General features: G+C 41.9%; 5 protein-coding genes and 3 pseudogenes across 8 annotated transcripts; 3 read left to right on the top strand and 5 right to left on the bottom strand.

Moving 5' to 3' along the window:
* Positions 1-12766: 12766 nt before the first annotated feature.
* Positions 12767-18046, bottom strand: Gdf9 (growth differentiation factor 9). The gene is made up of 2 exons (XM_038326853.1): positions 17184-18046; positions 12767-14038 (listed from the first exon to the last, which is right to left on the bottom strand). The coding sequence occupies exons 1-2, from the start codon at positions 17578-17580 to the stop codon at positions 13110-13112; spliced, it is 1326 nt and encodes a 441-aa protein (XP_038182781.1). The 5' UTR covers positions 17581-18046; the 3' UTR covers positions 12767-13109.
* Positions 18047-19397: 1351 nt separating this feature from the next.
* On the bottom strand, positions 19398-21133 carry LOC119811491 (annotated as a pseudogene).
* A 151-nt stretch (positions 21134-21284) lies between these two features.
* LOC119812643 (cytochrome b-c1 complex subunit 8) lies at positions 21285-23235 on the top strand. 3 transcript variants are annotated; one of them, XM_038327443.1, is made up of 3 exons: positions 21285-21429; positions 21516-21682; positions 23037-23235. In XM_038327443.1, exons 2-3 carry the CDS (start codon positions 21529-21531, stop codon positions 23129-23131), a joined length of 249 nt encoding a protein of 82 aa, XP_038183371.1. In that variant the 5' UTR covers positions 21285-21429; positions 21516-21528; the 3' UTR covers positions 23132-23235. The 3 variants fall into 3 exon arrangements, with proteins under 3 accessions (XP_038183371.1, XP_038183372.1, XP_041910918.1); XM_038327444.1 differs by having other exon boundaries at positions 21299-21435; XM_042054984.1 differs by lacking the exon at positions 21285-21429 and having other exon boundaries at positions 21442-21682.
* Positions 23236-29325: 6090 nt separating this feature from the next.
* On the top strand, positions 29326-45393 carry Leap2 (liver enriched antimicrobial peptide 2). Of its 2 annotated transcripts, none has more exons than XM_038326523.1 (3): positions 29326-29486; positions 29644-29780; positions 44419-45393. In XM_038326523.1, exons 1-3 carry the CDS (start codon positions 29343-29345, stop codon positions 44435-44437), a joined length of 300 nt encoding a protein of 99 aa, XP_038182451.1. In that variant the 5' UTR covers positions 29326-29342; the 3' UTR covers positions 44438-45393. The 2 variants fall into 2 exon arrangements, with proteins under 2 accessions (XP_038182451.1, XP_038182450.1); XM_038326522.1 differs by lacking the exon at positions 44419-45393 and adding an exon at positions 30030-30300.
* On the bottom strand, positions 31784-114829 carry Aff4 (AF4/FMR2 family member 4). The gene is made up of 21 exons (XM_038326521.1): positions 114578-114829; positions 93184-93310; positions 88491-89270; positions 85210-85254; positions 80472-80558; positions 65571-65607; positions 62837-62885; positions 58476-58530; positions 56236-56273; positions 55708-55870; positions 53948-54865; positions 51808-51896; positions 50713-50953; positions 45619-45713; positions 45301-45364; positions 45065-45201; positions 44753-44824; positions 43550-43643; positions 41616-41659; positions 40183-40403; positions 31784-37648 (listed from the first exon to the last, which is right to left on the bottom strand). The coding sequence occupies exons 2-21, from the start codon at positions 93304-93306 to the stop codon at positions 37521-37523; spliced, it is 3480 nt and encodes a 1159-aa protein (XP_038182449.1). The 5' UTR covers positions 93307-93310; positions 114578-114829; the 3' UTR covers positions 31784-37520.
* On the bottom strand, positions 94721-95530 carry LOC119811492 (annotated as a pseudogene).
* On the top strand, positions 110078-110270 carry LOC119812123 (annotated as a pseudogene).
* An 18467-nt stretch (positions 114830-133296) lies between the features above and the next one.
* Positions 133297-141272, bottom strand: Zcchc10 (zinc finger CCHC-type containing 10). The gene is made up of 4 exons (XM_038327596.1): positions 141212-141272; positions 136871-137029; positions 136017-136058; positions 133297-134248 (listed from the first exon to the last, which is right to left on the bottom strand). Exons 1-4 carry the CDS (start codon positions 141250-141252, stop codon positions 133984-133986), a joined length of 507 nt encoding a protein of 168 aa, XP_038183524.1. The 5' UTR covers positions 141253-141272; the 3' UTR covers positions 133297-133983.
* Positions 141273-144179: the final 2907 nt, after the last annotated feature.

Genomic DNA, 144179 nt, shown 5'->3' on the forward strand with positions numbered 1-144179 from the left:
AGAATTATAGACAGCTGTGAGCTGCCATGTGCGTGCTGGGAATTGAACCCAGGTTCTTTGGAAGAACAGCCAATGCTTTTAAACCGCTGAGTCATCTCTTCAGCCCCTTCTGTCAGGTATTTTTTCATAACAATAAGAAAGGAAGGAAAGCTGCCACATCGGAGACCACATGGTCATTCATTCAGTTGTCTGTCTTGTTAGAAAACACTTCAAAGAACAACAGACATGTCCGGCAGGACCAGGCTGGGAAACAGGATCAGCGCTTATTGCATGAATGTGTGGAAGGGCAGCATTCGGTGGGTTCACAGTTGGTAACAACGCTGCAGAGATGGCTTTGGTCGCTCGGATGCTATGATAGGCATATGTGTGCCTGCACACACGTGTCGCAGGGAGCACGAAGGGAAGTCCATACAGTGTTTCAGGCACCAAGGAGAAGCGCATGAATTAAATATATGAACTGTTTAGCCAGCAAGCAACCACTGAGGCCCGTGGACTGAGAGTGAATGTGTGTGAGGAGCAGAGGACACGCGTCCCAACACCCCCCATGTCAACAGCAGTTTTCGTTCCACTGGGAACCATTAGTACTAACGCTCTCTGCCCTGGCACCAGCCTATATGAAGACCCTAGTGTGCCTCCGCCCATAGACTCCTCAAGGGAGAACATGCTTTAAAAAAATTACTTAGCTAGTTATTAGTATTATTGTTGTTGTGACAGGGTCTCACTATGTAGCCTTGGGTAGCCTGGAACTTAACATGTAGACCAGGCTAGCTTTGAAGTAGTGGAGATTTACCTCCTTCTCCCTCTCAAGTGCTCAGATTAAAGGCATATACCACCACGCCTGACTGGTACCGCTTACTTATGATGATGATGATGATGATGATGATGATGATGATGATGATGATGATGATGATGATGATTTTGAGACAGAATCTCACCATGAAGTTCTAGCTGTCCTGGAACACAATATGTAGACCAGGCTGGCCTTGAACTCACAGAGATTTGCCTGCATCTGCCTTCCATGTGCTGGGATTAAGGCATGTGCCAGTACACCCATCAAAGATGATATTTTTAAATTTTTATTTTATTTTATATGTGCATGTGTTTTGCCTACATGCAGGCCTATGCCCCATGTATCTGCCTAGTGCCCATGGAGGTCAGAAAAAGGCCTCAGATCTCCTGGAACTGGAGTTACAGCTGTCTTGTGAGTCACCATGTGGGTGCTTGGGATTGAGCCCATGTCCTCTGGAAAAGCAGCCAGTACTCTTAATTGCTGAGCCATCTCTTTAGCACTTGGGAACAAACTTTTAACACAACATTTGATCATGGGTTGGCTATTTACTTCAGGTCTTGACAATTCTCTCTCTTTTTTTTGTTTTTTGAGACAGGGTTTCTTTGTTTGTGTATGGAGCCTGCCCTGGAATCCACTCTGTAGACCAGGCTGGCCTTGAATTTATAGAGATCTGCCTGCCTCTGTCTCCCGAGTGCTGGGATTAGAGGTCTGTGCTGCTACTGCTCAGCCACAACTTTTTCTTTTTTCCTTGGTGTGTGTGTGTGTGTGTGTGTGTGTGTGTGTGTGTGTGTGTGAAGGTGTGTGTGTGCATGTGTGGGCCAAGGCCAGAGGTAAAAAAAACTCTGGTGTCTTCTTCAAGCATTCTCTATATTATTTTTTAAAGATGAACCTATTCTATCGTATGTGTATAAATGTCTTGCCTCCACGAATGTATGTACACTACATACTTGGCTGGTGCTTACAGAAATCAGAAGAGAGTTGGGCCCCATGGAAGTTTCAGGCTACTGAGACCATGTGGGTCCTGGGAACCAAACTCAAAATCTCTGGAAGAGCTCACTGACTCAACAAGCTGAGCTGGTGAGCAAGCGAGAGTGACCCCGATGTCCCCACCTCCCCAGTGCTAGGATTATAAATGCTCAGTGACTGCAGCATCTCAGGTCACTTAGCTCCAGCCCACTGCTAGTTGAGTTCTGAGACAAGGGTCTACGATGTAGCACTGGCTGACCTGGACTCACAGAGTCTGCCTGGTTCCATATTTGAGTATTTTTATTTGCTAAAGTTATGATTTAAGAGGAGGGGGAGTGTACTAGGATAGCAATAAATGTAGAATGCATGCATTTTCGAAGGTGATGGCAGCTCTGCCGTGGACTCAGCAGGGTGAAATCAGATGAAGAAGTGATATTGTGTAGCCTAGTGAAATATTGTGGGGCTATACATGTATCTTTAATTGAACTAATAGGCACATTTGTAAAAGTAAAGGGCTGGGGATGTATCTCAGTGTTTATCTACTGTATGCAAAGCCCTGGACTTAGCCCATAGCAACACACACACATATACACACATGCATGTACATGCATGCTCTCTCTCTCTCTCTCTCTCTCTCTCTCTCTCTCTCTCTCTCTCTCTCTCTCTCTCTCTTTCTCCCACACACACACACCCCAGGTAAGATTAATTTCAATATATCAAGAGCTGGAGCCATAGCTCAGTTGGTAGAGTGCCTGTTTAGCATACACAAGATCCTGGGTTTGGTCCGGTCCCCAACATAACATAAAATCGGGCATGATAAAAAAAAATAAAAAATAAAAAATAAAATAAAAAAATAAAATAAAAAAAATTTAAAAAAAATCGGGCATGATAGTACACACCAACAACCCAGCACTTAAGAAATGGTGGCAGAGAGGATTTGAAGTTCAAGGTCATCCTCAGCTGCATGGACAGTTTCAGGTTAGCTTATTCTCCCTGTTGTGACAAAATCCATGGCAGAGGGCTGGAGAGATGGCTCAGCAGTTAGAAGCACTGCCTACCCTCGCAGAGGACTCAGATCCGGTTCCGAGCATCCTCACCAGACAGCTTGCTCACTACCTGGAACTCCAGCTCCATTGGTTCTGACTCTGTCTTCTTGCTTCTGTCCGGGAAAGTCTGTGCTGCAACTCCGCAAATCAGGGCATGATTGCACAAGCTGCCAGCACTGCCACAGTCAGTGTTTGCTCTTTGTTTGTGCTCCCTTGACCTGGTGCCTATGGAATACTTATAATGGGCTGAAGCGAGACTCAATGCCTGGATGCACGTAGTACACGTATAATCAAGTCTCTCTCTCTCTCTCTCTCTCTCTCTCTCTCTCTCTCTCTCTCTCTCTCTCTCTCTCTCTCTCTCTCTCACACACACACACACACGCAAACACACACACATGTGCACGCGCATGCAAATAAAAACAAATATGTTTTTAGTGGAGGGGACAAAGAGATAAGAAGGGAAAGGAAAAAATAACTCTCTAAGACAAGGTCTTGATAAATTGGCAAGGTATCTACAAACTTGCCATCCTCCTGCCTCAGTGTCCTAGGTAACTGGGACTCACAGTGCTGGCTGCTCACAATCCCATGAAACAGATATTAACACCGACCCTTCTTATGAAAGATGAAAGAGTTCAGAAAGATCTACTCATTTGTCCCAAGTTCCAGCCAGGATCCCCAAAGCTGGTGCATTTAGCTCACCTCCTCCCTGGGATCTGTCCTTTCCCGAGCTCATCGTGTGACTGCAGTACGTGGTCAGAGACCAAGCCTTGTCTTCTGGCAGGCATTTTTGCTGATACAGAGGAGTCATGGGCCCTTCAGGCCCAGGAAGTGCTGTGCACTGAGTCAACCCCTAAGACTGTGTCACCTTTGTCTCCTTCAGCCCTTTACACGTATTTCACAGGCACTGGCCAAGGGCAGGAGCGCAATGCAAACTTGTGATGCTGATGGTTCGTGCAAACCTGCACTGATGTCCAAAGTTGCAGCACAGACCTTCCCGAGCTGGGCAACAGACTCCCCTCTGACTAGCAAACCGTTAAACCTGCTTGCATTTTTTATTTATCTCTCTTTTCCACTTTGTGTGTGTGTCTGTGTGTGTGTGTGTGATATGCATGTGTGTGCATACATGTGTAAGAGTGTCTGTGATCTAGTGCATGTACAGGCCCTGAGGTTGATGTCAAGAACAATTATCAGTTACTAATTTACCTTATTAATTGAGGCAGGGTCTCTCAATCAAAGCCAGAGCCTGAGTATATGGCTCGTCTTACTAGCCAGCTTGCTCTGGGGATCCCTTGTCTCTGCCTTCTAAGGCTGGAGTTACAGCTACTCAGGATTTTATGGAGGTTTCTGGGGGATCCAAGCTCTGGTCTTCAACCTTGCATGGCAAGCACTTTGCTGAAACGTCTCTCCAGCCCCTCTCCCCTTTTTTGGAGGCAGGGTCTCTCTACATAGTCTTGGATGTCCTGACACTCACTTGGTAGATCAGGCTGACCTTGAACTCACAGAATTCTAGCTACTTCTGTCTCCCTAGCGCTGGGACTAAAGATGTGTACCATCATATCAGCAAGAGGACAAGTTTTGGGCTCTCTTCTACCTGTCCATGGTTTCTGGGAACCCAATGTGGGAATGCACTTTTACACACTGAGCCATCTTGCTAACCCATGAATATAAATTCACTGTTCTCACATCATCTAGAAGAACATCTAGCCAGGCGGGTAATGGCACATGCCTTTAGTCCCAGCACTTGGGAGGCCAAGGCAGACAGATCTCTAAGTTTGAGGCCAGCTTGTTTTACAGAGTGAGTTCTAGGACAGTCAGAGATGTTGCACAGAGAAACCCTGACTCAAAAAACAAAACAAAAAGACAAGGTTTCCTGTATAATGAACCGTTTTGTAAATTCCTGCGAAGAATATAACACTCTGTTCATGTTGAGATCAACAGGCTGAGGGGGGAGATGGGTCTTTTTGCCTAGGCTAACCAGACTCACAGGACAGCTAAGGGTGACAGCATTAGGATGATGGCACCCACATTAGAGATGGAACCCGGCACTTTGTGCATGCTAGACAAACACTCTACCTACTGAACTAAACCGCCAGCCACCTTGTGGGTGGGTTCCAGTCTGGAACACCTCATTCCAACGGGGTCAGTCTCCTGTCTGTCCTATAGTGTCAGCTGGGTGCGCACACATCCGGGTGCACACACATCTGGGTGCGTGTGTGTTGAGTGCAGAAGACAGCCTTGGCTGTATCTCTCAGACGCCACTCTTCTTGAGACAGGACCTCCTCCCTGTCTCCTCCTCACCAAAGAGGCTAGGCTGCCAGAGGTCCACCCATCTCCTCCTCCCCAGAAATGGGTTACAACTGAGTGGCACTCTATCTGACTTTTTTAAAAATATGAGTTCTGGGGATCAGACTCATGCTTTCGGGACAAGTGCCTGACTAGCTGAGCACTTTCCCAGGCCTCTGCCCCAGCTTTCTGTGCAGGATCTTGTCAAAGGAGCTGCAGAGAGGACTCGTGGAACCTCTCTGCATTATTTGCTTTTGGGGACAGGGTTTTACTGTATAACTCAGATCTGTCAACCTCTGCCTCCCTAGTGCTGGATCAAAGGCATGTACCACCCGGCACGGCTCTGCCTTCTCTCTCACAACTACCTATTAACCTCCTACATCATCTCAAAGTTGAGGTTTTAGAAAATCAAATCCCAGAAGAGATGCTTTAGTCTTCCTTCGGCCAGATCACCCGGATGCACATTCCTCCGCTGAAGGAACTTGGAGTGAATAAGGAAGGCGACAAGGATTTATTGGAGCTGAGAACATTGGACTCTGTTCTTCCCCATGCCTGTAGTCAGTGTTCAATAAATATTTATTCAGGGAACTCAGTGTTTCCAAGAGAGCCACAATGCCAGTCAGGCACAGGCTGTAAAGGACTCATAACCCTTCCTGTCACAGCAATGGGACACGGAGAGGCACCAGTACCAAAGGGATCTATAAACGGCTAAGCCATTCACAAAGCTCTTTCTTACTCTTAAAGCAACAGATGCCTACAACACACAGCTGGCCCTGGTGCTCATGTCTAATTTATTCATTTATTTGACAACAAGTGCACTATGTACTAAAGTAGGACAAAGAAATACTGTGGTGGGCCATTCATAAAAGCCTTGCTCTTTCAGGGGTCTGGAGAGAGGGCTCAGTGGCTACGAGCACTGACTGCTCTTCCAGGTCACCTGTGTTCGATTCCAAGGAAAGAATAGGGGAACAGCAGCAGTTAACTGAGCTGGCACCTGAGACAGAAGGCTTCACTCGGCTATTACAGAATACAGTTATAACTCTGTTTTTAAAAGTTTGTTTGCAGCCGGGCAGTAGCGGCACACGCCTTTACTCCCAGCACTTGGGAGACAGAGGCAGGTGGATCTCTGCGAGTTCGAGGCCAGCCTGGTCTACAAGAGCTAGTTCCAGGGCAGGGTTCAAAACTACAGTGAAACCCTGTCTCGAAAAACCTAAATAAATAATAAAAGAATTTGTTTGCAATTTATATTTTGTATATGGGTGTTTTCACCTGTGTATACGTCCATGAGCCACATGTCCAGAAGAGGGCATCGGAGGCCCTGAAACTGGCATTACAGATGGTTTGAGATGCCATGTGGATGCTGGGACTAGAACCTGGGTTCTCTGAAGCACTCAGTGCTATTATCTGCTGAGCCATCTCTCCAGTCCAGGAATAATCCTATTTTGCTATAAATTATTGCTCACCTCTTACTATACCACTATACCTCACTTTGATTTTGGGGACAGGTTTCTCTTTGTAGCCCTGGCTTCCTAGAACTCGCTCTGTAGATCGGGCTGGCCTTGAACTTAGAGATCTGCCTGCCTTTGCCTTCCGACTACTGGGATTAAAGGTGTGCGCCACCACCATCCTGGCTATTGTGCCTCATTTGAATTGAACATTAAATTTGCTGTCACCTGCTTGGAGAGCTAGCTGAGCAGTTACGAGTGCACACTACTCCAGGACACCTGACAACCTCTGCTGGTTCTACACCCATTTACACACACCCACACATAGACACATACATGCATATACTTAAATTGATTTTTAAAAATTTTTAATGATTCATTCTTATTTTATGTTCATTGGTGTTTTGCTTGAATATACGTGTGTGTAAGAGTGTCATATCCCGGGGCTGGAGAGATGGCTCAGCGGTTAAGAGCATTGCCTGTTCTTCCAAAGGTCCTGAGTTCAATTCCCAGCAACCACATGGTGGCTTACAACCATCTGTAATGAGGTCTGGTGCCCTCTTCTGGCCTTCAGGCATACACACAGAAAGAATATTGTATACATAAATAAATAAATAAATATTTTAAAAAAAGTGTCATATCCCTTAAAACAGAAGTTACAGTTGTGAGCTGCCATGTGGGCACTGGGAATGGAACCCAGGTCCTCCGGAAGAGCAGCCAGTGCTCTCAACCGCTGAGTCATCGCTCCAGCGCCCCGATTTGTTTAAAAATTAGCATTACTGAAGCAGTAAGAAGGCTTGGTAGGTAAAGGTGCTTGTTGCCTTACCTGACGACCTGAGTTCAGTCCCCAGAGCCCTCATGGGGAAGAGAACAGACTTCAGCAAGTTTTCCTCTAAACGCTATATGTGCACAATGGCACATACAAATAAATGTACAAAGAATTGTAAAAATAACTTTAAAAACTAAACCTAAGCATTACCATGAATATGTAAACTCCATAGCTCGCACAGGGCTCAGGGCTGTATGTGGTCTTAGTCCTTCGCTGTGGGGCTCGGAGCACCCACACCTCACAGGGATGAGGGGCAGAATGGAACCTGCGGCTGAGGAGGCTCCCTCCCATATGAAGAGACCCTGTTCTACTCCTCCACTTTGGTGGGGGAGGCCATCTGTATTCCTTAATAGTGTTACAGTGTTTCATGTGTGTGTGTGTGTGTGTGTGTGTGTGTGTGTGTGTGTGTTTGCTTTGCTTTTGAAGAAACAGTTAATGGGTAAAGCACAATGTCTCGCTATTGTCTTCCTCCAGCCAGTTTATATACCTAAGAAATACTTGAGGGACTGACGGTTTCTAAAGAATATTTAAAGTTTTGTTTTCTTTGATTTTGTTGTTTTAGCTTTTCAAGACAGGGTTTCTCTGTGTAGCCCTGGCTGTCCTGGAACTCGTGCTAGATTAAAGGGCTAGGACACCACGGCTGGCAACAATGTTTAATATCCAGGCCCAGGTAGGGAGACTGAAGGCCATCTTTGGCTACAGACTTCCAGGCCAAGTCTGGGCTATATAAATCACTGTCTCAAAAAAAAAAAAGATAAATAGATAAATATCTTAATTTCACTTTGTCATTTTATATACGACTTGCTACAAAGTTAAAATGAAAGATGCTTACAGTAACATTTACAGAAGCTAAGTTCCTCTCTCAAGCCCGTTCCCTTCTCCATGTAACTGAACACTGAACACTTTCTCCTTTCCCCCACAAAGGGCAGCTTGGCTTCTCCTCAGGCTGTCTGCAATGAGCCCTGAAGAGAGCGGCCACTGCCCTTCCAGCCTGCACAAAGCAGTCACACAGAGATAAGAGCAGGAAACTGGAGGTACCAGGGGCTCCATCTCGGAGCATTGTTCCTCGGCCTTCCAAGGCCCCGGCACAGTGAGGTGACTGCTTATCTCATCTGGACTAAATACCAAAGCCCACAGCATCTATTTAAGGCAATAGAAGCTTCCTCCTTAAATTTCAGATTTCTATCTCCAATGTCCGTTCTCATCCCTGTTCTGAAGTTGTGGCTTTTAGAACTAAGAGTAACTGAAGCAGGTTTAGCATAGAGGAGGGGGTGGTGAGGAAGTGGGCACGCCTCAAATGTGTGAGAAACCTTCAAGTTTATAAAGTTAGGGCCTGCAACAGCCCCACAGAGTCACACGGCCTAGGATATGAACAAAACTACACTTACAAATGAATTGTAATTTTGTTTCCAGATAGGCTCTCATATAGGCCAGGCTGTCCTCAAACTCACTAGGCAGACCAGGATAAATTTGAACTCCGCTGAGTCAGGAAGATTGTGGGCTGGAGGCCAGCCTGGGCTACATGAAAGGAAAAGGGGCTCAACTCTCCTTTCCGCCTAAAAGTGTTGATACACAATGCGTTGACAATGTTACACTAGTGAAATAAAATGCACACCAAAGCGTGAACCCTGAATGAGAACACGTGTAGGAGGTCCCAGAAGAGGCTAATTCACAGACAGCGTAGAATGGGGCTTCTCAGGGCAGGCGAGCACGTAGTGAGTGACATGTGTTTGGTTTGAAGGAAAACTGGGAACGTGCTGACCGGGCAACGGTGTCAATGCCAGTTGATGGCACTCACCCATACGCTTACATATGGACAGTGTGGTAAATTGTTATGACATATGTATTTAACCACAAGAGCTGAGATGTCTGGGGAGGTGGCTCGGCAGGTGGAGGCATCTGTCATCAAATCCGGCAATCCCCAGGTTGAACCCTGGAACCCACAAGGTGAAAGGAGCTCAGTTTCTGAAAGTGGTCCTCTGACTGCCACACACACCGTGGCACGTGGGTGCCCACACACATATGTCTACACACAATAAGGAAATGTATCTTCTGGGAACAGGGTCTCACTATGTATCTCTGGCTGTCCTGGAACTCACTGTGGAGACCAACCTGGCCTCAAACGCACAGAGACCTGCCAACTGTGTGCTGGGTTAAAAATGTGTGCCACCAAAGTGATATAAACATAACTTTAAAAAAAGATAGCCATGCATAGGTGGTATACGCCTTTAATCCCAGCACTCAGGAGGCAGAGACAGGTGATCTCTGAATACAAGTCCAGTCTGGTCTACATAGGATAGCCAGGGCTCTGTAGAGAGATTCTATCTCCAAAAAAGCCAAACCAAAACAAAATTAAAAAAAAAAAAAGTGAAGAGACGGGCTGGGGAGATGATCCACCAGTCAAGCATCCTGGTTGCTTTTTCAGAGAATCTGAGTTCAGTTCCCAGCACTCATGTGGTGGGAACTCTAGCTCCAGGAAATCCAGCACCCTTTTCCAACCTCTCTGCACTCTGGGTACCAAGAATGAAAAGAAAAAAAAAAGATTTACTTTTTAAATTTAACTGAAAACACAATCCATGGAATGGGAAAACATTTGGAACCTGTACTTTGAATAAACAAAAAATTCAACTCATAAACACAAACGATCCAATGAGAAAGCAGGTAAAGAACCTGAAACAAACCTGACATCTCTCTTTAAGATTTTATTTCTAACCACAAGCATCTGCTGGATCCCCTAGATTTACAGGTGTCTGAGCAAACTCACAAGGGTGCTGGGAATTAAACCCAGCTCCTCTGGAAGAGCAGTAAGAGCTCTCAGCAGCTGAGCAGTTTCCCCAGCCGCAGAGAAGCTATACACTAATACAGCATACAGAGACCCTCCAGCATCATTGTCGTTAGGAGGATGCTAACCCTCACCACACTGAGCTACTGCTTCACACGCCTCTGGCTGGCTGCGGGGAAACAAAGGGTCAGGCTAAGAGGATGCAGGGACAGTGAGGCCTTCCTACACTGCTGCAGCTGCTTGGGAAAATAGCCCAGCCCACCCCCAAACAGCTAAAGAGACACTGTACATCTGCATGGTGACTGAGACCTATAACCCTAGCACTGGGAAGCGGAAGCAGGAAGATCACAAGTTTAAGGCCAGGGGGTTTATGTGAGGTACGGTAGTGTACACCTTTAATACCCATACTGGGAGACAGAGGTGTGGGTATCTGAGTTTAAGGCCAGTCAGGGCAACATAATGAGACCCTGTCTTCTCAAAAACAAAAGGAGACCAAACACTAAGTCAACAGTTCTCCTAGGAGTATAGCCAGAGAAATGAAACACTGACTTCATTTGGGTTACTCATCGCGGTAACAAAATGCAGCTGGAACAATGAATGGCTCAGAGATTAAGGGCACTAGGACTCTGGGGGAGGGGTACATTGTTCTCTGTGGGTACCAGACGTGCACAAGGTGCACAGACGTACATCTGGACAAAACACCCACACACATAAAGATAGTTAAAAGCGAAATTAAGTACTTGGGGCTGGAGAGATGGATGGCTTAGAGGTTAATAGCACTTGTTGCTCCAGCAGAGGCTGCCAGATTCCACATGGTGGCTCACAAGCAAGTAAATCCAGGTCCAAGAGATCCAGCACCTTCTGACCTTCACATGCACCAGGCAGACACGTGGTGCACTTACATATATGCAGGCAAAGCACTCAGATACATAAAGGACCTAAAAAACTTTTAGAAGCCGGGCGGTAGTGGCGCACGCCTTTAATCCCAGCACTCGGGAGGCAGAGACAGGCGAATCTCTGAGTTTGAGGCCACCTGGTCTACAAGAGCTAGTTCCAGGACAGGCTCTAGAAACTACAGGGAAACCCTGTCTCGAAAAAACCAAAAAACCAAAAAAAAAAAAAAAAAAAAAACTTTTAGAAATCAGTACCTCTAAGTTGCTTTCACAGTGAAAACCCCACAGAGCCCCTGGGTCCAGATAAGAGCAGCCAGAGTAGACCGGCCACTGCCAGTGTCACTTAGTAGGAGCAGAGTTGAGCCCACCTGGGAGAAGTCCAGGCACGAACTGAGAGAGACTGGCAAAAAGCAAACCATCAAAGACGGAAAGAAACAACAGAAACACTAACTCGAAACTTCCTTGGCTTCCTTCTGTCAGGCCAGACCTTTTTAAAATATGCACATAAAAATACTTTTAAAATCTTTAACCCAGGGCTGGACTCAGAGGGTAAAGCCCTTGTTGTGCAAGACTGAAGACCTGAGTTCAAGCCCCAGATCCCACATGAAGGTGGAAAGAGGAAATAGATTCCAGAGATTGTCCTCTGATCTCTGCATGTGCATGCATCCTACACACAAATACATTAAAAAAATCCTTAACATACATGCCTGTGATCTCAACACCTGAGAGATGAAGGCAGAAGGATCAGGAGTTTAAGGCAATATAGGGTTATGTAGTGAGTTTGAGGCTAGCCTGGGCTACATGAAACCCTGTGTCACACAACGAAAAAACACTATAACCAAAGTAAAACCAAAGCTTAGGGTATTCAAGGTACATTATACCTATGTATAAGATTGTGAAAGAAAGAAAGAACTTTTTAATTGAACACTGGAGGCTGGAGAGATGGCTCAGTGATTAAGAACACTGGCTGCTCTTCCAAAGGACAGGGTTCAATTCCCAGCATCCACATGTCAGCTCATAACTGTCTGCAGCTCCAGTTCCAGGGATCTGACAATGTCACACAACCACACACACAGGCAAAACACCAATACCCATTAAAAAAGCAGAAAGAACAGTGAAGCCAAGCGTGGTGGTGCACACCTTTGATCCCAGCACTTAGGAGGCAAATTCTGAGTTTGAGACCAGCCTGGTCTACATTGTGAGTTCCAGGACATCCAGGGCTACATTGTTGAGACCCTGTCTCAGAAAAAAAAAAGTGTTAACAGATTTTCATGGGAAAAGCAAAAAACCAATTTCCCTTAAATTAAATTAATGGACCACATTATATTTTTTTATGTGACTCAACTGATTGACACAAGCCAGCCGTGAACAGAATATGATGCTCAAAGTCACTCAGGGGACGTGGCCCATCCACCCTACCTACAGTCTCATTGACTGTCTTCACCAGGATTCAGAAACAAAGTTCACCTCCCTCTGAGAAAGAGCTGCAGTCAGCAAAGGGTGGCTATCAGAAAGCCTCCTGTCCTCCTCCAACCAGCATATGAAAGTAATCTTTTCAGCTAGGAGGTGGTGGCACATGCCTTTAATCCCAACACTCTGGAGGCAGAGGCAGCAGATCTGTGTGAGTTCAAAGCCAGCCTGGTCCTGGTCTATAGAATGAGTTCACAGAGAAACCCTGTTTTGAAAAAAGAAAGAAAAAAAAAAGTGATCTTTTAGTAGAACACATACAACTTATGCCATAAACAGGAATTTCTTTATTCTTCTATCACATAAAACCACAGCACACTAAGTGTTCACATTTCCACTCGGGACTTATGCTAATGAGTTTGTGCATCAGAGACACTCGTGGGAAGAGAAGAAAGAGGAAGAGCTCCACACAAGCACTTCACCTGGTCTGTGGCAACAACCAGTGTTGTGCTCTTTACACCCGGAGACGCTACCCACAACACACTCACTGACACACACTCCCCCTCACACAGTGCGCAGAGCAGCATGGAGTGACTGGTCACATGAAGCTCTCTGCCCTGGCATGCCAAAGCCCACAGGGTTCAAGGTGTTGGTGGAGAGGGCCCATGCTAGCGACAGGTACATCTGGTAGCTATCATGTCTTCGTACTCTTTGTAAGCAATGGAGCCGTCGGGTTCAATGGTCAACACGCTCAAGGGGCTGTATTTGCCAGGCACACATGAAGGCCTTGGCACAGAGGGGTCCAGCTTCTCATAGATGATATTCTGGACCATGGTGTGCACAGGAGAGCCATACCGATGCCTGACCGCCCTGGGGCAGTCCCCTTTACAGTACCTGGGGTTGTATCTGTGTGGGGCCACGATCCAGTTGTCCCATTTGAGCTGACTGAAACTCAGCCTGAAGTCATGGAGTTCACACTCGTTTTGGGGGAAAAGAAACTGTTTGAAGTATTCGCTGAGATTGAAGGATGCTGTAAGATGTGGCTTCTTGGCTTCCAAGTGGCTGGTTTTCTGCCCTCGACGGTGCCGGGCAGATCTTTCCACCTCGGCTGCCTCTTCTTGCACAGGCTGGGTGGCCACGCTGCCCTGGCCAGGATGCTGCAAAGGCCTCCGGGAGGAGTGAGGGGAATGCCAGGAGTGGTACGCCTGCGCGCTGGTGTCGTTGAGATACAAGATGAGCGAGGGCTGCACGGACAGAGGCATGCTAAACACCCCGTCCCCTGGGGCCTGGTCTTTTGTGCACGTAAAATTGACAGACAAATGAATGCTTCTCTCGCTGGAGGCCACCAGAGGCTGGAGGAGGGAGGTCACATCCATCTCGATCCATCTGTGTTTCTTCAAGGTAAACGAGTATGGCACCCTGAGGGGAGCCTTGCCGGAAGACATGGGCTCCTTTACCACAAGGTCCCCCTCACAGGTCGCAGTGGAGGAGGAAGCAGCCGAGTTGTTGAGAGCGTACAGCAAGACTGACTTGAGCAAGTGTTCCATGGCGGTCACCCGGTCCAGGTTAAACAGCAGGTCCGCCATCGGCAGGGGTCCTGAGAAGAGAAGCCACCCAACCAGTAAGTAGTGCTTGGGGACAAACTGGAGGGAGCGGGAAGCGAGATGGAAGAGTGAGTACTCAGTCATAAGCAGTTTCCCTTCCTTCTCGTCCCCTACTTCCTTAAGCCTCAAAAACAAAGCGAAGAAGGAAATTCTAGATGGTCTGGGTGTGTTACTCACGGGGAGAGCACTTGCCTGGCATGCACAAGGGCCTGGGGTCATGCCTTGAGTTGGGTAGGGAGGTGAGGGGTTTTTGTGATATGATCACTTTGAAGGATTGGCACCAGCTTGGGATATGTTGTGAGACTGCCTCACACAAACACACACACTCACACACATTCTCTCTCTCTTTCTCTCTCTCTCTCACACACACACACACACACACACCCTCTCACACCAGACATGCTCTCACACACAATCTCTCTCACACACGCATACACACACCCTCACAGACACACTCACACACAATCTCTCACACACACCCTCACACAGACATGCTCACACACTCACACACACATTCCCCCCATAGACACACACAGACACAGACAGACAGACACACACACACACACACACACACACACACACACACACACACACACACACACACAAAAGAGACTGGACCTTGTAGCCCAAACCCATAATCCTGCTCTCTTGGAGGTAAAGGTCATTTTGGCTACATAGCAAATTTGAGGTCAACCTGAACTGGTTACATGAGACAAAGGCACCGCCCACACCCACATGGGGTGACAAGCCTCAGAAGGTGGAGGCAAGAGGACCAGGAGGTCAATAGCCCCTTTGACTACCAGCTGAGTTCGAGGCGGCCAGCCTGGCCTATCTGAGAGTGTAGAGCAGTTCAGTGGAGCTCAGAGCTCAGTGAGTCAGGAGGATTGCTGCTATGTTCGAGAACTTGAGTTTGGACCCTAGGATCTACATGGTGGAGGGCGAGATCCAACTTCGGAAAGCCTTTCTCTGACCTCCAGACATGATCCCACCCCCAATCCACACATGCAAATACATTTTGTCTCCATAAAAGTGAGATCAGCTTTCCTGGAGAGGTAAAGCAAGAGACTATCATTACATCCCAGTTCTAGACCCAACAGCTCGCTCCAAACACAGGCAGGTGAGAAGAATGTCTCCCTTTGGTGGCATCCCCACTGACGACGCAGCCAGGAGACCATCGGAAGCAACACTCACTGGGCCTGGATGAAGTGAGTCAATTGAGAACATCTGACTGCCACGTGAGATTGGAAGCAAATGGGGGCTCTAAGACTCCAGAGGGAGGAAGGGGGGCTTTCAACAGACACCCTGTACAGTCATGATGGTTTTTCTTACACTGTGAACTGGTGGCCGCGGTGTGTATGTGTTCGGGAGTAGGCGTGTGGGGTTAGTTAATGGACACACACTCTGTGGCACAGGTATGGAGGTAGAAAGACAACTTGTGGGACTTGGTTCTTCCAACATGTGGGGCCTGGGAACTGAACTAAGGCTGTCAGGTTGGTGGAAAAAGCCTTCACCCACGACGCCATTGCCAAAGCCCTGGGATTTTCATTTCTGGTTTTTCCTACTCTTTCTTACCAAACTGTTCCTGCTATTTTTGGTTTTTTAAGACAGGGTTTCTCTGTAGCTTTGGAGCCTGTCCTGGAACTGACCCTGTAGACCAGGCTGGCCTCGAACTCACAGAGGTCTGCCTGCCTCTGCCTCCTGAGTGCTAGGATTAAAGGCGTGTGCCACCACCACCCGGCCTGTTCCCATTGTTGACTAACACTTTGAGGTTTGGTTTTTTTTTTTGTTTGTTTTTATTGTTGAGACAGGGTCTCACTGGGTAGCCCAAGCTGGCCTGGAACTCATTGGGTAGACCCAGCTGGCCCTGCTCTGAGCTCGGAGATCAGCCTGCTCCTGCCCCTTGAGGGCTAGAATTAAAGTCACGTGTCACTATGCCCTGCTTGACTTCTGTTGATACTGGAGGTCAAACTCCGGGCATCTGGCACACTCAACATAAACTGTACTATATCTCAGCCATACAGTTTGTACTGCGCCAGATGGAGACTGAAACTTTCCTCTCACAGGAAACCCAGCGAGAGGGAAATGTCCCATTCATCACAGCCACTACTGGCTCAAAGCGAGGTTTCAACACAATGCTAGGCCAACAGCTTGGTAGAATAGAAAGAGATGCTAGCTACTTTCCCTGGTCTTTCAAGACATTACTCTCTTCTAGCCTTGACATATTGTAACAACAGGCCTGTGACCCCAGCACTAAGGCAGGCAGGTCACTGCGAGTTTGAGGTCAGTCTCAAAAAAGAGAGCAGGAGGGAGGGAGGGGAAGAGGGAGGGGGAGAGGGAGGGAAAGTTCAAACAAAACAAAAATCTATATACTAATTTTTAATTTTTTTCAGTTTTTTAAAGACAGGACTTCTCTGTGTAGTCCTGACTATTCTGGAACTTGCTCTGTAGACCAGGCTGACCTTGAACTCACAGAGCCTGCCTGCCTCTGCTTCCTGAGTGCTGGGATTAAAAGTGTGCCACCACTACCCAATCATACTAGTTTCTTAACTGATGATGGTTTAAGCTAACAACACATACACATACACACACGCCAAGCAAACAGTGTATAATCAGTGCTACTGCCGAGGGATGTAGTAGCAGAGGGCTTAGCTAGCATGTGTGAGTCCCCCAACCCTATTTAATCCTTAGCACCACCACACCAAAAAAGAATTCAAGAACTTAAGAAAAAAATTAAAGCCATGCCATGGTGGTGCATGCCTTTAGTCCCAGCACTTGGGAGACAGAGGCAGGCGGATCTCGGAGTTCAAGACCAGCCTGATCTACAGAGTGAATGTCAAGATAGCTAGGGCTTTTATACAGAGAAACCCTGTCTCAAAAAGAAAAGAACTAATTTGTTTCACTTGGATACTGAGAATAATGCCAAAAGAAAAAAATGTGGGATGCTGTAAACCTGCATGATCCCAGTACTCAAAGGGCTGAGGCAGGAGGATACAGAGTTTGAGTAGAACCTGGGTGACAGGGTAAGATCTTGCCTCAGAACAAATGAATTCAAATCAAAGCCTGGCTCCTCTTAGTAACAGAAACACTGAAGCTCCTGTCTCCTCTCTCCACCCAGCTGAACCATTTGCTCTTACCCACCTGTCACCTGGTTGCCAGGCGCTGGCTCGTGCTTGGTATAGGGGCTGAAGAGCCGAACAGTGTTGTAGAGGTGACTTCTGCTGGGTTTAGGAACCCCTTCCTTGGTAGCATATGTCTTATAGAGCTTTTTCATGTAGTAGAGCGCTCTGGAGTCAGGCTGCAGCCTAGGGGCCTCACCTCTCCTATCAGACAGGACCTTAAAGAGGGGAGGCAAGAGACCCGAACTGTCGGTCCCATCTACGGGCAGCAGCAAGGACCAAGGATCTGCCTCAGACTCCGAAGCTGCACTGGTTCCAGTCTGGGATTCTCCCCTAGAAGCCTGAGAGTTGAGGCTAGTAAGAAAACACAGCCAGGCAAAGCAGCAAAATCCAAACCGGAGTTTGCTGGGAAGTGCCATGGCTTGGGAGAACTAGGAACGAATGCATCTCCCCACGCCGGTCTTCTTTCTAAAGACTGGGAAAGCCCTGGCGTGGTCCTTAAATAAAATCTAGGTGTGGAGGACCAGCTTCACTTCTGTAATCAGACCTCAAGGATGCCTAGCTGTAGGCCATTTTTCATCAGCTCTACAAGTCAGCTGTTAGCACATTTTTATATAATTTGTTCTCATTAGATGCAAATTTGTCTACTTAGCTTTTTTCCATTTTCCCTGACATTTACTTCAAACCCACCAAGTATTATTACCCTCATGGACTACTCATACAGCTGAAAACCCAAAAGAAACCCGAAGAATTATAAAACAAAATATCTTAGGGCTGGAGACATAACTGCAGAAATATTAGGTTTGTTTTTTTCTCTCGATTCACCATCTCCACAGCTCTCATTGCCTTAGCACTAACTGGTTACTTATTGCACAGTGAGTTGGAAACACAGGAAGTCACGATGAGTACAGAAATTCCAGAGTGACGTTAGGCTGTTCAGCCTGGCCAGGTGCCCTGGTACAGGGCATGGAAATTTGGCATAGGACAACAGTTACTCGCAGTGTGCTTTAAAAGAAGACATGGCGGCGGCCGGCGGGGGGGGGGGGGGCGAGGGGGGAAGGGTTTGCAGGTGTGATGCACACTTTTAATCCCAGCACTCAGAAGGTACAGGCAGGTGGATCTCTATGAGTTCAAGGCCAGCCTGGTCTACAGAGAGGGTTCTAGGAAAGCTTGGGCTACATACTATGGAGACCCCGCTCCAAAATAAAAAGAGGCTGTTATGGAGCTGGAGAGATGGCTCAGTCGTTAAAGAGCACTGACTGTTCTTCCAGAGGACCTGGGTTCAAATACCAGTCACCCACATGGTAGCTCACAACTTTCTGTAACTCCAAGATCAGACATCTTTATACAGATTGCATGCAGGCAAAACAGCAAGGCACATAAAATAATAAAAATAAATTATTTATTTTTTTGTTAATATTTATTTATTTTATTATGTAAACAATATTCTGTCTGTATGCCTGCAGGCCAGAAGAGGGCACCAGACTCCTTTACAGATGGTTGTGAGCCACCATGTGGTTGCTGGGAACTGAACTCAGGACCTTTGGAAGAGCAGGCAATGCTCTTAACCTCTGAGCCATCTCTCCAGCCCCAAAATAAATTATTTTTGAAAAGAGGACATCACCTTTAATCTTGACCAATTTAAAAATACAACATCCTGGGACTGGAAAGATTGCTCAGCAGTTAAGGGCAGTGGTTACTCTTCCCAGAACAAATTATGTGGCTCATGACCACCTGTAACTCCACTTCTGGCACCCTTAGGAATGTAAAACACCAACTATAAAATGAAAATAACAAATTTTTTTTTAAAAACCCACAATATCTATCTGGATGGCAAGATAGCTCCAAGAATAAAAGCACTTGCCACCAAGCCTAGTGACCAAAATTCAGTCCTACAAACCTGCATCCAGTCTCTAAGATCTGCATGGCAGAAGGGGAGAGGAGACTCCTGCAGGTCCCTCTGACCTGTACTCACATGCGCCCCTGCCCTTTGCACACAGAATACATATTTTACTTAAAGGAAGCAACTACAGAAAGCTTTTATTTGCTCAAAGGAATCAATGTCTTTTGAAGCAGAACAGAAACCAAAAATATCCTAAGTACTCTCAATACTTTCAAAACCAGTACATCAAACTTGATTTTCATTAGAATGCCATTTTTCCACACTAGTAATTAAAAATGTAAGACCCAGATTTTATGTGTGCGTGTGTGTGTGTGTGTGTGTGTGTGCAAACAATTATTGCGCCTCATCTTCTGAACAAGAATGTCACGTCAGCCTCTCGTTAAAGGCGATGACAGTCTGAGGACACTTCATGTCACAGTCCCCTCCTTTGCCAGCGCCAAGTCCGCCTCATCTGAGGCCTCTGTTTCGTGAGAAACACTGGCTCTCCACTGCTGCCTGTGTCACCGGTATTCATTCCAGTCAAGAGCCCTGGCGAAGTCCCTGGGTTTGTCGGCAGCAGCTCTTTCCTTCTTCGATCTGCTCTTATCAGATTCACTGTCAGACAAAGATTTCCTTTCTGTACCATCTTTTTCATTACCAGCTTTTTGAAAACTAAGAAATGCTTCAATTAATTCTGAACAATCTAAATTTTCTTCTGGTTCCCAAGTATTCTCAACATCTGTGAGCCCCTTCCACTCGAGGAAATGCTCCACCCTCCTATTCACTCACTACACGTGGGTCCAGGATTTACTTTTTCTACCACAAATTCTTCAGGTTCTGCCTCTTAAACTTTTTTTGCTCCGGGTTGTGCTCCTCAGCTAAGTCACAACCAAGGGGCAAAATACATATTTTAAAAGTAATAAAAAGTACAATATCCTAGTGTCCTTGTTTTGGTCTACAATTCATGTGACCATACTCTGGTCGAAAGGTTTCGAGATATATGCAAGTAGCACATATTTAAACATATTTAATATGTACTATTATATGTAAGTCTTATTTATTTTTTAACAAGCCACCCAGATGGCAGAATTCACTACATTATTTTAGTCCTTGACTAAAGTATTTGTGTTCCTGCCTTGGAGCTGAGACCAGGCTAGATAGTGTTTTAGGAGAACCCAGGGCAAGTGCACCACCATGCAAGGAGGGGCTACCTAGGGCCCCTCGGAAGGTGATCATCTTCTGAAAGAAAGTCAACCCATACTCATAACACAAGATAAAAAGTCAGTGTGCGCAGCACCTGATTAATAAAGCCGAACCCTTGCAAAACTGAAGCTCAGGGTTCGCCAAACCGCCGCCCCAGTTTGATCGCCAGATTATAATCGGCCAGTCATCACATTTACAGGCATTGGGACAAACAGAAAGGTCCGTGAGTCCCACAGGACAGTATTAGTTAGGAGAATGTACTTCAGGGAAAACACAAAAGTTCCAGAAAGAGAGGAAAGAGCCGGGGCTCGATGACACACCCTGCCCGAACTGAAGCCCCTCTATAGCTCCCATGACCACGACCCGCGTCTGACAACTGGCTGACGGAGAGCTGATGATTTGTAACTGAACTGGGAGAAACGTTTGTGTCACATCCTCGACAAGTCTACCGGCTGCCAGTGTTTTGCTAGGGCAGCGTTTACCGTAGCCCTAGACCCAATGTCCCTAACTTTGTGCTGCAGTCATGAGAGTCTGTCTACAGTCCAGTCCCTTTTGGTTACGGGGATCCCATGCAACTGGCACTCCTCCGCTAAGGGACAGCCAGGAGGACAAAGTCCCCTTTTTTCCTCTTTGGGCAGCTTCCAGCTCTGGTATCTATCCAACGAAAGCCCGGGCACTAAGCAGTAAGAACCAAGTCTTGGAACGCCCACACGCCCTAAGCCCCGCCCATTGGCACAAACCACGCCCTATGCACCTAAAGGCCCCGCCCCATGCCCCGTCTAGGAGGGAGCCTCACGGACGTTCACCTGAACTCAATCCATTGCTCGCTAAAATCTGGGCCACGCACTCACCAAGCCCCCCAGTTTCTTTCCAAGCTCCGCCCACATACCAACATAAGCCCGCCCACACGTCCTCAACGCTCCGGTAAGGCACACGTGCTCCGTTAAGCACCACCCAGCCTCTTGAAGAACCGGTTCTGCACCTGTAGGCCCCGCCCCCTCCCGCCCACGCGCAAGGCCACTCCCAGGTTCGCTGTCCAGGCCATTTTCTCTTTAGGACTGGTCGGCGTCTTCCCCTGGAGACAGACGAAAAATGGTAGTGCCCGGAAATGACGTTAAGACCCCCAGTCTCGGCTTCCGCCCCTTTCCGGAAGTGACGTTAAGCCGGGCTCAGCACGGTGGAGATAGAGGTGACCTGGTTGCGGTGGTCGGTACGGGGCAGTGGGGGTTCCTTGCTGGTCTAAGCCACGCTTGTGTCCTCCGTCCTTAGGGCCGCCGCCACCATGGGCCGCGAGTTCGGGAATCTGACGCGGATGCGTCACGTGATCTCCTACAGCTTGTCACCCTTTGAGCAGCGCGCCTTCCCGAACTACTTCAGCAAAGGCATCCCCAACGTGCTGCGCCGCACTCGCGAGCGCATCCTGCGCGTGGCGCCGCGTGAGTGCGGGGCGGGCGGGGGAGGGCGCACTTTTCCTTCCAACATCCCCGACCAGACATGGAGTTGTCACCATATCGAAGTGACTGGCCTAAGGTCACTCGGATGACTCCAGCGTCTCCCTCTGAGGTCATCGCTGTCCGCTATCAGTGCTGCATTGCTGATGCAATGTCTTGTGTTAGCTATGCGCCGATTTGCTGACGGTGTCATGGCATTGCGAATATGCCAGGAACCCGTGGAAGGTACACTTGAATTTGATGGAGAGGTTGAGGCCCGCCCGATCTTGGTGTGGAACCCAGGCTGGCCTCACAGTTGTGCTTTTACTGCCTTGTCCTCGGGACTGCTGGCTGGGATTATAGACATTCGCCAGCACAGCAACTTGAAATGTACTTTTAAGACAGTGAAGTTTATGTTAGGTAAATTTCATCTTCAGTTATCTCATGAAATTTTTCATTTAGTGTTAAGAAGAGAGACTAGGAGGAAGGTCAAGGCTAAATGTTCTGGTCGTTATTTTGGTTGCTTATAAAATGGGTGTGTAATTGTAACCATTTTTAACCTATTATTAAAAATAGTTTCTGGTCGTGATAATGCTTGCATTTAATCCCAGCGTTCAGCATTGCCAGGGGCATAAATTTTATTTTTTCATTCCCGAGGCAGAGGAAGGTGGATCTATGTGGTTTGAACCCAGCCTGGTCTACATAGGGAGTTCAGGTCCCCAAGGGCCATATAGTAAGAGCCTGTCTCAAAACAAAAACATAGTGCTGGAGATGGCTCAGCACTTAAAATCACTTGCTGCTCTTTCAGACAACCTGGTTCGTTCCCACCATCCATATCATAATTCACAAGCACCTGTGTGTGACGCCAAAGGGAACTGGCACTCTCATGGGGCATGCGTGTGGTACACAAACATGCATACTAGTGAAACACTTATAAAATATAAAAAGCAAAGGCTGGACATTCATGCATTCAGGAGGCAGAGGCAGGCCGGTCTCTGAATTGCAGACCAGTCTGGTCTACAGAGTTAGTTTCAGGACAGTTAGCCAAACAGAGACCTTGTCTCAAAAAAAAGCCAAAGACACCTTTAATCCCAGCACTTGGGAGGCAGAGACAGGTGGATCCCTGAGTTTAAGGATAACCAGGGCTACACAGACCCCATCTCCAAAACGAAACAAGTTAAAAGCTAGGGACAACAGAAGGGCAGGCAGAATGGTAGAAAGTCAAAACTGAGGACCGAGGGCAGGACGTGGTGCATGATAGAGGCCAGCCTGGTCCCCACAGACCGTCTCCACCCCACCCCCAGAGGAGCTGAGGTTCTGTGCTCTCTGTGCTCACAGCTTTCTCTCTTGACTGTTGCAGCGTTTGTAGCGTTTTATCTGATCTACACCTGGGGGAACCAGGAGTTTGAGCAGTCTAAGAGGAAGAACCCAGCCATGTATGAAAATGACAAGTGAGCAGCACGCGTCTGGATGACAGTTTCCTGCCCAAAGGCCCTTCTCTGCGAGAGGAGTCTATGTTATGTGTCCTGAAGATACAATAAATTACTTACGTTACGGGCTTTCCTGTTGTGACTTTGTTTGCTTAGTTGAGACAAGGTCTCACTATGCGTACCTGACTGGCCTGGACGAACTAAGAAGTCCACCTGCCTCCGCCTCTGCCATGGTGTTGAACATCATGCCTGGACCAAGTTTGTTTTTCGAGACAAGGTTTCTCTGTGTAACAGTCCTGGCTGTCCTAGAACTTGCTTTGTAGACCAGGCTGGCCTCGAACTCACTGAGATCCTCCCGCCTCTGCCTCCCGAGTGCTGGGATTAAAGGCGTGCGCCACCTCCTCCACCCCAACCCCCATGATTGTTTTGTTTTACAAGTAGAGTCCTTAGTGTGACTGGGTGTATTCAAGTCATGATGATCCCTTTCCCTGCACAAGTCCTGAAAGGTGGTTGGGCGTAGGTGTGAGTGGCATGGGTTCGGGAATGCCACGTCTTGACCCAGCTCTGCTCCCATTATAACTATAAAGTCTAGCCGGGCGGTGGTGGCGCACGCCTTTAATCCCAGCACTCGGGAGGCAGAGGCAGGCGGATCTCTGTGAGTTCGAGACCAGCCTGGTCTACAAGAGCTAGTTCCAGGACAGGCTCCAAAGCCACAGAGAAACCCTGTCTCGAAAAACCAAAAAAAAAAAAAACAAAAAACTATAAAGTCTAGTAATGATACTGTAATTAGGATGTCAGGTGTTCTTTATAGCCACATAAAGGAACTTTTAACTCCCCGCAGCCTTTGAAGTGAGCGTTATAATCTGCAGATGAGGAATCACAGTTTAGTACTTTGCCCAGAAGCACATGACAGTGAGTTGGTAGAGCAAGGTACCAGAGTGTGCTCTTCAAACCATGCTGTGCTGCTTTGCTCCATAGGGAAGGCCTTAGCCTGAGGGGTTTCATCTGTGAAAGGAGACCATAGTGCCATCCCTTGGCTGCTACAGCCCATGTCAGTCAGAACCATGGTTGGCTTTGTGTCATGGAGCCAATCCAACAGTGGCTTTTAGTTGTATGTGGACCACAAGGTCTGAAAAGATGCATCCTTTTATGGGAAAGGTATACCACTTGCCCTACAATCTTTGGATGCCCTTGTTCTCTCTTTGCCTGGAGATGATAGGGCGGGCATGCTTGGCCATCCTGAGCTTCTGGCCTTGTCAGTTGGCTAAGGACATTGTTGCAGACTGTAGCAGCTCACAGTGTAATGTTGTACTCAGACGTTTTTGCCTGATGATTGCTAGCTCGTGCCAAAAGTCCTCAAAAGAACAAATGACAAGCTGGATTGTGGTGGCGCACACATTAAAGAATCCCAGCACTCGGGAGGCAGAGGTGGGCAGATCTCTCAGTTTGAGACCAGCCTGGTCTACAGAGCGAGTTCCAGGACAGGTTCCAAAGCTACACAGAGGAACTCTGTTTTGAAAAACCAAAATAAATAATTAATTAAAAAGAAAGTCTTCCAACAGCAAACCTGTAGGTTGCATGGACTGTGAGGCAGGCTATAGCATGGCTGTGTCTTATACCCATGCCCTGTATCAGTCGTTCTCAGCTTTCCCAGGGCTGCCACTCTTGCAGCCCTTCAGTAGGTCCTCGTGTTGTGGGGAACCCAACCATAACTTTTCATTGCTGCTACATAACTGTGTATTTGCTACTGTTACGAATCATTATGTAAATACCTTTTCCAGTGGTCTTAGGTGACCCCTCTGAAAGGACTGTCTGGTCCCTGCCCAAAAGGGGTTGAGACCCACAGGTTGAGAATATCTGCTTTACTATCTGAATACTATCACTTCTGGAGCCTTAAGTGTCCACAAAACATGTCAGCACAAGGTGTTTGGGTTAGCTGTAGCAGAGATGCTGAGATGAGCGAGCACAGGGAAATGCCCAGTCCAGTTTCCATGTTTGACTCTGTCCAGATTGATTCCTGTGTCTTAGAACCTATGAGTCAGTCATAGACCTCTGGTGGTGCATGCTTTTAATTCCAGCACTTGGGAGGCAGAGGCAGGCGGATCTCTGTGAGTTTGAGGCCTGGACTACAGAGTAAGTTCAGGACAGCCAGGGCTACACAGAGAAACTCTGTCTCAAAAAGAAAGAGAGAGAGAGAGAGAGAGAGAGAGAAGCTTCAGGCCTCCAGGGGTGGAAATATAGCCACACCCATCTTGACTCTGGACACACCAGCTCAGAAGACTAACTTCAGTTTTCTTAGCCCACAGCAGGAGACGAGCCTCTCAGTCTGACCTTTTAAAAATACATATATTATTGTATGTGCATCTGTGCACCACGGTGTGCATGTGGAGGCCAGAGGACAACTTTGTGAGATCAGGTCCCTGCTCTCTACTTCCGTCTTTATCTGAGTTCTGCCTTCACTGCAGAGGCAGCCCCTCAGCCCATCATGAGTGCTGAGGGGACCCTGCTGTCAGTGCTTTGATGTTCAGGGGTTCTGTTTATGGCTAAAATCGTCCCTTATGGCTGAACTCTGTCTCTCACAGAGTTTTCCTCTTTGAGCTTAGGGACAGGGCTCAGCCATGTGAAGGGTGCTCAGACAGTGACTCTGACCCTACATGACCTGGAGTCTCTTTAGGGACTTGTTCTGTTTGTAGAGATTCACAAAGGATAATGTGAAACGCCCTGCCCCATTCACATAATGAGCGTGCATGCGTACGTGCATGCGTGCGTGTGTGTGCGTGTGTGTATGTGTGCATGCGTGCATGTAAGCAGGAGGTTGATATCAGACATCTTCTGTCACTCTCCACTGTATATTTTGAGACAAGGCATTGAACTTCAAAGATTCAAGCCAGCTCAGCTGGCCACCGAGCCCCAAGGGTCCCTGCTCCACCTCTCGATACAAGGATTGCAGACCTGCTGCCACACCTGGTTTGCTATGTGGTGCTGGTGATCTGAACTTAGGTCTTCCTGTTTGTGTGGCAAGTACTTTAGCAACTGAGCTATCTCCCTGGCTCCTGGAGTCCAGCCTTTTAAGGACAGAGATAGCACTATGGTCCCATGTCTTAGATTCCCATAGCTCTGTTGTTGGCTGTGATGCAACCATTCGCTACATTTAACTCTTTTTGGAAAAGCCCAGGCTTCTGCTCTCACATGGCTCTCCCCTGTGAGCTGCAATCTGGAAAAGAGAGCACTCTTCATTCTGCCGGTATTGTGTTCAGGACATAGACCTACCTAGTACAGGCCCAGACAGTCAAAAAACAAATGCACTTTGACCCTTTGTTGAAATTTTACCTGGAAACCTTTTTTTCCATTTCTAAGACTTTCATCTTTTACTAGGCACCCCCTGCTCAGGGACAACACAAAAGTGTCCCATTGCCACCAAATCTTAATGATCCCCTCTCCACCCTGAAGACATTCAGACAGCTCCTTGTGTTCTCTACCCTTTCTCCTGAATATCCCTGGGATTGTGCCTGGAACCAGCAGACTCTCGCTAGCAAACTGTCTTTCTCTTCTTGTAAATTAACCATTTGGATCCCCAAATGTGCCCATGAGGTCTGAGGCCTCACATCTCACTGTCAGAGCAAAGACTAAAGCTGAAGAGGGGAAGGGTTGGCCTGTGGTCAGACACTCTGCTGTCTGCAGCTCCTGCCTCCTGGTCAAGAGTTCTTGCCTTACAGCTGAAATTAGCGCAGCTGAGGCTTGTGAACTGAAGGAAGGAGCTCGTAGCTCTTCGTTCATTTAATAACATTTGACAGGCGAGGGAGAGCAGATGGATTGTTTAACTTTCAGGCCCAGTGTCGTTTTTCACGGAAAAGGTACAATGGCTGGGAAAACTGGCGTCGGTTGTGCTGAGAGCCTAGGTGCTATTTCACCTCTCAGAGTTTGAGGGGTGCTTTTTTTTTTTTTTTTTTTTTTCTGTAGTACTTGGGATCGAATCTAGAGCCTTGCACATGCCGGACACATACCTGATCGCTGGGCTACTCTCACTACAACTTCCAGCTTCCACAATACCCTTTAAATCCAGCTGCAGGTTGTGTTCACATGTTTAGTAAGTTGCCCCTAACAAGTCATTCCTTGGGAAGAAGAGCTGGCCCACAGATGGCTTGAATCTGGGGGCCTTGGACAATGTTGCAGTCGTGAGAAAGAACGATCTTTTTCCTGAGCCCAGGGCACAGACTTCGGCTCTTTCCTTTGACTGGGCTATGATGAGCTTTAGAAACTACACGAAAGGCTGCCTTGATTTTGCTGAGGGAAAAGGCAGGCCGAAATAGGAGGCTGGGAGAAGAGCCATCTTTTGGATGAGTGGCATGTCACTGAGTGCTGGTGAAGGAGGGCCTGGCACGGAGCCCACAGACCCAGCGGGTTCTAGGACACACATTGTCCAGTCTGCTTATCTAATCATATCTGTGCTTACTCAATGTTCACTGGGTCACCGCACAGCTTCTCCCCACTCTGCAAAGTTCCCACTTGGTCTTCTACTTGAGGTCATCCAGTATATAACCTCATGGGGCAGAAGGGGAGCAGCTGAACTGGTCTGGCATTGGTAGGATTTACTGGTTGGTTGTATTTGGTAGGCGGGTCTAGTCAGCAACTCTTATGCTGGGGAGTTCCCCACCAGACTTCTATTCTCTACAGAGGGCTGGAACCAGGGAAGACAGACCCCCGCCACCCCACTCCCAGCGTGAGGTCCATCACACTTCTCCCTTGGCTAAGAGCAACATTTGCTTGTCTTGGCGTTGGTGACCACACCTCTGCCTGTGGCACGGCAGCAGCTCCTCCATTTTGCTTGGGCAAAAAAACACAAACAGGCTCTTGTCCAAATGTCCAATCATGAAGATGACAAGAGCTTTGTGAAGGGTTTATCAGTGAGACATCAGAGCAGGAAGAGAGAATCTGCTCTGTATTTTATTTGTGTGTGTGTGTGTGTGTGTGTGTGTGTGGTGTGGTATTTCTTATGGTCATAGGGAGATCTAAGCTCCTATGCATGTCCTTACTTTAAATTCAACTTTCCCCCCCCAAACTTTTTTTTTTTTTGAGACAGGGTTTCTCTGTAGCTTTTGGAGCCTGTCCTGGAACTAGCTCTGTAGACCAGGCTGGCCTCGAACTCACAGAGATCCGCCTGCCTCTGCCTCCCGAGTGCAGGGATTAAAGGCATGTGCCACCACCGCCTGGCTCCCCCCCAAACTTATTAAAACACCCATGATTGACCTGAGTGTGGTGGTCCACTTCCAAGAACAGAGCAGGACTTTGAAATTGGTCCAGCCTGGGCTATGCTGTGAGATGTTCTCAAAATCAAAGGTCTTATCACGTAGTACCCATAACATTCAGTACAGTTAAGCGCTGATTTAGGGACCTACAAGGATCTCTATTAAAGCCAACAAATGTTTGGGCTTCAGACACAGCCTAACATCCTCTGCCCCGAGGCTGCTGGAAGATGTGCTCTGCTGAAGACAAAGCCCAGGATTCATTTGGTGGTGTCAGCACACAAGTGTAATGATGCAGCTTTAAGAGTTTCTACTACCTCCTCCCTCGTGTTCTTAAAAACAAAAAGCTATTCATCGTCCATCTGTGGCTCAAGCGGCAGCAGTCGCTCGTCCCCTGGAGGGAAGGCAGAGTTCAGGTTTTTCACAGCCTGGTCTTCACTGAGATGGTGGTGCGGACTGACAGGATGACAGCCCGTTGGTGAGTGGGGGACTGGGACACTGTAGAATGTCGGCTTAAGTATCCTCCCACAGGAGGAATAGAGGCCCACATCCAATTGCCTGTACACAGCAAGTCAGTGGTTTTTTGCCTAGAAAAGCTCAGGGGTCAACATTACTTCATAGATTCATTAGAATTCTATTTTGATTATAATCAACTCACAGTGATATTTTAGGACTTTTTCTTGGTTCGGGAATTGAAGCCACAACATCATGTGCCCTCACCGTTAAACTCCCAGCCTATTTTAGAAGTGTGGCCAGGTTCCTGGTCTCCCTTCTGGATTCACATGGCTTTCAGAGGGAAGGTGGGGAAAATGCTGACTTCTGATAAGATGGGTGTAAGGGTCCAGACCAGCAACATCATCAAAGTCCAGAAGAGGGATCACTAAGTACAATGTGCCTGAAGTGTAGCCTGTGATTACATTCTTTAGGTACACATTAACCTATTAAATCAATCCTGATTACAAACAAACTTTGCCCCTACCTTGCCTGGCAACCATGAAAAAGGCAGACAGATGTCAGCCTATAAAAGGAAACGAGAACTGTCCCCTGGCCTTCAGGCTCCAACATCTTCCTTTTGCCAAGATGCTACAGCTCAAACTCTTTGCAGTGCTCATGACTTGCCTGCTGTTGTTGAGCCAGGTAAGAAAGAATACCTGTGTATGCTGGATATAGTAGCAGCCATGAAATTCTAAGTCAGACTCAGCCCTGAGAAATGCTGTTAAACCTCCTGCAGCCTGGGTGTTTGGCAGAGGGTGGATGCTTTCCAACCTGAAGTGGATATGCCTCTGCTCTATAGGTCAATGGCTCCCCAGTACCAGAACTGAGTTCAGCAAAGAGATCCCGGAGAATGACCCCATTTTGGAGAGGGGTTTCCCTCAGGCCCATTGGTGCTTCATGTCGGGATGATTCGGAGTGTATCACAAGACTATGCAGGTATTTGACAAGCCTGGGTGCAGGGTGGGCCAGAGACCTCTGGGAATCTGGGAGAGGTGAGATTCAAGGGTTAAAGCTGAGACAAGGGTAGGGTGTGCATAGAGATGGCATAGCAAGTTCCATGGAGGAGAGTTCCTTGACAGCCAAGAACCATTCAGGTCCCTAACACTGGGCAGATGAAATGGGAAAGTGGGGGCAGCAGAGGTGGTCCACATCCAATCGTGAACACTTCTTTTCTTTCCCCGCTAGAAAAAGACGCTGTTCTCTAAGTGTGGCCCAGGAGTGATGTCCATACCAGGGGAAAAGTCAGCTCCAACAGTGCTCCGTTATATGGAATATTGGTTAACTGCATTTAAGCGAAGCAACCTTGTGTTTTTAATATTTAAAGACAGATACTTGCTTTAAACTGGTCTCCATTTCTTCTTAGAATGTTGTTGATACATAGACATTGTACATAGACGTAACTAAGTTTGTCAGAGTTTATTTTTCTATAAATACTATTAAATGTCTCAAATCCAAATTCTGGCAGTCTGGAACTGACACTTGACTGACTCACTTTACACAATATAGGAAAGAGCACTCCTGGAGGTGTGGAGAACACCCACTCTTCAACGAATCTTACACCAGGCTTGACAGAGGCAATGCCAACAACAGTCAGTCTGTGTGGAGCAGACCATGGCTCTTTGCTCTGCAAACAACTCTTTAGGCTGGCATGTGCCACCTGAGGACTATAAGAGTTTGTCTATAACTTTATGAACATAAAACAGAAACCAAAGAAAAGCCTGACTTAATATAACAATAAGCTGGGTGTAATGCGAATTCTAATTGGTCTTAATAACAGAAACTCGGAGTCAGATATCGGGGTAAATGCTGAAAAGATCAGAGAAGTAAAGGAGCCCGTCACTAGAGAGACTTTTTACCTCTACCATATCCTCAGTCTGAAGGGAGCAAGACCCTGTCTCCATGAATTCTCAGAGTGAATGCTTTGAGCTCCTGTCTCCTCCCACCTTGTATTCCTCTTTTCCCAGCCATAACCCTTCCTGCCTCCATCTCCCTAGTTCAGGGATTAAAAGTATGTGACTCTCAAATACTGGGATTAAAGGTGTGAGAGCCACACTTCCTGGCTCTGATTCTCTCTCTGATTCTCTGATTCTCTCTCCTCTCTCCCTGTCTCTCTCTCTCCCCCTCCCTCTCTTCCTCCCCCTCCCCCCCTCTCTCTGAGACAAGGTTTCTCTGTGTAACAGTCATAGCTGTCCTGGAACTAGCTCTTGTAGACCAGCCTGCCCTCGAACTCACAGAGATCTGCCTGCCTCTGCTGCCCAAGTGTTGGGATTCAAGGTGTGTGCCACCACTGCCCAGCTGGCTGATTGTCTTATAAACTGGATCAATCTTGTGTAGCCCAGGGTGGCCTTGAACTCACAGAGATCCAGTCGGTCTCTGCCTCCCAAGTGCTGGGATTAAAGGTGTGTGCCACCACTGCCTGGCCTCTATGGTTAACTAGTGGCTAGTTCCCCATTCTGATCGTCAGACAAGATTTGTTAAAGCACAAACAAAATATCACCACAGCTGGGCATGATGGAACATACCTTTAATTCCAGTACCAGGGAGGTGGAGGCAGAGGCAGGTGGGTCTGCTGATTCAAGGCTAGCCAGGTCTGTATCATGAGTTCCAGGCTAGTCAGGCTACAAAGTGAGAACCTGTCTCAGAAAAACAAAAACAAAATTCAACAAATAAATAGTTAAAATAAATAAATAACAAATGAAACAATAATAGTCTATGTTTCAAGAGCATACAAAAGGGGTTGAAGATTTCCATTGGTGCAGGACAGTTGATATCCATGGATAAGGACCTATGGCCATGAGTACAAAATTTCTGTACCCAGAAAATGAGACCTATGCTGGTGTGATGAGACCATTACAGAGTAAGACTGGACTCTAAGATACAAAAGAGCAACTCTAAGAGAAAATCACAGTAGGAGCTGAAGAAGTGAGAGCACATGCATATAAACATTATACAGAAAAGCTATCTGATATTTATTAAACTTAGTTTCTCCAGCTATGGTTTGGCATTATACAAAGCATCGTAATGACACAGTAGAGTTAAAAAGAGTTTTACAAATTGAAATGTGATACCCTTGTCTCCAAATATTTTAATTGCCATAAATTTGTTTAAAAATACACATTAAACGCATGTTTGACACTCTAAACTTTCTATAATCTCAATACCACAAAATACATATAATATACTATACAGATGTGGAAAATCTAGTTAGTATATAATACTTTGCTCACCATTAACAGCTTATTATGTGAAATGCACATACTGACTTAGAAATCCTAGCTTTTGAGCCCCAAAGTACCTCTGAAATTTAATGTATTGCAACAAATAAAAATCACAGTATATAATTGAAATTTTGGTTGAAAGTGTCAGATGCCTAGATATTATGGATAAAAGAAACGTAAGACAAAGATTGGATCATGTACAAGATGAAGCCTCCATCAGCAACAGTGCCTTTCTGCAGAGGCAATAGGCCTGTACTTTATCAGTCGTGTTACTTTCCCTCCAAACCCTCCCCAAATAGCAAACCATTATTTACCAAATGATTTTAATTTCAAATAAAAAGATCTTCAATAAATATATAAGCATTTCCATCCTCCATATATAAAACTTCTCAAAATCATTCAAAACGGAGGCTAGGTAGAAATTTCCCTAAGTGTGCTTACCAACTAGGCATCTGGCCCTCAAGTGTGGCCTTTGCAGGCCCTGCCAAGTGAGTCAGCGCTGTTGGTGAGCCCCACCCCATCCCAGTACTGTTGAATGCTCATGTCAGTGATGTGCCAGGTGTGTGCATAATGGGGACACCTCTGAGACAACAACAAGCTCAACAATACAGAAGCCATGGCATTGGTTTGAAAGATAGCACTTCCAAACTGATGTCTTCCAGAGAGGTACAGAACAGGCAGAAACCCAGTGGCTAAAAGCTGAGAAGGAAGCTAACACAGAAGCAGCAAGGTCAAAGCCAAATATTACAAGGATTTCTGGGTGGGAGCTTGTCCACGCTCTTCTGAGAGCTTTCTCCGGGTTTAAGGATGAAGAGTTCTGCTTAGCTGAGCAACGGCAGCAAGGAGAGAGGTACGTGCGGACAGTCCTGAAAATCAACTTCTTAAAAAGTTAGTTATTTAAGCTGAAACCTCTAACTTTGTTGAGACTTCACCCAAACACCTTGTTCTAAATTCCATCTACAAAACAGGTGTAGCTTCTGTTTCCATCCCCTGCTCAGGAGACAGCCAGTTCTTTTTAATTAACATGTGAACAGGAGTTCTGCAGACCAACATCCTCTTTCTCAGTTTCTCTAGTAGTGCAAGCTAGTCTCAACTGACAATCTGAGTGCTAGAATTCAAGCATGCACCACCACACCTTGTTCACCAAATAACTTTTATTTATTTCTTGGAGAGTGGGTCTCAGTAGCTCAGGCTCACTACTCAGCAAAGGCTGACCTTTGCATCAGGGTATGCACCAGCATTCCTGGCCTTCTCTAATCTTAAGGACTTTTGTTACTTGCTGGCTTGATTTCAGGGCCTGAAAGTCGAAGCTCAATGCCTCCACTCATAAGTATGTGAAAGGTACATTCGCCAATGTGACAACTGGGCCTTCTCAGTGCATCTTCCCAGTCATTCGTTACTTTTTCTGCTGATTTTACTCACAGCAACACTAGGTGTGAAATACTACTGGAAAAAGTCTGCCTCTCCAACTGAGATGTGAAGATGGATGGGATTTGTGTTCCACATCCTAAGGGAACATGAGATACAGGAGTCTATGGACTTGAACAAAGTGCTCTGGCTCCCCAAGTCACTTAGGTTTAGTCTGACTATCACCACCCAGCCTAAAACAGGCATCCTCAGTAGATGTCCTTGGGACCCAGACACCTATAGACTCCTATAAACCAAAATATACAATGAAGCCATTTTGTTCAATTAGCTATTGGAAAATTAAAATCTTTCCCACCCTGTAAGAGCCCTATTACACTACAGAAGGGCTCGAATATATTTTAAAAGTTAATTTACTACAAATCATAGTAATTAAGCTTTAACAATCTAAAGGAATACACATTGCACCCTTGAATGTTAATATTCAAGGTGCCAAGAACAAAGTGTCTTAGATCAATTTAATAAATAATGTGGAAATAGTTGCACTAAGCTAAAATACTAAACACACACATTTGACAAACTAATTCCATGTTTTCATACATACATACGTACATATATATAAAGTGTGTATGTGTACATAATTTTAAGATCCAAAGTTGCATACCCTCAGACCTAGAAGAGTGCACAGCATCCCCCTTCTCAACTGAGCTAGGCATCATCTAATGGAGCTATTTAACTGGCTGCACTACAAACTCCTCTGAGCACTGGCCTCAGGCAGTGCTTATACTTCTGACAAGAACCTTTGTAGGCCTGGCTACACAATGCAAGCTCATTCATTAAACATCAATGTACCAAAGTTTCAGCGGTTAAATACAAATGATGCTGCCTAATCTAGCTGATTAAATCTTTAATTAAAAAAACAAAGAACAATTTAAATTTAAAAACAAAACAACAACAACAAAAACAACAACAGCTACTCTAAAGCCACAAGTGTGTCATTCAAAGTGCAGCCCAGATGCCTATAAATCCCTAGTGCAAGAGCTTCCCAGAAAAACAGGCAAGTGTGGGCGCGTGCACACATTACTCTGAATTGTTTTAATATTGGAGAATTAAATCAATAGAGGTCAATCTTCTTCCTTCAGCAGCAATATTTGTGAATATATTTGAAAGCTCACTGATAATAATAAAGTGACTTCAAAACTTCTTGCCCAGAAAAAGGTGTTACTGAGCAAGGAAAGGGCTGGGTGCTCTCCAGTAAGCATGGGGCATGGGCGAGGCTGTGTAATCTTGAATGCCCAGAGGGGAGTGCTCCCCATAGCCCAGTCTCTCCCAGGCAGGATGACTGTGACAGCTCCCTCACTGCAATCATGTGAGATGCCTGTCCAGAGTCTAATGGTGCACGCTGCTGCCTCCTGGAACAGGAGTGTGATCTTAGAGCAGTGAACTGAGTATTAAAGATAATTGCTATTTCTAGTACTAACTATACACTGAATACAAGTTTCAGACTACGTTTTAAATGGCTAAAAACCACTGAGGGCACCTACTGAGAAGGGAGGAATGGTCACTTGTAAAGGAGTCAAGGTATGTGCTGGACATGACTGACACAGAATGTTTGAGAAAAGACACAGAGAAGAAAGTGTATGCTCACACACTATGACATCAAAAATTCAATTACTTAGGATCGGATTTTGATCCATTGCCCATTTCTACCTGGTGGGGAAAATCCTCCACAATGAAAGGCTTAATAATTTCATTCTCCAAGAATTGACAGTTTTAAAGAGAAAAAACCTTAAAGCAGCACCATAAAACACATAGGAAACTCTGCTTTAACACAACATCAGTGTTACTCCAGAATGTGTTTGCCACCTTGCAGGACACACAGACCAGAGCTGGAAAGCAGAGGCCAGCACTGCAGCTGCTAAAGTCTAAAAGCCCAAAGGGCACTTGTTCCACTTCTAAGACCTCCCTGAAGTTAAGGAGCCAGAGTGAGAGAGAAGAGGCAAGGACAGGACACACAACTGTTAGACCATGTAAGTTACTAGCACAAGAGAGGAGACAATGGCCTCTGAAGAAAAAGTATTTCTTAAACACACTACAATTAAATTAGAAAGGTATCAGAGGCAATTTCTCCAAGGGAAAAATGTTATATTCAGCGTAAGCTATAGATATCAACCCTCAATGGTATGTAAAAATAATGAGGTACAAAGCAATTAAGCTCTGTGAATATGAGACTGCAGGACAAAGTCCACTATCTTTAGAAACAGGTGGTGAGAGAGACTAGAAGAGAGGACTCTCAACACCGCTGGATGTGAAGATATTCTCTCCCTCTTCCCCTTTCCCATTTTAAGTCTGAACAATCATCTGCTAATAACAGGGATTTTTTTTCCTCCCCAACTGGCTGGATTTTTGGAATGAGAAGGAAAAGCCATTTTCTGAAGCAGCATTATACCCAATTGATTACACTAAGTCAGGTACCAAAGCACTAGCTTTTCTGAAGGGATCTACCTTAATGGGATTCTAAAGGAAGATTTAAAATCAAAGAGAATTTAAAATTATTATTGTAGAGGACCAACCATGCATGGCTAATCTGGTCCCAGCATAAAACTTTATCTGTAAACAATCTGTAGAGTTATCATTTAAAGTTAAGATTTAAGGCACACCAGACATGACGGGGTCACTAAAAAGAAGGAAGAGAGACATTCCTCATCCTTCACTGCTATACGCACCTTGTTGGGAACAGTAGTTTGATAAGGAATTGTTACAGAGCTGGCTTCCTAAGCACTACCCCTATTACTTTCCCCTTTCCAAGAGAGCTCATAATGAGCCAAGTTAGGTACTCTCCTAATATGAATTTTCTTTTTTAATGTGACAAGGTCTCATGTAGCCCAGGCTAGCCCCAAACTCAGTGTCTAGCTTTATGTAGCCTGTCACCACTACCCAGTGCTGGGATTACAGGCACGCACAACCATGCCCAGCTGCTACTGTGAGTTTTCTGATCCCGTCAGAAGCATACATCATTGATGAGGATCTGCGGAAAGAGAAATTCATCATCTCCACATTAGACATTGTGACACCTCCTTCCAAGCTCCAGTTACTGCATGGTCATATCTGAGCATCATAATCTCTCCACCATAGGGGAGATCTACAGACGTCAACCTTCGAACATTACCAATGAAACAGGCTGCGACCTTCAGAAACTGGATTACTGTTTTCTGCTCATTTTTAGGAGTAACTTACTCTGTTTCAATGAAGTGTCAAATGAGTAAAACAAACAAAAAAAGAATACAAGGTTTTGATAAACCCACAGTTTTAGATTGTCCTTTATGAAGCCATTCAGTATAATGTGCTTCTCCCAGCAAGTCTATCTGCTTTTCTGTAATGCATTAGATGCAATGTAGTCACCTTGTGATTGCTAGTGTTACTAACACACATTCACAGTTTTGAAATAATGCATATCAAACCAGACCCACTTTGCTTTTGCACCCATGTAGAATGCCATCTTCTCATGTTTAAGTGACTTTTCACATGTGGAAGAGCATCCTTAATACCAAGCATAAATCCTACAATAGTAAAACTGTAGTAAGACTTGAAATAACATTAGATAATTAGCTACAGAAAGAACATGTCCTGTCATGGACAAGTCAACTCTTATTTTAGAAAATATTAAGTAACACAGCTCCCCAAATATATAAATAAAATGCCTACATTAAATTTATGCTAAATAAATCAACAGAATAAATTTATAGGCAGAAATAACTAAGCTTTAAACAAGCTCCAGTATGGGAACTTGAAAAACTGAAAATAAATAGAATTTTACTTGATTATTTATGAACTGTAACTGGAATTCCAATTACTGAAACCATCTTGCTGATGTACTGCAGGTTTAGAAGCATTTAAATACTTGTCACATTGGGAATATTGAAAGGGTCAATTGATATGATGGCTTTGGGTTATAAGAAACAAAAACATAAACCAAAAAGGAGAAAACCATTCCTCATTCTTAGTGTCGACTAGGTGGTGTGTTATGGCAGTTTTCCTTTGTGATGTGACACAGTGTTGTGGGAAAATCAGAGGCAACGAGAATATGTTCAGTTCAAGATATCAACTTGGCATCCTGCCGAAGCCAGTGCAGTCCCTGCCGGGTGTAACGAGCCAGATCTGTCATGATGCTTGCATTAAAGATGAGAGGACCCATCACTTTGTCCAGTTCAGCAAAGAATTCTAGAAAATTAAAAACATTCAGTAAGTATCATACATTCTTTTGAATCACTGATTTTTCTGTAAAATAGCATGTCTCCCACATTAAAGGCCTCAAGGATCTCTCAAGTTCCTGATGTTATGCATCAGTTTAAAGAGAACGCAGTTATGAATTCCAAGATGAAGTACCTCTGATAAAGATGGTCAACTGCTACACATTAAGATAGAGTACCAGTGGATTACTCAAAGCAATCTGTATGTGTTAAGTCTGTGCAGCAGTGGTAGAAAGCAGTCTTTGCAGGATTCCCATACTAGCCCCTGTGTAGCTCCATGACAGCCTATAACCAACCTTTCTGCTATAATCAGAAGTTTAAAAATTTACAGGATGGAAATAAAAGTATTCTTCCTAAGTGAACAACAACAACAACAACAACAAAGGCAGAATATTGCTGGTAGTTTTTCATTTCTTTCCCCCCCTTAGATAGTTTCACGTAGCCCAGGCTAGCCCAAACTCCTTATAACCAATGATAACCCCAAACTCTCAATCCTCACTGCTTTCTGCTCCCAACTGCTGGAATTATACAGGCGGGCACCACCATGCCTGGCACATAATGAATTTTCTATTTCCTAATAATGGACCTAGGCAACGGTCAACATGGATGTCAAAAGTGTAAGTTAAAGTTTAATAGGAAATGTTTCATGCTCATCAGAGTGGCACTACATAAATAATCTATTGACACTAAAAATTAAAAAATAAAAAAAAGGACATGGTTTTTCTATGTAGTTCAGACTGATTTCCAACTTAGAATCTTTTTTTTTTTTTTTTTTTTTTTTTTTTTTTTTTTTTTTTTTTTTTTTTTTTTTGGTTTTTCGAGACAGGGTTTCTCTGCAGCTTTAGAGCCTGTCCTGGAACTAGCTCTTGTAGACCAGGCTGGCCTCGAACTCACAGAGATCCGCCTGCTTATCTTTCTGCCTCAGTCTTCCAAGTTCTGGGACTACAGGCCTACTTACCATGCCCAGATCTAATGAAGTTCTTTCTCCTTCCTTCCTTCCTTCCTTCCTTCCTTCCATTAGTTTTTTTTTTTTTTTAAAGACAGAATTTCTCTGTTGTATAGCCCTGGATGTCCTGAAACTCTCTTTGGAGACCAAGCTGGCTTCAAACTCAGAGAGATTCACAAGCCTTTGCCTCCCAAGTGTTGGGATTAAAGGCATGCACTACTACTGCCTGGCTCAGGTCTAATAAAGGTAATAACAATAAAGGGTAAATACTATTCTAATAAGATGTACCACTTAGAACATATTATTTAAATACTGAAGTAATCTAATCAATAAAAAGGAAATAAAAGAGACAAGAACAAATGCAATGACAGCATGAGGAAGTAAGCAGTTCGCAGAATGAGACAGTCTATGATTCAGTTTCTTCTCAACATTGATGGCATGACCAAATGAGGAGGAAATGGGTAGAGAGCATATGAAGAGACTAACAAAATGCAGCATTTAGACTGTGCTTGGATCCTATATGAAACAAATCCAACTGCTGTATTTTTTAATGGTTCTCCCTTTTACAATTATCTGTTTGTCTGTGCGTATATCACAGTATACTATGTTGAGTTAGAGGAAAACTGTGTGATGTGAGATTTTCCTCTGTATGCTGTGAATATGTTTTATTGCCATTGGTTGAGGAAGAAGCTGCTTTAGGCCAATGGCTTAACTGAGTAAAGCAATGCAGAAATTCCAAGCAGATAGAGGAGAGAGTAGGCAGAGTCAGAGAGATGCCATATAGCTGCTGGAGAAGAAAGATGCACTGGTACGGGTAAACCACAAGCTTTGTGGTAAAATACAAAATAATAGAAATGGGTTAATTTAAGATTAACCTAGCTAGACATATACTTAAGCTATTGGCCAAACAGTATTGCAATTAATATAGTTTCTGTGTGATTATTTTGAGTCTGGGTAGCTGGGAAACAAATGAGCAGCCTCTGACTACAACTGTGGGGAGCCAGTTCTCTCTTTCCACCAAGTGGGTCCTAGGGTTTGAATTCAGGCTTGGTGGCAAGCATCATTACCTACTGAACCATCTAGCAGACCCAGCTATTATATTGTTTAAGGTATATTGAGACTATAGGGAAAAATTGATGGTAGACAAGGTGCTACCTACTGAGCTACATTCAACATGCCAGAATAGATGCATTTTTGTCTTACACCATGAACTACTTCTATTTTAGCTTGTGTAACCAGTTTACACAAGAGTGGTTTGTCTGAGTTCCTTCCCATGTATAAGTCCATCTATTCCCTGTCCTTCATACTAGAAACCAAACCCAGGGCCTTATGCATGCTGGGCAAGAAATCTAACAAGGAGCTATGCACAGCCCAAGGGTATTTTTAATCAATGTCTAGTCACATTTAGTATGTGACTAATCAAAGAAGGCTATTGGCAAACTGATTATGATTCCCTCTAAAACCACAAGATAAAGTAAATGTTCTCCACATAGTTAACTAAATCATAAAAGTTTCTTTTAACAATTCCATCCTCAAAGTTTATTCAGAGCCCAACAAACCTTTTTGTTCTTTGGAAAGCTGTTCAGCTTGGTCCCAAATTTCAGTGGCATAGAGGAAGTTAGATGTAACCTGGACGTAGCTTGCTGCCATCTGGTGGATCTTCTGTGGAATAGTCACTGAAGAACCACTTGCTGAAGCACTACTGCCCCCAGAAGAGTAACTTCCAGAATTGCCCGGTGACAGCTTTGGAGAGACAGGGGAAGGCATCCCAACAGCTTTGCTACACACAAAGAGAGAGGATGATTATTCACACGCACATAGTAAGCACTACGAAATTAGCACACTACAGGTTAGAAGGTCATCCAGGTCTTGAAATACTGTCTCAAAAGGACAAATTAAAAAGGCTGAGGATGAGGACATAGTTCAGTAAAAGAATGCTTGCTTAGGGGCTGGAGAGATGGCTCAGTGGTTAAGAGCACTGACTCTTCTTCCAGAGGTCCTGAATTCAATTCCCGGCAACCACATGGTGGCTCACAACCAACTGTAATGAGATATGGTGCCCTCTTCAGGGGTGCAGGTACACATGCAGGCAGAGTATTGTATTCATAATAAATAAATAAACAAATCTTAAAAAAAAAAAAAAAGAAAAAGAAAGCTTGCTTAGTAAGCAAAAGGCCTGGGTTTTATCTCAGCCCTAGGGATGGGTAGACAAAGGAAAATAAGATGGAATGTTCAACTCACATCAATACAAGAACTCAACAAATAGACTCATAAAATGTAAAAAATTTCGTGGCATTTGTTTCATTTTGGGGTATAGGTGAGAGGGGAGTCTATGTGGGAATGGAAGATAAATCACACCCATGCCACTATACTCTGGCAATGCCAAGATCTGAGTGAAGTTAAAACCACTGTAACAAGCTGGGCGGTGGTGGCGCACGCCTTTAATCCCAGCACTTGGGAGACAGAGGCAGGCGGATCTCTGTGAGTTCGAGGCCAGCCTGGTCTACAAGAGCTAGTTCCAGGATAGGCTCCAAAGCTACAGAGAAACCCTGTCTTGGAAAAAACAAAACAAAACAAAAACACTGTAACAAATCTAAATAACTCTGAAATCAAACTGAGAATTGAGGTACCATTAAAAACTCAAAATATCTCAAGATACCTGGGGGCTAGTGAGATGGCTCGGGGTAAGGGTTGCCACCAAGCCTGACATCTATAGGTGACATGTTTCATTTCAAACTTTTTAAAAATTATGTTCATTATATTTTAAATTACTAAAATAGGAAAGAATAACTTAAAAACACTTCTCTAGAACTATAACTCAGTGGGAGAGCCTGCAAAAAGCCTTTGGTTCAATTCTAAAGATCAAAAAATTAAAAATTTTAAATACTTTACCAGAGATTTTAATATAAGTAGCAATCACTTTGTTATTTATTCTACTCTGATCCATAAATAAATTCATCAAAAATATTTCAGAGAACAAAATTGTACCTACCTCCCCAAGCCAGGTGAAGGTGCTTGAGAATTACTGTAAGAATTCTGCAGGGAAAAATAAATTTGTTTAACAGCAATATTATACACACACACACACACACACACACACACACACACACACACACACACACTTTTAAGAATTAGATATCGTCAAAAGTAATGGGCTAGGGTTGATCTTAAGGACTTTATAATTGCTGGGTGGTGGAGGTGCATGCCTTTAATCCCAGCACTCAGAAGCAGAGGCAGGTGGATCTCTGTGAGTTTGAGGCTAGCCTGGTCTATAGAGCAAGTTTCAGGAGAGTCAGAACTGTTACACAGAATAATTTCTGTCTTGAAAACAACAACAACAAAAGCCTTATAATTATCCTTGGCTACCCAGCCAGTCTGAGGTCATCTTAGACTATATGAGGCTCTATCTCAGGAAAGAGTGGGGGCTAGAAGGATGGCTCAGAAGTTAAGAACTGCTGTTGCTAGCTGGGCAGTGGTGGTGCACACCTTTAATCCCAGCACTCAGGAGTCAGAGGCAGGAGGATCTTTGTGAGTTCGAGTCCAGCCTGGTCTACAAGAGCTAGCTAGTTCCAGGACAGGTTCCAAAGCTACAGAGAAACCCTGTCTCGAAAAACCAAAACAAACAAACAAACAGGAAAAAAAAAAAAAAAAAAACAGCTGTTGCTTTTCCAGAGGACCTGAGTTTGGATCCCAGAACCCAAGTTCCAGCTCCAGAAAATCTAGGTCCTTCCTCTGGCCTCTAGGAACAAATGGATGGACACTAATTCTCTCTCAAATAAATCTTTAAATGTTTTAATTTTTTTTTTTTTTTTTTTGTACAGGCGTTTTGCCTGGTATCCTCAAAGGCCAGAAGGGGGTGAAAGATCCTGTGGAACATAGACAGCTGTAATCAGCCATGTGAATCCTGGGAATTGAACCTGGGTCTTTGTATTTTTTTCTTCCCTGAGACAAGGTTTCTCTGTGTAGTTATGGCTGTCCTGGGAACTCATTCTGTAGACCAGACTGGTCTCGAAATCACAGAGACCCATCTGCCTTTGCATCAAGTGCTGGGATTAAAGGTATGCACCACCAACGCCTGACGAACCTGGGTCTTTTGAGAGGGCAGTCAGTGCTCTTAACCACTAAGGTATCTCTCCAGACCAATTGATCTTTAAAAACAACAATAAACATTTAAAAGCAACAAAGTGTGTGTGGGTATGAATACATAACAGAAAAAAGTTATTAAGTGAGTTAGGTTCTAGAAGATTTCAAAGATGATACAAAGGAACGAGTAACAGAGATGGATGAAAGGAAACAAAAAAGACACAGGGAAATGAGCCATATTATATACAAAAACAGACGAAAAATAGAACACACATGCCCCATCTAGGTTGTTTATGGAGGAGTTCAGGCAAGGAATAAGAGATATTTGAGGCCAGACCTTGTGCCTGTAGGCAACAGTGAGTTATGGAGGGGTTCTAAAGTCCTGACTACAGCAGGGTTTGTGGATAATCTATATGGTACTGGCTTGAAATTTAAAAAAAAAAAAAAAGACATTTTAGAAGGCGACAATAACTTTGTCTGGGCTGGGTGTGTGGTTCTGTGGCTAGGCACTCGCTTAGCATGTACAAGACCTGGGTTCAATCTCTAGTAATATAATGAACAAAACAATACAAGATAACATTCTGAAGAAGGGTGGAGGTGGAAATGAAAAGAACATGTCTGAGTATAGATATGACTGTTATATACAGTTATGAAAATCTATAAACCAATATACACATTTGAAGGCTTTTCCAAGAAAGCACAAGCATATCTGAGAATTTTCAGGCAATAATTAGTTTGTTCATCTCCTGTTAAGTTTTGCCTAAATATGAGAGCATCTCTAGACAGGGATAAGTAGCTTTGCACATTTTGTATCCTAGGCAACAGACTGTTACACATACTTACCTTAAGGTGCTCAGTCAGCGTTTTGGAGTATTTCAGAGCATTCTCCTTCTTCAGTTTGAACAGTCTCAGGTACAGCAATGACTGGCATCTCAGGCTAGGCAATGGGAAAAGGCAGTGTATTTAGATATGGCTACATGTACAAGCAATCTTTTATTGTATAGAAATAAAGAACTGGCTTCACACAAGCAACCATGGCCTAGGGTCAGCATTACCTCTTAGACAAAACCACAAGGTCAGATTAATACGGAACATACCCTAAGAAAAGGAAAGTAACTCAGAAACTTAGGACTAACATCCCATTAGGCATTGACATTTAAAATTAAAACTATACCAACATAACAAAAATACTTTTAAAAAGTTAAAAGCTGAAAGTAGAAAACTGAAATATTAATATTACAAGTATGATGGAACATCCCAACCTTCAAGCGCACAGTTTAGCCCACATAATTATTGCTCCTGTCCACACACCCACTAAAGCCCACTTTCACATTCACTGGTCTTTCTGCTCTTTAAGAGCTTTCTTCACATTCTTTCCCACCATCCAGTCCTTGACTACACTGTAACCTCCAGAACAAGTCTCCTGATCCTCTACTTTACAGAGTAAGAGGATTTTTTTTTTTGAGACAGGGTCTCTATTTTATGTCTTCCTAGATGTCCTGAAACTTGTTATATGTAGACCAGGCTGGCCTCAAACTCAGAGATCTACCTGCCTCTGCCTCCTGGGATCAAAGGTGTGTTCATATATTCATGTGATTGATTAGTTTCTGTCTCTCCACACTGGAGTATAGACTCCATAATGGGCAGTATAATGTCAGACTTAGTCCAGAGCTGCATTTCTTTTTTCTTTCTTTCTTTTTCTTTTTTTTCAGAGCTGCATTTCTAGTATAAACACAGTGCATGGTCAAGTATGCAATTCGAATAAGTGAACAGATGACTTCTCTTTGAGACAAAGCAACAAGAGCATATACAGAAAGGAGATTCTAGAAAAGCTGCCCCTTGACTCCATGGAGGGCTCTAACTAATACTGCAGCACTTTCAGCAAGAGGACTGTGGATCAGAGAATGACAGGAGCTAAAATCTTCCTGTTTGACTGCTAAGAAAAGATTTTGTGGAAGACTGTTTCAAGGATAATACTTAAAAAAGCACACACAGCACAATTCATCAAGGACTGTCTGTCACCCAGCAAAAATACACAACACTTACCAAAGTACTGTGAGTCTCTTGTCTGCAGCTGTAGCATCTGGTGCCAAATAATTCTTTAGTTTCATAGTATATCTATGAGTTGAGATAAAAAATGAGCGACAAATAGAACAGGCTATTTCACCTTGATCTTACAACTTCCTATATTCTCAAAATATCAGAATCAAACTTAAATAAATCACCCACTAAAATTCTTCCCTAAGGAAAATGGAACACTAAACATCTTCCCAGTTCACAATATTCAGTTAATTAGATAATTAAATAACAATAATAAATGATAAAGTTACTCCATTGAAACTCCGAGATCCCACTTACTTGATGAGCTCTACCGTGTCTGAGTACATCGGGAATGGGGACTTGGATTCCTGAGCGTTCTTCTCTAATGCATTCCCACACTCAATGAAAGACACTACAGCATCAAGGTAGTATACTGCTTTCTCAAACCTATCAGACTAAAGGAGAACGGTGCTGAGTAAAGACGCGATGCAAGGATAAAAAGCAGGAAGGACACAGCAGCCTAACAAATCACATCAGGAAGAACATTTACGTACCAAAGCATCTGCATTATGTTTGAGTTTTTTTGCTTCTTGTAAATAATGGTCTGCTGAGTAATTTCTGCAAAATAAATTTTCTTTATAAACAAAGAGTGAACATTTCCTAAGATAGTAAGTTAATCTATATCTTAAAGCTTTCACATTCTCAAGAAGTAATTATCAAACATTTCAGTCTTCTGAGCAATATATATAAAGAACATAAATTATGTGTTACTATGACAAATCTACTGAAGCACACAGAGATCAAGTTCCCTAGTATTAAACACTAACTTGTTAAAAGAAACAAAACAAAAAAACCCACAAAATTTACCTCACCTGTCATCAAAGGCAAGTTTTGTTCTCCGAGGCTTCGAAGAGTCAGGAGCTGGTGTGGATGGAGGGCAGTTAGAGGAGCTACTTGGAGCCTTTTCCTGATGAAAGAATAGATATAGCTACTCTGAAAATTGTCAGGAGACTAAAAATGAAGCTAATCATCTCCTCAGCCACGGCTAAAACAGAAACAAAATTCTACAGTCTTCACATTTCTTTGTTATTAAATTCCATAGTACTTAAAACAGATTGGGTTCATTTTATACAACCAAAATATTTATTCTTATATCTACTACATGCAAGGCACTTAGGCTAGGTATGTTAAAACATAAGGAAGACAGAAACTTGTATCAAAATGGCAGCAGTGGGTTCGGAAGATGGCTGAGTAGGTTAACACATGTGCTCTGAAGCAAGAGAACCTGAGTTCAAATCCCCAGAACCTGTGTAAAAGCTGGGCATGGCTGTACATTCCTGTAACTCTGGAGCTATGAGGCAAAAACAGGCATATTCAAGGAGTAGGTGAGATTCTAAGTTCGACGAGTAACTGAAATGGAAGAGCTTCAGGTTCAAAGAGAAACTCTGTCTCAAAGAAATAAAGGGCTGGAGAGATGGCGCAGCAGTTAAGAGGACTGGCTGCTATTACAGAGTACTTAGGGCCAGTCCCAATCACCCACACAGCGGCTCACAATCATCTGATCCAGTTCTAGGAATCCAACATTTTCTTCTGACCTCTGTGGGCACCAGGCACACTAGTGGTGCATATCACACAAACGCATACAAAACATTCATACATGCACTTTTTTTGTTTGTTTTTCTCTGTGTAGCTTTGGAGTGTGTCCTGGAACTTGTTCTGTAGACCAAGCTGTCCTCAAACTCACAGATCTACCTGCCTCCGCTTTCTGAGTTCTGGAATTAAAGGCGTGCACCACCCACCACTCAGCCACATAAATTTTTTTTTAAGCATTTAAAAAGAAAACACTTGGCTCCAAAGCCACAGAGAAACCCTGTCTCGAAAAAAAAAAAAAAAAAAAAAAAAAAAAAAAAAAAAAAAAAAAAAAAAAAAAAGAAAGAAAGAAAGAAAGAAAAAAGAAAACACTTTAGCCAGGTGGTGGTAGTGCATGCTTTAATCCCAGCATTTAGGAGGCAGAGGCGGATCGCTTTGAGTTTGAGGCCAGCCTGGTCTACACAGAGAAACCCTACCTCAAAACAACAAACAAACAAACAAAGGGATAAAGTTCAGTAGGAAATGATAACTACGGCCCTCCCCTGGCCTCTGCATACATGCATGGACACACAGATGCACATACCACCCCCCCCCAAAAAAAAACACAACAAAACAAAACAAAACAAAAAACTAGAGGGCAGTACCACTCTGGAAAACACATATTGGGTGTGGTAGCACATCCCTTTAATTACAACACTCAGTCAGGAGGATTTCTCTAAATTCAAGAATAGTCTGGTCTACACAGCAAGTTCAGGTCACTCATGGCTATACAGTAAGATCCAGTCTCAAACAAAGAAACAAAACAAGAACAGAGGTTTATTACTAAGGCCTAGTTAACTACTCAGTATGGTTGTTAATTCTTCAACTATCCTACGAAGTAAGCATTATGGTTAGATAGGTATTTCTGTTGTCATTGTTTTAAGGTAGTCTAATCTAAGGAGCTGGAAAGAAGGTTCAGTGAATAAGAATACTTCTTGCTCTTCCAGAGGACTTGAGTCTGGTTCCCGGCAGCTCACAAACTGCCTATAATAACTGCAGCTCCAGGGGTATCTGATACCTATAGCTTCCAAGTGTAGATATTCATGTTTACCTAAAAGACACAGATATGTACTCATAATTTAAAATGGAAACGAAACAAAACAAAAAGCGTCTGAGTACTGGGGTGAGAACTACTCCTTGAGATACGAGGCAATACTATACCCTGGAGTAAAAAGAGAAATCAGAGCTGTGTCATTTTGGTGGGGCACTGGTGTTCAGCTCCTTCCTTGCTCTGAGAAGATAATGTGCAAACTTTGGTACTGGGCTTCTAGAACTAGTGTTTCTATCACTACCAGTCTGTGGTGATACCATGGCAACCTCTGGCTAACTAATACAATCATAAATTCACTAGATAGCTGAGGTGAACTTCCAATTTAATCTACAAAGTTCTACGCTTTGAGCCGGGCGGTGGTGGCGCACGCCTTTAATCCCAGCACTCGGGAGGCAGAGGCAGGCAGATCTCTGTGAGTTCGAGACCAGCCTGGTCTACAAGAGCTAGTTCCAGGACAGGCTCCAAAGCCACAGAGAAACCCTGTCTCGAAAAACCAAAAAAAAAAAAAAAAAAAAAAAAAAAAAAGTTCTACGCTTTGTTCTTTCCATACCAGTGGTTGTCTGTCTCTTCTTATCCAACATCTATAAGACTTTAAGACAATTCTGAAGCCATTTCTGACAATTCTGAACCCTCTCAGCCTCTGTGCCATAGTGCTTCCCCTACTCCCCTGGGAACCAAGGACCTAACAGCTACACATGCACATACTCAGTTTCTGAACAATTACCCATATACGTATGTTTTGATTCAGTCCCCTGGGAAACAGGGTCAAAATGACCTCTTACCTCATCTGATCTGGCAACAGCTCTCCAGCCAATTATTGGTAATAGCCCTTTCGAATAAGCCAATCACAACCCCCCTTGCTTCTATAGCCTTCTCCTTTAAAAGTAGCCTGTACCAGCTAGTTGGGGTCTCTTGGCTTCCCGAATGCTGAGGGACCCTGTCATGACAGAATTAATAAAATCCTCATGTTTTTGCATCGGCTGTGGTGTGAGAGGTGGTCTCTGGGGGCGACTCCTCCTCGGTGTTTGGATGCTATAATCCAACACATCAATGTACTACTTGTATATATTTATATAACAATAAAGACTTACTGACAGTATCAGCTTGTAGTGATATTTCATTTGTATTTTAATAAATAAAACTTGCCTGAAAATAGAATACAAAACTGCTACACTAGTCAGCCATACAGGCCAGGTAGTGGTTGGTACACACCTTTAATCCCAGCACTAGAGAGGAATATAAGGTGGGATGAGACAGGAACTCATTCTCTTTCAGTCTAAAGATTTCATAGAGGTAAGAGCTCTCTAGTGGCTTGGCTGCTTTGGTTTTCCGATCTTCAGGTTGAACCCCAATATCTGTCTCTGGGTTTTTATTACTCATGCTACATCAGCTAAGACATTATTGACTGAATACTTAGAGGTTACCCTGTGAAGAAAGCATCATGCAATTGGCTGAAGAAGTAAGCAAAGGGCTAAGTAAGTCAGCTACTTAAGTTCTACTCTTAACTCTAGGCTTTATTTAAACTTCACTTCTTCTGGAAAAATTCAATGACTTTAATGTGGACACCCATTCTAAGATTTGCTATAGGGTTCCGTGGTAGCACATGCCTTTAATCCCAGCACTTGGGAGACAGCCAGGGCTGTTACACAGAGAAACTCTGTCTCAAAAAAAAAAAAAAAAGGTAAAATGAAAACAAACAAACACACAAACCAATAAAGTAAAGGTAAAGTGAGAAAGTGAGAGTGTGCCTGCCTACAGTCCCAGAATTTAGGAGGCTGAGGCAAGAAGATCTCAGCCAGGTGGTAGTGATGCACGCCTTTAATCCCAGCATTCGGGAGGCAGAGGCAGGCAGATCTCTGTGAGTTTAAGACCAGGCTGGTCTACAAGAGCTAGTTCCAGGACAGGCTCCAAAGCTACAGAGAAACCCTGTCTCGAAAAAACAAAAAGAAAAAGAAAAAAGAGAAACAGAGAAAGAGTTGGTTAGCAGGTAAAAATAGAACAGTGAAGGAGGGCAACAGAACACTCAGTGCCCTTGGGATGCTGGGTGAGCTCCCCAAGTTAGTAAAGAAATAGGGTGCTTGTTTAGAGAGAAATACATTTGTACAACACAGCTTGAAAAGTTCATAATTTAACTTACTTAAACTTAAAAGCTATTTAAAGGTTTGTTTAAACAATTAATTTTATTTTATGTGCATTGGTGTCAGATCCCCTGGAATTAGACTTATAGACAATTGTGAGCTGCCATGTGGATGCTGGAAATTGAACCCAGGTCCTCTGAAAGAATACGTAGTGTTCTGAACCACTGAGACATCTCTCCAGCCCTTAATATTTTTGTTGTTGTTGTTGTTTGTTTTTTGAGCCTGTCCTGGAGCTTGCTCTGTAGACCAGGCTGTCCTTGAACTCAAAGAGATCCGCCTGATTGTAGAAGCCTTCCTAGTACTGGAATTAAAAGTGTGTTCCATCACGTCTGGCTTAATTTAAAATCTTTAATTAACACATTTAATAGTCATAACAGCCTGTAGCAGTCTAGAATATTGATTTCCAAATTTTTGTTTACTCAAGTAACAAAATTCCAGTACATTATATTCTTAAAAAACTTAACCTTCTTAATTTCACTCTAATATTGTAATGTCATGAACTTGATCCTGACTGGGACAGTTTGGAAAGCATATGAACAACCTGGTCCTTTGGGGGATTGTGACAGATGGATCAGGTTTTTTACACATCCAAGTTATGCTACATATTGAGATCTGGTCTTAAGGGAAAAAAAAGATAATATCATAAACATATTGAGGTCTACTAAAGCCCAGCCTTGAAAAACCTTTTTGGACCCAAATCTCCATCTATAAACACCAAGGTTATTCAACTATATATCACTGCTATGTTAAGGATGACCATTTGAAGCCAGGTGTGGTTAGTACACACTTTTAGTCCAAGCATTCAAAAGGCAGAAGCAAGTGGATCTCTTTGAGTTCCAGGCCAGCCAAGGTAAACTACACAGTGAGATCCTACCTCAATAAATAAATAAATAAATAAATAGCCACATGTGGTGGCATAATTTGCAACTCTACTATTCCTATAGAGGGAAACTGCCTAGAAATTTAAGAGATCCTGCCTCAACACGATGAAAAGTGAGAACTAATTCTTGAAAGTTGTCCATACACATACAGTCACTCATTTTAAAAAACAAAACAAAACAAAACAGGCCTGCAACCTTAATGAGATGATGTTTACAACCCGGAGGAAGACATGGCAGGGTGATTTTCATCAAGCCCCAGCACCATACCTTGGTCTCTTTGGAGCTGCTGGAAACCTTCCCTTCAGTCTTCTTCTGCTTTGAAGTGGAGGAGCTATTCTTGCTGCTGCCACTATTCTCCTTATTGTTGGTGCTGCTGGATTTTAAGGAAGAAGATTGACTGACAGTCCTCTTCCGAGAGCCATGCTCTGGTTTTGAATCTTTTGAAGGAACAGGCCCAGCAGGTGAAGGCAGCAAGTCCTTTTCTTTTGTACTACTCTGTTTAGATGACCTGCCAAACAAAATAAATGTCCTCATTTCTGCAGAGTGATATAGGAGTGAAAAATTTTCCACTTTTTCACTAGCTTTTAAGGTAAATTTGCAAAAGACATTCTCCATATGATTGCAAAACAAAAAGAGTGTAAATTCCATAAAGTAGTCATCTTGTTTCTTCCTCCACCTGCCCCCACTGACTTGTTTTCTCTTTTCTACAATAATGCCCAGTTCCTGAACAACCCCACACAATAAATATTCTGTGCTGGCTAGTTTTATGGCAACTTGACGCAGGCAAGAATCATTTAAGAGATGGGAACCTCAACTGAGAAAATGCTTCTGTAAGTATCGACTTGTAGGCAAGCCTATAGAACATTTTCTTAATTAATGGTTAATATGGGAGGACCCAGCCCATTGAGGAAGATGCCTGGGCTAGTGGTTATGGGTTCTATAAGAAAGCAGCCAGATCAAGTCATGGAAAGCAAGTAAGCCAGTTAGCAGCACCCCTCCATGGTCTCCTATCCTGTTTGTCCCAGCATCAGCTCCTGCCTCCAGGTTCCTGTCCTGTTTGAGTACCTGTCCTGACTTCCTTAAGTGATGAGCAGTTGAGGTGCCAAGTAAACTCTTCCCTCCCCAAGCTGCTTTTAGGTTACAGCAATAGTAACCTAACTGGGATATATTCTTATCTCACTAAAAAAGAGAGTAAATACTTCCCATCTCTATTAGCTAAAAGCAAAGCTCTTAACTTCCTACTTCTGCATGTGCATAAATATATATGACATTTGGTTATTAAAAGAAATACTCTGAAGTATGTAAAAAAATATCCAACAACAAATGGCCAATACTGGTATGTAACATGATTTGGGGACATACTCTCTGTTGCTGGATGGCTTGTGGCCTGATGGGTTCTTGTCCTCCGTTTTGGGTTTTTTGCTCTCACTGGCTCGGTTATCATCATCATTCTGGACAAAAAGAGAAACAGTAGTAGGTCTTAAGCATGATAAGTGTGTCCTATGTTAGATCTACACAGCCTAAACACTATACCAGATTTTCCTAACGTATTAGATGGTTATCTCTTTTATGTAATAATTCTAGGGTCAGACAGATTCACAGAAATATAATCAAGATGTAACTCACAAGCCATAAATCTACCCTTTAAAAGCACATAATTTTAAGATATTTAGTTAATCAGAATTATACAGCTATCATCACAATCAATTTTAGAACATTTTTATCATCCTTCAAAGACACTTAGGTCAGCAGTCAGTTCACAACTTCTTCTTCTCCAAGGCCATTTAATCTGCACATATAATGGGATCTTTGCTACCTGGCTCCTTTTTAAATATTCTCTCTCTCCTCTCTCCTCTCTCTCCTCTCCTCCCTCCCCCCTCCCTCCCTCCCTCCCTCCCTCCTTCTCTCTCTGGTTTTTCGAGACAGGTTTCTCTCTAGCTTTTGGAGCCTGTCCTGGAACTAGCTCTTGTAGACCAAGCTGGCCCCGAACTCACAGAAATCTGCTGCCTCTGCCTCCCAAGTGCTAGGATTAAAGACATGCACCACCACCGCCCAGCTTAAATATACTCTTTTAATGATTCATATCAGTTATGGCTGGATAGTATTGCATTATATAGCTATAGCATATTTTATTTATTCATCAGTTAATAACCAGTTTTTGACTAATGTGAATGATATGGCTGTGAGCACTATAATAATAGGTTTTTTGAGACAGAACTTCTCTGTGTAACAGTCTAGCTATCCTGGAACTCACTTTGTAGACCAGGCTGTCCTCGAACTCACAGAGATCTGCCTGCCTCTGCCTCCCAAGTGCTGGGATTAAAGGCATGCACCACCACCGCCCCGCTCCATTACTTTCTGAGATATATCCCTGGGCTAAGTGGGGGGTTGGGGAGTGGGAGAATTGGGGGGTGGCGCATGCCTTTAATCTCAGCACTCGGGAGGCAGAGGCAGGTGGATCTCTGTGAGTTCCAGGCCAGTCTGATCTACAAGAGCTAGTTCCAGGCCAGCCTCCAAAGCTACACAGATACCCTATCTTGAAACACACACACACACACACACACACACACACACACACACACACACACACAAACACACACCTGGACCTATAAATGGTGGATTAAAAGGTAACTGTAAATTCAGCTTTTTCGAAAAACTGCCAACTATGTTCTAAAAGTAGCTGCATCTTACAATTTTACTAGCACTGCGTGGAAGTTCCAACTCTACAATTTCATCAGCACATGAACGTACTGCTACTTACTAACAGCTTCGCCTCATCATCTCTGAAAAATGTCTTGGCAGAATCACTAATGGAAAGTCTAACTACTATTGATGCTACTTCCATAAATGAATCTAAGTTTTCCTCTTGCTTCAAGTAGTAAAGCAATAGAAATGCAAACAAATATTCCACCTCTATCGTAATAGAAGTCTGCTTGCCACCAAGAGTAAATTCAGATAAATGAAGCCATGAGAAAAAGTCATCTACTGAGTCCTTACCAGTGGCAGGGTCTTCTCCCAGTATTATCAGCATAACCTCAAGGAACTGCCCTGATACTTCACCAAGATAACATTTCAATAATCCTAATTCTTGGGGAATAGCTGAAAAGGTATCTTAGTGGTTAAGAGTCAATGGCTGCTTTTGTAGAGGATCTGGGTTCTAAGTACCTATATGGTAGCTCACAATCATCTCTAATTCAAGTTCCAGGGGATTTAACACCCTGTTTTGACCTCCTTGGGTACCAGGCATAATATGGTGTATATACAGGCTCTACATAAAGCTGATCTTATATACAAAGGCATGAGTGTACATACAACACAGAAACAGACACAAGACAGATAGACAGACACACAGCATATACTCACAGACAAATAAAAATTATTAAAAAAATAACTACTGTGTTAATATTAAGATGTTTAAGTACAAAGAAAGCGGAAACAAAATTATTTATAAAACAATAACAACAACAAAGAAACCCTGTAAGAACCATAGCCCCTTACAAACCTTGTGTTTCCTCTTGCCTTTGTTGGAAGCCTTTTCTGAGGTTTGCTTCTGCACCTCTCTCACATGTTTTTCTGGCACATTTTTCTTGTCCCCCTTGGGTGGTTCTGTTTCTTTGTAAGGCTTTCCCGGTATTCTAGTCAAGAGATTCAGGTCAATCTTCACAATAAGTGGATACCTATCGTCGGGCTCACTGAGTGGTGAAAGAAGCTCCTTCTCTTCCATAGGAGAGAACATTCGTTGCCGAAAAAAGCTATCTTCTTCCTCCACGGAGGAGGGCTTGACAGGAGTCCTATTGCTTTCGGGGTACTTAGGAGTCTGGGAGGAAGGAGGGGGGCTTTCACTTTCATCTGAATCTGAGGACGAGGTATCTGTTTCTATGATTTCCCGAGATTTCTGGGAGGATTTGCTTGATGACTTGTATTTCTTTTTTTCTGCTATAGGTCGAGGAGAAGATTTTGACTCCTTTTTGATGTTGGGTTTCCTTGAGCCTTTGGTAGCTGCTTTGTGCCTGCTGGAGGGCATGCTGGTAGCCATGTCTACAGGGGTTTCACTTTCTATCTTCAGGCCTCCACGGGGCTCTTCAGCAGCTGACTTCTCAGTTTTTTTGGGTTGTTTTTTGCCTACAGTTCTCCTCTGTGTGGTGTTGTCACTCTGTGCAGGAGACTTTTGCCTCCCACGCCCACTTTCTGATCCCTTTTGGATAGTTTTAGAGTCTCGTCCTGGAGTAGCAGAGCTTGTTTCTTTCGGCCCTCCAGGATCAGTGTAGTTATTCCCAGCACCCTGTTCTCGACCTTCTTTTTTGTAGGCTTGAGACGATGGGATGTTACTGTCTACAGAAGAAGCTGGGGACACTTTATGTGGGTTCACTTTGTTCAACCAATTATCAAGTTGCCATTTGTTTGTTGGTGGTGGTTCAGGCTGAAAAAAAAAAAAAACAGAGAAATAACATAAATGTAGGGTTTTTTCCTCCCAATACTGAAGTCTTCCCCCTCTTTATAAAGTCAAGTAAGAGGAAAAAGAATAATGCTTAAGGTAACAAGCACTTGTTTGTCAAGTTTCTGCCAGGATTAAAGCACAAGTAAAATACTATTAGCTCTAGTCACTTGGCCTCCTGAGTGATTACAGGTAGAAACACCATGAACAGCATATGACAAATGGCCTTTAAATAACCGATATTCCAGTTAGGAGTTCAATTTGTAAGGTACTATTGCAAATGATTTCATTCTAGAAAGTAAAGATGATGTCGGTACCAGGAGACTTTCAGCTGCACTGTCCAATCTACGGTGCAATTAGACAACATGAGACGCAGTTCGTTCTCAGTAACTACAATAATATAAATTCCCTGCTAAGAGGCAAAAGTAAGGATTAAATCCTAATTTTTAAAAAAGCTTTTAAGGGCTGGAGAGATGGCTCAGAGGTTAAGAGCACTGCCTGCTCTTCCTAAGGTCCTGAGTTCAATTCCCAGCAACCACATGGTGGCTCACAGCCATCTGTAATGGAGTCTGGTGCCCTCTTCTGACCTGCGGGCGTACACACAGACGGAATATTGTATACATAATAAATAAATATTAAAAAAATAAAAATAAAAATTATTTAAAGAAAAATAATAAAATAAAAAAGCTTTTAAAATAATAAGGAAACCAAAATGGTTTAGGTTTTCTATAAGATACATGGTTCAATTGCCTTTGATCAAAATATGCAGTGATGGGCTGAGTGGATATCATGAAAGAACTTGAGGGCTAAGGGAGCAGCCCCCTCACCTCAGGAGATGCATTCTGTGAGGGCTCATTTGCCTCACTGTCACTGGAGCTACTTTCACTCTCCGAGTCAGAGCCAGAGCTGCTTTCAGATCCACTGTGGCTGCTTGAGTCATCCCTGGAGTTATCTGCTCCCTCACTATTATGATGTGATGGTTCAGAGTTACTAAAGGAGATAAAATAGAAATGACAAAAGTTTCCTTTAAAAACAAAACCCACCCAAATCTGACAACTGGATTTGGTTATGATGTGTGCATATGCTATTACATTTAAAGGAACACAAAACTTCATTACAAATAGACATCTCCCAAAAGTTTCTAATGCATCACTCACTTAATAATATTCACTTTTAACATACCTTAAAATTCACCCAGTCTGAGTACATAATTTAATGAATTTTAATTAATAGAACTATACAACCACCATCACAGTTGGCATTATTTATAATAATGATACCCCACGATTTTAAATCAACCTAGTCTCAGCCATCAAAACAAGACAACCACAGAATAAAAGGATTTCAATCCCTACCTTCCTGGTGTACTCCTTGGCATTGTCTTATCACAGTCCTAAAAGTGAAGCATAAGAAATCTGTGAAATAACTAATAATATGAATGCCTGAACTAAAACAACAAAAAATGGCTTCTCTAACACAAGCATCAATATTTACTTAATACAGTGATTTAAAAAAAAACAAAACAAAAACAGAACACCACAGCACTTAGAAGGTGGAAGCAGCAGGATCATGAGACTGAGGCTAGCATGGGCAACTTGGTGAACCACTGCCTCAAAATAAAACCAATAAGCAAAACACCACAAACAATAACAAGCCAGGATCCTGTTTTTATGTAAACAAGTAGTACTTGGACTGGAGAGGTGGCTCAGAGGTTAAGAGCACTGACTGCTCTTCCAGAAGTCCTGAGTTCAATTCCTAGCAACCACATGGAGGCTCACAACCATCTGTAATGAGACCTGGTGCCCTCTTCTGGCCTGAAGGCAGAACACTGCATACATAATAAAGTATCTTTTTTTTTAAAAAAAAAAAAAAGAAGAAGAAGAAGAAGAAGAAGAAGAAGAAGTAGTAGTACTTGCCTAGCTCAATCCATCCCCAGAAGCACTACTACCAAAAAAAAAAAAAAAAAAAAAAAAAAAAGACTTAAAAAAGTACGGGGTTGGGGTTGGAGATGGCTCATCAGTTAAGAGCACTGACTGTTCTTGCAGAGGATCCAGTACATACATGGTGTTCATGACCATCTGTAAATCCATTTCCAGGTAGAGCTCAATAAATATCAATAAAAAAAGATGTATAAAGAAAAGATGGTATCTCAAAGTTGTTTTGATTTGCATTTCCCTGATAGCTAAGGAAGAAGAACATGTCCTTAAGTATCTTTTGGCCATCTGAAATCCTTCTGTTGAGAATTCTCTGTTTAGTTTAGTATACCACTTTTTAATTGGGTTATTTAGAATTTTAATGTCTAATTTCTTGAGTTCTTTATATATTTTGGAGATTAGTCCTTTGTCTGATATGGGTTGGTGAATTTTTTTTTTCCTCATTCAGTAGGCTGTCTTTTTGTCTTATTGACTGTGTCCTTTGCTTTACAGAAGCTTCTCAGTTTCAGGAGGCCCATTTATTTATTGATGCTCTTATTGTCTGTGCTACTGGGGTTATATTTAGGAAATGGTCTCCTGTGCCCATGCATTGAAGATTACTTTCCACTTTCTCCTCTATCAGGTTCAGTGTGGTCGGATTTATATTGAGGTCTTTAATACATTTGGACTTGAGTTTTGTGCATGATAACAGATATGGATCCATTTTCATTCTTCTACATGTTGATATCCAGTTATGCCAGCACCATTTGAAGAGTGGTATGAGTAAAGGAATTCAAGACCATGAAGGGGTCATCCACCGAGACAGTTTGCTTGAGCCATTGGGAGCTCACCAACTCCAACTGGACTGGGAGTGAACAAGCATGGGAACAACCAAGCCACTCTGAAGGGGGTTGACAGCTGGGCAGACTGAGGGGTCACTGATAGTGACACTGGGATGTGTCTCTACTGCAGATACCGGCTTCATGGGATCCTATTCTCTTTGGATGTAAACCTTGCTCAAACTAGATGTAGTAGGGAGGGCCTTGGACCTTCCACAGGGCGGGGTACATGGCACTCCCTTAGAGTTGGAGGAGTGGGGAGAAGGGTCTGTGGAGGGAGAGGAAGGGGACTGGGAGGAAGGGAGGGAGTGGGAATTTGGAATGGTATTATTTTTTTAAGTAATAATAAAAAAGAAAGAAAAAATCCAGTTCTAGAAGATCCATACATATGAAAAAAATAAACATTTTTAAAACTTTCATAAATATTTCTTATAAATAATCTCCTGCTTCAAAATTATGTTCTGGTTCACAATAAATGTTAAGCAAAAATGCCAGGCAGTGGTGCCACACATCTTTAATCCCAGCACTTGGGAGTCAGAGAAAGATATCTGTGAGTTTGAGGCCAGCCTGGTGAGTTCTAGGATAGGCCCCAAAGATAAAAGAGAAACCCTGTCTTGAAAAACCAAATTAAATAAATAAGTAAACAAACAAACAAATTAAATGTATGTATGTTAAGAAAAAAATCAATCTAAAAACAAAAAACAAAAAAAGAAGCTTAAAGACATTACAGAAAAGACTATGATCATCCAGTGTAAGAGAGCTTACAGGAAAAGGTACTGATCTTGAGCTAAGACACAGTGAAAGAGTAGTATAAAGGACTGAAAGATTGCATAGCAGACACACCTGTTCCCCATCACTGTCTTCACTGCTGCTTAGTTTTAAGTCATCTTTTAACATACTAGAGGGAAAAGGCAGAAAGGAGCATTAATTAATCACAGCAGGCCAGAGTACTAAGAACTTACCAATAATTCTAAGAATAATCATTATGTTAGCCAAAAATTGAAACACATATGCACACTCTCTCTCTCTCCTGTTTACATTTGTTCACATTATAGTAAAAGCATTTAAACCGGGTGGAGGTAGTGCACACCTTTAATCCCAGCAGTAGGGAGGCAGAGGCAGGTGAATCTCTGAGTTCGAGGCCAGCCTGGCCAACAGATCGAATTTCACAGCAGCCAGGGCTACATAGAACAACCATATCTCATAAAACAAAAATTAAAATTAAAGAAAGCAAAATTTAGTGTTCTGCAAAGAGAGCAGTGGACATGACATGAACAAAACTTCTAACCCCATGAGTAAAACATTCAATCTTGTTTTCTAGATAAACTCTCACATACACTCCTGTTACAACAAACATGTCTCTAATTGTACACCTGCATGTATACTAAAACAATTAATAAAGCTTTGGTCTACTAGATATGACTCCTAAAGAGAAGCAAGATAAAATTGAAGCATTAAGCAATCTCTTTTTTGTCTCCATGGTCCATGAAGAGAAGAACTGAGTACTTCTGGATCGGATAACTGAAAACCTTAACACAATTTCCCTAATCAAAGGTCTGGTTCATAATTGCCTTGCTATGAAGACAAGTAACATCAGCAGAAGAATTTTGAGTAAGAAATGAATGTGTATGAATTTTTAAATCCAAGTTGCAAATCTTCCTTCACCAAAACTAAAGCTGAATTAAAAATATACAAATACAATAAGCTAACAATTTCTACAACTTCTTTTGAAAGTAAAATCAAAGGTTTAAGTTTTACTTAAGTTCAAAATTATTAGATTTAAAATCTGAGTAACACAAAACATTCTGTGTTTTGTTGATGGTTTTTTTTTTACATGAAAGAAAAATCCACATGAAGTTTGAGAGCTCTGCACCAGAAACACTCACTTCCTCATCACCCCCGTAGGTCCGAGTCTGCAGGCAGCAGCAGGAGGTCCTCTCACAGGGTGACTACTTGCACTCTCCCTCAAAGCCTAATCTGCATTTCTAAATCTGACCACAGATTCAAAATACGCATAACACACAAATCACCTGGAAATAAGTAACCAGATGACCATAGGAGAAGTGTTTTAAAATTAGTTCAGTAAACGAAATTTTAAAAAAGTTTTCTTTTGAACAAGGGTTTAGCATAGCTAAAAGACCAATTTCCAGTAAAGAAAATGTACTTGCTCTGAATTCTCTCAGCCCTTATGATTTAATAATGGCAGCTCAATGAGCCTGTTTACATATGTGAGTATGTCAAAGCCTTCACAACACTGCTCTAGGTGCAGCATGTTTTTGTTTCCTCAGCAACCAAAGTGGTGTGCCCATATGTAGCAGACAGGCATAAAGATGTGATGACAGGGTTATAGTGAGTTTCTCAGCAGGGCATGGAAGTTGTTTTTTTTTTCATGGATTTCCTTCATAGTCCTCCTTTTGTTACAGGAAGAGGCTATTAGGTTGAGGTTAGCGCTGTGGTCTGTCTCTGTGGCACAGAAAGCCACCTAATGGCTGTTTCTTTGGAACTTTGTTGTAATCAGAGTTAACCTGTGATCTCAGGAGTTCGAGTACTCACTCTCTAGACGTAACTTATTGTCATGTTAATACACCTACCCCTACTATGATACATATTTCTGATTCTACCTACAAAATATAATAAAAATATGAAAATTTAAAGATAATATAAACTATGTTGTATTTGGTAGCTAAATGGAAGATTTACTAAGAAGAATCCTATCTTTAACACATGTTTTAAAAATTAAACATTCAGTGGTGGCTCACACCTTTAATCCAGCACTCAGGAGGCAGAGGCAGGTAGTTCTCTGTGAGTTTGAGGCTAGTCATGTCTATAGAGCAAGTTCCAGGACAATCAGGTGATGTAGAAAGTTCTTCTGTATATATGTTGCTTTTATTGCTTAATGAATAAAAACTTACTTGGCCTGATAGGACAGAGTAGAGCTACACAGGGAAAACTAAAATGAATACTGGGAAAAAAGAAGGCAGAGGAGTCAAGAGAAGACATGTAGCCCCGTCAGAGACAGACACTGGATGGAATTTTATCCGGTAACCACAGCCAAATGGCAATACACAGATTAACAGAGATGGGTTAAATTAATATATGAGTTAGGCTGAAGTGGGAGTCCCCTCTGTATGTTGTATTACCATTAATGAATAAAGAAACTGTTTTGGACCTAAGGCAGGGCAGAATTTAGGTAAGCAGGGAAAACTAAACTGAATGCTAGGAGAAAGAAGGGTGGAGTCAGAGATAAGCCATGTAGCCCTGCCAGAGACAAACGTGGGAACTTTATCCAGTAAGCCACAGCCATGTGGCAATACACAGATTAATAGAAATGGGTTAAATTAATATGTAAGAGTTAGCCAATAAGAAGCTAGAGCTAATGGGCCAAGCAGTGTTTTAAATAATGTGGTTTCTATGTGATTATTTAGGGGTTGAGCAGCTGGGAACAAATAAGCGACCCTATAATATACAACAGTCAGGAATGTATAGAGAAATCCTGTCTCAAAAAAACCACACACACACGCACGCACGCACGCACGCACGCACAAACTGAACTCATAGTAGAGGTGGGCAAACCATGGCCTACACAGCAAACCTAGGCCACTGGTTTTTTTTATTTGTTTGTTTGTTCTTTCTTTATTTACCTTTTGCCTTTTTGAGATGCTTGTAACATGTTTTCACTATTTTAGAAAAGGTATTAGTATATATACCCCAGATTGGTTGAACTTGCTTTGTAGCCCTGGTTGGCTTTAAATTCATGACAGTCCTCCTGACTCAGCCTTCTGAATGCTGGGATTATAGACATGTATTTCTGTTGTGGGAATTTATTTGGGGTATACTAGCCATAAGACGTGGCCTTGTGTGCTCTGTGAAGACTGATAAGCTGGAGGGGAAAGGCGCTTGCTCTCTTGCTCTGGCTTGTGCCTGGTATGGTTGAAGACCAAGTCATGCCACTTCTGCACCTTACTCTGTATTTGTAGAGTTTGTCCTTTTCATTGCACCCCTTAATAAATTGGTTTTTATAACTTTGTGAGTTCATGCTTTATATTTCCATAGCCAGTTTTCCACTGCTATTTTGTAAATAAATTTTAATTGGACTGGAGATATTGCTCAGTGGTATGATACTAGGCTAACATGTGAAAAAACCTGGATTTCTACCACAACAAAAAAGAGAAAACCCAGGTATTTGCCTATATATAATCTGAATACTTGGAAGGTAGAGGCAAAAGGATCAAGTTCATGTCAGCCTTGAACATATATGGTGAGCTTGACTACAGCCCAGATACCATAAGATTTGGTCTCAAAAAACAAAAACAATGAAGTTAGTATTCTTAGATAGAACACAGCCATGTCTGTGATCTATACAGCTTTTACAGTTTATGACAAAACTGAGTTCGTAGAACATAAACTCTACAATACACTCTCTGGACTTTTACAGTTAAAGTTAGCTTATGTCTGCCACAAACATTAGTGTTTCTGCATGGAGATGTATGTAGTTCAATTGTAAAGTGTGAGCTTATCATGCACAAGGCCTCTGATTTCACATTGAAAAGCAGAGTTCAATGAAATGGCTCAGTGGGTAATGGGGCTTGCCACTATACCCAACAACCTGAACTTAGCCTAGGTCAGAGAATGACTTCCACAAGTTGTCCTCTGACTTCCACATACATACATATCCACATACAAAAATCAATGGTTAATTTAAAATTGTAAAAAACAAAAGGGTGCCGGGCGGTGGTGGCGCACGCCTTTAATCCCAGCACTCGGGAGGCAGAGGCAGGCGGATCTCTGTGAGTTCGAGACCAGCCTGGTCTATAAGAGCTAGCTCCAGGACAGGCTCTAAAGCTGCAGAGAAACCCTGTCTCGAAAAACCAAAAAAAAAAAAACCAAAAAACAAAAAACAAAAGGGTAATATTTATACCATTTAAAACATCCAGCTAGGGCTGGAGAGATGGCTCAGAGGTTAAGAGCACTGACTGCTCTTCCAGAGGTCCTGAGTTCAATTCCCAGCAACCACATGATGGCTCACACCCATCTGTAATGAGATCTGGCGCCCTCTTCTGGTGTATGGGCATGCATGTAGTGTTGTATACATAAGACATAAATAAATAAAAAAAAAAAAAAAACAAAAAAACAAAACAAAAAAAAATCCAGCTACTATAGATAACTTCTAGGGAAAAAAGATACTCATTAAGCAATAAACTTACGATTTTGACTGGTGCCCATTTGATGTTTTAGCAGAAGCATTGTATCTTTCTAAAACAAAAAGATATAGAAGTAAGCAGCTGAAATTGGTTATTTAGATTATCAAATGTCTATATAAAATGTCTATTTTCAAAAAAATGAATACATTGCACACAGTGGTCAGAAGACTCCACAGGCATTCTAGAAGGCAGTGCATTTACATTACCGTATCAACACTCTAACTGTCCTGCTACTGATCTAGTTCAAAGAAAGGAATCTACCCAGCATCTGGAGGAGTGCTCACAGACACATATAGACACAATATTAATAATAAGATGGCTTTATTTATATTTTCTGGAGATAGGATCTCACTACACAGCCAGGTTGGCCCAAATTCACAATGTAGAGCCTGAACTGGCCTTGAACTTGCAATCTCTCTGTTTCAGCTGCCCCAAAGTCAGAATTATAAGTGAATATCACCACATCCAGTATTATAAAAGCACAGCTTTAACAACAAAAGCTGGGAAACAAAACACATGTCCATTAGCAGAAGGCTAATTAAATAACTTTAATTATTTCATGTAACATGGTTTTAATATTGTAAAAGAATAAACTAGAATACATACTGAAAAGCATTTAAAATAAATCAAGTATTGGGGAAAGATGGTAAAAAAAAAATTTGTGGGAATGGTCAACTAATGACTGGTACAGCTGTTACACCCTGGGAGGTAGCTCATGCTTGAGGGCCAGAACCACCCCCCAAAAAATAAGAATAAATAAATCCAGTGAAAAATATAAAGTAATAAAAAAACAGATGAAGTTTATGACCCTGTCTGCCATAATTAAACACTGGAGAAGTAAATGAAGATGGAGCAAAAATAATGAAGCAATACTCTTAAGAGAAAATTTAAAAGTTTTGGTTTATAGCTAGCTATTTTGGGCATATCATGTCAAAGCTGAATGCAGTGATGAATGCCTTTAATCCTAGCACTCCAGGGACAGAGGCAGAAGGGTCTCTGAGTACCAGCACAGTCAGGGCTACACAGTGAAACCCTGCTACAAAAACCACTGTCAAAGCCAGGCGATGGTGGCTCACGCCTTTAATTCCAGCACTCGGGAGGCAGAGGCAGGCGGATCTCTGTGAGTTCGAGGCCAGCCTGGTCTACAAGAGCTAGTTCCAGGACAGGCTCCAAAGCTACAGAGAAACTTTGTCTCCAAAAAACCAATAAATAAATAAATAAATAAATAAATAAATGAATGAATGAATGAATAGATATAGTTGTAAGGTAGATACAGATGTTATGTCTGACTGCTAAAAGTTGTCTCATGACTTCTGCATGTCTACTGTGGCATTCCCACACCTCTTACACATATGATAAATATGCAAACATAGGAGATTTTTTTTTCCAAGACAAGGTTTCTCTGTGAAACAGCTCTGGTTGTCTTGGAACTCGCTCTATAGACAAAGAGATAAATTCTTGTCTTATCCTTGCATTAAAATCTCTCTCTCTCTGTCTCTCTGTCTCTCTCTCTATCTCTCTCCTTTCTCTCTCTCTCTCACACACACACAAAACCAACTAGTAAAGATAAAAAAATCTTATTTTTATTTTTCAGAATACTCTTTTTTTTTTGTTTTGTTTTTTGTTTTTTGTTTTTCGAGACAGGGTTTCCCTGTAGTTTCTAGAGCCTTTCCTGGAACTAGCTCTTGTAGACCAGGCTGGCCTCGAACTCAGAGATCCGCCTGCCTCTGCCTCCCGAGTGCTGGGATTAAAGGCGTGCGCCACCACCGCCCGGCTATTTTTCAGAATACTCTTACACCAGCATAAATCTATCTAATAAACTGTTGTTCAGCGTACACAACAACACCCAAACACCTGCAGTGGCCCTGACCTCACCACTATCAGTGAGCACATCTCTTGGTTATACGTTCTCTACAGCCATCTTCCACAAGAGCTCTGAGAAGTGAAGAATGAAGGTGAGCATGAGGCTGCAGAGGATACCAGGCTTTCTGTCCAGATCAGAAGACTCAAGAAGAATGAATAAGAAATGCATAAGGAGCCTGCGGTAGTACTAACATGATCATACTAGCCTACAGTTTTATCACCACAAAACTAGCACCATGAAGGAAGTGGAAAGGATGGCTCTTGACATTGTGAGGTGACCAGCAAACTGATTTTATAAAATTTCAACTATTAGTTTAAATAAGTTTATTTATTTATTTTATTCTTTTTTTTTTTTTAAGACAGGGTCTCTCTCTACATAGGCCTGGCTAACCTGGAATTCATTATGTAAACCAGGATGGCCTTAAATTCACAGAGATTCACCTGCCTCTGCCTCCTAAGTATAGGTAGGGGCTAAAGGTTTGCAACACCATGCTCAGCTTATTTTGATTTTTAATGACCTATATAGTTCTTGAGTTTTCTTAAGACTCAGCTCAGCTTTCTTTCTTTCTTTTTTATTTTTTTGTTTTTCGAGACAGGGTTTCTCTGTAGCTTTGGAGCCTGTCCTGGAACTAGCTCTTGTAGACCAGACTGGCCTCGAACTCACAGAGATCCACCTGCCTCTGCCCCACAAGTGCTAAGATTGAAGGTGTGTGCCACCAACACCTAGTATAGCTTTCTATTTTTTTTTTTAATCAGATCACAAAAATCAGAGTAAGACATGTAAAAAATTTAAAAGTATTATAAGGCACGGCTATATGAGAAAAGATCTAATAAATAGGCTAACTTGAAAACCAGCAAGAAAAGAAATACTTACTTTGTTCTCCAGAGCCAAAGTTAGACTGCTGAGACTCCTAAGAGAAAAGAACATAAAGTTATACAAAATGATGGCATCAAAGAAAGATCCATTAGTTGGGAAAAGCTTCAAGTGATAAAAATATTTCAACATGTACGAAAGAGAAAATACTGAAAGAATGTAAAGGCTCTAAACAATAGACTCTACCAGAGCTTACAGAAATAGCACAAAGCCACCAAGAGTCTGTTTCTTTTCAGCATCACCCAAGATACTCATAATCTAATTCAGAGACCTATAGAGTTCAAGTAATTTCAAGATTTTTGGTCTTGGGCTAGAAAGATGTCCCGGTGTTAAGAGCAAGTTCATGCTGAGGATCTGAGTTCAGTTCTTGACACCCATCTATGTTGGGTGGATCACAACCCTCTGTAACTTCAGTTCTAAGAGATACAGTACCCTCTCATAGTCTAATTGAACACCTGAGGCCATTTGCATATACCACACACACATACTTTTTGTTTGGTTTGGTTTTTCGAAACAGGGTTTCTCTGTAGCTTTGGTGCCTGTCCTGGAATTAGCTTTTGTAGACCAGGCTGGCCTCAAACTCACAGAGATCCACCTGCCTCCACCTCCCGAGTGCTGAGATTAAAGGCGTGTGCCACCACCACCTAGCCTTGTTTGTTTTTCAAGACAGGGTTTTTTTTTTAAATAGCTTTGGAGCCTGTTCTGAAACTTACTCTGTAGACCAGGTTGACCCCGAACTCATAGAGATCCACCTCTGCCTCTGCTTCCCTAGTGCTGGGATTAAAAGCATGTGCCACTACACATACTTTTAACTAAAAATAAATCTTTGATTCTTGGTCTTGAGAAACTGTCTGGACTACAGGTGTAAATAAGTAGTTCACCATATTCAAGGTCCTGGGGTCAATTCCCAGTACCCCAAAGAAGAGCTAGGGATTTAGCTTAGTCGACAGAGTACTTGTCTAGCATACATGAAACATGGGTTCAATCATCCAAACCCCATAAACCAAATGTTTTGATTCATAACTCTAATGCCAGTACTTTGGAAGTAGAAGCTGGAATACTGGAAATTGAAGGGCATCTTCAACTACACAATGAGTCCATGGATAGCCTGTTCTACATAAGAGCCTGTATCAAAAAAAAAAAAGTATACTAGATAAAAATAGATGTTAGTGAATTCGAGGCCAGCCTAGTCTACAAAGCGAGTTCCAGGATAAAAAGCTGTATAATCTATAATACACTGAAAATATACTATTTCTGTTTAAAAAAAATAAAATAAAGCATTCACATGGATGTTCCATGTCACTCTTCTTCCCACCCTCTGTCCTTAGTATCTTTTTTCTTTTTTTTTTCTTTTTTATTGATATTTATTGAGCTCCACATTTTCTCTGCTCCCCTCCCTGCCTCTCCCTTCCCTTCTTCAGCCCTCCCCCAAGGTTCTCATGCTCCCAATTTACTCAGGAGATCTTGTCTTTTTCTACTTTCTACTTCCCATGTAGATTAGGTCTATATGTCTCTCTTAGTGTCTGTATTGTTGTCTAAATTACCTGGGATTATGGTTTGTAGGCTGGCTTTCTTTGCTTTATGTTTAAAAGCCACCTATGAGTGAGTACATGTGATAATTGTCTTTCTGTGTCTGGGTTACCTTACTCAATGTTTTCTAGCTCCATCCATTTTCCTGCAAAATTCAAGCTGTTGTTATTTTTTTTCTGCTGTGTAGTACTCCATTGTGTAAATGTACCACATTTTTCTTATCCATTCTTTGATCGAGTGGCATTTAGGTTGTTTCCAGGTTCTGGCTATGACAAACAAAGCTGCTATGAACATAGTTGAGCACATGTCTTTGTGGCACGATTGAGCATCCTTTAGATATATACCCAAAAGTAGTATACTGGGTCTTGAGGAAGGTTGTTTCCTAATTTTCTGAGAAATCGCCACACTGACATCCAAAGGGGTTGTACGAGCTTGCATTCCCACCAGCAATGGAGAAGTGATCCCTTTTCCCCACAACCTCTCCAGCATAAGTTGTCATCAGTATTTTTGATTTTGGCCATTCTTACAGGTGGAATTCTTACAGATGGAATCTCAGAGTTGTTTTGATTTGCATTTCTCTGATGACTAAGAATGTTGAGCATTTCCTTAAGTGTCTTTCAGCCATTTTAGATTTCTCTGTTGAGCGTTCTATGTTTAGGTCTGTACTCTATTTTTTTTAAATTGGATTATGTGATCTTTTGGTGTCCAATTTCTTGAGTTTTTTGTGTATTTTGGAGATCAGACCTCTGTCTGATGTGGGGTTAGTGAAGATCTTTTCCCATTCTGTAGGTTTTCTTTTTGTCTTGTTTTTTTTTTGGGGGGGGGGGTTGGTTTTTTGAGACAGTGTTTCTTTGTAGCTTTGAAGCCTGTCCTAGAACTAGCTCTTGTAGACTAGACTGACCTCGAACTCACAGCGATCCGCCTGCTCTGCCTACCAAGTTCTGGGATTAAAGGTGTGCGCCACCACCGCCTGGCTCATTTTGTCTTGCTGACCGTGTCTTTTGCTTTACAGAAGCTTTTCAGTTTCAGGAGGTTCCATTTATTAATTGTTTTTCTCAGTGTCTGTGCTGCTGGGGTTATTTATATTTAGGAAGTGGTTCCCTGTACCAATGCATTCAAGTATACTTCCCACTTTCTCTTCTATAAGGTTCAGTGTGGCCGGCTTTATGTTGAAGTTTTTGATCCAATTGGACTTGAGTGCATGGTGATAAACATGGGTCTACTTTCATTTTTCTACATGTTGATATCCAGTTATGCAAGCACCACTTGTTAAATATGCTTTCTTTTTTCCATTTGATATTTTTTCTTTTTTTTTTTTCTTTTTCTTTTTTCTTTTTCGAGACAGGGTTTCTCTGGAGCTTTGGAGCCTGTCCTGGAACTAGCTCTTGTAGACCAGGCTGGCCTCGAACTCACAAAGATCCACCTGCCCCTGCCTCCCGAGTGCTGGGATTAAAGGCATACATCACTACCACCTGGCTCCATTTGATATTTTTTGCTTCTTTATCAAAGATCAGGTGTTCAAAGATGTGTGGATTGATATCCGGGTCTTCTCTTTGGTTCCACTGGTCCTCCTGTCTGTTCTTATGCCAATACCAGGCTGTTTTCAGTACTGTAGCTCTGTAGTAGAGTTTGAAGTCAGGGATTGTGATGCCTCCAGAAGTTCTTTTATTGTCCAGGATTGTTTTGGCATCCTGGGTTTTTTGCTTTTCCAAATAAAGTTGAGTACTGTTTTTTCGAGGTCTTTGAAAAAATTTTGTTGGGATTTTGATGGGCATTGCGTTGAATCTGTAGATTGCTTTCAGTAAGATTACCTGTTCTTAGTATCTTACAAACCATCAACACTGTGAAAACACTGTCACATACATCTTTTTATTAGTTATTTGTTTGTTATTCTTTTTTGTTTTTAGAGACAGAGTTTCTCAGTAGCTATGGAGCCAGTCCTGGAACTTACTCTGTAGACCAGGCTGGCCTCGAACTCAGAGATCTGCCTGCCTCTGCCTCCCGAGTGTTAGGATTAAAGGCATGCGCTACTACTGCACTGCTTGTTTGTTATTTCTTTGAGATAGTGTCTCACTATGTAGCTGTGGCTGATCTGAAATTCTACACAGACTGGGATACCCTCAAATTCACAGATCTTCCTGCCTCTGCTTCCCACACCCAGCACATACTATTTTTTTAAAGCTCTATGATAGTACAGAACCTGACACTAGAGAAGTTTTAACAAAACAGAAACATAACTTTCAAAATGCCTTGTTTCTTCTTTTGCTGCTGCTGCTTCTTCTTCTTTTTTTTTTTCCTGAGACAGGGTTTCTCTATATAACAGTTCTAGCTGTCCAGGAACTCACTCTGTAGACCAGGTTGGCCTCAAACTCACACTGCTCCATCAGCCTCTACTTCCTGAGTACTGTGACTTAAGGCGTGTGCCACTGTCGCCCGGGTGTTTTGTTTTAAAGCTCTACAATAGTATAGAACCTACCTGACACTAGAGAAGCTTTAACAAAACAGAAACAAAAGCTTTCTAAATAACTTTCATGTGCAAATTGTGTTTTTCCAGGTTAAATCTGTGCTATAAGATAGAATGTCAAAATTTATATACAGACCCACATAAATTCTACTTAAAAATAAGCATAATCTTCTTTTAATGGCAGGATTTTCTGGGAAAAAAGCAACCCAAATTATAAGAAAGCAAAAATATATATCTGCTGTTACAAAGAAGTCAACTAATTTTCAAAAAGGGTGCCAAGATCACTCAATTGTGTTAAGACAACCAAAGAGCCACAGCCAAAAGAATGAAGTTAATGTAAAGACTAAAATAAAACAGTGCCAAATCATAATAACTTTGCATTTAGCAGAGAATTCTTATTGTTATCGAATCAGATACACATAAAAACTGGATTTCAGAGACAGAGGCAGGCAGATCTCTGTGAGTTCGAAGCCAGCCTGGCCTATGGAATGAGTTCCAGGACAACAAAGGGAATTGCACAGAGAAACTCTGTCTCACAAAAATAAAAACAAAACAAAAAAACCAAACAACAACAAAAATCAGTCTCTGTGATTGTCTGAATGTAATTAGCACCCATAAATTCATAGGGAGTGACATTATTAGAAGGTGTGGCTTATTTGAATAGGTATGACCTTTTGGAGGAAGTATGTCACTACGGTGATAGATTTTGAGGTTTCCTGTGCTGAAGATACTACCCAGTGTCACAGTCAACTTCCTGTTGCCTGCAAGATGTAGGACTCTCAGCTACTTCTCCACACCATGTGTGCCTGAACGTTGCCATGCTTTCTGCCTCTGAACTGTAAGCTGCCATCTCAATTAAATGTTTTCCATTGTAAGAATTGCTGTGGTCATGGGGTCTCTTCACAGCCACAGAAACACTAAGACAGCCTTCCAAAAGAAAAAAAAAAATCAAAAGCCCAGAATTCTAAGTAATCACTGATTCTTTCTCTTACCTTTGACAGCTGTCAGCTAGTCACAAAACATCTCTACATTCTGTCTCTTAACAACTAACTCATCTCCTTCAGGCTATCTTTGTTTTTCATCTAGGATGGCTATGTAATGGATCTTTTTTATTAAAGTGTCCTCCCTTTTCATTCAACAATGGCTTCCATTTTGTTTTTTTGCAAATCCAAGTCTTAATGTGTCATCGTGGCTTTCCTATTTTTCATTCAATATATTATCATTCTTTATTTTTCCTAGATATAACCCTCAACCATCTTTTGGAGACAAGGTAGTTCAGGATGACCTTTGAACTCCTTGACTGCTTCAATCACAAATGAGGGCTAGAACTGCAGGCCACCTTTGCACCACATACATCTAGGTACTAGTGAGCCAAAATAACAAACAAAAAGAGAGAAGACATTATGAGCCCTATGAAGGCCCTATCCTCAATAACTCAACTACTAATGAAAATAAATGCGGAACAAAAATGTGCTAAGTATCAAACACAGTATTTAATACATGCACACTACTGTTGTGTATGAGAGATGGCTCAGCAGTTTGAGTTCCAGCACTGATGTGGCAGTTCAAACTGTCAGTAACTTCGGTCCTAGTGAATTTGATGCCCTGAGGCATTGAAGACATGTGGTACACATGCACAGACATATATGCAGACTAAACACACAACAAAGTTAGAAAAAAAAACCAAGACTGGAGGGTCAGTAAGATGGCTATGAAGGTTGCTTGCTGCCAAGCCTGACACCCCGAGTTCCATTCCTGGCACCCAGATGGTGGAAGAAGAGAACGCCGAGTAGTTGCTCTCTAACAATAAATAAATGTAATTTTAAAAAGTTAAAGATTTGCCGGGCGGTGGTGGCGCACGCCTTTAATCCCAGCACTCGGGAGGCAGAGGCAGACGGATCTCTGTGAGTTCGAGACCAGCCTGGTCTACAAGAGCTAGTTCCAGGACAGGCTCCAAAGCTACAGAGAAACCCTGTCTCGAAAAAAAAAAAAAAAAAAAAAAAAAAGTTAAAGATTTGACATCACAATGCATAGTTTTAATCCCAGCACTTGAGAGGCCGAAATAGGGGGAACATCTGTGAATTCCAAGACACCCTGGTCTATATAGTTTTAGGCTAGCCAGGACTATATAGTAAGAGGCCCTGTCTAAATAAATTAATAAAATCTGCATGCCTTTAATCCCAGCACTCAGGAAGCAGAGACAGGCAAATCTCTGTAAATTTGAGCCCAGCCTTGTCTACAAGAGCTAGTTCCAAATCAGGGCTGTTACAAAGAGAAACCCTGTCTTGAAAAACAAAAACAAAAACAAAATACTAATAAAATCCACAACAATGCCAAGCCTGTAATTCAAGCTCAGGAGAAAAGAAGTGAGAGGCAAGGGTCAGTCCTAGGCCTTTCTAGGCATTGGGAGCACTGGTGCATGGAGCTGTACCTGGCTGTTGGTGACTGTAACTGTTTCGGTTGTAGTGTATTTGCTAGTTTATGTTTTTGTTTTGTTTGAGGCAGGTCTCAGGTAGCTCACACAGACAAACTTTGCTATTTACCCAGGGATGACCTTGAACTCCTTATTCTCCTGCCTACAGATCCCAAGTACTGGGATTACAGGCATGATTCAACAGCCTAGTACAAATTCAAGGACATTTAAGCAAATTATAAAAATATTTTTTTTATTTTTTTTTATTTTTATTTTATTTTATTTTATTTTATTTTTTTTGGTTTTTCGAGACAGGGTTTCTCTGCAGCTTTTTTTAGAGCCTGTCCTGGAACTAGCTCTTGTAGACCAGGCTGGCCTCGAACTCACAGAGATCCGCCTGCCTCTGCCTCCCGAGTGCTGGGATTAAAGGCGTGTGCCACCACTGCCCGGCTAAAAATATTTTTTTATATTTATTTATTTTTTTTCAAATTCAAAAGCTACTGCCTCCTAATTCCATGCCAAATCTCAAAGCCTTTTAAATTTTTCCAAGGTTATCATCTCTTTCCCATGTATCAGTTGACTCCCACTTTTCACTACATGCTGGGCATGGAGGTGAGAGGTTTAAACCTGCCTTTAAACCTGTCACTCAAAAGGCTGAGGCAAGTGGATTTTTGTGAGTTCAAAGTCATCCCGGACTACATAGTGAGTTCCTGGACAGTAGGTCTACAGTCTGTCTCAAAATAAAAATGCACTAAAATTATCCCTAAGATGTTCCTAAACTTGAAACTCCCTGCCACTTGTTTCTACAAATGACTTCCAAATTATCAATGGTATAAAAGCCATTCTGGTGTGCTCATTATTGGCACTCTTCTATTTCTACCTGATACGATATCATCTCTTCTAGGATGCTATCCCCAAATTCCCTAGGTCTAACAACACTCTCCTTTCCTGTCACTGGAGCTCACAGTTAATGCACAAAAGTCTTAAGTGGCAAACAGAGCTCCACAAAAAGCTTTAAACTATATTACACATTACCTGAATATGTATAGATATGTGTATGTGTATCTCTACACCTGAATTCAGTCAATGAACATTGTTGAATAGTAATTGTGTGCCAGACACTAGTCTAGACATAATCATGTACTATTTTTCCTTCTTATTTATTTGTTTTGTTTTGAGACAGGGCCTCTATATGTAGCCCTATCTACTCTGAAAGCTCATTATATAGACTAGGCTGGTCATAAATTTACAAAGATCTACCTGCCTCTGCCTCCCAGGTGCAGAGATAAAGGTATGGGCCACCATGCCTAGCCTCCTCTTTTGGTTTGTTTGTTTTAAATATTTTTGTTTTACGTTTATGGGTGTTTGGGCTCCTTGTATGTTTATGTACCATTTGCACACCTGGGAACCAAAAGACCAGAAAAGAGTGTTGGATTCCCTGGAACTGGAGTTAGGTGGTTCTTACCTGGTCATCTGGGATAGTAAGACAGTGCTCTTAAGCAGAGTCAGGCCCTCTCTGGTTAAGAGTACTGGCTTGCTATTCTCTGGGATATTTAAATACTCTTTTAGTTATAGAGAAATAGTATCTGAATGGTGTAGTGTTTGCCTATAGCACCCAGAAAACTATCCAGAGGCCACTATAAATAAGCAAAAAGTACAGTCAAATTTTAATAGCCTCTAGATTAAAACTGGAAAATCTAACATGCTATCCCAACTGTACCCAAGTACTCTGCCTCTTTCCTGTGACAAAGGATAACCTAGTTGTGTTCAAATTTAAAAGCTACTGCGCCTCCTGATTCCATACCAAATCTCAAAGCCTTTTAAATTTTTCCAAGGTTACCATCTCTTTCCCATGTATCAGTTGACTCCCACTTTTCACTACATCATTATGCTCATCATATAAATATGACAAAATATTCTATTCCTGTAAAATCATCCTCGGCATAATATGCTGCTTCTAGTATATCTGTCTGCAACCATTTACAGAAATGTGCTTCAAAAAGTGGGGTTTGTTACACACGCCTTTAATCCCAGCACTCAGGAGGCAGACACAGGCAGATCTCTGTGAGTTTGAGGCCAGCCTGGTCTACAGAGCGAATGCCAAGACAGGCTCCAAAACTACACAGAGAAACCTTTGTCTCAAAAAAACAAAACAAAAAAAAACAAAACAACAAAAAAAAAACAAAAAAAACAAAGGAATGTGTTTCAAAAGGCAATCTTCTTTTTATCTATCGACCTCTGTCCAGTATCTTTGTAGCTTGCTTCAATCACTTTGTCCTAACTTTCTATTAAAAATGCTTGTAGCCGGGCGGTGGTGGCGCACGCCTTTAATCCCAGCATTCGGGAGGCAGAGGCAGGTGGATCTCTGTGAGTTCGAGACCAGCCTGGTCTACAAGAGCTAGCTCCAAGACAGGCTCTAAAGCTGCAGAGAAACCCTGTCTCGAAAAACCAAAAAAAAAAAAAAAATGCTTGTAGATGGGAGTGGTGTCAAATATCTTTAATCCCAGCACTTGAGAAGCAGAGGCAGGTGGATTTCTACATAGTAAGACCCTGTCTAAAAAGCAAATGAACAAAAAAAATGTTTTTAAAAAAGGTTGTCAACAAGAATGACTGTCAAATCCAATGCTTAAGATAGAATTTAACATAATATAAATAAATAAATAAATAAATAAATAAATAAATGAAATTTGGACATGTAAACCCTATCTGAGATCACAATACATGAACTGAAATCAACAGCAGAATATCACAATACTGAAGCAGGAGAAATATAAAATGGAACAACAAAACAGAAAACTGCATTAAGTAATGGGAGTCCTTGAAACAGGGAGAAGGAAGGAAGCATAAAAGAATCTGAGTACTGTAAATAACTGCAAATGTTTATCTAACTTGATAGAAACTATAAATCACAAATTTCAAGCTCAAAAACTTCAAGCACAAGAATAACATATACTTATAGACTATTCAATCTAAAACATTTACAAGTTAGAATTCTTTAACCAGAAAGGAAAAAAAAAAGCCAAGCATAGTAATACCTGTAATCCCAGAGGTAGCAGAAGCAGGAGGACGTCGAGGTCCAGGTCAGCCTGGGTTCTACACTAAGGCCCTAACACACAAAACAGGCAGGCACTGTGGTAATTGCAAGTAGTCCCAGCTATCTTGAGAGGATAAGGCAGGGGATAACTTGAGCCCAGGATTTCCGGGCCAGGTTGGACAGCAGAGGAAGATAATATCTCCCCCTACACACAGTAGATTTGGTGTAGGTACATAGCAAAAAGTACTGAAGGAAATAAATAAGACAGATAGAAAGCTCAATGAGCAGAAAGGAGTGGCAAGCAAAAGAAATGTTAGCTAAGAAGCTGGTTGGCAGTGGCATACACCTTTAATCCCAGCACCTGGGAGGCAAAGCCAGATGGATCTCTTTGAGTTTCAGGACAGCTAGGGCTACACAGAGAAACCTTGTCTCAAAAAACCAAAAAAAAAAAAAAAAAAAAAAAAAAGCTAGTTGCACGGGAAGTGGTTTTTCATCTTCTTCTTTATATACTGATTATAGGTTAACAGAACAGGAATGGTGAGGCACACAACCACAATACTTGGAAGACAATAGCAAGAAGATCAGACTTTTAAGGACATTCTGAAGCCAGCCTGGGACAAAGAAGATAAGAGGTTGGGTAGGGTTGGGAGGAAAGAGAGACAAAGAATACTAAGAGGACATGGGAAAAGAAGCCCCATTTAAGAGTCTAGTTGAAATTTCTCACCAGAGCAATAATTCCAGCACCATTTACATTTGCTGCAAGGTTGTTTACCAAGAGATAATATTCCTTCTTTACAAAGCTATTTCAAATAAAAAAATGTTAAAATAGCCGGGAACCATTTTTAAAGACTGAGCATACATGACTTTTGAGTATGCTCCTTTCACAGATATAAACTTGAAAATTCCTAGAATTTCAAAAAATCATACAAACAAGTCTGTATACTTTATAATAAAAACTCCTTAATTTCCTACATGATCTTTGTGACCTAGGATTTTTTTTACCTTACCAGTCGAAATCCTATCCATCACCAGAACTGCTCTATGATCTCACTTAGGTTCCTTAGCAACTGCTGGGAACTTTAGAAGCCACCAAAATGCAATATACAGCTAATGTAAGCTTTTGGGATACTCTTTAGATGACTATAACCATGCTCTTGAATATGTTCCCTATTTTTCCTGACTGTATCTCTTTCTCCTTAATGTGTATACTTAAATCTACTTAAAAATTTCTTCCTAATACAGTCCAGCTCTGTTTCATTCTGACTTGTATGGAAAATCTTCTTCTGAAGCCAAAAATATCTTGACTTCACCCGGTCACTGAAAAAACTCAGGCTGCTACAAGAGAGAAGCAGAGCTATTTTTCTAGCTCCTGCCCCCACAGCAGCTGACAAAATAGCACAGAAAACTTGCCTAACACTCTAAGCCAATTTGACTTGGCACACACAGAATACTCTACTCAGGAATAGCAAAACATATATTCTTTTCAAGTGTACAGAAAATAGTTGTAAAAAGGAGAAATAAGCCGGGCGGTGGTAGCACACGCTTTTAATCCCAGCACTCGGGAGGCAGAGGCAGACGGATCTCTGTGAGTTCAAGGCCAGCCTGGGCTACAAGAGCTAGTTCCGGGACAGTCTCCAAAAGCTACAGAAGAAACCCTGTCTCGAAAAAAAAAGAAAAAAAAAAAGGAGAAATATTCTGGGCCATTAAATAAATCTTAATAAATATAAAATGATTCAAATCATATGAAGTATGCTTTCTGGCCCGAAAGGAATTAATCCACAAATCAGTAACATGTGGAAAATCTCCCAAATATTAACTCTTTTAAAAAAAAAAAAAAAAAACCACTTCAGCCAGGTGTTGCACACTCCATTAATCCCAGCACTTGGGAGGCAGAAGCAGGTGGATCTCTAAATTTGAATCCAGAGTGAGTTCAGTACAGCTAGGGCTATACTGAGAAACCCCGTCTTGAAAAATCAAAAAAAAAAAGAAGTTATTAAAACACAAAATAGGGGCTGGAGAGATGGCTCAGAGGTTAAGAGCACTGCTGATCTTCCGGAGGACCTGAGTTCAGTTCCCAGAAACCACATGGTGGCTCACAACCATCTGTAATGAGATCTGGTGCCCTCTTCTGGCGTGCAGGCATACAAGGAGGCTGAACACTGTGTACACAATAAATAAATAAATCTTTAAAAAAAAAACCAGAATATTAAAATTTGTGATGTATTTATTTATATAAATACAGAAAATCATGGTTTAATGATACTATTTTCAATTTCAAGAAAAAATTTAAAAAGAATAGTATATTAAAGTAGAAGAAAAAGCATAAAAATTAGGGTAGAAATGACTAAAAAAGAAAAACTAAGGGAAAAATAGATGAGTTTAAAAAAATCAACCAGAGAAAGCCTGTCAAGGGCGGGGAGGACAGCTGTGGAAGTCAGTTCTCTTCCTCCATCATGTAGGCACCAGAGATCAAGTCAGGTCGTCAGGCCTGGGGCAAGAACCTTTACCTACTGAGCCGTCTCGCTGGCCTCAGCCCTTGGTTTTATTTAATGATTTATTCATTTTTTTGAGACAGGATATCTCTATGCAGCCATGGCCATCCTGAAACTCACTCTAGACAAGGCTGGCCTCAAACTCAATGAGAAATGCCTGCCCTCCCTCCTGGGATCAAAGGCAAGCACGACTACCCCCAGCCAGTCCTTGTTTTACATTGTTTTTTAAAGATTTATTTATTTATTATGTATATATGTATGTATGCCTGAGGCCAGAAGATGGCACTGGATCTCATTATAGATGGTTGTGAGTCACCATGTAGTTGCTGGGGATGAATCACCATGTAGTTCCAGGATCTCTAGAACCTCTCCAGCCCTAGTCCTTATTTAAACTTCTCATTTTTGTTAAATGTATTAGTGACTTTTCTTGTTGCAGTAACAAAAATACTTGACCAAAGCAACTTTTAAGAAAATTTACATACCTAACCTTATAATGAAGGATAGTCAAAATGCCAGCAAAATAAACATGTATAAAATTGCTCTCAGGCTATGTGTATAAGGTATATATAAAACATAAATCAATTTTATGTTCATACTTCAGTTCAGAGTGCTCGTTTCCTATATGGAAGTATTTCAAAAAACTTGAAACACTAAACTAGAAACACGTTTGACTCCAAATATATGGAATTATTCATCCCATATAGGAACAGCCAATAAACACAAGAAAAAAGATGATTCAACATCATCAGTCTTTAAGGAAATATAAATTAAGAATGACATACCTCTAAAACACCCACTAAAATGACTAAACGTAAATAGACCAACAACAAGCTGGAAGCACATACAGAACAAGTGGTGCATGGTGGGGTGGGGAAAGCAGGAGTGTCACAGCTACTACAGAGAACAGTGGTCCATGTCTTAGAAATGCAACACACATTTACTACATGACTCAGCAATTCTTTTCACCATATAATCTAGTATTTTCCCATAGGAAAAGAAAACATAGCTGGGCAGTGGTTAATCCCAGCACTCAGCAAGCAGAGGCAGACAGATCCCTGTGAGTCTGAGGCCAGCATGGTCTACAGAATGAGTTCCAGGACAAAGAAACCCAGTTTTAATTAAAAAAAAAAAAAAAAAAGGAAAACAAAGGAAAAAGAAAAAATGAAGGGAGGAAGAGAAGAAGGAAAGAAAGCCAAAGTCTACAATATATACAATAATGTTTAATAATGTTTATAGATATTTTAACAGCCTAATAACTTCTGTTCATTAACAGCTGAACAGATAAAGAAATGTTGATCTTTTCATTAAAAGCTTACTAGAAAAAGAAAATAACTACTGATATATTCAGGAACAGGGAAGATGGCTTGTTTTCATAGGCCTAGGTTCTATCTTCAGCACACTCACACCATGTGCAAATGTGCATGCAGGCACATGCGTGCACACACACAGACACAAAAGCAAATGAGGATGGCGGCAGTGACAACAGTAAGATAACTGGGGCTTGCTGCCCACTAGCCTAGCAGAAAAACACCTCTAGATTCAGAGAAAGCCTTTGTCCAAAGAGTAAGGCAGAGAGCCATATAGGATGAGGACATCGATTGTCTCCCTCTAAGCCTCTACACATATGAATGCATGTGCATACCTGTACATACATGTGTATACACAAGCACATATACAAAAGACGTTTAAGATCATTATAAGCTACACAGAGTTCAGGGCCAGTCTGGACTACAAGAAACACTGCCTCAAAAACTAAGAAACATAAAGCGGGAAACAATAGAGGAAGACATTGAAGAACCTAGCTTCCACACCCAAGTGCACAGGATGTGCATCCCCTCCCCAAACATATATACATGCTCAAAACACATACACACAATAAAAACATGAGGGCTGGTGAGATGGCTGGGTGAATAAAGGTGCTCATTGCCAGCCTGACACCCTGAGCTCCATCCCTGGGATCGACATGGTGGAAGGAAGAAACCAGTTTGCAGCACGCACACACATAAAAGCACAAGCATATACACAAGCACACATGCATACAAACACACACAAACAATAAAAAATCCTTGAAGTAATTAAAACTGATAGTAAACTAAACTAAATACCAAAGACAAATGGCTAAGTCAGATAATTCATACTTTAGACAAACTTAAAAGACATTAAATACCTCTAAGTAAACAACATAGAAACAACTGAAAACCACAGCTGACAGATTAATGATAAAATTTATCTGAATAGAAATAGCATGTTTATATGGAATGAGTCTACACTTATGAGTTTGTACACATGCATAAAAGTGCTATGAAAAGGTTTGCAAAGACACATGAAATTGGATGAGCTAAAGAAAAAGAACCAGGGAAGGGCTGGTATTAGATGTCCTGAACAAACTTTCACATGTATTTTTGACTGACCATTAGGGAGAGAATTTTTGAACTCTAAAAATGTAGCCAGGTTGCCTTAAACTCCTGATCTTCCGGTCTGTGCTTCCATAGTGCTGGGGATTATAAGCATAAGCTCCCCACACCCAGCCTTCTATTTTTGCATTGTTTGTGTGAGTATAAATTCATGTTTAAAAAATTAATTTGCAGAGTTTACACAGGCTAAAAACTGATGTGTGAGGGCCTTTTCTTATAGGATATAAGTATGTTTGTGGCTAGGTTCTGAGAGGCTTCTCAGAAAATAACCTTAATAGCCCTAGCAACCTTCAGTTTAGAATACCATGAATTTACAATAAACATCAAAGTCTTTTTCTTCTCTTTCTCTCGCCTTCCAAATTTTCTTAAGTACCTCTCAGTGCAAGATGCTCTCAATTCTATTATTATTTTTAAATTTCCTCATAGAAATCATCACTACTTAAAATTATTTTTTTTAATTTATTTACTGTGTTTACCACAAGGAAACAATTCTGAATTTATGTGATTTTAGTTGAGTTTTCTTACATTATCAAAGACAGATCTTATTTACTTACCTTAGTTGGAAAAGGAAATTTGGAAGGTTCTGTTTTGCATGGTGTATGAATAGCCGTTAAAGGGGGAGGCCATGAATGCGTCATCTCCTGAAATGTAATTATTACAGTTTGTTTTCAACCAGGACAAGATTACAAAACTATACAGCTAAAAACCAGCTGTGTACTTAGAAATACTGGTTTTATGATTGATCCTCTAAAACTATGTATAGTGAGCCAATGGATATTAATAAGGCACAAAGTAGTGCTGGTAATGGGGTAGAAAATACAAATTCTCTCTGACTTTGAGGGGTATATGGATAGGATGATAAAATCTGTAAACAGAGAAATCAGCTTGTAATGAAATACAAGGTCTGATGGATTTGTTTGCTTGTTTTTTGAAACAGAGTCTTATTCTGTAGCCCAGGTGCCCTTAGCTTGCTTTGTAAATCAGACAGGCCTTGAATTTGTGCTGATCCTCCTGCCTCTGCCTCCTGAGTGCTAGATTACAGGCATGAGCCACCAGGCCTTCCAAATGCATATTATGCAATGCTACTAAAAAAAGATCTTGCTATAGGAATGGAAGAAAGAAGATACAATTAATTAAAACAGCTAATATAGCTGGGCGGTGGTGGCGCAAGCCTTTAATCCCAGCAGAGGCAGGCGGATCTCTATGAGTTCGAGGCCAGCCTGGCCTACAAGAGCTAGTTCCAGGACAGGCTCCAAAGCTACAGAGAAACCCTGTCTCAAAAAACAAAAAAACAAAACAAACAAAAAAAAAACAGCTAATATTAATTTTTACCATCAATGGATCAGAAATGATGCTAAATGTTTTGCTTGTCAATCATTTCTTAAAATTATGACATAGATATTATTACCCTAACTTATTTAAGGTGAAACTGAAGCAAAAGTCAACATTCTTTATTCAAGGTTGCATGATTAATAAATAATGGACAAAGAATTTCACTGTAAGAAGTCTGATTACAGAGTCCATAGGCTGGTTGAAAATTTTGGGCATGTGAAGATCAGAAGAGAGATTTCAAAACCATATTACGAAGAAAATAGATAAGAAATGCCCTGGATCTGATTTTATTCAATGTCTTTACTCTAATCATGTTATAAATAACTGGGCATGGTTGTATTTGCCTCTAATCTCAGCTCTTGAGAGGAGGTGTCAAGGAAGCCTAAGCTATACGACAGTGAATTTGGATAAAAATGTGTAATCCCTGAGGATCAAGGAAGAGAGGTATCAAGACTTATAATATGGGAGTATTTTATTTCCAAAATTTTGTTCAAACTTAACCATTAGGTAAAAGTGACTGGTGGTGCTTAGGAATTTATACTGTGACTATAACCACAGTTATATAAAGATACAGGTGAGATTAGATAAAGATTCCAAGGACTCATAGACCAAATGTTAGCAACTCTGGGTATTCAACATTATAATAATAGACAGCCATACAATGGAACACCAGACGGACATTAAAATGAGAAACTCAACTATGATATGAAATGATGTCCACAGCATATTATTGTCAAGCACAAATCATAGTCTATGTGCTAGTAAATATTTAAAGTTTTAAAAGTGACGCCTCTGAAAGGAGGCTTAACAGTAGCTCCTTTTGGGCAACAGAATGACAGAAGAGGCAAAAGACAGGGCAGCTGACACAGTGTCTACTGAAAACTCCTAAAGCAGCCACTTGCACAGGACAGAGAAGTCCCACCCTAGCTGAGGAGCTATTGACAACTGATATCTAGCTGCTAGGAGAGGGAGAGTCAGTTTTCTTAAGGGTGCGCTCCCTGGTAGGTCAGCCAAACTCCAACAGATGGCCACACACTCAAGAGTATATGGGCAGCACAAGGTAGACTTGCTGAGAAAAAGAAAAAGGACATAAATTTGGGTGGGTAAGGAAGCGGTAGTGGAGCTTCAAGGAGTTGTGGGCTGAGTATGATAAAAACACATTATATGAAGTTCTCAAAGAACTAATAAAAAAATGAGGAACCCCCCCCCAAAAAAAACCCTAGCCACTTACATATAATTGCTCTCTGTCCTCTTATAATACTTGTATTATTTACTACACCCAGCCCTGGAGGATTAACTTAAACAGTTCAACTAGTACATCACTGCCACATCGCTAGCACTTCACACATAATAGGTGAATCACTGACAATTTAAAATTTTCAATAAACATATTTATTTTTAGATAGAAGTTTTCCTTACGTGCATAATAGAGTTCCTAGAAACTGTAATTACAAGCTGAATGGAAACAAAAAGCTATGAAGGAATGTGGAAACTTCTGCACCACAGATTTTTAGTACTGGCATTTTACAAACCAAATGCCAAAAATATACTCAACTGCTAATCTTTCCAACAATCAACCTGACTGGGCACTAAAACGCTCAAAATCACATACCAAGTTCATACATAGAAAATGTAGGCTACATGTTTAGTAAGAACAAAGTGGAAAAAGAAAGTATTCCAGACACTTAAGTTCCATATACTGTTAAAACTTCAGGAGGAAATGTGTGTGTTCCTTTAGCACACATGCACATGTGCACACACACACATGAAAAAAACAAAACAAAACCCAACAACAAAAAAACAACACACACACAAACTCACAAGCATTTCATATGCATAAGATTCTGCATGTATGTGTGTGAGACAGAGTGAGAGACACACACAAAGAGAAAGAGAGAGAGAGAGAGGAAGAAAGAGAAAGAATGTGGCTTAGGAAAACTGGCAAAAGGGATCAGTCAGAAGCAGGAGTGTTGAGGACTGGCTATGGGGTGTCTGGATATTAAATGCTTCCTTAGAACTGTGGTCTCTGTGATCTCAGTCTCTCTTAGAGAGCCACTGAAAACTTCTAGCAAAAAAAGTCAAGTTATGAAGGCCAGGGGCTGAAGAAAAGACTTGAAACAATATAAAAAGGACAGATAAGAAGCCGGGTGGTGGTGGCACACGCCTTTAATCCCAGCACTCGGGAGGCAGAGGCAGGTGGATCTCTGAGTTCGAGGCCAGCCTGGTCTACAAGAGCTAGTTCCAGGACAGGCTCTAAAAACTACAGGAAAACCCTGTCTCAAAAAAAAAAAAAAAAAAAAAAAAAAAAAAAGGACAGATAAGAGATTTTTAAAAGCAAAAATAAAAGACTGTCTTAAGGTTTATTATTATTATTATTATTATTATTATTATTATTATTATTATTACCACTAGTACTGAGTGAGTTGGGTATAGTAGCACAACTTTAATCCCAGCACTCAGGAGGCAGAGGCAGGTGGATCTCTGTGAGTTTGAGGCCAGTTTGGTCTACAAAGTGAGTTTCAGGACAGCCAGGGTTACACAGAGAAACCCTGTCTCAAAAAAAAAAAACAAAAAACAAAAAAACAAAAAAAACCCTACTACTACTCTGTAGGTATATGGTCATGCAGCAATGGCACACATGGGAATGTCAAAGAGTGTCATGTGGAGGCCAGAGGACACTGGGAGTCAGTTCTCTCTTTCCACTGTGGGTTCTGGAGGATTGAATTCAGGTCATTTAGGCTGGTGGTGTGAAAAGCAGTTTTACCTGCTGAGCTATCTTGACCCAAGTGAGAATTTTTAAAACTATTGAAGTTGACAGAAATGGAAAGAATGAAGATATTCAAAGAAATTTTAAGTCTAAGACTAGTTTTGTGATTAAACAATATTTGGAAGAAATTAGAGATAATAAGGACTTTACATTTACATTAAAAGGAAAGAACTAAGAGACATAAACCAAAGCCTATAGGAAATCATGGCAGGAAAGAAGGACTGAATTGCCAGTTGTTTGATAAAGCTAAGTACATAAGGTACACAAGGTAAGACTGCAAAAAGAAAGGAAAGACTAGAAAATATGCCTGTAAGTAAAAAGAGAAGCCACAATACTACCAAAGGGGTAAGAAAAGTAGACAAGAATCAAACAATGAAGCTCAGTAACAAGAAAGAAATGAAGTTTCCCAAAGGAAAAAATATAAAGCTCTCAAACAGTAGAGACAGTAAAGCAAATAAGAACAGGCGTTCTTACATGCATTACAGCCCAGGCAGAAGACAAGAGATGGACATTAGAAAAGGAGGGTCAGTAAGATGGTAAAGGGAGACTGTAGCAGCTAAAATAAGGAATGAGAGATTAAATCATGGGAGCAAATTATAGGAAATAGGCCTAGACAGGTAGTCTCAGAAGAATATGTCATAAAATTCAAGTACAGACAAAGAATCCAGTACCAAAAAATGGTAAAAGTCATGTGTGATTGATGTTTTCCTCTTAGGAGCAAAAAGCAGTCACTATCACTCACTCACTAACTGGTCCTTCCTTCTTTCCAGCAGAGGAAGGCACTTTTGTTAGTCCTGGTAGACTTTTAAGTGTGTCTAGTAAACACTCCAGATCAATACTCAAAAAATAGCTTTTATTGTAGTACCTGACCAGAACAGAATGTACAAGTAAATTATAAACCAAACTACTCTCAACATGGCTTTGGTAATTACTGAGATTTTTAAGTCTTTAAGTTATAAGTCTAAGGAAATATAGTTGATATTGGTTTCTTCCTCGTCTCATAAGCAGTAAACAAAGCATGTGACCAGAACCTCAGAAAAGTTCTGGTTACAGAATTTTTTTTTTTTAATGATGGACATGAAATAATCAAGTTACACATAGAAGTAATCTGTGTTAAGAAGTAATTAAGAATATGAAAGAGCTGGTAATATAGGCATCACAATTAAATAACAGATGATTAAAAAGAAACTTACTTTAAGTATTTCATCCACACAGCTTACATCACCAGAAACTGATGCCTTAAGAAAAAGAAAAAAAACAACAGACATTAGATCTGAAGTAATTTGTTGTTAGAATTTTAGTACTTACTAAAATACTAGTATTTTAGTATTTACTAAACACTAAAATTTTAGCATTTACAACATATTAAAAACATTATTAGAAATTACATAAAATTTGAGGAATTATTTATGACTACATTATTTTAAGTCAGAACACTAGCTAGAATTTTTGAAATAGCTTTCCTATACAAAATTTCCAAAAATATTTATTTTTATTTTATATATGTAACTGTTTTGCTTGAACATATATATGGGTGTTATATTCTTGCCTTGTCCTGCAAAGGTCAGAAAAAGGCACTAGGTTCCCTGGAACTGGAGTTATAGTGAATTGTGAACCGTTGCATGGATGCTAGGAATAGAACCTGGGTGCTCTTAACCACTGAGCCCTTTCTAGATCCCAGACTTATTTATTTTTATTTTATGTATATAGTTGCTTTGCCTACGCATAAGTCTGTGCACTACTTATATGCCTAGTACCTATGGAAGCTAGTTGAAGGAATCTGATCCCTTGGAAATAGAGTTAGAGACAGCTGAGAGCCACCATATGGTTGCTAAGAACTGAACCCATATCTTCAGGAAAAACAGTCAGCGCTCTTGGCCCTTGAACCATTATCTCTCTACCCCTACAAGTTTTTAATGTAGCCGGGTGGTGGTGACACACCCCTTTAATCCCAGCACTCGGGAGGCAGAGACAGGCGGATCTCTGTGAGTTTGAGGCCAGCCTGGTCTACAAGAGCTAGTTCCAGCCGGGCGGTGGTGGCGCATGCCTTTAATCCCAGCACTAGGGAGGCAGAGGCAGGCGGATCTCTGTGAGTTCGAGGCCAGCCTGGTCTACAAGAGCTAGTTCCAGGCCAGGCTCTAAAAAAGCTGCAGAGAAACCCTGTCTCGAAAAACCAAAAAAAGAAAAAAAAAGAAAAAAAAAAAAAAAAGAGCTAGTTCCAGGACAGGCTCCAAAGCCACAGAGAAACCCTGTCTCGAAAAACCAAAAAAAGAAAAGAAAAACTGAGTAAAATGAGCATTTTTGAAAGACTAGAGATATGGATCAAAAATGTACATTTTACATAGCATTTCACAAACTATAGAAGGCAGACAGACTAGTAATTTCAAGGCATAAATAAGAATAAAAAAACTAAACCCAAATCTAGTTCCAAAGATTTACTGAAAGAACAAATTACCACTTTTGAGTGCTAGGAAGCAACTCTGGTCCTCTGTAAGAGCAGCAAGAGCTCTTAACCACTGGCTTAACCACTTTTCTTCAGGTTCCAAGATTCTTTTTATTTAATTTTATTATTGTTATGTGTGTGTATGATGTGTGTGTATGTGTGTGTGTATGTTAAGGGTGGAGCATGTGGGGAAGAATGGGTCAGAGAATAACTCTTAAGAGTTGATTGCTGGCCAGGCGGTGGTGGTGCACGCCTTTAATACCAGGACTCGGGAGGTAGAGGCAGGCAGATCTCTGTGAGTTCGAGGCCAACCTGGTCTACAAGAGCTAGTTCCAGGACAGGCTCCAAGGCTACAGAGAAACCCTGCCTCAAAAAAAAAAAAAAAAAAAAAAAAAAAAAAAAAAAAAAAAAAAAAAAAAAAAAAAAAAAGGGACCAAGAGATGGCTCAGGGGTTAAGAGGACTGACTGCTCTTCCAGAGGTCCTGAGTTCAATTCCCAGCAACCACACGGTGATTCACAACCATATGAGATCTGGCTCCCTCTTCTGGCTTCCAGGCATATACTCAGACAGAACACTGTATACATAATAAATAAATAAATATTTTTTTAAAAAAGTTGATTGCCTCCTTCTATGGAATCCAGGACTGAACTCAAGTTAGCAGGTTTATACTTTACCCATTGAGCTACCTTGCTGGCTCAAGATTACTAAATGTTCTTAAGCAGTTTCTTTAACTTTGATTCCTTCTGTTATTCTGAGCTCTGAGATATGACTTTTGTCTTTTTAGCTGTGCGTTTTGTTTGTTTGTTTGTTTTTTGTTGTTGTTGTTGTTTTTTGAGACAGGGTTTCTCTGTAGCTTTGGAGCCTGTCCTGGAACTAGCTCTTGTAGACCAGGCTGGCCTCGAACTCACAGAGATCTGCCTGCCTCTGACTCCCGAGTGCTGGGATTAAAGGCATGTACCAGCACCACCCGACCAACTGTTTTTATTGTATAAACTACATTAAAAGATAAACCTTGCAGGGCTGGGAAAATGTCTCAGTGGTTCAGAACATTGGCTGTTCTTCTAGAGCAATCACATGGCTGCTCACAACATCTGTAACTCCAGCTCCAGGTGATATGAGGTCCTCTTCCTTTATCAATAAACACCAGGCATACACAAGGTGTATAGATACACTTGCAGGTGAGACACTCATAAAATAATAAGATAAATAAATCTTACTTACATGACAATGTTTTGCTGAAATCTAATATTCTGACAATTTAGTACATGAAGATAAATTTTCAGATATTTCACTATGAATGCTTAGCTCTGGTTATTTTGAATGTCAACTTGTATACAGTCACAGTGGCTGTTTCAGCCCTTTAGTTGTGAGCAAAGGAGGAGGAATCAGAACTACACAAAATTATCACTTCTGTACACTTAAAAGTCCCATCATTTATTACCATAAACCATGACCTGCTTTATTCGCAAAACTCTAAGAATACACAAGCTAATTTTCTCTCTCTCTCTCTCTCTCTCTCTCTCTCTCTCTCTTTCTGATTTTTCAAGACAGTGTTTCACTATAGTTTTAGAGCCTGTCCTGGAACTAGCTCTTGTAGACCAGGCTGACCTCGAACTCACAGAGATCTGCCTGCCTCTGCCTCCCAAGTGCTGGGATTAAAGGTGGGTGCCACCACCGCCCAGATTTTCTTTTTAAATAAAAAGAAACAAGCTATACTATCCCATAAAACCAAAGAACTCTAACAAATCAATAAATCTTTCTTTTAGTATACAATTTGACTTATCTTAATTTTAAAAATCTATGAATATTTTCTTTATTATCCAAGAAGGAAGTGTATAGTTCTATGGATCCACTTGGGAGTCAATTTCCAAGTTGTTCTTTAAACCTTTATTTCGTAAATTTTTTAATTTTCATCTTACTATTAAGGCAAAAAAAAAAAAAAACAAAAACAAAACAGTTCCAATTCTCTGAAGTATCTACAAATGACTACATACAGCTACAATGCCAACCACTCTAAGTGTGAGACTTACATCCAAAGGTCGGGAAGGTATTTTCAGCTTGGTGAGATGTGCTTTGCTGCTGGGCTTCAGCTCAGTCATGTTATTGCCATGAGACTGGCTGCTGTAGTGCTCAGAGGTCAGCTTTGGTTCCACAGACTCTTGTCCATCCATGGGCCTTACATAGGCAGTGGGTTTCTGTAACATTGAACTAGATTTGGACATCAAAGAAGGTGGGAAAGACTGATTTGAATGCTGCCCACTCGAAAAAGGAACACGGGAAGGAGAATCCCAATTGGCATCAGGGTCCCGAGGAGATTTGGAGCGCTGATGTTCCTTGCTATGGTGATCATTCCCATGAGACCTGGAATGACTAGAACTTAATGAAGAAACAGCCTGGGGTTTTCCAGGGCTTGAGGATCGTGATTTGGAGTGCTCTGACCCATGCTGGCCTTTCTTCCGGCTACTGCTATATGAGTCGCGGTCATGTCTCTGACTACTACTACTAGTGCCACTACCACTTGCACTGGTCCGCTGGCTACTGTGTCCACTCTGCGAGCCAGAGGACCGTTTCTGAGACTGAGAAGTGCTTGGTGCGGGTCCTACAGGAGTCCATTTGTTACTCTGATGAGAGCCTCCGTGTCTCTGTTCAAAAAAATTTGGGTTTGCTTTTTCATCTGTTGTGGTTGGTACTGCAGGCTTGGGAATTGCAACAAGCTTTGGTATAGATCTGTCTCCTATATAATCCTTCATCTCATCGTAGTTTCCAAGCATACTCTGAATACGACTTGATAACTTATCTTCTTTGCTAGTCTACAAAAAAAAAAAAGAAAAAAAAAAAGAAAAATATACTGTTAGTATAATTTGAAATAAAATATTCTTCCAAACTCATTTTATAACCCTCAATCAGAAGAGGTATTTTTAAAGACAGCTCTCACTTTTTAACCTTAAAATACACATCTATAAATATACACCAAATACACGTACAAAACAAACAATAAAACTAGATCCTCGGGCTGGAGAGATGGCTCAGAGGTTATGAGCACAGCTGCTCTTCCAGAGGTCCTGAGTTCAATTCCCAGCAACCACATGGTGGCTCACAACCATCTGTACTGAGATCTGGTGCCCTCTTCTGGTGTGCGGGCATACATAGAGGCAGAATGTTGTATACATAATAAATAAATAAATCTTTTTAACAACAACAACAACAAAAAAACTAGATCCTCTCACAGTTTAGGTGAGCACTGACTCTACCACACACTCTTAGTCTAGATAAATATTTCCCTCTTTTGGTTTTTCGAGACAGGGTTTCTCAGTAGCTTTGGAGCCTGGCCTGGAACTAGCTCTTGTAGACTAGGCTGGCCTCAAACTCACAGAGATCTGCCTGCCTCTACCTCCCGAGTGCTGGGATTAAAGACATGTGCCACCAATGCCCGGCCAGATAAATATTTCTCATAGTGAAAAAAATTTATTGAATGTATCTGAGGGAAAAAAAATCAAGAAAATATATGAGGGGCTGGAGAGATGGCTCAGAGGTTAAGAGCACTGCCTGCTCTTCCAAAGGTCCTGAGTTCAATTCCCAGCAACCACATGGTGGCTCACAACCATCTGTAATGGGGTCTGGTGCCCTCTTCTGGCCAGCAGGTATACACACAGACAGAATATTGTATACATAATAAATAAATAAATATTTAAAAAAAAAGAAAATATATGAAAATAACGCTGCTAAAATACAAAAGAAAATCTACAGATTACATTAAAAAGAAATCAAGACTAAATAATCAGGGCTGGGATGCAGCTCAGGTTGTAGTGTTTGTATGGCATGCCTGAAGCCCTGTGTTCAACCCCTAGCAACACATAAACTGACTTGGTGAGTATTCCCAGCACGAGGGAGGATGGCAAATTCAAGGTCATCCTTGACCACTTAGTGAGTTTTAGGCCTGGAAAACCGGAGACATTAACTTAAAAAAGAAATTCCCAGCCAGGTGGTGGCAGAACACACCTTTAATCCCAGAACTTGGGAGGCAGAGGTAGGCAGATCTGTGCGTTCGAGGCCAACCTGGACGCACAAAGAGCTTGTTCCAGGACAGGCTCCAAAGCCACAGATAAACCCTGTCTTAAAAAACAAAAACAAAAAGAAAAATAAAAGAAAAAAAAAAGAAATTCCCAAAGAATAAATAAAAAAATAAATAAAAATAAAAAAGGAAAAACAAAAAACCCCAGCTGAACTACCATTATTTATTTTGAGATTGGGAAACATTAATGATAACTTTGTATTGTTTGAAATCTGTCTGATCTTCTTAAAGAATCAAGATTAAAAACATGGCTGTTCACAGAAAATATCAATATCAGAAAACAAGTTTGATTCATTATTTTTTTTTGTAAAATGAATAGTAGCATGATTCACAGTTTCTGGACTTTAAAATGTTAACAACCATTGAAACCCAAAGGCAAATGAAATGCTAGAAAGACATGTCACCATTAAAGCGACCTTAGAGTCATGAGAATTGGTACTATTCAGTGTTCTTTTTTTGTAATCTCAAATCAAGAACAATGATAGTAATTAAAACAGCAATTGGGCTCAGTGATTAAGGGCACTTGGCTGCTCTTCCAAAGGACTAACGTTCAAATTCCAGCACCCACACAGTGGCTTACAACTGTCTGTAACTGTTGCGCCAGATGATCTGATGCCCTCTTCTGACTTCTTCCAGCACTGCACACATGTAGTACACAGACGAACAGACATCTAAGCATTCATACACATAAAATAAAAACAAAATAAGCAATTTTTAAAAAAAAATTAAAATAGTAATTGATCCAATTTATTTCTCTTAATTTTTAAAAAGATTTATTCATGGACTGGAGAGATGGCTCCAAGGCTAAGAGCACAGGTTGCTCTTCCAGAGGTCCTGAGTTCAATTCCCAGCAACCACATGGTGGCTCACAACCGTAATGAGATCTGATGCCCTCTTTTGAACTACAAGGACACATGCAGTCACGACACTGTATGCATAATAAATAAATAAATAAATCTAAAAAGAAAAGGTTTATGTATAGTGGAGCATGGTGGCGCACGCCTTTAACCCCCGCACTTGGGAGGCAGAGGCGGAGGGATCTGTGTGAGTTTGAGGCCAGCCTGGTCTACACAGTGAGTTCCAGGACAGCCAGAGCTACGTAAAGAGACATTGTCTCAAAAACTATTTTTTTGTTTTTGTTTTTGTTTTTTTTCAAGACAGGGTTTCTCTAAGTAACAACCCTCATTGTTCTGGAACTTACTTTGTTGTAGAGCAGACTGACCAGAGTTCTGCCTGCCTCCTGAAGGTTTGTACTACCACTGCCCAGCTCAAAAAAACTTTTCAAAAATTATTTATTTAGCCGGGCGGTGGTGGCGCACACGCCTTTAATCCCAGCACTCGGGAGGCAGAGGCAGATGGATCTCTGTGAGTTCGAGACCAGCCTGGTCTACAAGAGCTAGTTCCAGGACAGGCTCCAAAGCTATAGAGAAACCCTGTCTCGAAAAACAAACAAAAAAATTATTTATTTGTTCATTTTATATGTGTTTTGTCTACATGTATACATGTGCACCACATGTGTGTCTGGTGTCTGCAGAAGTCATAAAAGGGCAAGATGCCCTAAAACTGGTGTTATACATGGTTATCAACCTTCATGTGGGTGCTGGTAATTGAACCTGTTTCCCCTAAAGAGCAACAAATGCTCTTAACTACTGAGCCATTTCTTCAACCCCTTATTCAATTTATTAAATGCCTCCAACAACACGTTCCAATGTAACTGATAATGATTAAATACATTAGAAGAAATGTCAGAGAATTTAATCTATAATAACAGAAAGACATAAAAATAAGAAACAGGCCAGGCAGTGGTGACAAACACCTTTAATTCCAGCACTCAGGAGGCAGAGACAGGTCGATCTCTGTATGTTGGAGGCCAGCCTGGTCCACAGAGTGAGTTCTAGGACAGGCCCCAAAGCTACAGAGAAACCCTGTCTCAAAGAACCAAAAGAGAAAAAAAAAAGAAACAAACAAGCATTCCAACTAATGAAACTTACAAAATAAACAAATGGGAAGAAACAGGGAGAAACACAGCATCTGTGAAAGTCATCTTTGATTGATGTTATAACCAAAGAATACAGACTACCTAATAAACAGTAAGTAATGTAGACTCACTGACAAAAAATATTCTTTTGAGACAGGGTTTCTCTATGTAGTCTCACCTAGCCTTGACTCAGTGATCCAGCCTGCCTCCGCCTCCCATAATGCTTCAAGAAAAAGCAGGCACTGAGCTGAAGAGATGGCTCAATGGTTAAAAGCATGAATGTATTATTCTTCCAGAAGACCTAAGTTCCCAGCACCCATGTTGGATGGCACAAAGCTGCCTGTAACTTCAGATGCAAGGCACCAGACATCCTCTTCTGGCCTCTACAAAGACCTATCAGTGTGCGCATCATAAAAACAGTCATAAAAACAAATCTTAAAAAACCTAAAAGCTGGGCAGTGGTGGAGCACAAATTTAATTCCAGAAATCAGGAGGCAGAGGCAGGCAGATCTCTCTGAGTTCAAGACCATACTGGTCTACAAAGTGAGTAGTTTCAGGATAGGCTCCAAAGCTACACAGAGAAACCCTGTCTCAAAACAAAAACAAACAAACTAAAAGCACAAATGTCATATAAGTGAGGTAAAATAAAACATTCAAAAAAAGATTAACTTACAACTTTATATGGCTCAGCAAACAGAGGAGAGCTAGGTGGGAAGGCGTCTTCACCCTGCTGAATTTCCTGATTCCGCCTTTCCCGTTCTTTCATGCGCAGCACATTCCGGTCTTCACGGTTCATGTTGCTATGAGGAGAAGTACAATTTTTACATCACAAAAATAAAAATGTCATAGTCTGTACTGACTGTCAACACAACACTCCAAATGGAGATTTCAACTTCTTTCTACTTCTGGGCATTTACCAGACATTTGTGCTGAAGTTGGATTCTGGCACTGATTTTAGCAATTAACAGCATCACCATCTTCCATAGCCACCCAGAAAGAAAACATTAGCTAGAATATGAGAAACCACTACTCCACCAAAACAACTTTTTCCCCCTGGGATTGAACACAGAGCCTCATATACTCTAGGCAAGCATTCTTCTACTACACTGCCCCAAACATGAGAATTTTTCAAGTGCTCTGCTACCTGAAAGTCAGTTAAAATTTGTATATTCAAAGGAAAAGGACTACGTAAACCCATTTTTCAGTGTTTCCTCTTCACAATGCTAGCTGAAATATCGTTGGTGGCATATAACCCACTCCTATCTCCACCCAGACCCCATGTCCAATTCTTTTCTCTACTTTGCATCTACCTTATCTTGATTTCTTTTTGTCCCAAACACAGCTTCCTTGATGTCCATCGTTACTGCAGTCTGACCTCAGTTTTGCTGTTGTTCTAGATTCCCTAAAAAACGACATTTCTGCCCTAAATATATTAATATTTCAATTAATGCCTCAATAAGTGGCAAACTGAGGCTTTAGTGATAGAATCTAAAATTAACATGTGTTAGTAAGTGTAACTAAAAACTATTAAAAAGGAAAAAGTATCTGGAGTCAAAGGGAAAATGGGAATGTTATTTCTGCAATCATAACAATACTATATTGTCACTAGTACTATATTGTCAAGAGGATGGCTTATTTATAACAGCATAATTTTTTCTCTGCATAAACAATAAATAAAAGAAGCTGGAAAATGCTAAGTAAGTGGTATCAGGACCATTGCTGCTCCTTTCCCTGAAGCTGAATATAGATTATACCTCTATCTTGGTTATGTTTCAAAGAGGAAGAGAGACAAACACAGAGACAGACCAACCAAAGAGGGAAATTATGTATGTATCTGTGGAACTTATTTTAAAGCAAATAAGAAAATATAAATCAAGGTGGGCAATGGTAACACACACCTTTAATCCTAGTATATGGAGACAGAAGCAGGCAGATCTCTGAATTTGAGACCAGCTGGTCTCCAGAGCATGACAACCAAGGTTACACAGAGAACCCTATCTTGAAAAACAAAATAAAAAAGAAAACAGAGATCAATCAGACCAAAAAAAGCACATCATTTAAGATGAGCAGTAGAACCAACACATTCTTGGGAATGTATTGGAGAGAAGGCTCTGTGGTTAAGAACACTTGCTGTTCTTACAGAGGTCCAAGGTTCCCACATGATGTTTCACAAATGTCCTTAATTCCAGCTCAGGGGATCTGGCACCCTCCTATGTCCTCCTCAGGCACCAAACATGCACAGAATGTACATACATATACACAGGCAAAACCTTCACAACAATAATGGACAGAGAGATAAGAGATTCTAAGAGATTCTGTTTGAAATGTGTATTCAAGTTGTTTTTTTTTTTTTCCAGACTAAATGTGAGATTTGTTACAGAACACAGGGCTCAACACTTGTCCAGGGAACCACAAATGGGGATGTATTTGACCCCACAAACATCAGGAATGAGCTGCTTCTCAGTGACCATGTCTTCAAACTCTTCTGCATTAAACTTGAAGCCTCACTTCTGTGGGATGTGGAACTTCTGGCAGCCAGGGAACCTGGCTCTCTCTACTCAGAACCTCAGTTACATGTTCCTTATTTTTGCAGCTTGGTATGAATGGACATGACAGCCTGGCCAATGTGAACGCTGGTGTCACTGTGCTCTGGGGCTTCACAAAGGCACCACATATACCTGTCTGGAGCATATCAGCCCCAGCACAGGGCAACATCTAGTGGACTGGGATGACATAGAAAGGGTGGAGTCTCACTGCAAGATGAAAGCTGTCCCTTCCACAACTCTTTATCATGTACTGGCACAAATACAGGCAGTCTCCAGGACTTAAGAGAATTGCTCATCTGACACCATATGGCCACAAAGGGAAAATTCATCAACTTTTGCCTTCTTCTGCCCCAAGTCAAAGATGCAGATTTTAACACCAAGAACACCTCCACAGAAGTGAAACTTTGGGTATGGTTGTTTTGTTTTGGTGTTGTCTGTGCTCTTGAGTTCTAGTGCACAGGTATGCCATGGCATATGTGTGGGAGTTAGAGTAGAATTTATGGGAGTCAGTTCCCTCCTATTGTGTGGGTTCCAGCGATTAGTCTGATTAAACTTTTTTTTTTTTTTTTTTGGTTTTTCTTTTTTTTGGTTTTTCGAGACAGGGTTTCTCTGTCTTTTTAGAGCCTGTCCTGGAACTAGCTCTTGTAGACCAGGCTGGCCTCGAACTCACAGAGATCCGCCTGCCTCTGCCTCCCGAGTGCTAGGATTAAAGGCGTGCGCCACCACCGCCCGGCCCCAGCGATTAATCTTAAAGTGTCAGGCGTGGCAGTATATGCTACTTACCCACTGAGCCATCGCCCTAATGGCTTGTTGTTTCTTATGTGTATAACTATCTAATGTGGCTAAGATATAACCTACGGTAGTACAAAGAAACACTATTGTCAAACTAGGCAGTGGTGCACACCTTTAATCCCAGCATTCGGGAGACAGAGGCAGATGAATCTCTATGAGTTTGAGGAGAACCTGGTCTACAGAGGGAGTTCCAAGATAGCCAGAGCTACACAGAGAAACCCTCTCTTGAAAAACCATTGGAAAAAAAAAAAAAAGGAAAAAAAAATACTGTTGTGATATATCTGATTTCCCTAGTGCCTAGCATTCTATAAAACTGACAAATTATTTGAATCTTCCTCAAATGAATATCAAAAGCAGTTGGAGGATAAAACCAAAGAAAACATCCTTTAGCACATTTGGACAGATTAATAAATGTTATCATATTAACAATCACATTCAGTTAGGCCTCTTGAATTATGGTACTACCAAAATATAAAGTTATTTAGAGCCTGAGGGACTTGTTAACTACCGATTTCCTAAATTCAAATTCCAAAAGATGAGCCTGCGATGGAAATCACAAAGTGCATTTCATCATGCTTAAAGCTTGCAGTTGCATTCCCATCACCAAAAACAAAAACCCTAAAAGGTCAAGAAATGTAAAAAAATATGTCTCAATGTTATACATTAAACAGCATTAAAATAATTTTAAAAAATTAAGGAAAACACTTGTTTTTCTTTATAAAGAAAGGAATTATTGCCAGGTGGTGATGGTGCACGCCTTTAATCCCGGCACTCGGGAGACAGAGGCAGGCAGATCTCTGTGAGTTTGAGACCAGCCTGGTCTACAAGAGTTGGTTCCAGAACAGGCTCCAAAGCTACGGAGAAACCCTGTCTCAAAAAACTGAAAAAAAAAAAAAAAAAAAAAGAGAAGGAATTATTATCACCTTAAAGGAGAATCTTTGGTTGCTAACATTTGTCACCTCTTCCTCTGCCCTCATATTATTAATGGGTTTTAGGCCAATGAAACCCACCATGAATTACTATTCAGGTTCCCAAACCTTTCTGATTAAACTTAAAACTATCAGAAACAACTGTGGTCTTATATCACTAAATATTCTAAGACTATTTAAGAAATAAAGGTCATAAAGAGAACAAATATTATAATCTCCCGGAATTTTATATATTGAGTTAATACTATATAAGCCAACTGGATCTAATGGTTACTAAACAACACCTCAACAAAAGAATACACATTCTTGCCGGGCGGTGGTGGCGCACGCCTTTAATCCCAGCACTTGGGAGGCAGAGGCAGGCGGATCTCTGTGAGTTCGAGACCAGCCTGGTCTACAAGAGCTAGGTCCAGGACAGGCTCTAAGGCTGCAGAGAAACCCTGTCTCGAAAAACCAAAAAAAAAAAAAAAAAAAAAAAAAAAAAAAAAAAAAGAATACACATTCTTAGCCAGGCAATGGTGGTACATGCCTTTAATCCCAGCACTCTGGAGGCAGAAGTAGGCAGATCTCTGAGTTCAAGGCCAGGCTGGTCTACAGAGTTCCAGGACAACCAGGGCTACACAGAGAAACCCTGTGTTGAAATACAATAAAAAAAATTCAAGGAAAATAAGGAAACCCTGTAAGCTAATAGAAACAAAAACAAAACATACCAAAACTGGTGAGGTTCAGTAAATATCAACTTTAAAAAAGAAAGAATTCATGGCTGGAAAGATGGTTTAGTAGTTAAGAGTACTTACTACTCTTGTAGGGGAACAGAGTTTAAATTCCCAGCACATACATCTGGCAGCTCATAACTTCCCATAACTCCAATTCCTGGGGCTACAATACCCTCTTCTGGCCTCTACATGTAACATGTAGTGAATTTACACTACACACACTCAGGTACACATGTACATTCATAAAATTTTTTTTTAATTTAAAAAGGAGAAAAAAATTTTAAATGGGCATGATGTAATCTGGCTCAGGACTTTTAAAAAAAAGAAATATAGAAAACAGTTATGTATCTTAGTCACTTTTTTTTAAAAAAAAATTTGATATCATTCATTGTAGCTGATTGTTATTTTTTTTCTCTTCAAATTTTGATTATGTTAAAATTTTTGTGAGCTGTTGGTAAATGTTGGTAAATACCACTATGATCTTGAAGAAACAGAATACAACCTGGTGGTAAAAGCCAGCTATGCTAAGTTTGATCCCCTGTACCACAAAAAAAAAAAAAAAAATGGGCAACTTATACTGAATACTTTAAACATCACTGAAATACAAGTTAAGCCATTTTTTTCTCTATGGTTCTCTACCAAAGTAACTCAGTAATAGTATTATTTGAACCAAGACTTGACTAGTGCAACTAGAAAATAATCATGCTGCCATTCCTAAAAGCAAAAAGAAGAGGAGGAGGAAGAGGAAGAGGAAGAGGAAGAGGAAGAAGAAGAAGAAGAAGAAGAGAAGAATCATCAGAAACCGAAGAAGAAGAAGAAGAATACATCCTACGAAGATCACCACCCCTCTCGAACGCACTCCCAACGCAACACTCCCACATACTTCCTCTAACACAACTGAATACATTTGAACAAGAAAAGTAAGATAACTAAAACAACAACAACAACAACAACAACAACAACTATAACATTTGGAGTAGAAGGAGTGAGAGAAATAAACAGTCCAGTTGTGGCAAGTTGACAAGAACACAAAAAATCCACAAAGCACAGTTGAATAGCAAATATGTTATAATTTCAACTTTTTATCTTTTTTTAGATTTATTTATTTATTATGTATACAACATTCCTTCCATGTATGCTTGCACACCAGAAGAGGGCACCAAATCTTATTATAGATGACTATGAGTCACCACGTGGTTGCTGGGAATTGAACTCAGGACCTCTGAAAGAGTAACCAGTGCTTTTAACCTCTGAGCCATCTCTCCAGCCTTTGAAAGTTTTTTAAAAATAATTTATTTATTTGTATAGTGTTTTGCCTACAAGTATGTCTGTGATAGGGTGTTGGATTCCCTGAAACAGGAGTTACAGACAGTTGTGAATTGCCATGTGGGTGCTGGGAACTGAACCCAGGTCCTCTGGAAAAATAGAAAGTGCTCTTAACCACACTTTTCTAATGGTGAGAAGAGACACCATTGCCAAGAAAACTTATAAAAGAAAGCATTTATGGATTCATGGTTCCAGAAGGTTAGAGTCCACCAGGTAGGAAACATGGTAGCAGGAATGCAGGCATGGGGCTGAGGAAACAGCTGAGAGCTTATATCTCTAGCCACAAGCAGGAGGAAAGTGCTAATTGGAACTGGCTTGGGCATTTGAATCCTCAAAAACTGCCTCCAGTGACACACCTTCTCCAGTAAGGCTATTATACATCCTGATCCTTCCCAAACAGTTCCACCAACTGGGGACCAAGTATACAAACATGTGAGTCTATGGGGACCATTCTTATTCCAATCACTACAGTGATTAGGGTAGAGAGGAACTCATGTTCCTTGTATATTGCTGTAAGGATACACAAATGGAGCAGCTACTATGGAAAATATGTTTAATGATTCCTCAAAACCTTTAGCATAGGTGCTGGAGAGATGACTCAACCATTAAGAGCACTAATTGTTCTTCCAGAGGACCCAGGTTCAATTCCCAGCACCCATACAGCAGCTAACAACTGTAACTCCAATCCCAGGGGATCTAGTCTCTTTTCTTGCCACAGTAGGCACTGCATACACATGATGCATATATACATTTAGGCCAACATATAAAAGTAAATAGAATCTTTTAAAAAAACTCAAAACTTTAAATATCAGGTGGGGGGTGTAAGAGAGATAGCTTAATGCTTAAGAGTATTTAATTACTCTTGCAGAGGACCCAGGTTCAGGTCACAGAACTCATATGATAGATCACAACCAGTCCTAACTTCAAGTCCATAGGATCCAATCCCTCTTCTGACCTCCATGGATGTGAGGTACAGATTGTGGTACATATACATATATGCATGTAAAATACTCATACACAAAAAATTAATAACTTTTTAAAATTAAAAACCTTTAACAGAGAATTACCAAATGATTTTACTTCTAGGTATACACTCCAAAAAATGGAAAGTAGGAACTCAGATCCTTGAAAACCAACATTCAAAGAGGCATCATTCACAACATAATAAAGAAGGAAACAAAAGCCGGGCGGTAGTGGCGCACACCTTTAATCCCAGCACTCATGAGGCAGAGGCAGGCGGATCTCTGAGTTCGAGGCCAGCCTGGTCTACAAGAGCTAGTTCCAGGACAGGTTCTAGAAACTACAGGGAAACCCTGTCTCGAAAAACAAAAAAAAAAAAAAGAAGGAAACAAGGTGTTGAATCAGCACTTAGATAAGCAAACTGTGGTATAGAAATATAACAAATATACTCTTCGGCCATGAAAGTGAATGAAATTCTGCTACATACTACAACAAAGCTGATCCCTGAAAACATTAGCATATGTGAAGTAAGCTAAACTCTGAAGGTCACATATTATATAATTCCAATTAATGAGATACCTAGAATGAACAAATTCACAGAAAACAGAAGAGGTAAGAACAATGAGAAAATGCCATTTTTAAAAAATAGTTCATTTTATTTTTATTTTATGTGCATTGGTATTTTTGCCTGTATGTATGTCTGTGTGAAGGTGTCAGATCTTGGAGCTACGGACAGTTGATAGCTCCTTTGTGGGTGCTGGGCATTGCATCCGAGTCCTCTGGAAAAGTAGTCAGTGCCATCTCTCCAGCCCTAGGAAAATATCATTTTATAATCTTTCAAACTTTTTGTTTGGGATGATGAAAAATTTCTAGAAAAGGACAGCGTTGGTGGTTGTACATGCTGTAAATAGACCATGAACTGTATACATAAAATAATTAAAATAATAAAATTTTTATGCTATGTGTATTTTGCCATAATTAAGAAAAATCCAACAGGGGTAAATATGTTTTTGTTTTTGTTGTTTTTTTTTTTTTTTGGTTTTTCGAGACAGGGTTTCCATGTAGTTTCTAGAGCCTGTCCTGGAACTAGCTCTTGTAGACCAGGCTGGCCTCTGGGGTAAATATGAACCAAATACTTTGTGTACATGTATGAAACTAGCAGAGAATAAAGTTTCAAAATTACATATATATTTTTTTATATGAATATGTATGTAGTTATGTGAGTTTATGTGCCCACATGCATACAGGATTCTGTGTAGCAGATGAGGGCATTGAATCCCCTGGAACTAGAATTAGTACTCTGGAAAAGAAGCCAAACCCCTGACCTATCACTGTAGTCCCCAAAATAATTTTTTTAACTGAAAAGAACCCAAGAAGCATATGGTAAAAATAAAAATTGAAATATTCATTCCCAATGAACAGAAATAATCTATTTTGTTTACTTAAGATTTGCAAATTTTAAAAATTTTAAGTTAAATTTTAATTTTTTTTTTTTTTAAAATATGCTGGCCAAGCACAGTGGTATCAGCCTTTTAATTCCAGTACTTGGGAGGCAGAAGCAGGTGGAACTCTGTGAGTTTAGCTGGCATGGTAAACAGTTTCATGACAGCTGGGGTTATATAGAGAAACCCTGTCGATAGATAGATAGATAGATAGATAGATAGATAGATAGATAGATGATAGATAGATAGATTAAATGTTACTTAACATGCCCCTTTCAAGTGAAACTCAGAATCTGTTATGCTTCCACCCCCGTTACTATCTCATAGCAATATTCCTACTAAAAATAGGGCAATTCAATTACCAGATTATTTTTTTTATTTTTTTCAATTACCAGATTATTGATGGTTTAAATTCCAAAAGTCAAAAATGAGAATTAAGCTGATATTTCAATTAATTTCAAACAGTTACTTGACTTTAACTTCACCACAAAGCACTAAGTTAAAGCACAAAGCCTCATGGACCCAGAAACCCCTCTTGGCCTCATTTGCAGGATTTCTCTACCCATGAGAACTTGTGAAGAGATTGCTTCCTACCAAAGAAGGAAACAAAGACTGCACACCTGGAGATCAAAACCAAACTAACAAAACATCAGGTCCCAAGACAGTGTTTTGTACAGAAAAGCTCTTGTCCAAAAAGCAGTGCTGAGAAGACGAAGTTTACAGCTTCTTTTATTTTCAGTGCCAGGGACCTAACAGTGTTTCAATTATGCTAAGCAAAGAATCCACTACTGAGCTTTACCACTAGTCTCTCATCTTCAGATGTAAAACACAGCAAATTATAAAAACAAAGATAAGGATTCCATAGCATTTTTGCTGCTGTATGTGGTTATGTAAATATGTGCCTGTGTGCTTATGGAGGTCAGAGGTCAATTCAACCACTTTCACCTCATTTTTTGAGCCAGGATCTCTCACAGAACAGAGGAGCCCCAGAGATCGGCCTCCTCTCTGCCTTCCCCAATCCTGGTGAACTTTTCTGAGGTATCACCTCCTTAGCCTGTCATTTTTCTTTTCTTTCTTTCTTTCTTTCTTTCTTTCTTTCTTTCTTTCTTTCTTTTTTGGTTTTTCGAGACAGGATTTCACTGTAGCTTTGGAGGCTATCCTGGAACTAGCTCTTGTAGACCAGGCTGGCCTCGAACTCACAGAGATTCACCTGCCTCTGCCTCCCAAGTGCTGGGATTAAAGGCGTGCGCCACCACCGCCAGGCACATTTTTGTTTTCTTAACCAAAAGCAACTTTCTTTTTCTTCTTTTTTTTTTCTTTTTCTTTCTTTTCCTTTTTTTTAAAGTCAAGTCATAAAATCCAGGTTGTGCTCAAATGGCTATAGAGCTAAGGATGACCTTGAAAATCCTCTTGGCTCCAGTTCCCAAGTGCTGGGAAAACAGATATATATTACCATGCCTACCTTTTAATCAAATTTCTGTGTCACCTCAAATTCCTATTATCCTGACTCATAAACAAATCTCAACCAGGTTCTCAAAGCTTCCTAAAAGTGGTAGTCTTTCTCTTTCCTATTTCAAGAAGTATCCCGTTGAGTCCTATGACTTTCTTTGATCCTAATTTATTCCAGAAATAACATTCTGTTATGGGACAAGGATTAAGAAACAGAATATTAAAAATAAAAGACAGGGGCCAGGTGTGGTGTTGAACACCTTTAATGCCAGCACACTGGAGGCAGAAGCAGGTGGATCTCTGGGTTTCAGATTAGCCTGGCTTGTAAAGGCTGCCCCCTACAGAGTGTGGGTTAAGACTAAGGTTACCTACCAGCGGGTGGTGGTGGCGCACACCTTTAATCCCAGCACTCGGGAGGCAGAGGCAGGCGGAGCTCTGTGAGTTTGAGGCTACCCTGGTCTACAAGAGCTAGTTCCAGGACAGGCTCCAAAAGCTACAGAGAAATCCTGTCTCAAAAAACCAAAAAAAAAAAAAGAAAAAAAGAAAAAAGAAAAAGAAAGAACTATAGTTTCTAATCACCTATCAGTTCTCAAAATGCCATCATCTGAACCGATTTTCTTCTTTCCTACTGTTTACAAAGGAAAAAATAGTTCTTCCTCTTAAAGAACACTCTCCCCCAATTTGCTGTCTTCTGGATCTTCACCAGTTCTTGCCATCTCTGAAATAACTTCAACTTCTTTTTCGCTAATAAAACCTTTTAATCCTATCCATCAGCATCCAAATACCTTTTTTAAAAGTCCAGAGTAATACATAATGGTGATATTCCATTTAATCTGAGCACTGGAGAGCCAGAGGCAGGCAAATCTCAATGAGTTCAAGGCCAGTCTGACTTATACAGAGAACTCCAGATCAGACAGGGCTACACACAGAGGGATCTTGTCTCAAAAGGGCAAAAGCCAAAGCAAAAAAAAAAGCTGTCTCGTTTGAGACTCTGGTAACATATATACCTGCAGTTACTTAGGAGGTAGAAGCAGGACTATCAAGTTCTAAACCTAAGACCTGTCTCACAAAAAAGTCAGTCAGGTGGTAGAAGCGTGTGCCTTTATCCCAGCACTCCCAGAGGCAGAGGCAGGCAGATCTCTCTCAGATCAAGGCCAGGTTGGTCAACAAAAGGAGTTCCAGGACAGTAAGGGTTACACAGTAAAACTCTCATAAAACAAAGCCAAAATGAAACAAACAAAAATGTATGAGTCTGAAAATAACCTACATACATTCAGATCCAGGTCTGTACTCAGACTGTTCTCTTTACCCAGATGAATGTCTTACATTCTCCCATTTCTAACACATCCACCACAAACCCACTTCCTATAAAAACCTTCCAAGACTTCTGTATCACTAAAACCACTTAATTCCAAGCTGGGGAGTGGTGAAGCACACCTTTAAATTCCCAGCACTTGGAAGGCAGAGACAGGCGGATCTCTGTTGAAGAGTTTAAGGCCAGCTTGGTCTACAAAGTGAGTTCCAGGACAAACTCCAAAGCTACAGTGATAAAGACATAACCCTGTCTCAAAAAACAAAAGAAAGCCAAAAAAAAAAGAAAAAGAAAAAGAAGAAAAAAGAAAAGAAAAAAGAAAGAAAGCAAAAGAAAAACCCCACTTAATTCTCAAAGCATTCCTTTGTATTTCATTTGGCACTTGGCACTTTTGTCGATTACAACTACTGTATTTACTATTACTCCATCTCCTCAGTAGAAATCCACTCTCATATCATAAGCTCTAGAGAACAAGAAACAAGGCTGTTGTTTCAATTTCTACTTTCTTCCCTCCACTGTTTAACTCAGTGACTAGCATATAGAAATTCAAAGAAACTGTGATTTTTATAAAGGCCACGACTGAAGTATTACTGCCTCAAGGCAAAGTATGTCAGGTGTACTCACTAAAGGCTGGTTTCAGAATATCATGGCACTCTTTTCTGTCCACAGATAACTTTCCATTTTCTAAGAAATGGGTTATTTTTGATAAAACTGAGAGGGTAAGTTTTTTCTTATAATCGTTATTATCCAATAAAAGCATTAACAATAACACTATACAAACTTTGCTTTTAAGGCAACTGTTCTCAAAGTTCATACCTAATGGAAAACCAGTATCTATACACATGAAATACAACTAGGTATGATGACACCCACTTGTAATCCCAATACTCAGGAAGCAGACACAGGACAATCAACTAGAAAATTGAAAGCTAGCCTAGGCTATGGTTAAAATAAAAGGACACAAATTATAAACTTAGTTTTACTCAATCCCCCATGCTTGCTGGGCATGCATCTTTAATCTCAGTCTGGCCTATATAGTGTACCAAGAAAGCTAGGGTATGTAGAGAGATCCTATCCAAAAAAAAAAAAAAGGAAAAGAAGCCAGGCAAATCTGTGAGTTCAAGGACAGCCTGGGCTAAAGAGCAAGTTACAGGACGGGTTCCAAAGCTACATAGAGAAATCCTGTCTCAAAAAGAAAAATTCACCAGATACAAATAAATGCTGTGTCTTCAGGGTACCTGAACATATATATGCATGCATGCATACTCACATACATGGATAGATGTGGACTGTTTGTCTGAAATAGGATTGCATGTAGTCCAAATTGGTTTCAAACTAGATTTGTACTAAAGAATGACCTTGAATTTCTGATCCTCCTGCCTTTACTTCTCAAATTGTGGGAATGCTGGGATTACAGACATTTACCACCAAGCCTGGTTTATGTGCTGCTGGAGTGATAGCTAAGCACTCTACCAAGTCTGCTACATTCTCAGCCTTAGACCTGAAAATACAAAATAGTGTTGAGTCTCTTCATTCAATAACTATATAATGTATATACTTGGCCATACACTCTACTAGACTAAGGATTTAAAAACTAAAAGTACCTTTCATCTTTAAGATTTTTTTGCAGCTAACCTGACGAGAGGCAGGGGAAAGAAGAGGGTTATATGAGTTGTAGACAAAGAATAGCCATAAAGAGGAGGGAGGAAGGAATGGATGTGGATCACATGTAGTTGGAAATAAGTTTGGGGAGCAGAGGTGCAAAATAAAGACATGAATGAAAACATTCAGGGTCTGAGATGACATGTAACTATTTCAGTACAAATTAAATATCCCAGAGTCTAAGTGCTGACTTCAGTGATTTTTTTTTTAAAAAGAATAGTATACATATTAAAATAGCCAATAATTTTCATTATAGCTTACATAATTGTAAAACTCAAATCAAACAAGTTTAAAATAACAATGTGAGAGATGATGTGGTGTAGGAGATCCTTCTATGTGTTGCTTGTATTGGTTAATGAATAAAGAAACTGCCTTGGCCTGATAGTGCAGAATTTAGGTAGGCGGGGAATCAGAATTGAATTCTGGAAGGAAGAAAGAGTAAGAGAGAGCCATGGATTGGCCAGAGACAGAGGCTGGGAATTTTACCTGGTAAGCCATTGCCACGTGGCGATACACAGATCAATAGAAATGGGTTAAATTAACATGTAAGAATTAATCAATAAGAGACTAGAACTAATGGGCCAAGCAGTGATTTAATTAATACAGTTTGTGAGGTTATTTCGGGGCTAAGGTAGCCAGGTGGCCAGGACTTTGTAGACCAGACTGGCCTTGAACTAATAAAAATCCATCTGCCTTTGCCTCTTCTTCTTTTTTTGTTTTTCTTTTTGGTTTTTCGAGACAGGGTTTCTCTGCAGCTTATAGCCTGTCCTGGAACTAGCTCTTGTAGACCAGGTTGGCCTAAAACTCACAAGATCCGCCTGTTCTGCCTCCCGAGTGCTGTAATTAAAGGCATGTGCCACCACTGCCAAGCTTCTCTGCCTCTTCTTGAATACTAGGATTAAGGGTATATAGCACTATACCCAGCCTTATTTATTTTTATTATTTTGCAGTATTTGGTTTGAGATAGAAAAGTGATCTATCACTGAACTACATTCCCAGCCACAGGTTCCATACCTTTGTAATTTGACTTCAATAATACATAAATGCTACATTAAAAAATATTTAATAATTGTAAGTCATGAGGGCTGGAGAGATGGCTCAGAGATTAAGAGCACTGGCTGCTCTTCCAGAAATCATGAGTTCAATTCCCAGCAACCACAAGGTGACTCACAACCATCTGTAATGAGATTTAGTGCCCAATTCTGGTCTGCAGGCAAACATGCAAACAGAACACTGTATACATAATAAATAAAATCTTTAAAAAAAAATTGTAAGCTTTAGCCGCGAATGGTAGCAAATACTTTTAATCTCAGCACTCCAGAGGCAGAAACAGGCATCTCTGTGAGTTCAAGGCCAGCCTAGTCTACAAAGTAAATTCTAAGAAAGACAGGGCTGTTACAGAGAAACCCTGTCTCAAAAATATAATAACAACAACGGTAAGCCTTTATAAACTGGTTCCCGGGAATCCAATCTTATTATTCCATGAGCTTCTAAAGTTGTTTTTTGTGAGGTTGTGACAGTCTTGCTAGTCTAGGCTGACCTCAAGTTTACTTCGGCCTTCCAGCTTATACTTCCACATCCGGCTTTAGCTGGAAATTTAGCTGGAAATTCTTGGTCTGTTTTTTATTCTTTTGAAACAGTTTCACGTAGCTCAAACTGGCCTTAAACTGATAATCCTTCTGACTCCATCCACTGGCTAACTGGCAGTTCTTAAACACTAATAAATTAAAGAGACTTCACCTATGAATTCTGGAACTCCACTTTGTTCACTTACGATTAAGGGCTTGACTGTGTTTCTAAAGTTTGTAAGAAACACTTTGTAGAAACAAATTGTTTCAAGTTTATTAACTGTAAAGAAGACCTATATACACCACATACATCAAAAACATGTCACTAGTTGCTGAAGAGATGGCTCAGGGGTTAAAAGCACTGCTGCTCTTCCAGAAGAGCTAGGTTCAATTTCCAGCACCATCACCTGGATAAAAATAGACTTTTAAAAACAGAACAGGGTGTTAAGAAATAAAGACATAAAATGGGCAGTGGTAGCACACGCCTTTAATCCCAGTTACTCAGGAGGCAGAGGCAGGTGGATCTCTGTGAGTTCAAGGCCAGCCTTCCAAGACAGGCTCCAAAACTATAGCAAAATCCTGTCTCGAACAACAACAAAACAAAACAAATCAAAAAACCAAGAAGAAATAAAGACTTAACCTAATCTTGAAAAGGAGTCAGATTCAAAGATATTAAGGAAATAGAATCTTGGATGCCAGTCAGATATAAAAAGTAAAACAGAGGGATGAGAGATAATTCATAAGAAAAAGTGATGGTAGTGGTGGCATTCCCCAGGGAAAAGAAAAGAGTAGAATGTAGAAGTGAATTGAACATTATGATCTGACCATCTTCTCAGTTTTTCTGGACTTCATCCCCACTCAGAGCTGTACTCTACATGTGCAGCATGACCCTACCCTAAGAATACAGTGAACAGCTAAGACAATGCCCAGTCCCTACCTGTTTTATATGGTATGTGGTATAGTAATGTCTATTATGTTATATAGTTATAAACATTATATACACTATTCAGTATAAGATAAAATTATATTCAATATTATATACTATGTAAGATTATATGATACTATATTACATGATGCATATTATTTGTGCAAAAAGAGTATCCAAACACTGTATACACATACATATATACCCTAAAAACAAAATTCCCAACAACCACTGCAGTAAACCAGGGACCTTGTAACTTACAGTAAATCTATATATCCATTAAAGTCCATTTGATCTGCTAAAGCAAGAATCAAACTTTTTAAGGCAAAATAGTATGTCAGGTTTGGCAGTCAATAGAGTCAGTTATTCAACTCTGTCCAGCCACAGACAATACAAACAAATGGGTTGACTGGGTTCCAATACAATCTTATTTATGAACACTGAAATTTGAGCTCCCTATAATATTCTCTTCCCAAATAACATTCTTTTGACTCTTTGCTACTATTTAAAAATATAAAACAAAATAAAAATATAAAAGTCATTCTTACCTCTTAGGCTACACAAAAATAGGCAACAGGTTACATTGAGTCTACTGGCCTCAGTTCATTGACCCTTGCACTAAAACAAAGAACTGCCCTCACACTTTCCTACTATCCTTTCAGTGTTTAATTTAAAACAAAAAAAAAAAAAAAGGAAAATTTCTCAGTTGAGAGAACAGAAAACCTTGGTTTTTACTTGGCTGATCAAAGAATTCACTCTATTTTGCAAGAAGGCCATAAACTTCTGTAATACTCAGAAAACAAACAACACAGGCAGTGGTGGCGCACAACTTTGACCATAGCACTCGGGAAGCAGAGGCAGGCGGATCTCTGTGAGTTTGAGGCCAGCCTGATCCATAGAACAAGTCCAGGACAGCCAAGGCTAAACAGAGAAACCTTGCTTGGGGGCGGGGAGAAGAAGAAGAAATTCAAGGCTAGCACCAGGCACACCTTCAGTTTGGGGACAACTACATGAGACTCTCCAAAATTTTTAAAAACGTAAAAATAAGATAAAAGTAATTCCATACACTTAAAACTCTGGAAAACAGGCACAGGTAAAAGATTAGGGTTCAAATTCATCCTCAGCAACATAGTGAGTTCAAGTCAGCCTGGGGTTACATGAGATGAAGTCTCAAAATGAGACAAAAGCAAAAAGTTAAAAATTCAAGTATGAGTTAAATCTAGCTTATTATTATTTATAGAAAATGCAGGGAACAGAAGAACATACTATCTGAAACCAAACCAATACACTCAGCACAATCCAGGCTGTGTAATTTCAAAGGCCTAGCTTGGTGGTAAACATCTTTAATCCCAGCACTGGAGAGGCAGGCATATCTCCATGAGTTCCAGGACAATCAGAGATATATAGTGATCCTGTCTCAAAATAAATAAATAGATGACGGATACTTTTTTTTTTAAAGAAAAAAATCTAGCCGGGTGGTGGTGGCGCACGCCTTTAATCCCAGCACTCGGGAGGCAGAGGCAGGCAGATCTCTGTGAGTTCGAGGCCAGCCTGGTCTACAAGAGCTAGTTCCAGGACAGGATCTAAAAAAGCTGCAGAGAAACCCTGTCTCGAAAAAAAATCTACAGCTAAGCATTGGTGATACACAGCTTTAATCCCAACACTCAGAAAACAAAGGCAGGCAGATCCCTGAGTTGGAGGCCAGCCTGGTCTACAGAGCAAATTCCAGAACAGCCAGAGCTGTTAAACAGAAAAACCTTTCCTCAAAAAACAAACAAAAACAAAACAAAACAAAAATCCACAAAACTTAAAACATACAGGTCCATAGTAATCCCAGCATTTAAGAGATGGAAATTCAGAAATTTAAGACTAGGCCACTCATTCATTCATCAAGTCTGCTGGAGTAGCCATGAAGCAAGGACCACACTCTCAAACTGAAGAAATTTATGGACAAGTTATCTTTGAAGTTAAATGGTGGCAGACATACAAGGAATTCTACAGGGCTTTGATCCCTTTATGAATCTTGCCACTGATAAATGTTGAGATGGTAACTAGTGGGCAACAAAATGACATTGGAATAGTAGCATAGAAGAAAACAGCATCATCATGTGGAAAGCCTTGGAAAGAGTTTAAACAGAGGATGTTCAGCCAAGAAGTGCACAACCCTACCCAATGGGCCTGTTTTACTGTGGTGTAGAACTGGATCATGTACATTTTCATATGAAGCTTTTTGCTAAATAAACTTTTGTGATACTCAGAAAAACAAACAAGACAGGCAGTAGTGGCGCACTCCTTTAATCCTAGCAGTAGGGAGGCAGTGACAGGCCTATCTCTATGAGTTCAAAGTCAGTCTGGTCTTCAAAATGAGTTTAAGGAAAGGGGTTATTAGAGAAACCCTGTCTCAAAATGCCAGAGAGAGAGAGAGAGAGAGAGAGAGAGAACAAAAGAAAGGAAGAAAGAAATGAATTCAAGGCCAGCACCAACCACTACAATCACACTTCCAGTTTGAGGACAATTATATGAGTTCCTCTCAAAAATTTTAAAAACCTTAAAAATAAGATTAAAAAGCAATTCCAAAGCCGGGCGGTGGTGGTGCCTTTAATCCCAGCACTTGGGAGGCAGAGGCAGGCGGATCTCTGTGAGTTCGAGGCCAGCCTGGTCTACAAGAGCTAGTTCCAGGACAGGCTCTAAAAAAAAAACTGCAGAGAAACCCTGTCTCGAAAAAAAAAAAAAAAAAAAAAAAGCAATTCCAACATTAAAATACTCTAGAATATTATGATTCTAAATTTACTTAGCTCTCCTTCTTTCTGCATGTCAGTACTACTAGAATTCTCAAGGTGTTGCCAGGCATGATGGTACATGTCTATAATCCTAGAAGTCAACAGGCTGAGGCAGGAAGGGAGCAGAAAATTTGAGGGTAATCAAAGTTATACAGGAAACTTGTCTCGAAAAAAAAAGAAAAAAACTGCCGGGCGATGGTGGCGCACGCCTCTAATCCCAGCACTCGGGAGGCAGAGGCAGGCGGATCTCTGTGAGTTCGAGACCAGCCTGGTCTACAAGAGCTAGTTCCAGGACAGGCTCTAAAGCCACAGAGAAACGCTGTCTCGAAAAACCAAAAAAGAAAAGAAAAAAACTGTCAGTGAAAATGAACATCAAGACAAAATGGATCAGGTGATAAAGCAAGAGTTAATAACAGGAAAATTGGCCAAGCAGTGGTGCATACCTTTAATCCCAGCAACACTTGGGAGGCAGAGGCAGGGATCTCTGAGAGTTTGAGAGCTTGGTCTGGTCTACAAAGACATTCCAGGACAGCCAGAACTGTTAGAGAAACTCTAACTCAAAAAAATCAAATAACAACAACAGGGATATTTATTATTACTAATTCACATACTAGACAGAGTGTCATTTCAAATAACCAGATGAATACAGATTTAAAACAAGGGGGTGGGGGTATTAAAACAAAAGATAAAGATACAAAGTAACAACTGGGAAGTGTAGCTACTCAGTCTTGAACTTTAACTACAATGTATTTCACAATAACTGAGACTGGCAAATACCCTCCCAGAAATAAAAATCATTGTTTCAATTATCAGAGGGAATGAAAAAGGAAACAGTAAAAATATGAGGGTTATTGAAAGCTGTGAAATCTTTACAATAAGCACCAAAGATTTTTATCTAGAATATATGTGAACTAGAGACATAGCAAAATAAAAAACCCCAGGTGCCAGGCATAGTGGAGAATGCTTGTAATCCCTGGCAGTCTGGGAGGCCAAAGGAGAACTGCTACCAATCTGAGGCATCTGGGCTCAGGTTGTGCCTTCAATATTTAAGAATAGACCTCTTGCTGGGCTGTGGTGGTGCACGTCATTAAGCCCATCACTCAGAAAGCAGAGACAGGCAAATCTCTTTGAGTTCTGTACCTGGTCTATAGAGCGAGTTCCAGGACAGGTTCCAAAGCTAACAGAGAAACCCTGTCTTGAAAAATAAAAAAATAAAAAATAAAAATACACCTCTTTAAAACCAAATGTAATGGCACATACCTTGAATCTCAGCACTTGGGAGGCAGAGGCAGGATCTCTATGAATTCGAGTCTAGCCTAGTCTACACAGCAAGTTCCAATTCAGTCAGAAACACAAAGTAAGACCCTGTCTCAAAAACAAACAAAACAAAACAAAAACCTTCTTTGATTTTTATTAAAAGTACTACAAAGAAAAGGGAAGGCTTCATACATTTTGGACTCCATTCTAAGCCAGTAGGTAGTCAAAATGAAGAAATACCAGTTAAATACCTGTTTTCTTTGTTCCTGTCAAGTACATATAAAACCGTGACTTCTACCTTACCGCCTCAAAAAAAAAAAAAAAAAAAAAAAAAAAAAAAGGAAGCTCCCTAACATCTAGCAGTCTTCAGCTTCCATAGCACTTTCTGAAGCTGATCCCCAATTTCCCCCTTTCAAATACTGATTACTTGCTTATATAACTTTAGGTTAGCCATAAAATCTTAGATCGAACAATTTCAACTTCAAAATACTATCAAATTCCATCTAACTGCATAAAACACTGGAGCAAATAAAGAGAATAAACATGGTACTCTCTCTAAAGACATTACAATAGACCTTTAAGAAAAGTACACCTCACAAGTGGATTCATTGTCCCAAAAGGGATACAGTAACTTGAATACAGAAAGGAATGCATGAATCTCAATGTGAGACTGACAAGTAGAACATTAACTCAAAAAAAAAAATTCTCTTCTTAGGAATTAATCACACAACTTCACCAAAGCACTATAGTCACATTACACCCCTAAACTGTCCAGTTCATTCCAGTTCATCCACACACAGCCAAGCCCACCCAAACCAAACAGTAAAGATGTGGCTATTGGCTGGTCTCAAGACACCCTACCTTGTCTCCGCCTGAAGCAAAATTTTACTTAAAGTTAAATGTGCCTACTGTTCCTGCTGAGCTAACAAAAATCAGCCTGCAAATGACCACAAACTGAATGACAACTGTTGGCATTAATTAATTTTAAAAAAGACTACTTCTAGGCTTTCAGAAGTTCATCATGAAAGGCAATTAAAAAATAACTTTTGCGACTTTTTGTTTGGAGACTGAGGGCTGAGAAACGTAGTGATGAACAAGGAACATAAACCTGAAGAAGTTGAAGCAGCCAGCTTTGTTAAAAACCAAGTGGCCACTTGCCAACACTTCTTTATACGTGTAAGACCAAACACGATAATTCTAGGCTCCCTCTCGGCTCACACTGGCTTCTCATCAAATCTCCAATTAAGAAAGATCTCATAAACATTTCAATTTTGAAAAGTTAAAGGGACTTTGATAAGTCAAAACAAGAGATTTTCTAAACCTTCGGAGAATCAATATGGAAACAAAGCTTGAAGCTGTTCAGGATCTGAGCCTCCCCCCCACCCCCTCAGGCCCACAAAAAGCACACATTTTAAATGTCACACAAACAGCCTATTCACGGGCACCTAGGGCTTAGATTCCGGCACTGGAAAGGGGGCTAGCTTCGGTTTAAAATCTCAGCGGGGAAGAAAGGGCAGAATTCTGACTTGCAACTGACGAAACTCGGAGAACCCTGAATCGAACTCTCCGTCTTGGTTCGAACTTCACTCGCAACCATTTTCCGATCAGGGCTCTCGCCTCCCTATAAAGGTGTCATTTGCGAAAGAAAAGGCTAACAAGGACACCCCCATACCCCTGTACCCCATGATCCCTTCCCAGAGAGTGGAAGCAACAGCAAAGTGGAAGGAACAAAGCACTGACGTCAATTACGAGATTAACCCTGAGCACGGGCGGCTGGAGGAGAGGCCTAAACACCAATACCCAAAGCCCAGCCATCGCGATCGCCAGGTACCAGGGCCATCCTGACCGTGAAGGAGGCTTTCTCGTATTCTAACCCAGATCCCCGTATTTTCAGTTAAACCCCATCGACAATCAAGGACGGAAATCCCGCCCCCCCCCCTTTTTTTCTTTCGGTGGAGGGGAGATGGGGGAGTGGGGGTGGGGGGGAGGTGCGCAGGATCGCGAGAAGGAAGGCGAGAACTAGTAGAGATGATAGCCAGAATCCGGGCCTATTTTTCTCTTTACGAATGACTTGAGTCGGACGAAGCATAAATTTTTTAAGGGATAAATCCGCCGACCGAATCTGAGGAAGGAATGGAGGAAAAAGACGACGGGGGAGGGGAGGGGATAAAAACGGCATCTAGAACGTTGGCTGGGATTAGGTTGGCCTTACATTTTTATTATTTTTTTTTCTTGTTTGAAATTTATTTCTGAGAGAAAGTGGGACAAGAGAGCGGGCGACGCCGGATCCAGCGGCCCCCCACCCCGAGGGTCTCCGCGAGCGTCCGCGGCCCGAGCCTCGCCTTCCCCGCGGCGCAGCGCGCCTCAGTCAGACGTCAGTCAGTCAGTCAGGCGGCTTCTCACCTCCAGTCCCCGCTCCGCTAGGCCCGAACCATCTCCCGACCGCGGCTGCGGCGGCGGTGGCGGCGGCGCCCGGCCTGCACCTTCACCGGACGAGCATTCGGGCCCGCCCAGGAGGCGGCGACCGGCTGCCAAGGGCGAGGGGCGGCGGCGGATCCGGAGGCCGCGGGGAGCCGAGGCGGCGCACCTCACTCGGCGGACGCCAGGGTTCCGCCCCGCTCCATGACGGCCCGGCCGAGCCCGGGACGGGTGACTGAGCCGGCGACGGGGGCGGGCTGACGGAGCCCTGGCACCGAGATCCCCGCCCCGTCCGCTGGGGGCGGCGGCGGCGGCGACGACTCGACTCCCGCAGCCCGCACTGAGACTGACGCAGTGGCTGCGGCCCATGTGACCGGGGCCGGGCGGCTGCGAGCGTCACGTGACCAGGCCGCGCCCCTCCCGCGGGCAGCGCGGGGGCCGCCTGCTCGCGGCTCGCGAGGCGTCGCCCGCGGAGTTGACGTGCGGACTGACGTGCGGGGCGCCTGGGCCCCGCGGCCTAGGGAGGCGAAGCGCAGGCCGCAGCGGATCCTGCGGGAGCGGCGCCAGCGTCGGGCCTGACCGAACCCGGCTCCGGGCACACGCCCTCCTGCGCAGCCCGCTAGGGAGGCGCCGCGGGCTGGGGCGGGGCCCCCCGCAGCCGGGTGGACCGGTTTTGGGGCTCAGGTGAAGTCCGGGCCTCGGCCGCCCGAGTCCCGCATCGCTCCGCGAGGGAAGGGTGACGTGGATGTCCGCAGCACGTCGTCCACAGCTGCGTGCGTGTGACTTCGTGTGGGAGGATGAGCCGGCCTCCTGCATCATCTAAACACACACACACACACACACACACACACGTGAAGCCTGGCGTCGTGGCAGGCCTGTGATTCCAGCGCTGGTGCCGCCGAGGCCAGGAGGATCGCCACGGATTCGGCCACTGTGGGTTTCTCGGTGGATTCAAGGCCAATCTGAGCAACTAACAAAACCTTGTCAACACAACAGGAGAGAGCAAACACTCACACACAGTCTTTCTGAACACCCCATCACCTCTGCCAGTCGGATCAAGACGTAATTTAACTGAGATTAGTGTGATTAGACAGACAAGGTTTTAAAGTCTCCTGGAACCCAGTAATGGTACTGCAAGAAAGGTGACCTCTTCGTGTTTATCTGAAAAACATGACAATCCTGTCATTGGTGTCACATGTCACCTAACCTGCTTTCATATTTGATGGCAACTCATGAAAATTCTCCACCACTAACATCTTGGAACATTTCACTCATTATTTTTAAATTAAGTTTTCATAGTCTGGAATCTCACAATTGAAGAGTTCAATCTCAACACACACTGAATTCTAGGCAACGTCTCAAAAACACTAAAAAGGCCTATCTGATAACACATGCTTTTAATCCCAGTAATGGAGGCAGAGGCAGGAGCATCAATGTGAGCTTGATGTCAGCCAGATCTGCATGCATATCCATCTCCAGGCCAGCCAAGGCTATATAGTGAGACCCTGTCCCAAAAAACAAAACTAAATAAATCCTAAAGTTTTTAAATTTTTATTTTATTTTCAAGACAGAGTTTCTTTGTGTAGCCTTGGTTGTCCTAGAACTCACTCTGTTGACCAGTCTGGCCTCGAATTTACAGAGATCTGCCTGCCTCTGCCTCCCAAGTGCTTGGATTAAAAATATGTGCCATTACCACCGGACCTCAGGAAGGTTCTTGTTCCTCAGTTAATTCTCTCTTGAAAACCAGACACAGACACACCCGAAGTACCTCAAAAATGCCCAGATATTTCTTAATCTTATCAAACTAACAGTAAAATGAACACAGGCTGGTGTGATGATACCCACCCAATGCTTGGGAGACAGAGTCTTACCTAGCTAAGGAGATCCCAGAGCTCACTACGTAGCTGAGAATGGCCTTGAATTCCCTGTCTTCCTGCCTTTGCCTCCCCTGTGCTGGGGCAGTAGATGGGCACCCTTATGCTTGACTAACATTGTTCAAAGATCTGAGACTCAAGGCGGTCTTCGCAGGTGCTCCTGTGAAATGAAGACCAAGTGACATAATTCCATTATACAATGGCATGGAGAAAGCATTCACATTCCAACAGTGGGGAATAAGAAAACAGCAAGAAAAGATCAGACCAAAGCCCACCAGTGTAAATGTTAAATCTTGCTGTTCCATGTGCAGCATCCAGGGTTTGTAGTGGCATCGTCTGAGTTCCAATAGGCTTGGATAGTCTGGGATGGGTTGTTGTGGCAAAGCTCTTGCTTAGCACACATAAGGATCTGGGTTCAGTCCTAGCTCCACAAACCTCTAGTACCTATAAAAAGGAAGAGAATCCTACTATTCTTTTCTGCTTGTTTTTTAAAGAAAGAACATGGGCCAGTGAGGTGGCTCCTTGAGTAAAAGCCTAAATCTCATTTCTGTTCTAGGAACCCAAGGAAGAGAGAAGACTGACTCCCAAGAGCTGTTGTCTGGCATCTATACATGCCATGTGGTTCTTGGTACACATGCAATAATAACACTCAAAAAATTGTTTTAGAAACAGATTCTCATCATGTTGCCTTGGCTTGCCTAGAACTCACCACATAGACGAGGCTGGCCTTGAACTCACAGAGATCTGCCTGCTTCTGCCTCCTGAGGCCTGGGACAAATGACATGCATCCCCATACTCTTTAATAAAATTTTTATTTAATTATATGTATGGTATGGTTATGTGTTTCTTTTTTCTTTCTTTCTTTTTTTTTTTTTGGTTTTTCGAGACAGGGTTTCCCTGTAGTTTCTAGAGCCTGTCCTGGAACTAGCTCTTGTAGACCAGGCTGGCCTTGAACTCAGAGATCTGCCTGCCTCTCGAGTGCTGGGATTAAAGGCGTGCGCCACCACCGCCCGGCTTGGTTATGTGTTTCTATGTGGGGTTAGTACAGCACCTCCAGAGGCCAAAAGAAGGTATTGGATTCCCTGGAGTTACAGATGGTTGTAAACTGACCTATGTAGGTGCTGGGAACTAAACTTTGGTCCTCTGTAAGAGCAGTAAGTGCTCTTAAGTACTGAATCATCTCTCCAGTCTTACTTCTTTTTTTGAGACAAGATCTTACTATGAAGCCTTTGCTATATACCATCCCCAGCTCTGACTGCACTACTCTGGATTTCACCATGGAGAACACTTTCAGGATACTGGGATGTACCACAGCTGGTAGAAGAATGCTTGTCTCACATGAAAGTCACAGGGTCCATCCCCAACACTGCACAAAACAAGTGTGACATTGCATGCCTGCAATTTTAGCACTCAGACATGGAGGTAAAAGGATCAGGAGTTGTTTGGTTGACTTTTCAAGACATGGTTTCTCTGTCCTGGAACTTGCTTTGTAGACAGACCAAAGCTGGCTTCGAACTCACAGAGATCCACCTGTCTCCACCTCCCAAGTGCTGGGATTGAAGGCATGCACCACCACCGTCTGGCAAGAATCACGAGTTTAAGGTCATCTTTAGGTACAGAATAAGTTTAAGGCCAATTTAGGGCACACGAGACACACACCTTCACCTTCTCCACCCCTGAAAAAGAGCATTTCAGGATAAGTCAGAAGACAGTGGCGTTAGTGAGTTTATTGAAAAAGATTTTTGTGTGTTTGAAATAGAGTCTATCGCAGTCCAGACTGGCCCCGAAGGACCAACCTTTTGGCCTCTACCTCCTAAACGCCAGGATTACAATCTTTCCCTGCCAGGCTCAGCTTTAAGTGTTTTATCAATGACCACATATTCAATCTTGTCAGCTTCTAAAGATACATTGTTTAAAAGGTTTCTAAGGAACTTTGTTTCTTTTGGTTAATCAGATCCTAGGTTGTTCCTGAGGTGCCTTGGATATAGGTAGAGATAAGATAAAGTTACAGACATGGGCTGCAGAATGACTTAACCATTAAGATCACTTGCTGCTCTTTGAAGAGGGCTCAGGTTTAGTTTCAAAGACCCACATGGCAGCTCACAACTGTCACTCTAGCCCCAGAGAATCTGACACCCTTTTCTGACCTTCATAGGCTCCAGGGGTGTGTGTATGTAGTGCGTGTACTGCACAGATACGCATGCAGGCAGAACATCCAATCGCAAAATAAATAAATAAATGGATTAAAATCTTTTAAAAACAATCCACAGGTCACAGAAGTCAAAGGAATCCCTTACCACAATAGGTCCACAGCTCAGGAGTTTTTTTTAATGATAAAGTTTGGAACCTCGATTGTGAGATTTTTAGAAAATTACAAGGTCACAACTAGGAAAGGAATAAAGTTAAACATTACATGAGATTAGGCCTTAAATATGGTTGCTGCTGTTTTTAACACTCTTATTTGCCAAAGCATGCCAAGTGCCTGCCAGCCCTCAAGAGGCAGACACAGGAGGGTCCTAGCAGTCTGAGGTCAGCCTGATCTGCATAGTGAGTTCCAAGACAGCCAGGACTACTACAAAGTGAGACTCTGTTTCAAAACAAGAAAACAAAACAAAAACCCTCAAACTAAAAAGACTCATTTAAAAAAGAATTTTGTCTCCATTTCCTCCATCTCAATAGTGAACTTTGTTATTTGTGACAAAATTCTTGACTCTAGGCCCCAGGTGAAAGGGACTCCATTCCTCTCCTTCTTCCAACTCTCCCTTTCTCTCTCTCCGTTCTGCCTGAGCACTGCACCCTGTGGGGGTTTTTGTTTGCCTTTTTTTTTTTCTGCTGCCTGATTGCCGCTTTCCACCTGGCACTCTTCCATCTGTTTCTGAGAGGTGACACAGATCTTATCGAGACCTTTTCTCTCTTTCTCCCCGTTATCTTTATCTGGCCATCAGGGCCAGCAACATTTCTGAAAGGCCTAAAATCCTTAGTACTATTTTTTTTTTTTTTGCTCTCACTACTTTTTTCATTGAAACTCAACAGTGCGTCTTACTTCTACAATTATTTTTCTAAAAAAAAAAAAAAAAAGCCACATTCTCCACATTCACACCAAGACTGTGAAGAAGGCAGTCTGGAGAGAGGGCTCAGCTGTTGAGAACACTGGCTGGAGGACCTGGATTTGCTTCCCCGCACCCACATGGCAGCACACAAGTGTCTGTGACTCCAGTTCCAGGGGATCTGACACCCTCACACAGAAATACCTGCAGGCAAAACACTAGTACATCTGAATTAAAAGTAAATAGGTCATAAAAGGAAAAGACTGTCTCAAAAAAAAAAAAAAAAAAAAAAAAAAAAAAAAAAAACACACACTCAGCAATTAGCTAGCTATGTCAGGCATCCTCTGAAGAGGACTAGAGCAGTCCTGCAAGAGGGAGCTTATCAAGTTGCAGGAGGAGGAAGCAAGAGAGGAGATGATAGTGTTCCTGAAGTCTCAGCCCTAGATCAGGAGATAGCAGAGGGAGGGCCTGACTCCAAGGAAATGCTGCAATGACTTAGGCAGTTTCTCTAGCCAGCAGGTCACTCAGCCTACAGTTGAGACGAATTTCAAAATACCACATGGAGCTGTTTGAATTTATTCTGTAATGTTTTCGTAAATCTGGGACAACTTTAAAATAAATAAAAATTTATGTGCATGCCTGTGGGGGGGAGGGGCGATCAAAAGACAACTTGCAGTGGTCAGTTCTCTCTTTCTACCATGTGGGTCCCAAGGATTGGACTCAGGTTGCCAGACCTGCCAACGAGTGCCACTGAGCCATCGAGCAAGCCGAAAATTTAATTTTAATTGCTTTATTTATTTAGTTATCCAATGTGTGCATATATGTGATAGTGAATTGTATAATCAATTCCCCCCCCCCCTTTATGTTTTTTTGAGACAGAGTTTCTTTCTGTAACAGTCCTAGCTGTCCTGGAACTCGCTCTGTAGACCAGGTTGGCCTCAAACTCACAGAGATCTGCCTGTCTCTGCCTCCCAAGTGCTGGGATTAAAGGCGTGTGCCATCACTGCCTGGCTAGGTCTATTTCTTTATCTCTCTGAGACAGGGTTTTATTCTGTAGCACAGAAAGATGTGGAATTTCTTATGTACTCCAGGCTTACCTCAAACGTGTGACTATCCTCTTGAGCCTGGCAAATGTCAGAATTACAGGCATGAGTCACCATGCACTTTGGGTCTAAAATATTTCACAGGAGCTGGAGAACTAGTTAGTTCAGGAGCACTTGCTGTGCAGGCATAAAGATGGAAGTTCAGATCCCAGAACTCATGTCAAAGCCAAGTATCGTCCCACCAGTATCTGCAATCCTAGCACGGAGGCAGGCAGAGCTGAGAAGACTTTTGGGGCATGCTGGCCAGTTTTGTTCAAAAACACAAATTCCAGGGCCAGAGAGATGGCTCAGCTGTCAAATGCTTAGGCTCATAACCAAAACACAAACTCTGGGTACCACAAGAGGCCCTACCTCAAAATAAGAAGGCTGAAAATGATACTATAAACCTCCTTTGGCCACACAGACATACACATACAACACACACATATGCACATATGAAATTACTTTGAAATATTTAAAATTTTTAAGGCCAAGTGAAAAAAACAAAGATTTTGTACAGCTAATTATATATAGTATGAACAGTTCCATAAAATATGAATTGATAAATAAAAGATATAATAGTTAATTAAATTTGGTAATTCAGTATTGCCACTGAGTTAAATGAAATAGTTTTTACCAGATGAAAATATGTCACTAAAGATGATTCAAAGAAAATATTCATTCATACCTATTATCCCAGTACTCAGGAGACTGAGACAGGAGGATTGCTGTACAAGGCTATCGTGTAGTACTTACTGAGTAAGAGACCAGCCAGGGTCACACGTCAATATCCTGTCTCAAAACAACAACAAAAAGAAGGCCAACAAGATGGCTCAGTGGGTAAAGGAGCTGAGACAACTTGGCAACCTGAGTTTAATCCCTGGAACCCCCGCTTATGAACACAGAGAGAAAGAACCGGCTCCCCCACCCCAAAGTGTCCTGTGACTTCCACATATGTGTTGTGGCGCACACACACTCACAGGGCTAGGGAGATGGCTTAATGGATAACATGTTTGCTACACAAGTGTAAAAACCAGAGTTTGGATCCCAGCACACGCCTAAGAACAGATGGGCGTGGTGGCCTGCCAGCAATCCCAACACTCCGGAGGTGGTCAGAGATCCCAGGGCAACCTGACTAGTTAGACTAGCTGGAATTGGTGAGCTCTGCATTCATCAAGCAAGCCTGCTGCAGTAAACAAAGTGAAGGGGCTCAGAGAAACCCTCGTTAACGTCTGCCTTCCACATGTACTGCGCATGTGTGACCATGGACACAGAAACATGCATACACACACAAGAAAAAATTATTTCAAATATTCTTCTCTGCATGCTGAATTGTTATGAGATTGTTCGGTCTTCCTTCCTTCTCTCTTTCTTTCTGATCTCAGGTAGCTCAGACTCAAACTCTCACTGCAGCTGAAGATGACCTTGAACCTCCAGAATGCTGGAATTTCAGGTGGGTATGACACACCCTAACTCCCTGCGCTGTTTTGGGGTTATAACCCAGGGCTTCCTGCATGCTAGGCAAGCACCATACCTACTAAGCTACATGCCCAGCACTGTATTTTTTTATTAGCTTGTATTAATTGTATATAATGATGGGCTTCATTGTGACATTTTCATCTGTGGAAATAATATATTTTGATCATATTCATCCAGATACCGTCTATTGTCACCCTTCCCCTCTCACTAATTGACTTCTCTTTCTGACTACTCCCCTCTTTCTTTCATGGCCTTTTAGTGTGGGGGGGTGCAAGACTAGTGAGGTTAATTTGGGGTTGCTTACGGGCGCATGGGTGACTGGTTATTCACAGGAGCATAGACAACTTCTGCATTTTACTTTTGAAATAGTTTGACATACAAAAATACATCACCAGGTATTTACTATGAACCCACTAGCATACAGCACTGAGAATGCCTCTTGCTTGAGAGACAGTTTTCCTGCTCTTTGAGATTCTTCTCTACCAGCACATATTACATGGAAAAGGGAACAGCTCCAATTAAAAACTGGGTGGGAGGAGCTGGAGAGATGACTGAGAACTCAGGAGTAACATGGAAGCAGTTAAAGCTTCTTAACCTTGTGTATGAACGGTAGACTGGTCATAAAGCAAACAGGAAACCTCTTAAGTAGCAAAGTAATAAGACATAAGCCAACTGGCCAACAGTGGACAATCACAGGAGAGAAATACTGGCCGAGGGGCTAAGTTCATGAAACCACATGTGACATCTTGCTATTTGATGTATTTCCACTTAGATACATAATTCCGTTTTATGGTCTTCTTCGGAGTCACATCATAGTTTGTTCCCAGGATCAGGAAAAAAAGTGGGGGAGGGCTCAGTGGCTAAAAGTACTGTCTGCTCTTCCAGACAATCTAGATTCAGTTCCCAGCACCCACACCAAGTGGCCTGTATCTGTAACTCCAGCTCCAGGGTATCTGGATGTGAGGGGTAAGAACATCAGCATGTGTGTACAGATATACACACCTATACGTAACTAAGAACAATGAAAATAAGATCTTTAAAAACTGGGTGAAAGATGAAAGATTCTTAATCATAGAGCTAACTGGAATTTTTCTGGTTCTGTGAGACAATCTTATGTAGCCCAAGTTAGCCTCAAATTCATCATGTGTCTCCCAATAACCTTGAACGTCTGATTCTCCAGTCTCTGCCTCCTTTATGCCTGAATCCAAAGCAGGCTATGTCCACCGTAGCATGGGCTCTGGAAATAAGCCTCCTGCAAGTGTGTGGCAATGAACATACTCTTAACTGTGAAAGAAACATAGACAGCAACTCAACGGTCCTATGAGTCAAACTGATTGGTTGCTACAATGACCTCTGCAAAGGCTTCACGGAGAAATATTTTGATTTGTAGACTGAACTCTTTAAGACATGTGATCACATCTTCAGCAGAAGCTAATTTCCACAATTATTATTTCGTGTCCAGTAACAGTGGTGTGGCAGTTCTCCTAATTTCAGGTCTCACTTTATTTACAAAATCCAAAGAGCAGAAGCAACCGAGTGTCTATCAGTGGGGAAATGAATGAACAAAGTGCATTACACAATACAATGCACTGTCATTCAACCTCAAAAGGGGAAGGAATTTGACTTGTGCCACCACAGGGGTAAATGTAAAGACATTATGCAAATAAAATAAACCAGTCACAGGAAAGTCAACTGCACGCTTCCACTAATCTGAAGTAAGAGGAGTTAAGTTTGCAGAAGCTGAAAACAGAATGACTGTCACAGTGATTGGACAAGAGAGGAATAGGAGGTTTTTAAAACAGGTGTGGCGTTTCAGTTTTGCAAATGCAAGGATCTCCAGAGGCAGAGATGATGGAGACGGAGGAGATGATTTCAAAGTGCCATGGATGGTTTGATACAGCTGAACTGCACATGTAAAAACAGGGGAAAAAAGAGAGAAGACAGGATTGAGGATGAAGCTCCCTGGTGAAGCCATTGCATCGAGTGTACAAGGCCCACGGTATGATCCCCAGTGGCACAAAACAACAGAAGCAAAGCAAAAACTGAACACTATAAGCTTTACATGTATTCTACCCCAACAAGCAAAATTCACAAACAGGGTGTGGTGGTGCAGTTCTGCACCCCAGCACTTGGAAGGCAGGGACAGGTACATCAAGAGTTCAAGGTCATCTGCTGCTGCACAGCAAGTTTGAAGCTAGCAAGGACTACACCAGTCTCTGTGTGGTGGTTTGGATGAGAATTGCCCACATAGGCTCCTATTTCATTTCAGGGATGTTGGGAGGGCTCAGTGGGTATAGGTGCTTGCTACACAACCTGGAGAGCTGAGTTCCATCCCCAGAACCCATGTAAGGGTGGGACAAGAAGAACAACTCCTCAAAGTCATTCTTTGATTCCCATGATCCCCACATGCATGCTGTGGCATTCGGGCCTACATACATATATATCACATGGATGCTAATAATAAAGAAAACTAAACATCTGCTCTTTCTTGCCTTAAGTTCAGACAATACCAGTACTAATGTACTGCTTTACGCCATTGAATTAGGTGTGACATAAAGCAGGGTATACTCAGCCTTACCACTCTTGTTTATTTGAGGTTTTTTGTTTGTTTGTTTGGTTGGTTGGTTTTTTTTGTTTTTGTTTTTGTTTTTCGAGACAGGGTTTCTCTGCAGCTTTTAGAGCCTGTCCTGGAACTAGCTCTTGTAGACCAGGCTGGTCTCGAACTCACAGAGATCCGCCTGCCTCTGCCTCCCGAGTGCTGGGATTAAAGGCGTGTGCCACCACCGCCCAGCTCTATTTGTTTGTTTTTGAGACAGGGTCTCATGAAGCTCATGCTAGCCTCAGACTTGTTATGTAGCTAAGGCAGGGCCGTGAACCTCAATCCTCCTGCTTCCGCCTCCCAACTGCTGGGATTACAGGCTTGTGCTCCTTGACCCAGAGAGTGTTCTCTCCAAAAGGAAAGAAAAATTTAGAAAAATCCTGGAACTCAAAAACCACTCTGAGGACTATTGTTTAATAACACATGATAAGGCCTTTAAATGTCTTGCATTATCAGATGCTTCATAGATCTGTTCAGCTAAGCTTTTCCTGCTCCATACAGTTTGGGAATATCAACATCAACACATCTTAGGCAGGCATGGTGATCTCATAGCTGTAATCCCAACACTTCAGAGGCTGAGTTGAGGCAAGAGGATTACTGCATGTTCTAGGCCAGCCTGGGCTACATAGAGAACTTGTCTCGTAAAACTAAAAACAATAAAAATAAATTTCAGTAGACTGCACTTCCAGTTGAACTGAGTTAGTATTTTCTTTCTTTTTCCTCCTTCCTTCCTTCCTTCCTTCCTTCCTTCCTTCCTTCCTTCCTTCCTTCCTTTCATTCTTTTTGGTTTTTCAATACAGGGTTTCTCTGTAGCTTTGGAGCCTGTCCTGGGAGGTCCTTCTATCTATGTGTTGCTTTTATTGGTTAATGAATAAAGAAACTGCCTTGGCCTGTTCAAAGGGCAGAATTTAGGTGGGCAGAGAAAACTGGACTGAATGCTGGGAGGAAGAAGGCGGAGTAAGAGAGATGCCATGGAGCTGCTAGAGTCAGACATGCTGAAATTTTGCCAGTGGCGATACACAGATTAATGGAGATGGGTTAAATTAATATGTAAGAGTTAGCCAATAAGAAGCTAGAGCTAATGGGCCAAGCAGTGATTTAATTAATACAGTTTTTGTGTGATTATTTCAGGTCTAAGTTAGCCGGGTGGCTGGGACCAGCAAGGGGACTCCTTCTAACAGTAGATCAGGCTGGCCTCTAACTTATAGAGACCCGCCTGCCTCTGCCTCCTGAGTGCTGGTATTAAAGGTGTGTGTCACCACCGCCTTGTGAGTTAGTGTTTTCTTAACTTCGCAAACATTCTCATAGGTATTGTTCCATGTAGACTGCTCCTAGCAGCTAATTCTTCAGTCATTGCAAGCTCAACACTTTCTTTGTGCAAACAGTTGAGCAGTTCTAGAGCATCTAATGTATTAAGTTGATGATAGATCAATAAAATAAAAATTAGTCACAAAATAAATCTCATGGGTTAGGGACTGCAGCTCAACTTGGAAAGTGCTTGCCTAGCATGAAGGCGGGGCGACTCTGGGTTCCACCCCCAACATTGGTGGTACTTGCCTGTAATCAAGGCACTCAGAGAAGGTAAAGGCAGAAGGATCAGAAGTTCAAGGTCATCACAGATACGTGGGACCAACTCTTAAAAAAAAAGCTTTTTCAAGTTAATTACCTACAATGATGAACTATATTACATATTATAAAAATATTTTATTAACTACTCTGCCAGGACTCTTCTATATTGGTCTGCCCATATTAAGACATACCATCTCTGGATATGTATTTTTTTGGCTGTTGTAATCTAACATGATTTAATGATTAACTCTGTATCAGTAAATGACTAACATGGCTTGGCTAACAAATAAATCATTCAGAAACAAACTGTGCTGTACACCTGTAATCCAAGGATTTGGTAGGCTGAGGCAGGAAAATGGAGAGTTTGAGGACAACCTGGACTACATAATGAGTCCAGGGGTAGTCTATATACTCAATACTGCACTCCATTTAAGAGATGCTGGGGATCAAAACCAGGTCCTTGTCAATGCAAGGAAATCACTCTACCAAGAAAGTCACATATGCACACTGGCCATCCTTGACCCAGGTGATTCTGACATTATTAGAAGCATGCCAGAACAGACCGGTGGAAAGTAAAAGGTTTTCCTTTAATAAAACTTGACCAGAGCTCCTTTAAAAAAAAAAAAGAAAGAAAAAAGAAAGTCACGTCAATAGACCTACTTTTCATTTTTTTTCTTTTTTTTTTTTGTTTTGTTTTTGCTTTTTTTTTTTTTTTTTTTTTTTTTTTTTTTTTTTTTGAGACAGGGTTTCTCTGTAGCTTTGGAGCCTGTCCTGGAACTAACTCTTGTAGACCAAGCTGGCCTCGATCTCACAGAGATCCGCCTGCCTCTGCCTCCCGAGTGCTGGGATTAAAGGCGTGCACTACCACTGCCTGGCATATTTCATTTCTCTTTGAGACAGGTAATTAAAATACATAAGTAAAAATTTCTTATAAGGATTCTTACATCAACATTTAGGGTCAGTTCATACAAGCTCACAGCCTAAGACTCCAAATAATAGCCGGGTAGTAGTGGTGCACACATTTAATCCCAGCAATTGGGAGGTGGATCTCTGTGAGTTTGGGGTCAACCTGGTCTAAAAACTGAGTTCTAGGACAGCCAGGACTATTACACAAAGAAACCCTGTCTCAAAAAATCAAAATCCAAACGCTAAGGCAAATATGAATGCTGACGATTTTTGTCCTAAATCCATTTATTTATTCTGCCAATGGTTGATTCATTGAGCTATTGAGCTCCTTTTTATGCCAGGTAACAGTCCGAGCCTCAGAGGAAGGAGAGAGCAAAACCAAATCCTTATCTTCCTAAAATGGAATCGCCATATTAACAGAAATGACACACTTGTGAACAGGCTCCCCAACACACATACACACACACACACACACACACACACACACACACACACACACACACACCATAACTAACGGTCAAGAATAAATGAAGGAAAATCAAGGCAAAGAAATTGAATCAGAGGAAGGACTAATTTAGGTAAATTGGCAAAGAGAACCCTTACCTGAGTGTTGATGTTAGGGACTGTGGACCCCCAGACCCTGAATTCCTGTGACCCTCTGCCTGCTGGAGTAAACAACTTAGTTTTCTGGGCTTGCAGCTGCTCTGAGCTTGAGACCCTCAGGAGTTCCTGATGACAGGGGAGTGGTCTCTAGTGGGCTTCCAGCTCAGAGTTAGGGCGTGGCCTTTAGTCAAGGAGACCCTATATAAGCTGCCCTGGACCACAATAAAGAGAGCATTCTTGGTGTTAACCTTGTCTCTCTGTGTGTTTCAATCTCCAGCACCTTGCCAGATTCTCAAAGCCATAGCGTGCGGCATGTAGAGACGGTGTTGCACTACAGTTGATTTTCAATAACCATGAACTTCAAAATACAGAAACATTAGGCCTTTAAAAAAGTATTATTGCCTAACAAATTACTCAGAACCCAGTGAGTTAAAACAACAGTATTTTCTGGGCAGTGGTGACACAAACCCTTAACCCCAGCACTTGGGAAACAGAGGCAGGCAGAGTCTGAGGCCAGCCTGGTTTACAGAGTGAATTCTAGAACAGGCAGGATTACACAGAGAAACCTTGTCTCAAAAATAAATAAAAATTAAAAAAAAAAACCAACAAAACCAATAAATAAGAATGAAACAAAACAGTATTTACTCTCAGTTCATGTGGGTCAGGAATTTGGGTCTGGCTCAAGGTCTCAGGTTACGGTCATTAGAGCTTCACTGAGCACTGAAGGTGTGGTTGGCTTGTGGTTCTGACGGTTCCGATGAGTCAGTGCTGGTAAGAGGCTCATAACTTCCTCCCGAGGCGTTGCCACATGGTGTATCCTCGTGTGTCAGAGGCTGGTTTTCTTACAGAGTGTCTTAAGAGACAAGGCGGAAGCCGTAATGCCTGCCTTGGCATCACGTCCTGCCACCTTTGTTCCAGTCTATTCACATAGATTAGCCCTGATTCAGTTATGAGCAGGGATTTCATAAGATAATGTGTGCCTGGAAAAAAAAGGTCACTAAACTACTTTGGCAGCAGTCTCTCTCATGTCTTTAGAATGACTTTAAGTAATTGCACTGGGGCAGGGAACCATCCATGAACAGCGGTCTTTTACATTGGTTCAAGTTATTTCCTTATCTATAAGCACACCCTATGTTTATGCACACCCTATGTACATTATTACTCTCAGTTCAAAGTTTATTTCCTCTTAGCATATATATTTAAGTGTTTAACTTTAAAGTCCAAAACCACACTTAATAAATGGAGTTCTTGGTGGTGAAGGTTTTAAGCTATAAACTGAGTTTAATATTAGTATCCATTTTCTTTTTTTTTTGTTTGCCTTTTTGTCTTTTGCTTTTTCTCTGACTGTCTTGAAACTCACTTTGTAGACCAGGCTGGCCTCGAATTTAAAGTCTCCTGCCTCTGCCTTGGAGTGCGCCACCGCCAACCCCGCCCACACCCGACTTGGCTATCCATTCCTTTTCTGTGAGTCTGATTGTCTTTCAAGGAATTTTTCGAGGGCCAAGTGTAGTGGAACAGACCCTTAATTCCAGCTGCTTGGGAGCCTGAGGCATTTGATTGTATCAGCTCTAGATCGCAGGAGGTGATATTGACACACCTCTTCTAAGAAAAACTGTTTTCAGGCCTGGTAGTGCAGGCCTTTTATCTCTACTGTACGCTTTCGCGGTAGAGGCAGGTGGATCTCTGAGTTAGAGGCCGGTCTGGTTTACACAGAGAGTTCAGGGACAGCCAGGGCTACATAGAGAAATCCAGTCTCGAAAAACCAAAAGAAAAAAAAAAAGAACTATTTTGTACTGTTATTTACGAGTACAGCTGCTCACGGTATCATTCCTCCAGTTTTTTTTAACATCTGTGGTATCTGTAGTAACATCACCTGTGACGTCTGATACTGGTAATTTGAACACTCCCCACCCCCGCCCAGACAGGGTTGTTCTGTGTAGCTTGGGCTGTCCTCGAACCCAGAGATCCACCTGCCTCTGCCTCCCGAGTGCTACGTAAGATTAAAGGCCTGTGCTACCCCTGCTCCCCCTCAGACTGGTTTTGAAAGCCAAGGATGGCCTTTCTTCCAGAGTGCTGGGTTAACATATTTGCATGACCACATTTGTTTAATGTGAAACTGGAATTTGAACCCAGGGCCTCATGCATGCTAGATACACTCTATCAACTACATTCTCTGCTTTTGAACTTTTAAATTTAATTGGTAAAGATACTTACTTATGTGTGTGCACAAACCACAAAGGGCCAAGTGTCCCCCATCTTTCCAAGCATTACTTTGAAGCAGAGTCTTAGCTAGGCTGTGATATATTTAGTTTTCAGCTTATTCCTTGTTATATTCTTTTTCTGGCATCTAAATTGACATAATATAGCTTGAATTCTAGATCCATCTTCAGAGTGCTGGGATTATTACAGATTCACACCAGACAGGTATGGTGACACACATTTATAAACCTAGCACACAGGAGGCAAAGGCAGGAGGATCTCTATGAGTTGTTAAGTCAGCCTGATCAACGTAGTGAGATCTTGTTCCAAAAAAATAGAAGCCGGGCAGTGGTGGTGCATGCCTTTAATAACAGCACTTTGGAAGCAGAGATAGGTGGATCTTGGTGAGTTTGAGGCCAGCCTGGTCTACAAGAGCTAATTCCAGGACAGCCAGGGCTACACTGAGAAACCCTGTCTCAATAAAGCCAAAAAAAAAAAAAAAAAAAAGAAAAAAAAAAGAAAAAAGAAAAGAAAGGAAGGAAGGAAGAAAAAAGAAAAGATTGTTGAACAAATGATACCTTTTTTTCTTTTTTTTTTTCTTTTTTTTTTTTTTTTGGGTTTTCGAGACAGGGTTTCTCTGTGGCTTTGGAGCCTGTCCTGGAACTAGCTCTTGTAGACCAGGCTGGTCTCGAACTCACAGAGATCCGCCTGCCTCTGCCTCCCGAGTGCTGGGATTAAAGGCGTGCGCCACCACCGCCCGGCGATACCTTTTTTTCTAAAAAGTTTAAGGCCACAGAAATATGTACCAAGCTGGGTGGTAATGACACACACCTTTAATCCCAGCACTTGGGAGTTCAAGGCCAGTCTGGTCCACAAGAGCTAGTTCCAGGACAGCTCCAAAGATACAGAGAAACCCTGTCTCAGAAAAAAAAAAAATTAAAAAAAAATTATGTACCTAAACCTCACATTATAGTGCATTGGTTTACTTTTTAAATTATCATACAGTATTTCCCTACTATTGTTAGATTTAAACTGTGAACATGTTTTGCCAATACACTAGGTTATCCCTAGTTATTCATATTCATGAAGTTCTTTTTTTTTTTTTTTTTTTTTGGTTTTTCGAGACAGGGTTTCTCTGTAGCTTTGGATCCTGTCCTGGACCTAGCTCTTGTAGACCAGGCTGGCCTCGAACTCACAGAGATCCGCCTGCCTCTGCCTCCCGAGTGCTAGGATTAAAGGCGTGCGCCACCACCGCCCGGCATTCATGAAGTTCTATAGGATCAGTTACCATGTAAACTGCTACACGGCTTGCCTAGCTTTCACCAGAAAGTTCTAATTGCAAAAAATGTATATAAAATGCAATGTGTATGAAAGCTTATTTATATGTACACATTCATGCATATGTGTAGGCCAGAGGTCAATGTCACATGTTGTCCTCCATTGCTCTGCTCTCTACCTCATTTAGGACAAGTGTCCCACTGAATCTAGAGTTCACTGACTCAGTTGGCTAGCCAATGAGCTCTAGGGATCTGCCTACATCAGTCCCCTCCCATTTTACTGACTGAGCCATTGCTCTTACCTTTAAAAAAATGATCTTTTAAAGTAACCAGGGGTAGGAGAGATGGCTCGGCAGTTAGGCACCCTTGTTGCTCTTGCAGAGGATTTGAGTGAAGTTCCAAGCATCCACATCCACAGCTTACAAATGCCTGCCTCCATGGGCTCCCACACATACATGGTGCATAGAGACTTAGACAAAGACACATTAAAATAAGAATACCACGTATGGTGGGACAGCACCGAGGTGAAGGGGCGAGGGTAAGAAGTTCAAGGTCACCCTCAATTTGATGCCAGCCTGGGTTATATGAGACCATGCCTCAAAAACCAGCCCCAAAGCCCTCCTGAGATGCTTGGTTCTTCAGCAGACTCCAGCAGCATGACTTCATTATACTAGTGAAGAAAAAAACCCGTGGATGTTAGACCAGGAGACAAGCCAATCTGGATGGTGATTTTACCCAAAAGGTAAGCAGCGGAGTACTGGGACGATGCCCAGTATTACAGATCCAGCAAAGGAGAAAAGAGCACAGCTGGGGTCATCATGGTACCAGCACCCATGAGCTCTTCACTTGCGGTCTTTTGTGTGCAGGTCCCAGGAAGGGCCAATACAGAGAACCAAATGCCCAGCTTCATCTGTGAAGAACTCAACTATAGCTCAATCTTCATATCCAGACAGAGAACTAATGTTTAGCTGGGCACGATGCTTTAATCCCAGCACTCAGGAGGCAGAGGCAGGCAGATCTGTGAGTTCGAAGACAACCAGGACTACACAAAGAAACCCTGTCTCGAGGAAGAAAAAAAAATTCAACTATGGCTAAATTTTCATACCTCGACAGAGAACTAATGTCTAATAAAAAGTACTGGTACATGCGGAAAAACAGACAGACAAAAAGAATCCAAGACATCAGAAGGAAATGAACGATAAACAAACAACCATAACATGGAGCTGTGATGGAGGAGGGTCATCTATGTGTTACTTTCATTGGTTAATAAAGAAAGTGCCTAAGCCGGGCGGTGGTTTTTAATCCCAGCACTCAGGAGGCAGAGGCAGATGGATCTCTGAGTTCGAGGCCAGCCTGATCTACAAGAGCTAGTTCCAGGACAGGCTCTAGAAACTACAGGGAAACCCTGTCTCGAAAAACAAAACAAAACAAACAAACAAACAAACAAAAAACTGCCTTGGCCCTTTAATAGGACAGAAAATTAGGTAGGCGGAGTAGACAGAACAGAATTGTGGGAGAAAGAAAGCAGAGTCAGGCAGATGTCTCAGGCAGTCGCCATGCTTCTCCTACCCAAGACGGACGGTGGCTAGAATCTTCCCGGTAAGCCACCATTTTATGGTGGTACACAGATTAGAAATGGGTTAATTAAGATGTGAGAATTAGCCAATAAGAGGCTAAAACTAATAGGCCAGGCAGTGTTTAAACGAATACAGTTTCCGTGTAATTACTTTGGGTGTAAAGCTAGCTGGGTGGCGGGATGCAGCCCTGCTGCTCCTTTCTACAGAGCTGGAGAGATGGCTCAGCAGTTATGAGCACTTGCTGCTCTAAGACCCAACTTTGATTCCCAGCATCTGTATGGCAGTTGCCAACTGCTTGTAGTTCCAGTTATGGTGAGGTCTGACGCCTCCTTCTGGCCTCCACATGCTCTCACACAGGTGTGATGTACATAAACACACATACAAACACAAATGTTAAACAAAAAACAAACATAAAAACTTGAAACTTACCTTCCAAGGTACTGTATTACGTTCCTTGAATTTATATATTCAGGATAGAAAAATCAGAATAACTTTCTGAGCACAAACATAAAAAAAATACATTTATTAACGGTAGGAAAGCTACAATTGCTATAACAATGTATCAAATCTCACATAAGAAACACAGCAAAAAGAGCAACTTCTTGATATTCTGATACGGTATCTTCAAAGCCTGTCCTATATACTCCTTACCACATACCCACATAAAGTATCCAGGTCACAGGCAGAAAAAATGCCTTATCATTGAAACAGATTTCCTAGTTTTCAGCTTTATGTTTTTATAGATACACTTAAAATACTAGGGAAAAAAAGTCAACAACAAAAGCTGAACATGGTGGCACATTTCTAGGAGAAGCAGAAACAGGTAGATCTGTAAAATCAAGGCCAGCCTCTTCTACATAGTGAGTTTCAGGCCAGCCAGGCCTATAAAGAGAAACCCTCTCATCTTTAAAAGAAGAAAAACAGAAAAATAGCAAAAAAACAGAAAAAGAAAAGAAAAACAGCAAGAACACAATATTCATTCCTAAAATAAATGTCTTATATCTATCTATCTATATATATATATAATATCTTTTATTAATATTTCATACAATGGCAAATACTTAGAAAGTTCTGAATTCTAACAAGCTGACCAGCTAACTTGCTTGCTTGAGCATGTTTTCAGTTCCCCTGTGAGTCAAACTGATGTTTTTGGTCCATTAGTCCAGTGTAGGGAGAGTTCTATTTCTTTTTCCTCTTCTTGGGCGGCTCATCATCAGAGCTGCTCTCTGTACTGCTGCTGCTGCTGCTGGAGGAGCTGGAGTCCGAGTCTGAGTCCGAGGAGGAGGAAGACGAGGAGGTGTAAACTGAGGAGGAGGAGCTAGAGCGGCTGTCGTCTGAGTCACTGTCCTCTGAGGAGGATGAGGCAGATGTCTCGCTCTCTGATGAAGACTCACTGGCCGAACTGTCACTGCTAGAGGTACTGGAACTCGTGACACTCTTAGACCTATTCAAGTGACACACAGCACGCACATGTGAGAAGCTGACATTTAACAGTGTTAAAAAGGCTCCCACTGGGCTCCTGCACACTAGCCCCAGGCCCGGTGATCGAAGACTGACTAACTGCTGGGACCCATGCCTCCCCATTTTACAAGCTCTCATCACTTCAGCAACTCTCTCGGAGTTAACAAGGTGTACCTCCCACACTATGCCACACTGAGCATGCTGGCACATGCCTGCAATCCCCGGCAGGAGTATTAGGAGTTCAGCTACACGCTAAATTCGAGGCTAATCCGTTCCACACAAATACAAAGAAAAACAAGGCATGGTGGTTCTAGTCTGGAATCCTCAAGAAGCTGAAGTAGAAGGATCACCAAGAGTTTGAGACCAGCCTGGGTTACAGAGTGAGAGCTAGTCTCAGAAGAGTAAACAAGGGTTTAAGAGAAGGCTCAGTCTTTTAGAAGCCTTACTGTTTTGAATTGGAATTTGGATCCCAGCACCCAATCTGGCAACTCAGAAACACCTTTAACTTCAGCTCCAAGGGATCCACTGCTTCCTTCTAGCATCCACAGGCACCATATGTATACAAGTAAATAAAATAAATCTAAAAATCAAAAGCAGAACCAAATAAAAAAAACCCAAACAAGCTGGGCGGTGGTGGCGTATGCCTTTAATCCCAGTATTTGAGAGGCAGAGGCAGGTGGATCTCTTGAGTCTACAAAGAGATTTCCAGGACAGTCAGAGCTGTTACACAGAGAAACCTTGTCTCGAGAAATCAAACCAAACTAAACCAAACCAAAACAAATAAGCCAGGAACGGTGGAGTATACCTTTAAACTCTGCTTGGGAGGCAGAGGCAATCAGATCTCTGAGACTGAGTTTAGCCTGGTTTACAGAACCAGTTCCAAGTAATCCAGGACTATATATAGTGAGCACAACCATGCCCAGACTTAAAACATTTTATTTTCACTCTTCCTGCTGTTCTTCTGAAGAGGCAAAATAAATAAATAAATATTTTTAAAAAATCCAAAAACAAAAACACATTTTTATTTATATATCTGTTTATGTGGTATGTGTTTGTATTCAAATGCAGGCCAATATGCATATCTGTATATGGTCAGCATCAGATGCTCTCCATTGCTCTATACTTTTAAAGAGGTTCCAATCGAGCCTGGAGCTCACTGGTTAGGCTGGGTTGGGTGCTCACTGATTTACCAGTATCCACCTATCTCTACCTCCCTAGCTCTGTGGTTGCAAGAACCCCCTTGCTGCACCTAGATATTTTATTGTTAGGCCAAGAGGAGGTAGTTATTTAATACTTTCAGGTATAAGGATTCTACAAAATATGGAGCTGGAAAGTTCCACAGAAGAGGAAAGTATTAGAAAATACGACAGTGAGGCGCACACCTTTAATTCTAGCACTTGGGAGGCAGAGACAGGAGGATCTCTGAGTTCGAGGCCAGCATGGTCTACAAAACAAGTTCCAGGACAGCCAGGACTATTACACAGAGAAACTGTCTTGAAAAAAAAAAAAACAAAAAACAAAAAACACGCCTTTAATCCCAGCACTCGGGAGGCAGAGGCAGGTGGATCTCTGTGAGTTCGAGACCAGCCTGGTCTACAAGAGCTAGTTCCAGGACAGGCTCCAAAGCCGCAGAGAAACCCTGTCTCGAAAAACCAAAAAAAAAAAAAAAAAAAAAAAAAAAAAAATTGTGAATAAAGACTTCAGACCCAATCTTTCTCCCTCCAGGCAGTATCATGGAAAGCCACACCTACCTCTTCTTCTTGATCTTTCTCTCTGCATTAGTCTCTCCAATGCTAAAGGACATAAAGGGAACAAAAGCTATGATTAATAAGGGTGACTTTAAAATCCTGTTAGTCTCAGAACATTCTGTTCTTCATTACATATGCTCAAGGGCAAAGGATTTCTTGCTATAATCAAATGAAGCCCCTGGGAAAGAGTACACAGTACAGATGGTCGACTTCATGCTTAACAACAATCACGTGCACGTCATATGACTGAAGACGCAGGTTTGTCTTTTTGTTTAGAACTTGAGCTAATTACTGAACAAGCAAGGCAAGTAACAGCACAATAGCTGCAATATGAGTTCCTTGAATTATACACAGTCACTTCATACTTTTACAAGAGCAAATTTAACCAAAATTTTAGTTATTGTTTAAACAAAAAACTCCACAGAAACTCAAGGCTGTATTCCCTAACATCATAAAGAGCAGTCTAGTGAGCTGGAGAGAAACTTACAGATGGGCACAAGCTCATATACTGTTTGTGATAAATAATAGATACCTTACTAGTAGAGACTAGAGGGTTAGATATGCCAATACTTGTGAAAAGCACAGGAAAGTGTCTGACACAGAGTAAACTAACCGTTCATTAAAATCAGCCAATACTAGTATAAATTGGATTAATGGTACACATCTGTAATTCCAGGACTCAAGGCACTGAGACAGGAGGACTACAAATTTGAGACCATCCTGAGTTACACAGAGAAACAATCTCTAAAAAGCAAAATAAATAAAATAATTAATTGGTATTATAATGGAACTTTGAGCCCCTAATCAATTCTGTAAATATTTGGGTAACTTCCTCCGGATACCACACATAAACTTACCTTTGCTGCAAGAATCTGTTTTCTTTCTCTTTTAAAGCTTTCTTCAGCTCCGCTGTTCTGGAAGGCCTGTGCAGGTACTTTCTTTTTCCTTTGCATTCGTATGTCCAATGTCCAAATTCCAAGCATTTCTGACATCTTACATGTTGCTTATTGGCTTCACTACAAAGAAAAAACAGAAGATGCCTTAGAAGTTTTATCTTGCGACACTTTCTGACCTGAAAAAGCATAAAGTATAAAGTGATATTTACTCTGATAGACACAGCAACAGTAAAGTGGACCAGTGCACGCAACAGAACAAATTTGTTCAACAGAACAAATCTTGGCTCCTCTAAACCCAGCATGGTGTTTCATGCTCATAATCCTTCACTTTTCAGGCCAGGTAGGAGGAGGGCTGTGAGTTTAAAGTTAGCCTGAGCTAAGGATCAAGACCCTGTCTCAAAGCCAGACAGATGCATATAAAACCAAAAGTTAAGTTTTTCCATTCCAGTAATGATGCATTTGGAACAATATTTTTAGTTCAGAATGTAAAGAATACAGATTTTTATTTTACTTCATTTTTTTGTAGTACTAGATATTTAACTCAGGGCTGACTCCATACACACGAAGCAAATGCTACCACTGAGATATACCCTAACCCCTTAAAACACTTTTTTTAAAAAAAAAAATTTATTTATTTATTTATTATTTATTTATTATGTATACAATATTCTGTCTGTGTGTATGTCTACAGGCCAGAAGAGGGCACCAGACCTCATTACAGACGGTTGTGAGCCACCATGTGGTTGCCAGGAATTGAACTCAGGACCTTTGGAAGAGCAGGCAATGCTCTTAACCACTGAGCCATCTCTCCAGCCCCCCCTTAAAACACTTTTAAGATGGGATATGGCTAGGTGGGTAAAGGGTAAGGGTGCTTCCTGTAAGCCTGAAGGTTTGAGTTGGATCCCTGGATCTATGTGGTAGAAGGAGCAGAGAACGAACTCCAACAAGTTCCTCTGATCTCTATTCCTAGACACACACACACACACAATTAAGCTCCCTCTTCAACAGAGTTTCTATAATAGCCCTGGCTGTCTTGGTACTCACTCTGTAGACTGTCCTCAAACTCAAAGATCTGCCTGCCTCTGCCTCCTGTGTGTTGGGATTAAAGGTGTGCACCACCACTGCTTGGCAAGTCTCCTGACATTTAACTAGAAAACACTCAGCTGTTTTTCCTCCTCTTCCTCCTCCTCCTCCTCTTCCTCCTTTTTTTAAATTTTTATTTTTTTGATATATGGTCTCATACGTAGCCCTGGATGATCTGGAACTTGCTAGACCAGGCTAGCCTTGAACTCACAGAGATCCACTTGCTTCTGCTTCCTGAATCATGGTATTTTTTTTTTTTTTTTTTTTTTTTTTTTTTTTTTTTTTTTTTTTTGGTTTTTCAAGACAGGGTTTCTCTGTGGCTTTGGAGCCTGTCCTGGAACTAGCTCTTGTAGACCAGGCTGGTCTCGAACTCACAGAGATCCGCCTGCCTCTGCCTCCCGAGTGCTGGAATTAAAGGCGTGCGCCACCATCGCCCGGCTGAATCATGGTATTAAAAACATGCATGATCCACTACATCTGGCCCAACAGTCAGGTTTTTAACAAATAAATCACAGCTTTTGTCAAAAGCAAGCAGGTATTGGTTCCATAAAAAGTATTTTCCTTTCAGTTTCCCATTAACTTTTGGTGTTTTGAGAAATCCAACATACCACTGTCACATGGCCCTACAGAGGATGAGTATCACATTGCTGGGGGGTTTTGTTTTAAGATGAGGTCTTGCCAGGCTTGGTGGCGCACACCTTTAATCCTGTACTCAGGAGAAAGAGACAGGTAGATCTCTGAGTTTCAGGCCAGTCAGGTCTACAAAAGTGAATTCCAGGACAGCTAGGGCTGTTACACAGAGAAACCCTGACTTGAAAAGCCATCCTGTCACTGAAATAGCCTAAGTCTGGAACCAAAAAAACAAGTTTAAGAGAGAAAATGGGGGTGCTGGAGAGATGGCTCAGAGGTTAAGAGCACTGGCTGCTCTTCCAGAGGTCCTGAGTTCAATTCCCAGCAACCACATGGTGGCTCACAACCATCTGTACTGAGATCTGGCACCCTCCTCTGGCGTGCGGGCATACATCGAGGCAGAACATTGTATACATGATAAATAAATAAATCTTTAAAAAAAAAGAGAGAGAGAAAATGGGTGAAATGGGACCCTAGTAACTTAATTTAGCATTCTTAAAATATACAGCATTGAATGGTATGGAACTTTTCCTATGTAGGTCAGGCTAGCTCTGAACTAATGCTAGGATCAAAACCATGGCCTACCATACCTGGTCCCTTCTATCTTTTCCTTTTCCCCCTTTTTCCTTTTTCTTTCTTTCTTTGAATTGAATGAATTTCTGATCATCTTGCATCTCCTCCCATATGTTGGGGATCAATCCCAAAACCTTATACTTGCTAGGCTAAGACTCTACCAAGTGAGCTACACCCCCAGCCCATCTTATTACATATTATCATCATCCCAGTCTTTCTCCATATTTACTGCTCTGACTATCCCTGCATTCAAGAAGTCTAATAAGGCGCTAGAAAACAGACTGTTTGGACAGCGAATATAGTGAGGAATGGAGTTCTTTGAATATAAAATATAAACATTCACAGACAAATGAAGAGAAAAAAAGACAGTGTGGCAAAACAAAGGCTCAACAGGTAGGGAGATGGCTCAGAGGGTAAATGTACTTCCACCAGTTAGCTTTCTGAGGCAGGGTTTCCCTCTGTAACCCTGGCTATGCTGGAAGTAGCTCAGTAAATAACTCAAGAGATCTGCCTCCTGAATACTGGAATTAAAGGTGTGTCCCGCCACTGCCCAAAAAAGACTGCCTCTGCGTCCCGACTGCTCTGATAAAAGGCTTGCGCAACCACCCAGCAAGAATTTAGTTCTTAAGGGGGCTGGAGAGATGGCTCAGAGGTTAAGAGCATTGCCTGCTCTTCCAAAGGTCCTGAGTTCAATTCCCAGCAACCACATGGTGGCTCACAACCATCTGTAATGGGGTCTGGTGCCCCATTACATACACACAGACAGAATATTGTATACATAATAAATAAATAAATAAAAGAATTTAGTTCTTAAGAACTACCAGATTAAGCCAGGTGGTGGTGGTGGCACAAGCCTTTAATCCCAGCACTAGGGAAGCAGAGGCAGACGGATCTCTGTGAGTTTGAGGGCAGCCTGGTCTATAAGAGCTAGTTCCAGGACAGGCTCCAAAGCTACGTGGAGAAACCCTCTCTTGGGAGACCAAAACCAACCAACCAACCAACCAACCAACCAACCAAACAAAACAACAAAACCAAAACCAAAAACCTATATGATAACCATTGTGCCCAATGACAAAAGAAAGTGGGATAACAGGTCTGCTAAGGACAGATAATACAGGTTCATCTCAGACTCCCCTTTCTTATGTGAAGTCTCACGTTTAAATTATTACAGTTTAAACCCGGGAGATGATGGGCCATTCCTCTAATCCCAGCACGGGGAAGGCAGAGGCAGGGGGACCTCTGAGTTAAGCCATACACTGAAAGACCCTGTCTCGAAACACCAATCAAAAACAAAACACAAGAGTGAGAGCACGGGAAATTAAATGAAGTGCTATAGGCCATCAAGTTCCCAAAAATTTTACCAGATAAAAGAGAAATTAAATAAAAGTGGAAATTTATTAACCTTAACAATACCGCTATCTTTTAATCTGTCTTCATCGGTCTTTAAATGTCATTCCTCCACTAAAGTATTTCCAGTCCAACTAACTTGAAGAGGATCTTTCCCTCTTTTCCCTCACAGCCTCTTATTTTCGACAAAACTTTTTAAACTACCAGCTGTACTTGTTCAGAGTATTAACGGGCTCCACAATTAGACTACAAGTTGCGTGTCCTTACACCTTCACACTGAAATCCTGGCATGGAGTGGCAGGTACAAAAAGAATTAACATTTATTGAAGGAGGGAACCGCAGAAAGTGAGGCGGTGGGTGGGAAACGAGTAAAGGTGTTGTAGACAGGCTTACTTCTAGGAAGGAGACGAGGAATGCTGCGGAGGGAGAAGTGGGAAAAGTTTGGGTCCTCGGAAGTTAAGGTGTGGGATCACGCATCAGGCTACCCTTGACAAATGTCTGAGGCAGACAGAGGAATATAAACCACCCAGCGAACAACTCTTTGACCCATTTCGGACTCTTCAGGGCCCGCTCAGTCCCGCGGCCCGCGCCAGCTCACTACCTAGCGGAGCTGACTGGCGTCTCCACACACCCCCGCCTCCCGCAGAACCCACTGGGCGTCTCACTTACGCCTGTCTCCGAGCTATGAGCCGATGCATGGGAGTCGCCATCTTGGAGCTGCCGGAGCCTGCCGCACGGGTTTTTGGGAAACTCCGGAGGGTGAGGCGGAGCCTTCATACCTCCAGGGCCGTGGGCGGAGCCAGACGGGCTCATCCCAACAGCAGGGGTGATGGGTGGCCACTGGCTGGTGTGTTATATAATGTGTGCCTTGTGTTTAGTATGAGTATGATTAGGGCCTTGAAGGGTAGAATTGTGTAGTGTTCAGAAAACCTGTAATCCCAGCATTCTCGAGGCTGAGGTAAAACTCTGACTCAAAACAAACAAATAAACAAAACACAAAAAGCCGGGCTTTGGTGGCCTGCTCCTTTAATCTCAGCACTCTGGAAGCAGGGACAGGCTAGTCTACAGAGCAAGTCCCAGGACAGCCAGGGCTACTCACAAGAACCTTGTCTCTACCCCGCCTCCTGAAGCCAAAAACCACAAAATAATTGGAGGTGTGCATCACCATGACGAGATCATTCTGGGTTTTTGTTTTTGTTTTTCCCCCCAAAGATCTGTTTGGACCAGTATTTGTCTGTTTTTTTATTTATCAGGTTTCTTTTTTCTTTTTTGTTTTCTGAGACAGGGTTCCTCTGTGAAACAAGCTGTCCTGGAACTTGCTTTGTAGACCAGGCTAGCCTTGAACTCACAGAGATCCACCTGCCCCTCTCTCCTGAGTGCTAGGATTAAAGGCATGAGCCATCATAGCCTGGCTATTTATTAGACTTTTAAAAATGTGTATAAATGTTTTGCCTGCTGTATGTATGTATGTGCATCACCTGTATGCACGCCAGGTGCTGAGGAGGTCAGAAGAAGGCAACAGATGGCCTGCAATGGAAGTTACGAATGATGTGCAGAAAGCTGAACCCACATCTGCAAGAGCAGTGAATGCTCTTAACCACTGAACCAGCTCAGTTCTTAAACTGGGCAGTGGTGGTGCATGCCTTTAATCCCAGCACTTGGGATGCAGAGGCAGACCAGCCTTGTCTACTGAGTGAGTACCTGGACAGCCAAGGTTACACAGAGAAACCCTGTTTGGAAAAACCAAAATAAATAAATAAAAAGTTCCCATTTACTATAAGAGCTGAGTGGCTGTTTTTAAGTCTGTTTCCTGGAGCCAGACTTGCCTCATCCCATGACCTTGACTGGTTTTTGAAAATACTCTGACCCTCCCAGGCCATCCCTAATCTCTGGGTTTTTGAGATCTGCTTTCTTACTGGCCTGTTGTCACTCTTCTGTAAACCTGTTTTGCAACTACTTGTGATTTTGCTCCTCAAAAGGTGGCCAAGAAATAAATTCCTGAGCTTCTCTATTTAACCCAATTTAGGAGACAGTTGCTAACCAGCTCTTGGGTGAACCCCAATAAGATCAAGTGTGCTTCAAATTTGGTTCAAAATTGTGGTAGTGCCGGGTGGGATTAACAACACCTGTTTTTCTAGCACTTGGAAGGTAGAAGCAGGAGGATCATGAGTTCAAGGTCATCCTCAATTATAAAATGACATTGAGATTAGCCCTGGGTTATATAAGACCCTGTCTCAGGAAAAAAACTTCTACAGCAGGGTAGTGGTGGCGCATGTCTTTAATCCCAGTACGCTGGAGGCAGAGGCAGGCAGATCTCTGTGAGTTTGAGGCCAGCCTGGTCTACAGAGTGAGTTCTAGGACATAGATCTTTCCTCAAAAATAAATAGGGGTATGGGTGGAAGGGAGGGGAGGGAAGAGGGAGGAGGAGGGAAGGAGATGGAAATCTTGAATAAAAAAATGAGGAAAAAAAATAAATAGTTCAATCATTTGATCGATATATAGATAGCTGAAAAGATGTGAGGGAAAGTCATTCTACTGTTTCTACAATTCAGGACCAGCCTTTTCCCTCAAGGTTTATAGCATAGTTTTAAATTGGCTATTTTAATCCTTTCATTCTTTTTTACAACTAGTTGCTGTAACTTCAAGAAACCTCAAGCTGAGCAGTGGTGGGTGGCACATGCCTGTAATCCCAGCGCTTGGGAAGCAGAGGCAGGCGGATCTCTGAGTTTGAGGCCAGCCTGTTCTACAGAGCGAGTTCTGGGATGGCCACGGCTACACTGAGAAACCCTGTTTGTGGGTGGGGGAGAAAGGAAAGAAATAAAAAATAAATAAATTAATTAAATGAATAAAATCTTTTAACACAAATAAATAAATAGCAGTGGCAGGCAAAAGGAACATGGGCATATCCCTTGGGCCTTAGGACATGAATGAGGTGCTCTGGGTTTAGAGGATGGAGTGGGACCTGGAGTGAAAGTGAGATCTGCTTGCTTTAGCCACTTTCTTTACTTCCTTCCTTGTTTTATTTTATTCGAGACAGGATCTCACTCTGTAGCCCCTTCTGGCCTGGAACTCACTCACTGAGGTCTGTGTGCCTCTGCTTCCGGAGTGCTGAATTCCTGAGGGCTCTGCTTTCTGAGTGCTGGATTAAAGGCATGCACCACCATACCTGGCTTTCCACTTTCTAGGAGAGCCTTGGAAGCAAAATACACTAAAGGTTATAACCAAGTCTCTTTAGTTGCAGCTGCTCATGCTCCTCAGAGTCCTAAAGTTACAATGCATCCTTCTGCTGTGAGATATTTCACAGAGTGGTCATGAAATGAAAATGGGTACAATAAAAAAACCAAAAAAACCATTCCTCGGGTGAAAAGGGGAAAAGTTTATTTCAAATTGCCATGGCTGCTTCCTAGGAAAGCAAGGAGAATGGCAGGGCAAAGATTCCCAAGGTTAAATGGGAACCGGAGAAAGGAGACTTATGAGCTGGGTGGGGTGGGGGCTTGTGACTGAGGGAGCCTAGTGTAATGGTCTTTCCTGTCCCTTTAAGAGACAAGCCTCGCTAGGCTGGGCAGTGGTGGCCCAAGCCTTTAATCCCAGCACTCAGGAGGCAGAGGCAGGCGGATCTCTGTGAGTTTGAGGCCAG

This window comes from Arvicola amphibius, chromosome 4, assembly GCF_903992535.2.
Source record: "Arvicola amphibius chromosome 4, mArvAmp1.2, whole genome shotgun sequence".
NCBI classification, from domain to species: Eukaryota; Metazoa; Chordata; class Mammalia; order Rodentia; family Cricetidae; genus Arvicola; species Arvicola amphibius.

Bases quoted from the DNA above. Each gene is read 5' to 3' on its own strand.
- Gdf9 (XM_038326853.1), bottom strand. From the start codon at position 17,580: ATGGCACTTCCCAGCAAACTCCGGTTTGGATTTTGCTGCTTTGCCTGG. The intron at 14,039-17,183 runs GTGGGTAAGAGC...TTCTCTTCTCAG, and splicing joins GCCTGGCAACCAGGTGACAG to GACCCCTGCCGATGGCGGAC.
- LOC119812643 (XM_038327443.1), top strand. From the start codon at position 21,529: ATGGGCCGCGAGTTCGGGAATCTGACGCGGATGCGTCACGTGATCTCC. The intron at 21,683-23,036 runs GTGAGTGCGGGG...TGACTGTTGCAG, and splicing joins CATCCTGCGCGTGGCGCCGC to CGTTTGTAGCGTTTTATCTG.
- Leap2 (XM_038326522.1), top strand. From the start codon at position 29,343: ATGAAAAAGGCAGACAGATGTCAGCCTATAAAAGGAAACGAGAACTGT. The intron at 29,487-29,643 runs GTAAGAAAGAAT...TCTGCTCTATAG, and splicing joins GCCTGCTGTTGTTGAGCCAG to GTCAATGGCTCCCCAGTACC. The intron at 29,781-30,029 runs GTATTTGACAAG...TTTCCCCGCTAG, and splicing joins TGTATCACAAGACTATGCAG to AAAAAGACGCTGTTCTCTAA.
- Aff4 (XM_038326521.1), bottom strand. From the start codon at position 93,306: ATGAACCGTGAAGACCGGAATGTGCTGCGCATGAAAGAACGGGAAAGG. The intron at 62,886-65,570 runs GTAAGTATTTCT...TTTTTGTTTTAG, and splicing joins CTTTGGCTCTGGAGAACAAA to AAAGATACAATGCTTCTGCT. The intron at 54,866-55,707 runs GTGAGGGGGCTG...TTTTTTTTTCAG, and splicing joins CACAGAATGCATCTCCTGAG to CCTGAACCACCACCAACAAA.
- Zcchc10 (XM_038327596.1), bottom strand. From the start codon at position 141,252: ATGGCGACTCCCATGCATCGGCTCATAGCTCGGAGACAGGC. The intron at 137,030-141,211 runs GTAAGTGAGACG...TTTTCTTTGTAG, and splicing joins CTCATAGCTCGGAGACAGGC to TGAAGCCAATAAGCAACATG. The intron at 136,059-136,870 runs GTAAGTTTATGT...TATGTCCTTTAG, and splicing joins AACAGATTCTTGCAGCAAAG to CATTGGAGAGACTAATGCAG.